Source organism: Natrix helvetica (assembly GCF_964273705.1).
Source record: "Natrix helvetica genome assembly, chromosome: 2".
NCBI lineage: Eukaryota > Metazoa > Chordata > Lepidosauria > Squamata > Natricidae > Natrix > Natrix helvetica.
This window is the reverse complement of record NC_138552.1, coordinates 245,596,779-245,740,957: the sequence shown is the minus strand read 5'-3', so window position 1 is coordinate 245,740,957 and position 144,179 is coordinate 245,596,779. Positions and strand designations below refer to the sequence as shown.

The 144,179-nt window shown below is 39.3% G+C and overlaps 4 protein-coding genes across 6 annotated transcripts in view; 1 reads left to right on the top strand and 3 right to left on the bottom strand.

The window, feature by feature from the left end:
- The window catches only part of LPGAT1 (lysophosphatidylglycerol acyltransferase 1), a 51,653-nt gene extending 11,853 nt beyond the window's left edge, over nt 1-39,800 (bottom strand). The window contains exons 1-6 of one of the 2 annotated variants that reach the window (XM_081944173.1): nt 39,588-39,800; nt 37,848-38,072; nt 36,609-36,876; nt 23,952-24,070; nt 21,228-21,323; nt 15,843-16,116 (exon numbers count right to left, since the gene is read on the bottom strand). In XM_081944173.1, coding sequence (XP_081800299.1) covers nt 15,843-16,116; nt 21,228-21,323; nt 23,952-24,070; nt 36,609-36,846 — 727 coding nt within the window. In that variant the 5' untranslated portion in view covers nt 36,847-36,876; nt 37,848-38,072; nt 39,588-39,800. Of the gene's footprint in view, nt 1-15,842; nt 16,117-21,227; nt 21,324-23,951; nt 24,071-36,608; nt 36,877-37,847; nt 38,073-39,051; nt 39,254-39,587 lie in introns of those variants that run through there. The other variant, XM_081944174.1, reaches the window with a different exon arrangement.
- Nucleotides 12,247-14,985, bottom strand: LOC309385500 (uncharacterized protein). The gene is made up of 2 exons (XM_081940015.1): nt 14,806-14,985; nt 12,247-14,082 (listed from the first exon to the last, which is right to left on the bottom strand). The coding sequence occupies exon 2, from the start codon at nt 14,008-14,010 to the stop codon at nt 12,265-12,267; it is 1,746 nt and encodes a 581-aa protein (XP_081796141.1). The 5' UTR covers nt 14,011-14,082; nt 14,806-14,985; the 3' UTR covers nt 12,247-12,264.
- Nucleotides 39,801-72,963: 33,163 nt separating the features above from the next.
- Nucleotides 72,964-118,055, bottom strand: INTS7 (integrator complex subunit 7). 2 transcript variants are annotated; one of them, XM_081944169.1, is made up of 21 exons: nt 117,938-118,055; nt 117,661-117,772; nt 112,053-112,182; nt 110,577-110,723; nt 109,161-109,298; nt 107,859-107,905; nt 106,548-106,747; nt 105,850-105,972; nt 103,082-103,199; nt 101,554-101,688; nt 100,621-100,718; nt 98,982-99,221; nt 95,585-95,722; nt 94,859-95,065; nt 88,160-88,354; nt 85,953-86,056; nt 83,636-83,704; nt 81,995-82,127; nt 80,715-80,813; nt 75,311-75,496; nt 72,964-74,677 (listed from the first exon to the last, which is right to left on the bottom strand). In XM_081944169.1, exons 2-21 carry the CDS (start codon nt 117,749-117,751, stop codon nt 74,375-74,377), a joined length of 2,901 nt encoding a protein of 966 aa, XP_081800295.1. In that variant the 5' UTR covers nt 117,752-117,772; nt 117,938-118,055; the 3' UTR covers nt 72,964-74,374. The 2 variants fall into 2 exon arrangements, with proteins under 2 accessions (XP_081800295.1, XP_081800294.1); XM_081944168.1 differs by lacking the exon at nt 117,938-118,055 and having other exon boundaries at nt 117,661-117,931.
- A 100-nt stretch (nt 118,056-118,155) lies between these two features.
- DTL (denticleless E3 ubiquitin protein ligase homolog) lies at nt 118,156-143,334 on the top strand. The gene is made up of 15 exons (XM_081944170.1): nt 118,156-118,291; nt 119,619-119,744; nt 120,554-120,652; nt 120,857-120,918; nt 122,924-123,044; nt 124,750-124,815; nt 125,091-125,203; nt 126,637-126,710; nt 128,300-128,403; nt 130,008-130,112; nt 133,765-133,877; nt 136,521-136,610; nt 137,254-137,389; nt 140,553-141,373; nt 142,435-143,334. The coding sequence occupies exons 1-15, from the start codon at nt 118,246-118,248 to the stop codon at nt 142,498-142,500; spliced, it is 2,142 nt and encodes a 713-aa protein (XP_081800296.1). The 5' UTR covers nt 118,156-118,245; the 3' UTR covers nt 142,501-143,334.
- The last annotated feature ends 845 nt before the right edge of the window (nt 143,335-144,179 follow it).

The following is a 144,179-nucleotide window of genomic DNA, read 5'->3' as shown; positions in this document are numbered from 1 at the left end:
GGAGGAAGGAGCCGCCCCTGGCGACGCAGACGCAAGGCAGCCCACACTGGCCGCGGCCCCATCCACAGACGCCGTCGCTGCTGCAGTTGCCGCCTCACGGGGCATCCAGCGGCTGCCTCAGCCCTGCTGCGCCTCAGGCTGACGCTGCTGCTCCGTCAGAGCCGCCTTGGCGAGGCCGTAGCTGGCTCCCTGTGAGGGGGGGTGGAGAGCGCGCGCAGCCGGCCGGGCTGAGTAGACGCTCCACCTCCACCTCCTCTGGAGCTCCACTGGGCTGGGCGGGGGGAGGCCGGCTTAAGGGTGGGAGGAGGCGGCCGAGGGATGGGGCAGACGCCACCCCGCCGCGGACAGCAAAGGCCTGACGGGAGGGGAGGAGAGAGAGGGGAGGGGGAGGCCGAAAGGCTTCGGCTCCCCTTGGTGGAAATGGCGAAGCTCGTCAGAGGGGCGGAAAGGGGAAAGGGTGCAGCCGCAGGCCAGCCACACATATAAAGGGACCGTCGGGACAAAGCTGGAGAGAGGCCGAATTGTTCCAAATATACTATACTCAAGAAATGAACACTATGGTATAGCATGTGTTGCTTTTACGTCCAGCAGATGGCGCTGGTTTTCAGAAAAGCATGTTTTTACAAAAAAACATGTTTTTACCTGTCACAGGTGTGACATCTATATAATATACGTATATAAAAACATGCGCGTAGTCGAATGCAACGTTGTGTCAAAATTTCAAAGCAATCGATGAAGAACCTTCGGAGATTTGAGATTTTGAACAAACAAACATTACATTTTTATTTATATAGAAGAAAGATTATATTATTAAATTTGTTTGCTGCCCATCTTAAGGCAACTCTGTGTTAATGGAATTGTTCTAATATCAAACTTAAATAATAATAAAATAGTGGCTAAAATATGAATTTAAAAAATCCATTAGCACTAGATGTGCATTATTTGGTGTTATATCAACAAGTGAATGGCTAATAAGCCAAGCACTTAACTCAAGCTATAAATGCTAAGTGCTAAATGTATGTTTGTGCATTCTTTCCAGACAAAAGAACTGACACCAGGCCAATAAGTAACTTTAAAGTGCTTGCAATTTCTAGTATCAGTACCTTAGCTCTAATATCTATTTTCAGATCCAATTTCTACACAGGAATATAGGATGTTTGATTCTGGTATTAAGAACTAGAACTTCCTTTCTCTCAGTTCTGTTTGCCAGATAATTCTTGTAATTCTTTAATATGCATGGTCCTTTAGTAAATATTCCTTTGACACAGAGAACCCTTATGTTTAATAACTGTTTAGCACAAAGCTGATTAATGTAAATGATACATTTCTTAATAACTATAATATTGTAATCTACATTCCACTTAAATCAGCATTTTCATTATCACCTATATGGTAATTAGACAGAAACCTTTACCTTTTACCTACATCACCTTGCAAGTCCTAGAAGGGTGGAGTTGACCCAGAACCTGTTGTTGACCCAGAACCTGTTGTTGGGGAAGGTATATGTTGCAATAAAGCATTGTATACAGGTTTGCTATGATGTGATGTGTCAAGTCCTTGGAGAGCAAAGAAGCGGGGCTATAAACATTCCTCAAATTTAAATTTTCATGAATATTCTTGTCATAACATGAGTATAGTTAATTCACTACACTAGCATTGTACCATTTAGATACAGTCCGATGCATATGGGAGGATAAAGCATGTTAATACAACTATTTTAATGCCTTAACAATAGCTACAAAATCATGTATTGTTATAGTTCAGAATAGATCTATTAATCTCATTTATCAATATTGGAACTGCTACTGATTTTTGAAAGCCTCTATTCTTGCAGTGCCCAATGACCAAATGCCTATTCAATACAAAAGCCAATACTGGACTCTCTGAGAGACTGGCTCGGCTGTGCACCTTTCAAAATGTTGGCAGTGGGTAGCAGTTCAACAATAAATTAGGAGGAGACAGACATTATAGGGATTTGTGCAGAAATTAATTAAAATGAATTAAAGATTCTCATAGGGTTGTACCTACTCTAATGTAAGTATTATAACTACTTTAGAAACTTTACAAAATTACAAAAGTTAACTAAATAAAAATTAATATTAGGAAATATTATGAGGAGGGATATTCAGAAGTGGACTACTATTATTATCTGTGGTAAAAGTTCGAAGTAATGCCAAACTGCAAGTGCCAAAACCAAGTTACATGCTTCTTTTTGATTTGCCATCAAATCATTTGTCAACTCTTAATCACAGATAGGCCTTTTCAGGATGAGCTTAATCTGGTCTGCCAAATCTTCCAATGGTGCACCCATCACCACTTCGGTATACTTGAATTCATTAACTTTGCTGCTAGTTATTCTCTTTTTTTTTGTTCCTTTTTTTTCAGCATTAGGACTTCTCAGGGGAGTTGAATCTTTGCAAGATATGTCCAAAATATGGTAATTCGACCCTGGTCATGTTTACCTCAGGTAAGAACTCTGAATTGATGTATTCTATGACCACACCTAAAGCATCAGCACTTTTTCTACCCTGCTTCTTCAAAGTCCAACTTCCATACAATATTGCCTACATGATTTTGAACTTTTTTGGTGGAGACATGTCACTTGGTGGAGACATGTCACAACATTCAAAAGCCTTCATCATTATCTTACCAAATGCTAATTTATGGCATACTTCTTGATTGCTGCTTTCTGTGCTAGTTTGTTGTTGATAGTTAATCCTAAAAAACAAAAATTATCTAGTATTTCAGTATCTTCATTTGACATTTCTACAATTGGTTGCTATAACTGTTGTCATCAGTTCGGTTTTCTTCATATTTAATTATAATCCAATTTTTCTAATGTGCTCCTTGACTTGCATTATTACAGCTTCCAGATCATCTGCTTTTTCAATCAGCATGGTAATATCATCAACTGCAAAAGTCATTGGTGTTTCTTCCTTCAATTTTAAAATTGTATCTTCTTCCAATCCAGTTTCCTCTCAATATATTTTCAACACATAAACTGAATAAAAAAACCACATCTCATTCCTTTGCCAATTTGGACTTATTCTATTCGATTAACTGGTGGGCGCACATGCTCATGCTGGAAAATGGAAGACTAGCTCTTTCAGTTTCCAGCACTGCTGCACGCATGAAGGCCAGATGATCGTTGCATGCGTATGCGCGCCAGAAACCCGGAGGAGGAATGGGCAATGCCGCACGTGACAGGCGACATGGCTCTGCGTGCCACTTCGGGCACCCGTGCCATAGGTTCGCCATCACAGCTATAGGTATTCCATTAATTGCAATAGTTTTCCACTAGGCATGCTCATTCAATGTTGAAAAGTTCTTCTTTATTGGGAGATCTTTTGGAAGTGCTTTCTTGTTTTTCTCTGTCAATTTTATGTAAGTCGCTCAGAGAAATCTGAACTGTGAGATGGGCAACAAATTAGACAGATAGAACAGTTCTATTTTCAATGTTTACAGATGTTGTTTTAATTCTGTCTCTTGTCTCTTCTATTTGATTTCTGAAATTCTTTGTTAAGTTCTTTCCCATATCTTTGTCTGCTCCAGCTTCTCTTGTCAATTTCCACCATTTGTTTTAGCATTTAGGTTGCTCTCTTCTGTTTCTTAGTCATTTACAAGTCTCTTTTCATACTCATCCTTAACAATTTTATTTTATTCCGCAGTTCCTTTGGCTTCCTAGCAATGAGGTTTAGGACTTCAAAGCAATTTCTTAAGTTCTCCTTGAAAATGCTGGGTATATGATCAATGTGGTAGTATAAAAATGGGCTGGTTTTAGCCAAATTTGGAACCTGCATAAAAACAGTTTGTGATATAGTCAATTTGATTTATGTGTACTCTGGCAATGTAGGCATCATTTTAATTGTTTTGAAGACTGTGTTAGCAATGAAGAACTGATTAGATGACAGAAAAGAATGGCTTTCTCCTGCCTTCTTTCTATTTCCTAGGCCACGTAGTCCAACTACATTTTCCTTCCTACCATTTCCAACGTTGACATACCAGTTTCCAATCATAAGCAACATAAAACTATTTTAAAAACATTAAAAAAATTAGTTTGACCATAAAACTAAGCAACCCCTTTTTCTTCTGCATCACTATTAGATAATCTTCTTATGAAAGTGTTGTCTGCAAAATCTAATTGATTTTATCTGGTCATTGAATGTTCTCTATCTAAGCACTTTCTTTGTTATATCTTTCCCAATATGAAAGCAACACAATTTCTTTTGTTTTTCATGACCTGACCACTAAACAATATGTTCATCTTGGTTCCCATTATAAAACTGTGCTTGCATTTGGATTTTCTTTTCCTGCATAGTAATATCTTCAACTAGACATCCAGAAGGTTTTCATCTAGCCATTCTAAAAACTATTAGTACTCTGAAAGATCCTCAGCAATTCCTCAGAAGCATGTTGAATGCCATCAGCATGAGAGACCCAGTAGCCAGTACTATATCATCAGTCACTTTAACTTGTCTCTGTGATTTTCTTATTAAAATACAGCAGTGGCTTACCAGCTGCCTTCGCCCACATAATATGAAATGATGTCTTTGCTGTTGTCATCAGAGTAATAATCCAACCCCAGCATCTTCTTATGTTGCTGCTGCTTGATATAGCTTCCTGTTTGCTTTAGCTGGACAACTAGAATAACATTATCTTGGTTTAAACACCTAGAATCTTTCACTTATTCTTTTCAGGAATAGCTCCCTGCCCTGCTATGATGAGACAGCACAGTAGGATGCGAGGATATAATATTGTTTAACTATTATTAAATATGATAATGTGCTAATAGTATGAAAATATTGCCCACATTGCAATCATCTTTCCTAACATTTTCCATATAGATACTTCAATAAATATGGCAGATAAAATCCAGAGATTAATTAAAGTTTCAGGAAAGAGCACAGTACTGGCTATATCTATTCAAAAAGCTATAGACACAAATGATTTCAATCAGAAAAGAGCTCGAAGGGACTTTGGAAGTCTTCTAGTCCAACCCTCTGCTCAAGCAGGAGACTCTATACCATTTCAGATAGGTGGCTGTTCAGTCTTTTGTTAAAAACCTCCAGTGATGAAGCACCTACAACCTCTGAAGGCAAGCTGTTTCACTGGTTAATTGTCCTCAATGTTAGGAAATTTCTCCTTAATTTCAGGTTGCTTCTGTCCTTGATTAGTTTCCATTCATTGTTTCTTGTCTTGTCTTCTGGTGCTTTGGAAAATAATTTGACCCCTCTTTATTGTGGCAGCCCCTCAAATACTGGAATATGCTATCAAATCACTCCTAGTCCTTCTTTTCTCTGGACTGGCCATACCCAAATTCCTACAAGCTTTCTTCATATCTTTTTTGTCTCCAGGCCCTTAATCATCCTAGTTGCTCTTCTTTGTACTTTTCCCAAATCTCAACCTCTTTTTTGTAAATGTGGTAATGTGTATTATCTTTTTGGTTGCTGCTACACATGCTTGCTCATGTTTAAATGACTGTCCACTAGGATTCCAAGGGTCCTTCTCACAGTTACTGTTTTTAAGCTAGTTTTTTTCTAATCTATACTTGTACTTTTGGTATTCGCATTTGGTATTCATACAAGTATTCATGTTATATGAAACTATAATTAAAGCACATTTGTGGGCTTTCAAAAACTGGACGAAGAACAGGCTGGGCAAGATTGCTACGACTGCTGTTGCTTCCATAATAGAGGCAGTCTTTGACTTGCAACTGTAATTGAGCCTGGAAATCATGAGGGTCATTAAGCAGGTCACCATGTGACTGCACCCGATTTTGTGACCATTTTTACTGTGGTTAAGCAAATGATGCAATCATATATGCATTCCCACTTTGCAAGAAATCAGAACTATTTTTGCTGTTTTCCAGCAAAAAATATTGTAAATCAAAGTGTAATGACTGCTGGGCACTGCAAATGGCCCTAGTGTGGGCTGGTTGCCCAATCTTGTAGAAGATTCATCTGACTCTTGAAATACATGATAATGGTGGGGGTGGAGGTGCATTGATCAGGTTACAAGAGATAACCAATTCTGATGATACTAGAAACTAAGTTTTCTCTTTTGCAGTTATGATAGGTTTCAGCTGTAATCCCAGCCCGTGGAGGACCTATAGTTCTGAATTGTCTAATGACACCTCAGGAAAAAGGAAAAAGATAATCACTTATATTTAGATGCTCCTCAAGAAAAACTATAAATGAAGGGGCTAAAATGTTTAAAAGGCTCTCAATTTTGTCACTTGAAGAAAATATAAATTTGTATCTAGTTTAGAAACTGCTCCTAATAAGACTTTTACGGTTTTCAGAGTTGCTCCTCTTGAGAATTCTCCAAGTTCTTGCTTCCTCTGAAAGCAACCAAATTAGCCTATAGAGATTTGAATGGAACCCTGCAGAGTGCAGGATCTATTTCTCTATGTATCTATTTCTCTGAACAGGTCATTTTTCTCTCATGGCTTCTTGCAGTCAGAGGCTGCCAAGAACAATAGTTTGCCTTAATATTTCATATGAATACACCATGAAGCACAGTTGCTTTCACTCAAGTGTGAATACAAATCCTCACAGTACCAAGCTAAAAAAAAAAAAAAAAGAACAGAACAAAATGCAAAGCTAAATGAAGTACCATTACAGTTCAAGTATACTTAGTCACAACGTATGCATATGTAGCAACGAAATAGAAAATGAATGCAAACATGCAACCTTTGGGAGTGGGAGAGAGAATTAAACAATACAGGTAGTCCTCGATTTACAACAGTTCATTTAGTGACTGTTTGAAGTTATAAAGGCACTGAAAAAAAGGGACTTAGGACCGTCTTTCACACTTACAATCGTTGCAGCATCCCCATGGTTATGTGAATTACATCCGGATGCTTGACAACTGACTCACATTTATGACGGTCGCAGTGCCACTGGGTCACGTGATCCCCTTTTCTGACTTTCTGATAAGCAAAGTCAATGGGGAAGCCAGATTCACTTAACAACCGCATTACTAATTTAAGAACCGCAGTGATTCACTAACAAATATGGCAAAAGTCATAAAATGGGGCAAAACTCACTTAACAAATTTCTCACTTAGCAACATAAATTTTGGGCTCCATTGTAGTTCATTAAGATGAGGACTACCTATATATCTGAATATCATCATTATCAACTGTTGGCTTTGGAATACAGAAATATAAGTGGATTGTTATAGCCAAAAATGTAAATTTGCAACCACCTATTAAATTCACATACATAATAATTTATATAACATGTAATGAAGTATGTAATTCAATTAAACTCCCACAATTTAATATTGCATTTAATATAATATATATTTATTTGTTACAGTTATAATTGTTTTATGTTTTTATGATGTACACCAACTAAATCATGTGCTGAAATGGATGGCTGTAGAAATCAAATAAATAAATAAAATTAGAAATCTACAGAAGTATTATGAGTAGAAAAGCAACAAATGAGAAGACTTGTAGTATCATAGTATATGAGGTCCACAGAAGCCATTTATTTCCAAAAATGGCAAACTAGATAGCCAAGGCTAGAAAGTTGTTAAGACTAAATGAAAAGGTAAATTGGTTTGATCTTTACATAATTATTCTTGTGTAACTTTCCACTAAAAGTAGCCTGCTTCATATGAAAGTATTTGGCCTAACTAAAGGTGCGATTTCATTCGGTTGTGTGATTGTTGTTTCTATAGGACTATTGCAGTTAAAAACAATGCCAATGGATTGTTTTTCAACAAATTCAAAACACATGGACCTGGTTTAATTTTTAAAAATTAAGCAATGTATTTATTATTAGTTCTATGTTAGAATCTCTGTAGTAGCCAAAATACTGTATATATTGTTTATTAATGCATATAGGTACAGGTAGTCCTCGACTTACAACCAGTCACATAGCAACTATTCGATGTTATAATAGGCCCCAAAAGCTACTTTTGACAGTTTCATAATTCCAAAGTCACCCTCCCCCCACATGGTCATATGATTGCATTTTGGGCACTCGACAACTGGCCACATTTACAGCGCCCCATGACCATATCATTGCAATTTATGGTGGCTTGTGTATACTTTTCCAATGTCTGGCACAAACCAGCCCATAATAAACTTTAACAACCACAACTTTGCTTAATGACTGTGACATTTGCATACCGAGTGCCACAAAAAAGACTGTAAAATCCGGCCCAGTTCCATGGTGATCTGCTTTATGACCATCATAATTTATGGCTGTAATTGCCAGGATCAATTACAGTCATAACTCCGAGACTACTTGCATTCTGTGGCAAATTTCATTCCTAAGACACTGACAAGTATTATTTTCGTGAAAGTCTATCCTGAGAATCATAAAGGGGTCCATAGAAATGTGTGAACATCAAAAACTGATCCCAGAACTGAGACTTGATAGTTTGATGTGTTGGGCCCTGGTTGTCATAAGTCCAGTTGAGGCTTGCTTGAATGAAAACCAGTATATGGGATTGAGGCTATCATTGTCTGGATCCCTTTCTTCCTACAGTACTTTAATCACGGAAGATGCAGCAAGCAATGTTATAAACCTATTCCAGGCAGTTTTGACTCTGCATGTGAGACTAAGGTGGTCTGAATACCGTTTGTGTTCTGCAAGTTTGCCATTGAACCACAAAGTGTAGATGTCGTTAGTTCTAGATGAATATAAGCTCCTAAACTGATTAAATTTGATCGAAATGGAAAATTATTTTTATGGTGGCCTAAGTGAAAGTATACTGATCTTCTGGTATCTGGTAACAGAAGGAAAAACCAAAGAAGCAATGCCAGCATTTGCATGAGACACTTTTGGGTGTGGTCTCTACAGCTATTTGGGCAGCCATCGTCCCTGAGGGCAAAAGACTCGCTCTATAAGACCCCATGAAATTGCAACAGCCTGAGATCGGAAGGGAAATTGTCAGCAAAGACCACCTGCCTTAAAATTGGATCTATTAACCTCCAGAAAATGACCATTGGCTTACCTGAAGGGTCCTTTTCTGTGCACCGCGGGAGAGTCCAAGCAATGGGTTAATTCACTCTGGTTGCCCTGGATACTGAGGAACTTTTTTTCTCCCTTTAACCACACCTCCTCGTGTGATCACAGCCAGAATAATTTCCGAAAAGTCAATCTGTCGAGAGGATGGAGCGAAGGCGTCCAAGGAGTTTCCAGTTGAAAAAAGAGGGAAGAATCCCCGGGCCGAAGACCAGGGTGGGTTGGACTCTCCCGCGGTGCACAGAAAAGGACCCTTCAGGTAAGCCAATGGTCATTTTCCTGTGCACCGCTTGGAGAGTCCAAGCAATGGGACATACCCAAGTTATTGTCCGATTGGGAGGGCAGAATCAGAGTCCCGGGATTCGGTCGAAGACACGACCCCTTGAAGTACCCTCCTGCCGAAGGACGCCTCAGCCGAGGCGTAAACGTCCAGTTTGTAATGACGGATGAAGGGCGACGGGGAGGACCACGTAGCCGCCTTACAAATGTCTAGTATCGATGCCTGGGTGGCCCAGGCCGCCGTGGTAGCCGCGCTGCGAGTGGAATGCGCAGTGATGCCTCGGGGCACCGATCTGGACTGACTTTCGTAGGCCAGGGCGATGCAGGCGCGCAGCCACCTGCCAACAGTAGAAGAGGAGACTTTCTTGCCCAGGGAACCTGGATGAAATGACACGAATAAGGACTCCGACTTCCGGAATTCGGAGGTGCGGGCGATGTATGTTTTCAGTGCCCTTCTCACGTCCAACATGTGCCACTGTCGTTCCCTGGGATGTGACGGTCTCGGACAGAAATCAGGAATCACGATTTCTTGCGTTCTATGAAACCAAGTATTAACCTTTGGAATAAAGGTAGGGTCCAGTCTCAACACCACCCTATCTGGGTGGACGGTACATAGGTCCTGGCGAACTGACAGGGCTGCCAGTTCTGAAATACGACGAGCTGACGTCACGGCGATGAGGAATGCCGTTTTTAGGGTAAGAAGACGCAGCGGCGTAGTGCTGAGAGGCTCGAAGGGTGGAGCGGTGAGCGCCTGCAGAACCACGGACAGCTGCCAGGTGGGGTAGCGGTGGACCGTGGGAGGTCGTAAGTTACAAGCTCCCTTGAGGAATGAACGGACCCTGGGCACCTTGCTAAGGGGCAAGACCGGGTCACCGGCCCAAACGGTGGAGAGGGCCGCCACCTGTCGTCGAAGGGTATTTGGAGCGAGGCCCTTGGCAAGGCCCTCTTGTAGGAAGTCCAGGACGCGGGAGACCGGAGCCGTCACCGGGTCCAAAGGTAAGGCGTCGCACCATTTGGCGAAGGAGGCCCACGAGGAATCGTAGATTCGAGTGGTCGATGGTCGCCTAGCTGCCTGAATGGTGTGTATTACCTCCCCTGAGAAGCCCTCGCGCCTCAGCTGGTCCCCCTCAAGTGCCAGACGGCCAATTGTAGCCATTGGGGCTCTGGATGAGTTACGGCCCCCTGGCTGAGGGAGAGTTGGTCTGGAGGAATCTTCCACGGAGGTGACAGGGAGAGGCTGACCAGGTCGGCGAACCACGAACGACGGGGCCAGTGCGGGGCCACGAGGAGTACCTCCGCCTCCTCCGCGATGATCCTGTGGATGACTTGTGGAATCAGGGGCAGCGGAGGAAAGGCATAAAGTAGGCCCCGGGGCCAAGGAGAGCGAAGGGCATCCGTCCCTTCCGCCCCCGGGGACTGGAAGCGGGAGAAATAGCGGCGAAGTTGAGCATTTTTTCTGGATGCGAATAGGTCGACCACGGGAGTGCCGAACCTGCGGGACAGCTGGTGAAACAGAGCCGGATCCAGTTTCCACTCTGCCGGGTCTATGGTGGTCCTGCTCAGCCAGTCCGCCTGGGTGTTGTCGACTCCCGAAATGTGGTCGGAGCGAAGAGATGCCAAATGCCTCTCCGCCCAGCGCCCCAGGGACTCCGCTTCCTTCATCAACGTCTTGGATCTGGTGCCCCCCTGGCGGTTTATGTGGGCCTTGGTGGCCACATTGTCCGTCATCAATAGGACATGTTGATGGAGAATGTCTTGGCGAAAATGCCGGAGTGCCAGGCGGGCCGCACGCAGCTCCAGAAGATTGATGCTGCAGGAGCTCTCTGCGGGTGACCATTTGCCTTGCACCACTAGATGACCCATGTGTGCCCCCCAGCCGGCGAGGCTTGCGTCTGTGGTGACCACTAACCGGTTGGGCTCCTTGAACAGGTGGCCCTTGAGGAGTGCAGGGGACGTCCACCATCGGAGCGATCTCTTCACTGCTGGGGGAACGCTCACCAGTCGATTCGAGTTGCTCCTTGAGGCCCTCTGGTGAGGAAGGAGGAGCCATTGGAGAGCTCTGGAGTGAAGGCGAGCCCATGGGACGATCGAGATGGCAGAGATCATTTTTCCCAACAGCTGTGACAGGAGGACGATCGGTACCTGTCTCGCGAGCATCACCTTGCGGGTCATGGCCACTAAGCTGTCTAGCCTGTCCTGGGATAGGAAGACCCTGCATAGGGAAGTGTCTATGACCGCCCCCAGGTGGATAAGTCTGGTGGTGGGAACCAGATGGCTTTTCTTCAGATTTAGGGAAAAACCGTGGCTCCTCAGGGTTCTCATTGTGATGCGGAGGTCCCGCAAGGCCTGCTGCCTGGACGACGACTGGATCAGGATGTCGTCCAGGTAGCACTGGAGCCTTATGGGTCTGCGCCTCAGTTGGGCTGCTACAACTGCCAGGACCTTGGTGAAGGTCCTGGGGGCCGACGACAGGCCGAAGGGAAGGGCCCGGTATTGAAAATGCCTGCCGGCATAAAAAAAGCGCAGGAACCTCCTGTGCTGGGGACGGATGGGGATGTGTAGGTAAGCCTCCTTGAGGTCGATAGAGGTAAGGAGGTCTCCCTGACGGATCCCCGACAGGATGGACTGGAGGGACTGCATCTTGAACCTCCGGTAGGCAATGTGCCTGTTGAGGTTCTTTAGGTCCAAGATGGCCCTCCAGCCCCCCGAGTTCTTTGGTACCAGGAAGAGGATGGAGTAGAACCCCCTCCTTTCCTGGTCGGGGGGGACCTGCTCTATCGCGTCTATCTCCAGGAGATGGCGAATCTCCTGGTTCATAAGCTCCCTCTTCAGAGGGCAGGAAGGAGTGGGACACCGGATGAAGTTCCGGGGAGGGGGGGATAGGAATTCTAGGGATAGGCCCTCCCTCACGATCTGGAGGACCCAGGCGTCCTCCGTGGTCTGGACCCAATGGTGGGCGAATAGCTGGAGGCGCCCCCCTATGGGTGACGGGCCCGGGCAGTCACTTAGATTTGCGGAAGGGCCTGTTAGAGGCACCTCCGCGGTTGGATTTACGGAAACCGAATTGTTGTCTACCTCTGTCCTTAAAGGAGGACCTGTCCTGGAACCTGTCCCCTGACTGACCGGCCGGTCGGTAGGGCGGGGAGAAGGAAGTAGAGGTAGAGGGTTCAGGGGCACGAAAGGGCTGCCTCCTGGGGTATGGAGCGGACTTGCGGTCCTGCTTTTTTGTGGTGGAAGGCAAAATCTTCCTTTTATCTTTGGATTCAATGAGGAGAGGCTCAAGCGCCTCCCCAAATAATTTGGCGCCCTTAAAGGGGGCTGAGGCCAGCTTCCACTTGTGCTTCTGGTCCGCCTGCCAGTGGCGGAGCCAGATCAGGCGGCGTGAGGTGACGTTGGCCGCCAAGGCTCTAGAAGCAAATTTAGAAGCGTTAAGGGATGCGTCCGCCGCATATTGGGAGGCCGCAATAATTTTTGAAATATCCTGGCGGAGGCGCAAGTCTCCTGCCGGGATTTTGGTCAACAGTTCCCTTAGCCATATAACGGAGGCCCTGTTAAAAAAGGAGGCGGAAGAGGAGGCTTTGATGGCCCAGGCAGCCGCCAGGTGGGCCTTATGGCACACCCTCTCCGCCTTCTTATCCTCCGCCTTGAGTCCATCCAGCAGTTCTGCTGGGAGGGAAGAGTTGGAGGTTAGGGCAGTGATAGGTGGTTCCACGGCTGGGAGAACCAAAAGGTCTTCCAAGGTGGGGTCCATAGAGTAAAGTTTCTTGTCTGCCCCGCTGGGGGAAGACAAGGTGGCTGGTTGGGCCCACTGGCGTTGGATCACGTCCAGGAACAAGCCCGGAACCGGGACCAGTTCCTGTTGGGGGGCCGGGACGTCGAACATGGCCGCATTGGGATTTTCGGGAACAGCATCGGCCGAAGGTTGGGCCGGCTTAGGTTTAATCCCTACCCTGGTAGCTAGTTTGGCCTTACGGAGAATGGACTTGAAAAGAGTGGGTTTGAAAAGTCCGGAAAAGGCAGGGGCTTCCGGGGGGAGGCCCTCGTCTTCAGATAGCTCCAGGCCGTCCTGGTCAGCGTCCTCGATGACGGAGGTTTCGCTGACCACGGATGACTCAAGAGACGGATGGCGGGCACGCTTGGCTGGAGGAGGGGCCGCCGGGCCCCGGGAAGAGGTCCCTGGCCCCGAAGGGGGAGGGGAGCGCTTTTGGAGGCCCTCAGCAATGCCTCTGGCGATAGCACGATCGACCAAAGCCTGCACGCGCGGTGACAGCTCGGGCTCCTGATCAGAATCTGATCCCGGGTCCCTGGGTTCTTGGGGATGGTAGTGAGAACCCCCAGCCGGGGGAGCCCTGGTGTGACCCTCTGGAACTGGGTCCTGCTCATATGACCAGGACGGGGCAGGAGAAGTTGGTTCCGCCAGTGATCTGTCCGGGGACAGATCCTGAGACTCTACCTCCTCATTCAGCAATGCCAAGATATCACTTCTGGATGGGGGAACGGGGGCCACTTCTGGGGGGGACCCTGTCTCAGCCTGGCGCCGGGCCTTCTCAAATTGTTTATCAAGGGCCCGCTGGCGTCTCTCAGCGTCCTTGGTTTCGGCTGCAGTCGGGGCTTTGACAGGGTGCCTATGGGTGTCCCCTAAGGTACCCTTGCCCACATTCCCACCTCTACTGGAAGGGGAATCCTTGCTAGGGGCCTGAGAGGGGCCGGATCTAGCCTCAACGGAACCTGATGGAGGGAGCTCCATGCCAATGACCGCACAAGGATGATGCAGAACACAGGCAAACGGGTGGGCTGCAGCGGAATTCGACTGGCTACACTGAAAGGCATAAAGAAAAAAGACAATTATGATTAATAATACAGGTATAGAAAAAATTAAATAAATCCATTTCAGCCTAACACCAGTAGCCTAATGGGAGGAGGACACCCAGGAGGCTGAGCTATGAGGTGGGCCTGCAGCTCAAGCTGCAGTAACCCTTGCAGGAGAGGCAGGGAAGTCAGTAGGCCAGGAGACTAGAGCTTTAAAAAAGGCGAAGGCCTGGCCAGACCTTAAGGGTAAAGAAAAACCTTCCCTGTGCCGGTGCAAAGGACACGTGGTGGCCAAATTACCAGCGCCGCTGATGTCCAGTGAGTGGTGGCCGAGGGTCCGTTGGGCGGGCCCGACGAGGCCCTGTAGCCACCAAGCGGCCTCCTGCAGGAGCGTGGCTGAGCGGCAGAGGCCTAAAATTAAAGGCGCGAACTTTTCGCGCCTAAAAATGGCCGCCGCAACAGCGAGGAGCTGGGCGGAGAGGAGAGCGGCAGCCAGGATCAATCCGGGCCGCTCGTAGCTCCGCGGTGGCTGAGGGGTGGAAAAAAAAACGCAGGGGAGTCAAAAAAACGAAAAAACTAGGCCGGAAAATAACAACCGGGGAGGGAACCGACCAAAAAACAAAGAGAAAAAACCCCCTCGCCGCTGTTGCCGCGCTCTGGGAGCAAGCGGCAAGTTTCCAAGCCTGCAAAAGTGCGAGGCTGTGGAGAAAAAACCTCCCCCACACACGCTTACCTCCTGGCCTCCTAGATAGCTGTGTTGATTGAAGAAGAATAAAAGACAGGGAGAAAAGTTGGTTTTGAAAGAGGAAAAAGGTTTTCCAAATTTTTAGGAGAGTCCAAGCCAAGGATTAATAGCCTGAACTCAAAAATACATCCGATCTGGGCATGAGGAAAATTATTCTGGCTGTGATCACACGAGGAGGTGTGGTTAAAGGGAGAAAAAAAGTTCCTCAGTATCCAGGGCAACCAGAGTGAATTAACCCATTGCTTGGACTCTCCAAGCGGTGCACAGGAAAACAAATGCTTCCATCTGTTACCTTCCTCCATTCCCTCCACTCCTCAGAAGGGCTGAGAGTAATCTTCCACCCAAGGAAACCGCACAGGGAACCTCTAAGTATTATGCGGCAGATGCCAAGGATGGTCCCTGAAGACAGCTACATGTAGAACTGCCTTTATACATTTGGTTGAAGATACTATTCAGATTCTAAATCCCCATGTAAGGTTATCTGGTATAAAGATGATCTTGTTGGAAATATGCAAGAATCATTATCTAGGCAAAAGAAGCCAAAATACTTTTCAAGTCCAGAGTAAGGCAATATCATTTGGAAGTAGCTCAGGGAGATGCCTCCTAATTTGCTGAAGTATAAAAGAAGGAGGAGGTACAGTGCAATCAGTCTTGCAAGATTCTGTTAATATTGCCAATCTCAGTAAAGATAGTTTTAGCCTTCCTCTGGAGTTGATTTTCTGATTTGAGGCTGACATTCGCCTGTCAGAAAGCTTTCCTGAAGTACCTTAGGAGCTACTCAAGACTTTGGAGGTCATAGCAGCAAAGATAATTAGAATGGATTTTAAAAAGGAATTATTTGGTAGCTTAATAGTGTTGCACAGCTTTGGGTAAATGTTAAATTTACAAGATACCCCAATGCTAATTTAGGCAAATTGTTGTATAACAAATTATGCATGCAATATAGTACAGAATAAAACCTCAGACTACTTTTAAGATTCTGATCAGATACTAGCTGTTTCATAAATATTCAAAATGTTCCATACCTGATACAAGAACCTTTTCACCCGCCAAAGTTCCATTTGCTTGCTGAGCTACCAGATTTTTCAGTATAACTTGTGTGGCTCCCAGTCTTGGCAGTGTGACATGTGTAAGAAATGGCAAATTGTTTTTCTTGGCAAATGCCTGACTGGTTTCTCTTCTTTTTCTAAGAAAACCACCTTCTGGAAACAATACAATCCACTTGCGACTACGGCTCCTGTAATATTTTTCTAGATGTTCACGGAGGAGTAAAAGCTGCTGGCTACGATAAGCTTTTCCCTAAAATGGAAATGACAAAAAGAATACTTAATATCAGAATAATCTCTACTTTCCTACCCTAACCAGTTATTTTTACTGAAAAACTTCAAACTAATTTGTTTCCAATAAATTGTGACTTTAGGAAATAAAGTAAACATGAAATTAATATAAAGTAAACATAAAATTAATATAAAGTAAACATGAAATTAATATAAAGTAAACATGAAATTAATATAAAATATTTTAAGGATTTCAGTTTCCTTTTTCAAAGCTAGGTTCAAACATTGCAATAAGGTATAATATGCTTTGATTAGAACTTAATATGAAGTATGTATGGATTTTTAAATAAGATATGCCATGGCTTCTAACACTGTATGATGAGGGATCCTTGATGTTCTCTGATCTTGGTTGTTTTCTTACAGATATTTCATTACCCAAACTAGGTAACATCATCAGTGCTAGTAGGGAGTGGTCTTAGAAGTTCTTTGGTTGGACTGTTTACTGTTATCTTGTTTGACTTTCCTTGATTGGGGTATTGTTTAGTTCTTGATTGTTGGTCTGATGTTAAACTTGGTGTTAATCTATGCTCATGTGGGTGTTGATTGCTGGTGGAGAGGTATTTCGGCCTTTTTGTTTGTTGATTGTCTTCCTTGCACAGTACATAGATGTTGTACATATCTATGTCTCTTAATGGCCAATTTGTCAGAATGCCAGGTTTACAAGAATTCTCTAGCGTTTTTGGGCCTGACTTGGTGTAGGACGGTCACAATTTTCCAGTTGAAACTATGGATAAGTCTGTCCATATGTTGTGAAATTTCATCATGTCTGGATAATGATAGATACATTCTGCTAAATCTTATGCCTGTTTGTCCTGCATAGTAGCTTTGCAATCTTTACACTATAGGTTGTATATGACTCTTGTTTTTTCTTCTGGGGCTGCTCGATCTTCTGGTTCACATAGGATGTTTTGGAGAGCTTTAGTAAGTTTATTTGCTGCGCTGATGCCATGTGGTAGTAATTGTCTGTTAGTGGTTTCTGAGATGATATTGACGTATGACAATGTTATCCTTTTTATGGCTTGTGTTGGTTGTGCTATATTGGGTTGAATAGTCAATTCTCAAGCATAAACATACTGCAGCCACCCAGAACAGCAGAAAAAGGAAACAACGTCTATACAACATCTTCCAACAAAATGGATATCCATGCAACTTCATCAAAAAGTGCCTAACTTAACAAGCCAAATGAACAAAAAGATCAAAATAGCTCCCCACCAGCAAACAACACTCAGATGAACATAGATTAAAACCAAGATTAACATCAGACTAATAATCAAGAAGTAAATTTTTATGACCCTGTAATTCCTTGTTTCGGGATGGAGTCAGGGTGACTGAATGAAGCTGAGCTTTTTACTGGCCAGATGCCCATGGGAAGACGTCTAGTCCATCTTGCCGCTGAATCAAGAACTACACAATATCCCAATCAAATAACTGCAAAACAAGCTCAGAGTAAACAGCCCACAAAAAAGCCACCAAGACCACTCCCACCAATACTGACAGGACAAGTCACTGGAATATGAACTGAGAGCAAACTCAACTCCCTACTAGCACTGATGATGTTATCTAGTTTGGGCAATGAAACATCTGCAAGAAAACAACAGAGCTCAGAGAGTACCATCTCAATCCTTAACTATGAATATTTTCCTTTATCAGTATATTGTATGATTTCATACAAAGTGTTTAGATTAAGAGTATTATTAGAAATTAGATACAAAAGCAAATAATGAAGTTGTCCATTATTTAAGCAAGAAGATATTCATATATTTTGTAGTTACAAGCCACACGATACATATTGACTTCTACACTTCACTAACAAGTAATGGTAAAATAATAATACTATTCACAGAACTGAAAGAAAGATAGCTTTCATTCAAGTTTAGAGAATACTTTATGGCCTGGCACCAAGTTACCATCAGGGACGTAGTCACCCACTAGAATTGAACTGATCAAGTTGCTGTCTCAAGCAGTTTGCGGAAGGGGAAAAACCTCAGAGGTGCTATTTTGGCCACTTAAGCAAGCACTTATTTGAATTGCCTTACAGACGCATCTGAAAACAGAACTCTTCCAGAAGGTGTTTTGAAATATGACATCAGGATTTTTGCTTTATTCTATATGTGTGTGTTTTCTATTTTTAACTTCCTCCATTCCCTCCACTAACCAGAAGGATTAAGAATGATCTTTCGCTCAAGGAAACTGAAAAGGAACCTCCTCAGATGCCAAGAGTGGCACCCGAGGAGAACTACATGGAGAATGCTTTGATAGGTTGTCACTTGTCCCGGTGAAAATACTATTCAGATTCCCAATCTCCATGAATGGTCACTAGGTGTACATACTAGTAAAGATGACTGCGCACCAACTGTGGATTAATTATTGTATTCTCATAAAGCAATCAGTCTTGTGGGATTGTGATAGGACATAAATGAAATAAAATGATTTATATAAATTATGCAAATTTAAAATTATTTCTTTCCTATGCATATTTCTAAGTTTCCTAGCATTAAGGTTCAAGTTAGGAGATGGGCAAAGATCGAATCACTTCTTACAAAAAGTATCCTATTTCTACAAATGATCTTACGTACATGTACACTGGACGTAAGCAGGAAGCTTCAGCTTTTAGAAATAATTCTCACCCTTCCTTAACCTAGAAAAAGCATCCAAAACCTGAAAAAGCATCATGAGATGAGCTTTATGTTAAAAAATAATATGTTTAATCTTTTCAAACAATAAAAAAGTGAACACATAATCTGTTCAACCGGGTAAATAAAGCTAATGTAATTACCCTTTTCATTTCATACTCTTGTTATGCACTAATCCAGTTAAAAGTACACTTGCCACAGAACAGGCAATCAAATTAAATTTAATTATTTGTGAATTAATCATTCTTCCATTTCTCCCTGTAGCCCAACAAGGTAGACCAGATTAAAAAAAAACAATGCCACATAGATCAAGATTTTTGTTGTAACAAATTAATAGGTCCTCCTCTATTTTTATCTTCATGTGAGCTAGAGAGGGGCCTGCCTGTCATGTTAATTCAATCCACTCTTATCTGACCATTGCAGTGGTGGGTTGCAGGCAGAACGCCCCGGTACGGGCGTACCGGAGCCTAACTGGAGCACTGGGTACCGTTCTGGTATGGTGCTCCGAAGGGCCTACCCGCGCTCCTTACCTGTCTTTAAAGCCTTCGGTGCTTCCTCACACGCGCATAGTGCATACAGTGCCTGCGCAACGCTCTGCCAAGTAGCTGGAGCATCGCGGAGGCGTCACTGGAAGGTAAGACGCATGTGTGTGCACGTTCATATGGAGGACACCGGGCCCCATTGCAACAATGCCTGTTGCAACGAGATCCGGAACCCACCATTGGACCATTGCTATGATATGGACTCTTCCTTCTGCCTTCAAGGTCATTCCCTATATCCTCTATATTTCCCCCATTGACACCATTTTACTTGTTTGGGAATAAATCCAATCGAAATATTTTATTGTCATTATTAACTTTGCTGCTAGCTTTATAATTAATTGCTAAGTCTCCCAAGCTCAACAATTTCTAGCCAAATGGGAATTAATATTCAAAGGCTCTAAACTCTGTTCATTTCTTTCTTACATTTTCCCATGGAAACCTAGTGTGATCAGAAACAGAAAGAGAGAAGAAACTATCTGTTATAGAACTGAACTATACCTAAAGAAGAGCAGGAAATAGATATCAAAATTTGCAGGGCTATGATCACAATAGTTTGAACCTTGTGGTCTGAAGTTAGGCTACTTCCATTCTCCAGCTACTCTCTAAGATAGTCCATTAGGAAATGTTATTTTTCAACTTCACTCTTCTTTCTCCAGGGACCATTTTTTTTTTGTCTTTAACTTATAGCCTATATGTTCACTTTAATCCTTTTGAAGTTTATAGCTGTTTGTTCTTATTACTTTTTTCTGTCTTTCACTTACTTTTTCTGCATTGTTGAACAGGAAACAAGTTTCCAAAAAGCAGAATATTGTCTGTCTAATAATAAATAAATAATAATAAATATACTGTATCTTAGAGTTTGCTAAATGAATAATTAAGTAAACGTATTCTACAAAAGTCACTCAATTGGGTTTCTTTGCCTACATGGCTACTATGCAGATCAAATTGTAAATGAAGAGATTGATATGATTTATAAGATAGATTTCTGGGAGATGAATTTTACAGTTTAAACAACCCTCTCCAAATCTGTAATTCTATGAAGAATATAAATGTTTTGTATATCAAGGATATATTATTACAATTTCTGGTCCCCTGACATTTAAGGATGCAAAATATTCTGTTCCACTCCAGTTTCCAAGAATCATCTGTATGTGTAAAAACACTAAACCTTTAAGATAAATGTATTTTACAGTTTTTAAAATGAGTTGTCCAGAGTTGTCTGAAAGGTAGGCGGCTATATAAATGTTTTAAATAAATAAGTATGGGACACACCTGGCATATAGAGAAAGTCATTCAGGTAAAGTCAAAATATGGATTAATATTTTATTTTTTACAAAGTTTGTATTCACTTGTTCCTATCTTACATTAGATTAGAAACTTGTGACAAACCATGTTTCCCAAAAAGCATAGTTTGCTATAAACAGAGGTCTTGTATTTCTAAGTGGGTAAAGAAAATAAATGGCACATGTCTACAGTACACCAAACCAGCATTCCTAGTAGTTTCTGTGTGTTTCTCCACATTCTGTTAATTTTTTCTTTAATTGTTGACACTAATTGAAATGGATTTCAATTTAATATATAGCAATAGCAACGCAATCACACTTAGATTTATATACTGCCCCATAGTACTTTACAGCACTCTCTAGGTGGTTTACAGAGTCAACATATTCCAAGAACACCAATTGGGGTCCTCATTTTCCTGATATTGGAAGGATGTAAGGCTGAATCAACTTTGAGCCTGTCAGTATTGAACTTTGGGCTGTGGGCAAGTTAGCCTATAATACTGCATTCTAACCATTGAGCCACCAAGGCTCTTCATATACACTGACAATCATAGCAAGATACAAATAAATATTTAAGAAAGCAGATCTAACTATTTAAATATTTGTAGTTCTTGCCTGTCTTATAAAGAAGTCTCCATGAATCAGCGATACAATTCCAAAATTTGTGTATTTAAATATATGATCCATCAGCCACATCATCCGACGAACAACCTGGGAAAATTGAGATAAGAAATAGTGTGCATTCTGCATATAAACAAAACAAAAATCAGAGATAGATTTTCTGTTCCATAGAAGCAAATGTATAAAAATACAAAAATATGTTTGCTGTTAAATAGAAAACTGAATACAAATTGCATTCTTATAATGTTCATATAAATGGTTTTACTAAAAGCTTATTATCTTTCAAAAAGTATTTACTAAAGCAATATTCTTTCAATATATTTCTCCTTCTTCCTAAAATCCTCACTGTCACTTTATATAAAATCAACAGATAGCTATTTCTTCACTATCTTGGATAAATCATATTATTTAAAATCAACTTTCATTAATTAAAAATTTTAAAGCTCTCACACTATCTTTATTTCTATATGAGCATTTTACTTTTTTAAATTTCAGGTAAGAAAAATCAAGAGAACACAAAGCAAACATGTAGATGGTAGACAGGATTTGCAAAACATATTGATTATTCAAAAAATATACCTACACAATAATACTTTTTAGGATATTTAAACCTTTCTATTTTAGAGAGCATTCATTTACAATGTTGACTTAATTTTTAAAATTTGTGTAGATGTACAAAGTTGACAAAGTTAAACTTATTCTTGTATTATACCCATCACATTCATTTTGAACATGCCATTATTATGTTCTCTATTTTATTTGTCCCATTTTGAATGACATAATTTCTTATGCTACAAAAATGAGATAAGAAAAAAACATGAGGACCAAATTAGGGTATCTAATTGCCATCGCCTATTTCCCAATTTAAAAATCTAAAACAAAAACAGATATGTAAAAGAATATAGGTAGCCCACAAGTTTCAATAGCAACTGGGATTGCTGTTGCTAAGCATTGTGAATATAATACATGTCACATGACCACATTATTTAGCAATGGCAATCCATGTAGCCCCAGTTGCCACTATAACCTCCAGATATGTAAGCTATTAAACAGATAAGCAATATTACACTGATGATACTCAGCTTTATGACTTTCTACCATTAAATTCAATCAGCACTTTTGAATTTTCTTACGTTCAAAAATGGGATGGATGACAGAAAAAGAGAAAAATAACCAGTTGAATTAGATGAAGACAAGATGAAAAGATTGTAAACAGGACTTGGGGACTGAGGTTCAACCTCTTGGATAAAATTGCATTCTCCTTAAAAGATCAGAATCCATGCGGGAATGTTTCTTGACCTTAGCTATGAGTGGATTCTTTAGCGACAGACAGAAAGGGGGATCTTACATAACCTCATCTAAGGTACCAACTCCATCCTTCCTGCGACAGTCAAACTTGACTGCTTTTTCATGCCCTGGTTACATCCCATCTTGAGTGCTGAAATATGCTCAACTGTATATTTCATTATCCTTGAAAAGTATTTGAAAATTTAAGTTAGTAGAAAATGCTATGGTGTAAGATAGGGATTCAAATTATGCCTCTGCTGAAAAATCTGTACTGATAGTCATTTCCTTACTGGGCACAATTGTCAATCAACTTTATAGTCTTTAAAAGTAAAACCCTGATTACCTAAGGGTCAGTTTCACCTATTACAAACTTCTCATATTTGTAAGATCACAAATATAGGTCCACTTAAATATATCTATACTATCTAAGGCTCATGTTTTTGGCATGTGGGAGTGGCTCTTCTCTTGCTATGGCACTCACTCCCTTAGCATTTACACCTGGCCCCAATTCTCTCAGGGTTTAGAAAATTTGTAAAGGTGCATGCCTTCCATCAGACTCTTAACTGTCCGATGATTTGATTATTTCCTTTTTTAAATGTCTATTTTAGCTTCAATACAGTAGTTCTTGACTTATGAACACAATTGAGTCCAACATTTCTATTGCTAAGTAAGAAAGTTAAGTGAGTTTAGCCTCTTTTTACAACCTTTCTTGCCATAGTTGTTAAGTGAATCACTGCAGTTGTTAAGTTAGTAACAGAACTGTTAAGTGAACCACCCTTCCCCATTAACTTTGGTTGTCAGAAGGTTGCAAAAGGTGATCACATGACCCAGAGAACCTACAATTGTCATAAATACATATCAGTTGCCAAGCATCTGAATTTTGATCACATGACCGTGGGGATGCTACAATGGTTATAAGTGTGAAAAATGGTAGTAACTTTTTTCAATGCCATTTCTAACTTTAAACAGTCACAAATGGTTGTAAGTTGAGGACTACCTGTACTCAAATTTTTATTTTTATTTATTATCTTGACTGACATCAGAGCAGGTAGGTAGGTATAGACCAGGGCTGTCAAACACCTGGCCTGTGGGCTGGATGCGTCACGCATTGGCCACGCCCTGTTTAGCGAACGGTAAAAACGTCCCAATACGCTGTGACAATGTGAGTTTGACATCCCTGGGATAGACAGAGACAGACAGACAGACTGACTGACTTTAATGCTGCCTGACCTGAACACTTGCATGTCCTGCTTCTACAGCACATACATGTAAATAATATAAGTTAAGAAGATACAGAAATATAAAACATGATTAAAGTATTGGATGGACATAGGTTTTATGCATGAGTCTTCTAATGTTATATTTCTGAAAAAAGTACCCAGATTGTTCAACAAGTACAGTTTATCAATAATATCTATCAAAGTAGCATACCGTGCCTTTGTCTTGAAGGCACATCATTAGAGTGCAAATATCTCCAGTTGCTTGATGGTTCACCAGCATCAAAGCTTCATCTTCTGAAAGTGTTCTAATATCATCTCCCCATTCCATGACTGTGCAAAAACAGAACAGATTTAATTAAAATAATGCTCACTTACACAAATTTAAAATAGATGATAGCAATTCATGTTTCATATTCCAACAAATTACAATACATTGATTTGTAAATTTTAATTACTTCACCTATAATACACAAATTATAAAAAACAAAGACTTATAAAATGAGGCAAAACTAAAATGTAGCAATCTTGTAGTAAAATTTCTAAATCCAGAAACAAACACTATGTTTTCCATTTTAAAATTTGTAAATTATTATATATTGAACATGTATGAAAAAACTATCGTTGAAAATAAGTAAAACAATGATAAGGCAAGAAAAAATGAAGGCTTATAAAGATGAGGCAAAATTAAAATGTAGTAATCTGGCAGGTAAATTTCTAAATCCAGAAACAAGTACCCTAGATTTTCCATTTTTAAATTTGTAAATTATTATGCACTATATATTGAACATATATGTCGAAACTATTCAACTATCTTTCAAAATACGTATTTTTCGGAGTATAAGACATACCTTTTCCCACCCTAAAAGAGGGTGGAAATGTTGGTGCATCTTATACCCCGAATACAGCCATTTTTGGCATCCGGAAACCCCGCCCCGTGCATCTCATTTCTCTTGAGGGACAATCACACACAGTTTCTGCTGGCGTGCTGTGGGCTTTCTGAAACTCCGGACGGGCTCAATCTTCCTAAAGGGTAAGGCTTTTATCGATCTCAAATCTGCTTTTTTCTACCCCTCCCATGGCAGAGCAGGACTAAACATATCTCTCTAAGTTTTATTTTTTTTCCCCCTTCCCTCTGACCGGTGGCGATGCAGAGCCGCTTCACCCAAGGAGTGGCAGTCGTCTTGCTTCTTCTGTTCAGCGAGCAGGGAAAGACCGAGCCCATCCAGAGTTTCGGAAAGCCCACAGCACAGTGTAGCAGCTTCCTCCATGCGCCCCCCGCCTTCTCCCCCCCACAATTTGCAATCACAGCACAATCTTCACTCACGCAAGTGGAAATCATCCTGCGCCCGCAATTTAGGGAACCTGTCTTTAACAACATGGTTTTTCTTGAGGCTGGGCCCAGGTGGTCGAGGACATTCACCATGTGACAGACAGGAGTTCTCTAGGTCAGGCAGGAGTTCCTTTTTAGCCACAGCTCAGGATTTTCACCTCCCAAACCCCAGATGTATCGCATTTTTGCCCTCCCCAGCCCCCAGAAGCACTTTGCAGGCCTCCCAAACTCTCTGCATGCCGTTTTTCACAAAAAACAGTGGCCCGAGTGCTGTTTCTGGCTGCAACGGCCTCCTGCAACCCTCTGCCAGAGAAAACAGAGCTCAAGAGGGTTCGAGCTCTGTTTTCACTGACAGAGGCAGTGCAGGCCACTCCTTCACTGTTTCCAGGACAGCCCTGCGGGCCAGATCTAAGCACTCCACAGGCCGGATCTGGCCCCCGGGCCTTGAGTTTGACACCCCTGCTCTACAGGTATTACAATTATATTTTTTGCCTTTTGATAATTCACCACGATATTCAAATTAATAATGCTCTGTGATCAAGCTAAAACTCACTTTGATAACTGAGAAATATTTTGAAAAATAAAAATGTACTTAAAAATTCTGATACTAAAGCCTAAAGGCTAGATACAACCCATGAATTGTGCATGTAGAAGTAAAACTTCAAAAAACATAATATTTGAGTATTTTGAAGATAATTTCACAAATAAGAAAGAACAACATATTCAAAATAATCAGTGGTTCAGCAAAGTCCACTGCAACTAGCAAATAGTCCATTTGCTTCCTGTATTTTTTTATTATCTTTTTATCAGAAAGCACTAGTAGGAATCAATATTGAAGGGTTATTTAAAAATATTAACACACACACAACACACATAAAACAGGCTCAGACGACTTTAGCTTAAAGTACAATAAATATTACGAGGTCTTTTTTCCTTCCATCCTGAAACAAAAGGTATTTAAAGCAATTACTGAAGACTAGATTGCCATTTCTATCAACTGATGGAGAATAGCATAGGAAGTTTTTAGAAAAGTACTGATCAAACTGCCCAGATTGGCTACTACTGAAATTAAGGACAATTTAAAAAAAAAAATTAGGAAATGAAATTAATAGCTTGAAATATTTCAGATTACCAGAAACCACTTTTGAGAAGCAGCACATTTATCCTGTTATTGATTGATGGATGGATGGATGGATGGATAGATAGATAGATAGATAGTCCTAATCAAACAAAACTATTTCCAAAGAGTTTGGATTTTACCAGGCCACTGTCAGGCAGACCAGGGAGGCAATTCAACATAACTGTTACGCTTCCCAGGAGTGATCAACAAAGGTCAAACCAGGAAAACAAGGCATGTAATACTCCAGGAGATCTCAAAGAACCCAGCGTAACTTCTAAGGAACTAAATCCCTCTCTTGCATTGGCAAATGTCAATGTTCATAAGACCATCCTCAAGAAAACTACTACAACAGCTTTGTTCATGGCAAGGGTTACAAAGAGAAAGCTGCTGCTGAGAGAAGATAGTATTTGTACCTCACAATACAGCCCACAATGCGATTGGGTTTGATATGCCTGCTCTAGTGTTAATCTTGATATTACTCTCTGCTCATCCTATTGATGGCTGGTGAAGACGGTGCTTAGGTCTCTTTTTTTTTGCTTTTTGATATTCTCTTTAAAGGTATGTAGATGTTTTTCTCTATGCTAATCTTTAATCAGTCAATCAGTCACAAATTGAAATAGGGAAGAAAATGGTAAGTGAGCACCTGTCTACCCTAGATGAGTTCAAATCACCAGGACCGGATGGATTACACCCCAGAGTTCTGAAGGAACTAGCAGACGAGATCTCAGAACCACTGAATTATATCTTTCAGAGATCCTGGAACACCGGGGAACTACCAGAGGACTGGAAAAGAGCTGATGTGGTTCCCATCTTCAAAAAAGGGAAAAAATTAGATCCAGGAAACTACAGACCTATCAGCCTAACCTCAATACCAGGAAAGATTCTGGAAAAAATAATCAAGCAACGAATTTGCGAACACCTAGAAGCAAACAAAGTAATAGCCAAAAGCCAACATGGATTTGTCAAAAACAGATCATGCCAGACTAATCTTATTGCATTCTTTGATAATGTGACAAAATTAGTGGACCAGAGGAATGCCGTTGATATAGTTTACTTGGACTTCAGTAAGGCTTTTGATAAGGTAGACCATAACCTACTACTAGATAAAGTAGAAGAATGTGGGTTAGACAGCATCACCACCAGATGGATTGGTAACTGGCTGACCAACCGCACTCAACGTGTAGTTCTCAATGGAACTGCATCTACATAGAGGGAAGTATGCAGTGGAGTACCCCAAGGCTCTGTTTTAGGCCCAGTACTCTTCAACATCTTCATCAATGATTTGGATGAGGGAATAAATGGGGAACTCATCAAATTTGCAGATGATACCAAGCTGGCAGGAATAGCCAACACTCCAGAAGATAGGCTTAAGATACAGAAGGATCTTGACAAACTTGAACATTGGGCACTATCTAATAAAATGAAATTCAATGGTGAAAAGAGTAAGGTTCTACATTTAGGCAACAAAAACGGAATGCACAGGTTCAGTATAGGTGATACCTTACTCAGTAGTAGTAACTGTGAAAGGGATCTTGGAGTCCTAGTGGACAACCATTTAAATATGAGCCAGCAGTGTGCAGCAGCTGCCAAAAAAGCCAACACAGTTCTAGGCTGCATCAACAGAGGGATAGAATCAAGATCACGTGAAGTGTTAATACCACTTTATAATGCCTTGGTAAGGCCACACTTGGAATACTGCATTCAGTTCTGGTCGCCACGATGTAAAAAAGATGTGGAGACTCTAGAAAGAGTGCAGAGAAGAGCAACAAAGATGATTAGGGGACTGGAGACTAAAACATATGAAGAACGGTTGCAGGAACTGGGTATGTTTAGCTTAAGAGAAAGAAGGACTAGGGGAGACATGATAGCATTATTCCAATATCTCAGAGGTTGCCACAAAGAAGAGGGAGTCAAACTATTCTCCAAAGCACCTGAGGGTAGAACAAGAAGCAATGGGTGGAAACTAATCAAGGAGAGAAGCAACTTAGAACTGAGGAGAAATTTCCTGACAGTGAGAACAATTAATCAGTGGAACAGCTTGCCTCCAGAAGTTGTGAATGCCCCAACACTGGAAGTCTTTAAGAAGATGTTGGATAGCTATTTGTCTGAAACGGTATAGGGTTTCCTGCCTAGGCAGGGGGTTGGACTAGAAGACCTCCAAGGTCCCTTCCAACTCTACTATTGTATTGTATTATTATTATTGTATTATTATCTAAGCACAGCTAAGTCAAATAACCTACTAACCATTTCTTTTTCAGAATGTGCACTATTTCCTTCAGAAAACACAACACAATATCCTAAGAAACATTGTGATTCATACAGACAAGAGGTTGTGGAAAGTCAGCAATCTGGCCTGCTGGAGAACTGTTCCCTTCCATCCAGTTACAGCTTCTTTTTCCTGCAAGGCCATTTATACATAGATTAGACAGAAGAACAGAGAAGAGAAGCAGTTGAAGATGTTCATTATGTTTGATTTTTAAAATTTTGATCCTATTTCTTCAGTGGGAGTGCAATCTTATCTGGAATCAATCTTAAAATCTATAAGTGGAAGATGCAAACTATCAGCTCCGAGCTTCTCAATTACATTTAAAGTTGTAAGAAAAGCAGTTAAATATTACTTTGTAAGTTCTTCCATAGGTGATGAATTCTTACTATCAGTAGAAAATGTAGATATAATAGCCATTATCTCAACTATCACAGTTCAAACTGTTCTAGCAAATAGCTATTAAAAATGTCGACACCTGGGAAAGTCAAATGCTTCCATAATAGGTAGCAGATGATATAACTGTAAAGCACATGATGCAAATGTAAGGAAAGAATTAAAGGGCAGCCGGGGGAGGGGGGGTTGTTTGATTTTTTTTCTCCCTGCCAGGGCAGTTTTCTGTATTTCATATATGAAATTTGGTGCTTGTTTTCTTTTAGGCAGAGAAGCACTGAAGAATCTAGTTATTACTGACTTTGTGGCTTCAGAACTTACTGTATTTTTCTGATTATAAGACGCACCAGAGTATAAGACGCACCATGATTTTGAAGAGGTAAATTTTAAAAAAAGTTTTTGCACTCTGCATGCCTCCCAAACCCTCTGCACGCCTCGTTTTTTGCAAAAAAAAAAGGGGGGGGGGCATGCAGAGCTTTGGGAGGCTTATAGAGTCCTCCTGGGGCCTAGGGGGGCACCAAAAACAAAAAATGGCCCATTTTTCACAAAATAAAGGGGCATGCAGAGGCTTTGGGAGGCTTGTAGAGTACTCCTGGGAGTTGGGGGGGGGGGCAAAAATGAGCAAAAATGGCCATTGCTCATTTTTGCCCTCCCCAGCCCCCAGGAGCAGTTTGGAAGCCTCCCAAAACCCCTGCACGTCCATTTTTGCAAAGGGGGCGGGATTTTGGGAGGCCAAAAATGCTGTATTCAGTGTATAAGACGCACCCAGATTTTCACTTTTTTTTTGAGGGAAAAAGGTGTGTCTTATACTCCAAAAAATAATACGGTATTAAATCCTTTAAACAAATAATTTTTTATAAAGAGAAAAATCATTTTACTAATATTGTTTCTTAATTCTACTGCAATTTGTACAACCATATTGTAAGTTCAAGAATTCTTAAACATTGTAAGAGAAATGACCAGCCCAAATGCCATAGGTCTGTTACAATTTCAGAGATACCGAACGTTCCAGAAACATCCTTTGAAAAGTAACAGAGGGAACCAACATAATCTTCAGAAGCAAACATATACAGGTGGTCCTCAACTTGCAATAGGTTGTTTAGTGACCATTCAAAGTTACAACGGCACTGAAAACAGGACTTACAACAGTTTTTCATGTTTACAACTGTTGCAGCATCCCCATGGTCACGTGCACAAAATTTAGATGCTTGGCAAGTGACTCACATTCATGATAGTTGCAGTGTTTCAGGGTGACGTAATCATCTTTTGCGACCTTCTGACAAGCAAAGTCAACGGGGGAGCCAGTTTAACTTAACAACCATGTTGCTAGCTTAACAACTGTAGTGATTCACTTAACAACGGTAGTCAGAATGATTGTAAAATAGGAAAAAACTCACTTAATATGTTTCACTTAGCATCATAAATTTTGGGCTCAACTGTGGTCATAAGTCAAGGACTATCTGTACCACCAGGAAACAACTTTATAAAAACTCTTTTTCCTTAACAAATTATGATTTCCATATATAGAAGCACTCTCAGAATTCTTCCTTGATAAGTTTGACATAATAATAATAATAATAATAATAATATAATAATAATATATTTATTTCTTAGCCGCGCCCTCTCCCGAAGGACTCGGGAGACTAATTAGAAGGACTAATTACAGTAACAAAAGTGTAATATAAAACCAACTTCTTTTTTCTCGAAGAAGCTTTATTATCCTTAGAAGTTTCAAATAAAGCCTAAAACATTTTGCGACTATTTTTGAGTAAGTATTTTTTTTAAATTTAAACCTGAAAACAAGCTATACCTTAGTAACAATTATAACAATAATTCCAAATAACTCAGGTAGACTGTTACAGGTAGTCCTTGACTTACAAGAGTTTGTTTAGTGACCATTCAAAGTTACAACAGCACTGAAGAAAAGTCACAGCTTTTTACTTATTGCCATTGCAATATCACCATGGTTACATGATCAAAATTCAGATTTTGGCAACTGACTCATGTTTATGATGGATGCAGTGACCCAGTCATATGATCATCTTTTGCAACCTTCTGACAAGCAAGGTCAATGGGGAATCCAGCTTCTTTTAACAACTGTTACTAATTTAACAACTGCAGTGATTTACTTAGCAACTGTGACAAAAAAGGTCATAATATGGGGCAAAACTCACTTAACAAATGTCTCACTTAGCAACAGAAATATTGGGCTCAATGGCAGTAGTAAGTCAAGGACTACCTGTAATGTTGTCATAAAAGAGCATGAACACACACGGACATCCTTGACTCACACCCAAGAGGTTTACTTTGCCTGGCTGAGGAAAAATGCAATTTACATGTTTGTGCTTTAGACTGTTTTATGAACTCAAGCTTTATGCCTTGTAAAGCTTGGTTTATGGCCTAGCATTGTGTTATTTTGTCATTCAATCAACAAGCCAAAAACAAATATGGTAGCTTTACAGAACTTGTCAACCAGGTCTAATTACTACTTGGGAAATCCAACATACAATGAATGCCTTACATCCATTTGATTAACTAATTAAAACATTGTGTAAAATCATTTCACCTTGAAGAATGAATAATCACAAATTTTATGTTAAACAGAGATCAACTTGCAGCCTTAAGGTTGCAATGGATATGTTATATTCAATCTCCAGACCCAATTTTTGAGAACCCAAACACCCTTTAGGTGTGTCATTGAATATACTGACAACCAAGATTTGGGGTGTATCTTAAAATATGTTTGGCTGCTAGTCACAAAAATAATCCTCAGACTTATCACATATCATTTTATAGAAATCTTCTGTTTTTATACAATGGCAATGTCCACACTTCACATCTATTGGCTATGCTGCACACATTAAAGAACATATAAAAACATGTAACAATTGTTGAAGCACATCCAGTACACCAAATACAACTGGAATAACTAAGATCTAAAAGTAGCAGGTCTGGCTACTTGGGAAGCAGTTTAGATATACCAAGTTCTGTTGTTACATATGCAAATGGGACAGCCATGCAAGAGAGTTGCATTGCATTAAAACAAATGGCCACTCCGAAATCATTTGCTTCCAAGAGGAAAAAAAGTGACACACAAACCACCTATTAAACCTGACAAAAAGTGTTTTTTTGCCTCTGCTTCACTTGAAATTCAGACTAATTAAAAATTTTGTGAAAGCAATGAACAAGTGGAGGTTTTCATTATTTGAGACAGAAGTTTGCAAGAATAACCGACATCAATATTAAAGACGTCATTATTATTGGTCCACAGATCAGATGTCATCAATGACAAGCTGTTCAAAGATCTATTAGTGTAGCCAGAGAAAATCACCTGGAAAGCATCCAAGGATGTAGTTGACAACTTGGCAACTCCAGACCACCAAACTACATTAAGCTGGTTGACAAACTTCTTACAGTATACAAGAACATGAAATACAACATGTCACTGTAGATTCATTTTCTGCAATCACACTTGGACTTCTAGGTGCAGTCAGTGCTGAACATAGTGAAAGGTTTCACCAGGACATTGCCACAATGGAAAAACATTATCAGTGCAACTGAAATCCACCAATTCTGGCCAATTTTTGGTGACACTTTAGCAAGATACATCAGACACTGAGTACAAACAAAAAATCAGCAGCAAAATGCTGTTAGCCCTGTTGAAATCATGCAGCATGTCGGAAACATTATGTGATTAAATACATTAAATACATTATAGTTATTAAAATTAATTTCATATTTCTGAAGATTTCCACATGATATAGTCATTCTGAAACTATATCTGTGTTCAGTTTGAAGTTTTCATAATCATCAAACATTTTTCAAGAAGCAAAACTTGAAAAAAAAATGATGTCCACTGATATTAATGACATTTCTACCAAAAAAGCCAATAGTGCAGTTTACCATAATTTAGAAATAACAAATAAAATAATATATTTAAAATCTCATTAGTTGTTTGATGACTGCCATATATTTGGCAATATGCAAGTATTTAAAAACTTAATCCCAGACAATTCTATCATGCTATAGTGTAGCATTGGTATGCCCATAATTTTTTGCAATCAAAAGCCTGCCTGCCTATATTCAGTAAATATATTTACTAAAGGTAGGTAGTAATAAGATACTAAAAACATTTTAGAGGATGAAATCTCCTAATATAAACTTAAAATGGTGCATTTACATCACACTTTGTTGGACTCTCCCTGTAGTCAGGACATTTCCAGGTTTAAAAATGGAAATGTCTATCCAAGGTTTTATCCACGTGTATCCAAAGTTAGTTACTAGTACTTTTACAAAGAGGACATTTTGAGGTTATTTATCCCTCTCTGTTTCCAAACCCAGAGAAAATAATTAGAATATTCATCATACAACATAGGCTTCTCCTATTGTGTGCTCTTCTTTCTTCTCTCCTTCAAGGACTTATGACAGGGGTGGGGAACCATGGCTCTTTTGCGACTTGTGGACTTCAACTCCCAGAATTCCTGAGGCAGCTATGTTGGTTCTGGAATTCTGGGAGTTGAAGTCCACAAGTCGCAAAAGAGCCATGGTTCTCCACCCCTGACTTATGAGGAACTAGAACTGTGACAGAAAGTGAGTAGAATACGTCTTTGCCAATCCTATCTCTGGTGGCTCCATCTGATCAATCTCTGTGAATTTTACATTTTAAATTATATGGAAGAAAGGTAGAGTGAACAATCTACTACATAGGTAGCTGGAAGGCTGTCCAAAATGGCTCCTCCATACAAACTGTGACTATCATCTGTTTCTTGGTATGTGTCACTAAGGTAGGTAACTTACTCATTGTTCCTATCAGATTCAGTTGAACATTTTCAAACTGAATTGCATATGAAGTGCAAACCAAAATATCCTAGATATATGACTGAATATTTGTGACATATTGTTATGCCATATTTGTTAACATTCATATTAGTGTCACACATAATATAAACCTGCCGAATTAATTTATAGAACACCAAACTAATTTGAAGATGAATACTGGCAGATTGCCTTATACAATACAGTATTATAAAACTCATTTTTAATTATTAACATTTTCTGACAACTCCTATCAGAATAAACTTAGACAACTTTTGGGTGGCATGAACTATACTTAATTGCTTTGAAAATAGCACAGCCATATTTTAGGGCTCCACAACAGCTTTTTAAATTTTCTATCTTAAACTGCACTGCTGAAATTCACTACTTGAGCTGCTAAAATTAATAGAGGTTGCATAAGGTTGTATTTTATAAATACCCATATTGTATATTAGCCCAAAATTGTATGATGAAAAACACCAACATACAACTTTTTATTTTAAAATGTCCAGATATCAGAGAAAATAGTACATATTTAAAACAGATACATAATCACAGGTAAGAGTATATCCCTTCAAATATTTTTAAAATACACCCTTTATTTTAAAAATTAGTTGTCTTAAGCATGAAGAACTATTACCTACAGATCATGCCAACTGCAATAATGTGTTGACAATGCTGCATTTACAGAGGAATTTCTCTTTATCAATTACTTACTAGCAGAAGTTATATAAATTTCTTTCATGCAGCATCCACTGATCTTTCATGAATTATGTTGATTATGTGTGTGTATATAATTCACAAACATAATAATTAGCATGGTACAGTAATTAAATATGACCTGGATGGCATGAGAATTACATGGATATAGAGCAGGTATCAAAATCATACTGAATGTGTGCTTATCAACAGACATTCACTATACTGGAATGAAGTATCAGTTGAAATACCATAGAATTTGGCCATCCTCACATTTTTAAATATTTTTAGTTCAGGCTTAATTCAGAAGATAGAGAATACTTATTATAGATCTGGTGGACCCAAAAATGATGGAACAGCTTATATTCTAGAAGACAGAAGCAATTAAAATGTTTTTGATTTATTAGATAAGAGGGCTGAAAATAATATTTTTTTTAGAGAGAGAGCAAAAACCAAATGTACAGATATGAACTTGACAATATCTGATCTTGCAATAGTGCATGAATGTCAAACTTGCGGCATCATGTTGCTTCACATAATGACATTTTGCGACATTTTGCCCTTTTGTGGAGCTGGGGTAGGCACGACCTGTGTGTGATGCATTTGGCCTGTGGGCCACCTATTTGACATTCCTGCAATAGTGATTTAAGTGAATGAGTCACCAGTGCGATGTGGCTGCAAAAAAGGCAAATGCAATATATCAACAGAACTATGGTTTCCAAACCGTAAACAATTCTACTTTAGTCCTACTTATTCGTTCTCACCAGAAATCTGTCATCTCCAATCATCATACTTTGCAGAATTAGCCAAATTGGATCAAGTTCAAAAAACAGCAATGAAAATTATCATGAGATTAGAAATTAAATTCTATGAGGATAGACAGAAGGAATTAGATATGTTTTGCCTTAAGACAACTGAGAGAGGAGATGAGAAAACTTTTCTAAGAGCCAGAAAAGGTACAAATACAGAACATCAAGATCTGTCCTCCATCAACCCAAAAAGATACAGAATGATGAAATTAGGTTACAAGACAGCAAATGTCAGCTGAATGGCAAGAAGAAAATCCTAACAGAAAGAGCAGTTTAACAGTATACCCACTTATTCAAAGAAACACTTTTCATTCCCCCAAAAGTGGATGAGTTCAGCAGCAGATATATACAACCAATTTATCACTGTTTTCATATGAATTCTTCCTTTGAACAGAGAATTGACCTTCATGGTTTAAAGGGTCTCTTTCTATTATATTATTATGACTACCTTTTTCTGTAACCATTCAAGTTATCACATTGGTTATCAACACTATTTGGATGAATATGACAATAAACAATAAAAATGAAATAGTAAAGGGTGACATTCACAGAAACATTTCCACAAACTGTTTGTGATGGTCATAAAAAAAATTATTTTAGCATTCACTGTGGCTGATTTCATGTATGAGCCTTTCATATTTTAACTATGATTTATTGAACAAATCTGATTAAATTCACACAGCTCATACACTATAGTTGACAAATCACTACAGTTAACTTTGCACAATACTATAGGCTACAAATGCAAACAAACCACTTTTTTGAATATATTCAAGCTCTGTAAGTTTCCAACCCACAAATTTCAATGCAACCCAAATAACAACACCTAGGATAGCATGCAAATTCAATATAACCTGCTCTTCCACAAAAAATGAAGCTTTCTTTTGGTAATCTACTTGAATTTGAATTCAATACAGCTTTTTTTTCTATTCAAAATCAACTTGCCTTTTTAAAAGTATCAAATAAAAGCATGTTTAAGAATGCCTTTGAGGCAAGAATGAACTAAATGAGCTTCAGAATTCATTTATATATCATGTAATATACATTGTCTGTTGGACCATCACTTTGGTACTGGGTTCTTTAGCTGCCATGTATACTTTGCACTACTTTGAGCAAGGTAGAACAATATGGACAAAAAGACAACTTAATTTGTAATACTCTGGCATTTTTTGCATCTATGCAAGAACACATACAAATATTTTAAGAATATACTAATATATCTAAACATATTTTCTGTTTGTACAATATCCTTAACTGAACTATGGTTTAATCAATTAACCAAACATTTTGTTTGCATAGCAAACTGTCTCATAAATTAACAGCACAGGTAGAGTTCATATATTCTATTAGCCTAAATGTGGTTGAGGCATGCATCATGTAATCACTGCCAGTGATTTATTCCTACATATAAATGTTTCATATCAAGAAAATGTTCTTACCTGTATATCCTGCCCACCAGCCCCAGGATGCCACCATGGCTAAAAGCCATTTAAATAATACTCCTTCGATATACCAAAACCATTTATTATCCAACAATCGAAGAGGTTGCAGTACTATCAGGTACAGAATATAGGATGGAAGAGCAACAAGGTTATTAGCAACCATGAAGCTAAATCTTAACAGTGCTTTCAGAAATATATAGCCTGCCCTTTGGGCCTTCTCCAAAGTTATAGCCATTCTTTTCACACAGAAGTTTGTAGTCTTTTCCTACAGGATAAGAAAGAGAAAAATTACTTAGCATAAAGTACACAGCTTCATGTTTTTAAAAAAATCCTTCCTGATCAAAAAGATTTTCATCTAAAATATGCTAATATATTTTGCAAGTATTTTCATGTTTTTTTCCAATTTTCTAGATGACTACATAAATATTCTCAAATCTTTTTTAAAAAAAATAAAATTCACTGCAGGCTAATGATGATGATCATTATTTATCTGTATTGTTATATTCATAACTTCTAGAAGAAATCTTACAGAGCTGTTCCTCATACCCCTAGGGTTTGTGTTTTTACAAGAATATACATTTGACAAGATTATACATTTACAAGGATATACATTTTATCTCTCAATAAAATAATTGCATATGAAGTAAATCTTCATTTTCAATGTCTTAAGTATGCCACAGCAAACATATTAAAGAAATGTACATTCCATCTGGTAACACAGAGAAACCTAATTATGTTATACAAAGGCCAGATCTTTTGAGACAAAGAATTCCCTTTGCTCTTCCTCCATAAAAAATTGTAATGATGGGTTACACATTAACATCAAGAATACTTATCTACACTTTATTTTGCAAAAGGAAATGTAGGTAAAAAGGAAAATAATGAAAACATGCAGAGCAACTATTATGCTTTTAAGGGTATGCCTTGAGATTTTAGTGTGAAGCACTATAGAAATGCTTTCTCTAAATGATTTTTAAAATGACAAACCCATTAATTAGCAACATGATTAAAATTACCTCAACTCCTAAATAACAAGGAAACAGTGAAATAAAAATACAAAAGCATCAGTTTAAATGACAAATGGAACAAAGACTAGAGGCTCCATTCCAAAGGACTTAACTAGGAGTAGGATTTACTAAATTCAATGCTTGTGTCTGGAGTATGTAGAATACTAAAGGGTTGGGGAAGGAGAATAGAAAGAAAGGTTCAGCCCACACTATTCACTGGATCACTCACCTTCTGCTGCGCAGAGGAAAGGAAACGGGAGGGCCCAGAGAGGTGGGCCTGATGGCCTTAGCAATAGAGGGGGGTGCCTTGATCGGTGGCTGCCGGTGAAGGAGAAGGAAGTGGAGGCAGTGGCTGCAACTCTGGCGGGATAACGGCGGTCTCATGGACATGGAGGTTGCTGGCCTGGACCCAACGGAATGGCCTGGGAACACTCCCTATTTCCTTTGCACTTCTCTGAGGGGGGGAAAAAACAAGCGGAGATAGATCATTAGAAGAGCCTGAAACTGCACAAATGCCCGGAGACAGCTACGTTACAAGGGACGGCGCCGTCCAGAAGACCTATCACACCCTAACAAGGTTTGCACAATATTCGGGGCCTACGGCGATTCGCGCGCCTTTCTCAAGAGAAAAGGCTGAATTCCGCCGCGAATCCCTCCGGCTGGTGTATCCGCTTCTCCTCCCGGGAGGAAGAGGGCAGCAAGCGCAACTCCCGCACCTGTTGGGGTATCGGAGCGCCGTGCGCCGTAAGGCAGGAAAAAGACGCGGAGGATGTCTTCAATCTTAGCCGCCGCTGACGAATATTTCGGATCACGGGAGACAAGCTCGAGCTCTCTCTGGACATGCACAAGTTTGCAAGGGCTTCAAAGAGAAGAGAAGCTCTACACGTGCCCTGGCCAAATAGAGAACTAAGCGTAATACTCCGCGGTGCTCAGAAGCATTCATGCTGAAGGATAGTGAGAAAATTCTGCCTCCAAACCATGAGTTTCACCATATCGTATTAAAATTAACTTCCTCCCTATAGGAGAGGTTGAAAGGGTAGATTTTCACAAGCGCCCCAGCAAGGGATAAACAGACACGAGAGGGGAGCATGGTCACTCAAGGTCTTTTCGAAAGCATCAGGAGCGACCCATTCACCCATACACTATTATTTTACATTCACAAGAAATAAAGAAAAACTGGAATCCCCCCTCACGTCCTTTAATGGAGCGGGGAGTTGCAATCCTGAACCTTTGTTTCAATTCGGGGGAAACAAAAAGGAACCTAGCGGGAACAGAGCACATTCCGGATCAAACTCGGCCACAAAGTTTATAAAGGTTGAGAATGGGTCTCGGATTGGCTCTTTCCTCCCGATTGAGAACTTCTTTCAAGGGCACTAACGTGTGCCTCCTCAGCCTCAAGTAGGGGACCTTTCACAAACTGCACCGTTGCCTACCTAGGACACTCGTGGGTCGCTCTCCTCCGACCGGCCGCCGCCGCCGTCTCCCCCCACTCCCCCGAATGAAAGCCCTGGAAAGGTCATGTTCCCGAAGAAGGCATCTCCCCGCTTTGCGCCAAAATGAGCCCAGAAAGGCAGCCGTGGACATGACGACCCTTGTCTCTTTTCAAGTTCAACCTCGGGATCCAGGGCAGCCTCCTCAAGGGCGACAGCCGCCCTCCTCCTCCTCCATCATAGCCGCCACGCCGCGCTGCTCACCCAGAGCAAGGGGAGGATCAGAAGAGAGCGCCAATGGGAAGGAAGCGCCCCAACCTCGCCTCGGGCGGCAAGCGGGGGGGGGTCCTTTCAAGGGCGCCAAGAGCCTCTGTCCCCAGCTTCTCCCCCAGGAGGGGCTGTTTCCCGAAGAGCCCCTGGGAAGCGAGGGCGCCAGCGGCTTCGGGGCTCCCTCACTTATTTCTCGCGCCACCAGTCCCTTCTCTTCCCCTCTCGAGAGGCGCCGCTCGCGGGCAAAGGATGGGTGGGGACTTTCCTACCTCCGACCAGGCGGCTTTCCTTCCAGGGCCGTTTCTGAGGAGCCCGTCGGATTCATAACGGTGGCAACCGTGGCCGCCAGGGCCCTCGCCCACCTCGACTGCCGCGAAGAGGCTGCGCCGTGACCCCTCGACGCCGCCTCTTTCTCCTGCGGCTAACTCGGCTCGCCGGCAAGTTTCGCTGGCTCTCGAGGAGGTGGAAGCGAAGGCAGGAGCAGGTCGCTCACTGCAGCAAGCCCCGCTGTCGCCGGCCGATAGCTCCCTCTAACGAGCCGAAGCTTAGCAGTCTGGCTTAGTCCGTCCCTCCGCCCGCCAGTCAGCCAAACTCCCGGCGGGCTGGGCCTCAGCAGGCCGCCTCCCTCGCAACTCCCCTCCCCGGTCCCGGAAGAGGCAGCGAAAGCGCGTTCTTCCCGCTAAAAGGAATGTGAAAGTCAGAATATCGGAGAAATCGGCCACAAGAATTGCAGCCAGTAAAAATGCAAAGAGATTTAGCAGCCCTTCCCGTTGTCCTCAGGCTTGAATGGCTGTACCGGCTGCAAGAAGAGGATATGACCTAATGATTGCCTGGGCGACCTGACAGCGCCACGGTCTTCGCACAGTTCGTGACTAGCGAGTCTTGAATTTAAAAAGTCGCGTTAGGAGATTAAGACCGATGGTGCAAAAAAGCAGCCCCACCGCCCCACGTCTCACGTGTTCTCTGAAGGCCCGGAGAGGCTGTAAGGGAAAACTTGAGCCAGGGCCTACTGAAAGGAAAACTTACTATTGTAGACAGGAATAGGCTGAGGACTAGAAGAAGGATAACAACGTATGGGGTCTGAGAGGAAGCCTTCAAAGGAAATCTTTAAAGAATATATGATGAGGTTGAGTAGTAAAACCTCTCACTGAGTTTAAGGACAAGGTGAATGACAATTCAGCCTGGTAATCCAGCAAATGAAATGGGACTAAAAAGCGTACAGTACAATTTTGGACATACTTGTAACACCATTCTACTCTAATTTTCACTGTTGTTGAAGACAGTTGGTTTTGTGTACTGAGCGGCTGAGGCAAAGGAACAGACCCAGGATTAATGCAACAACTTTGTTTTAAGTAGCAGTTGGGTGCATGCATGTCTGTGGTGACCTGCATTTTTGGCTAAAATAGGAGTGGTTATTGCATTACTTTTATTTCTGTTTATTACTTATTGTACTTTAATAAGCATTTACCTATATATGAGTAAACTGGCGCATCTACAAAGAAGAGGTAACCCCAAGGAAGTGTTGCAAAGTCTGCAAAAATTTAAACTTTATAAAAACACTAAAATAGGATATTCTGCAACAACTCGGAGAAGAATTAATATGCGCCAACTTGTTTGGGGACAACAAGCTGGAACTCTGAATGTATTCTATATTACAATTTTAAATTGTTTTCTCTATGAATCTATATGTAACCAAAACCACATAACACAAAACATAATAGCGTGATATATCTTGGAACCATGATAAACTGAACTAAAAGCATCTTATACAACATGTCATTGTTTTACATCTATATTTTCTTATGAGACATTGGGAGAAGAAAAATAAGAGTTGGCTGAATTAATTAAGGTAAATTCATTTTCCGTCTGACTCCCTCTGGTTTCAACTCAGACTTGCAGGAGCACATGTGAGTCTCTCTCTCTCTCTCTCTCTCTCTCTCTCTCTCTCTCTCTCTCTCTCTCTCTCTCCCTCCCTCCCTCCCTCCCTCCCTCCCTCCCTGTCCCTGTGTGTGTGTGTGTGTGTGTGTGTGTGTGTATGTTCCACTGATTAATTGTTCTAACTGTCAGGAAATTTCTCCTCAGTTCTAAGTTGCTTCTCTCCTTGATTAGTTTCCACCCATTGCTTCTTGTTCTACCCTCAGGTGCCTTGGAGAATAGTTTGACTCCCTCTTCTTTGTGGCAGCCCCTGAGATATTGGAACACTGCTATCATGTCTCCCCTAGTCCTTCTTTCTCTTAAGCTAGACATACCCAGTTCCTGCAACCGTTCTTCATATGTTTTAGTCTCCAGTCCCCTAATCATCTTTGTTGCTCTTCTCTGCAGTCTTTCCAGAGTCTCCACATCTTTTTTACATCATGGCGACCAGAACTGAATGCAGTATTCCAAGTGTGGCCTTACCAAGGCATTATAAAGTGGTATTAACACTTCACGTGATCTTGATTCTATCCCTCTGTTGATGCAGCCTAGAAATGTGTTTTACTTTTTTGGCAGCTGCTGCACACTGCTGGCTCATATTTAAATGGTTGTCCACTAGAACTCCAAGATCCCTCTCACAGTTACTACTATTGAGCACGGTACCACCTATACTGTACCTGTGCATTCCATTTTTGTTGCCTAAATGTGGAACCTTACTCTTTTCACCATTGAATTTCATTATTAGATAGTGCCCAATATTCAAGTTTGTCAAGATCCTTCTGTATCTTAAGCCTATCTTCTGGAGTGTTGGCTATTCCTGCCAGCTTGGTGTCATCTGCAAATTTGATGAGTTCCCCATTTATTCCCTCATCCAAATCATTGATGAAGATGTTGAAGAGTACTGGGCCTAAAACAGAGCCTTGGGGTACTCCACTGCATACTTCCCTCTATGTAGATGCAGTTCCATTGAGGACTACATGTTGAGTGCGGTTGGTCAGCCAGTTACATATCCATCTGGTGGTGATGCTGTCTAACCCACATTCTTCTACTTTATCTAGTAGTAGGTTATGGTCTACCTTATCAAAAGCCTTACTGAAGTCCAAGTAAACTATATCAACGGCATTCCTCTGGTCCACTAATTTTGTCACATTATCAAAGAATGTAATAAGATTAGTCTGGCATGATCTGTTTTTGACAAATCCATGTTGACTTTTGGCTATTACTTTGTTTGCTTCTAGGTGTTCGCAAATTTGTTGCTTGATTATTTTTTCCAGAATCTTTCCTGGTATTGAGGTCAGGCTGATAGGTCTGTAGTTTCCTGGATCTATTTTTTTCCCTTTTTTGAAGATGGGAACCACATCAGCTCTTTTCCAGTCCTCTGGTAGTTCCCCGGTGTTCCAGGATCCCTGAAAGATATAATTCAGTGGTTCTGAGATCTCGTCTGCTAGTTCCTTCAGAACCCTGGGGTGTAATCCATCTGGTCCTGGTGATTTGAACTCATCTAGGGTAGACAGGTGCTCACTTACCATTTTCTTCCCTATTTCAATTTGTGTTCCTAATCTGATTTTTGTGGTGCTGCTTTTGATAGGTTGGACTGTTTTATCCCTTTGTGTAAAGACAGATGCAAAACATGAGTTAAATAGTTCTGCTTTCTCCCTGTTGCTTGTCACCTTCTTGCCACTTTCCCCTAGCAATGGACCAATTGTTTCCTTAACTTTTTTCTTGTTTTTAACATGTTGGAAGAAGCTTTTTTGGTTAATTTTTACTTTTGTGGCAAGCCTTTCTTCATTGTGAGCCTTAGCTTTCCTCACTTCATCTTTACAGCCTCGGGCTATTTGCTGATATTCTGCCTTAGTTATGTCCCCCTCCTTCCACTTTTTATACTTACCTTTTTTGTCTTTCAGTTTGTCAGATAGTTCTTTATGCAGCCATGCTGGTTTCTTTTGGGAGCTGTTATTTTTCTTCTTCATTGGTATTGTGCTAGACTGGGCTTTTGTAATCTCATTTTTCAAAATTTCCCAAGCTTCTTGAGTTGTTTTCCCCTTGAGGATTCTCATCCATGGAATTTTTCCCAAGCTCTCTCTAAGTTTATTGAAATTAGCTTTCTTAAAGTCCAAGACTCTAGTTTGGCTTTGTTCTACTACTTGTGTTTGGAAAATGTTGAATTCCAATATTGCATGGTCATTGCCCCCAGAGTTCCTATGGCTTCAACACCTTCTATCATTTCCTCTCTGTTAGTGAGAATTAAGTCCAATATGGCTGATCCCCTTGTTCCCTTCTCTACCTTTTGGGAAACAAAGTTGTCTGCTAGGTTTGTTAGGAACCTGTTGGATCTTCCACTTGGTGCAGAGTTTGTTTCCCAGTTGATGTCAGGGTAGTTAAAATCTCCCATTACTATTGTGGTGTGCTTCCTACATACCTTAGTTAGCTGACTAGCAAAAAGTTCATCTACTTCCTCTGCTTGGTTGGGTGGCCTGTAGTATAGACCTATGACCATGTCATTTCCCCCACAACCTTTAATATTGACCCAAATGCATTCAAGATAGTTCTCATCATTGTTGTGCTCTATTTCTGTAGAGATGTAGTTATTTCTTATATATAGTGCAACTCCACCTCCTCTTTTATTTGGTCTATTTCTTTTAAATAATTTAAATCCTTCTAGCTGTATGTTCCATTTGTCGGTTTCATCCCACCAAGTTTCTGTAATGGCAATAATATCGTATCTGCCCTCTTTTACTTGAATTTCTAATTCACCCTGTTTATTCCTCATACTCTGTGCATTGGTGTATAGACATTTGAGTCCATTTTGATTGACCTTGTGTTTACTGTCTACATAACCTGTGTTATGCCTGACTGCCCCTATTTTCTTGCCAGTTGTGTGATTCATGCACATGGTATGGCAATCACTATTAAATGCTTGGTTTTGCTTGACAGCAGGAGTGATAATCTTACCCACACACACATCTATGTTACATGCACTTATAACCCTATGAATTTTAGTTTGCTGGGGACAGAAATGTTCTGTATCTATTAATTCTCTGTCCCCGCTCTTCAGTTTAAATGTTTATCAAGAAAATCTGTGAATTTAATGCCAAGTAACTCAGTCCCTTTCTTGGATGGGTGCAACCCATCTCTTTTGTACAGTTTTTCATTGGACCAGCTACAGGCATCATGACTAATAAAACCAAAGCCTTCCCTTTTACACCACTCCTTTAACCAAACATTAAACTCTGCTACACGCCGGCCCTTCCCTTTTTGTTCCTTATATACAGGTAAAACCTCTGAAAAGATAAGCCTACAACCTATATCCGTGATGGCGAACCTATGGCATTAAATTGTATATAAATTATATCAAATATGTTATATTTATATTTTATAGTTTGGAGAAACACAAACTTTGTAATCAAATCCTTATTCTTAAAGTCACAAATATGTGGCTGATGTTCATTCATAATTTCTAACTATGTAAAAGTTATCTGCTTTTTAATGGGTTCATGGTGTTAAATCACTGTTATACTATTACAGGCCTATCAAATTGCACCCACCCCAGCTCTACAAAGGCAAAAACCCACGATACATCACGTGACACGATCGAGTTTGATACCCATATGCACTTCTACAGAGGCTGTGTTTTCATAATGCTATTAGTTCATTTATTGAATACAACTCAGTTGACTGGGATTGAGCAATTTTCTTGCAATAAATAATTATTTACAGTCACAGCATCTAAGTTTACACAGCATCCCAGCAAAATAAGGCAACCAAATTTTGGTTTAGAACCATAAACCCTAACTATTCAGTAAACCCCACATAAAATAAAGCATATCTTAGAACGTTATGCAAGTTCGACTATTTTTATGATTCCTATAGTCAGTCATTAACGATCTTTATTCGGCAAATCTAAATACCATAGAACATAATCATTTTAGTAGTCATACATAGGAATACACTGAGACATCAAAATTATGATGTGTTTATGTAAGCAATGCAGTTTTCTACTTCAATCACAAATGACTGCCATTCCATGCAAATAACTTTTAATTCAATCTTTGGTGTCTAGAAAGATTTATTTCTAGTATATACAATATTGTATATGAGGATAAATGTGGAAACATTATTAACCATATAAACAGTACTGTGCTAGGTGAACTGATTATCTGAATTTGTATAAGATATGGTAGATTCCTAATAGAAATACTACTGCGTGATTAACAGTTTGCTCCACCTCTGGGAACTGCCAGCACTAAGACATCAGTGAAACTTTCTACTTCCCCTATGACTCTTTGGCACACATTAAATGACAGTTTCCTGTTACAGCTAAGAGTGTCAACTTTATATTCCACAACATTGATCTTAATAGACCTTGTATACTTAATACTTCAGCCAATTATTTTTAAATTAAAAGTAAGATTGTCACTATTACATAGAGTAAAATCTTCAGTTTGTATCATATATGATAATGTCTTAATCCCTTCTACATTTCAGATTTCAGTAATTGAGGATATTTACCTTTGAAGAAGATAGCTGTCGTGGGATATCATTTGACATGAACATTGCTTATCTGTGGTCTGTCAGTTAATAGGTTTCAGATTATTTATACTTGACAATGTTTCACTTAGTTTTTCTAGTATTTTGAATCAAATCACGTTATTCAAGAAATTTCAAATTATGGTACAATATGCTACAGTTAACATGTTTGATACTTTTTTATTCTTGTCTTTCTTGTCAAAACTTCCTCTTGATGACAAGATGATGATCTTTCCACTAACTCAGTTGTTCCATTAAGCCAGTGAAAAAAGGCGATTTATTTTGCTACAAATAACCAAACACCAGCTTGAGCCATTGAGTAAAAATCTGAACTAAGAAAAACAAAGTCCATACCCTATGGCTACCTGTATATACAAGCTTGTGGATAGGCTTTCATTCAGTTGCTCTCACTCCCAGATCCCAGTGCATAAAATAAGAACTAAATATTATCCAATTACTCTCATAAAATTTACCTTTTGCGTTGTTCACTTTCCTACTCAAATTCTATATCATTGGCAGTAGGAAGGTTGGTAGAGGGGGAAAAACTTGATGTCATACCAAGTCTTTCATTTCTGCACATTGCATGAGAAAAGTAAAATATAAAACACGTAAAACATGAAAACAACTATTTTCAGCAACTCCTAAATTTTCAGCAAAATTTAATTTTGAGTTTTCCAACTTGAACTCCAGATGTGCTTTACTTTAATTTCTCCAAACTTCCAGCCAGTATAGGTATCACAGGACATTATTAAACTGGAAGGACACAAGTTGGGAAAGGCTGATCTATCTTAGCTCACAGTTTTAAAAATCTGACATATCACACATAAGCAGGAAAATACATTTTCCATAATTAGACCATCATTAATGAAACATCAAATACGTATTGAAATTTACTGATGATAATAATACAGAAGACTACCGTAGTTAGCATTGGTCAATTTGGCACAAATATATACTAAGACTTAATTCAGGAAGTAATTTTATTCAGTGAGCAAGACACAAGCATGAAACAATTATCAGATTTGTTTACTGCAAGTTAATTATACAGTTGCTGGAGTACAAGTTCCAGCTTGTTAATCTTTTTAAAAGAGAGTGTGAGGGAGTGTATAATGCAAAAGTACTCAAGTAGTCATTTGTATGTAGATTAAATCTAAATCTCACTCAAACTTTGTAGAAATCCTATAGTCAAAGAGGCAGGTTTATGACTTTCTAAGTTTTAACACTTTTGAATGTCAGGGGCCTATTTTTATATGAAAAGAAAGTGTCAGCCCTTACCACATGCCTGTTAATTATTCACCATGGTTATTGTGAGTTAATACATATTAACCAGGGAGACAAATTATTATTTATATAATGCCATTTTCAAAGATGTTATCCTTTCGGTATAAGTCAAGACAGTTAAGTCAAATGGAATGATACATGATCATATTGGCACTAAAGATAGTGTCTACCAGTAAAATAGATTTATGACAGAAAAATGTGAAGTATTTGAAAGAAGTTAACTCCTTCAACAAAGAAATGCTTTTTTGGTCTATTGGTCTTCCGCAAATTGAAGCAGGGTTTTTATGGGAGACTGGTGAAAAAAACATAAGATGGCAGCCATGACTAAGAAATTGAAGTTTCATCCTTATTTGTATGTCCCACATAGATATTACTTATTAATGATACTGTATAGGGCAGAAAGAATGGCCTTAAGGAACAACCAGATAAAAGAGGACCTGGTGAAGAGAAGGAATTAAGAATGTAAATATTTCAGATACAACCCTCCCTCATTCTCATTAGGATCAAGGGATGGGAGCACATTTACACTTGGATGATTCTGTTATTGCAACATTGCAATAAAAAGTAGTACAGTATTGACCTACACGGCATTGGATTCTTAGTCTGATCTACTTTCAAAGGGCTGCCAGTACCAAGAAATAGTGTAGAGATAAAAAGTTTCACAAGTTCAAGTAATATTTATATTTCAAAAAGTCATGGAGCCCTGCCTCTCTCTAAAACAACAATCCAGTAAAAACTAAAGGCATAAAAACCAGTATGGAATATTGTATGGAAAAAATATATAAAACTTAATGTAGGAAGGAAATTTCTGGAATCTTGAATAGAGCATTTATGTTGCAATATTTTGTTGTATATCATTCTGATTAATATCAAATATGCTGTGTGATACTGATTTACTCAGAACCGTTCCTACCAGCTGCAAAATCAATTGATCTTGACTTCGCTCTCTGCACTCTAGTAGAAGGAGGTCATTGTCTTAAGCTTTTCACAAACATACAAATTGCATTTCAGAAAAGTCCAAGAGTCCCAGCATGAACACAGCTCTTACAGGGTAGTAGTAATATCTAGAGTTTTTATGAATGATTTTCTGTAAATCTTGGCTTTTCCTGCACTCCTGCTCTGTCACTGTGACATCAACTGACTTTATAAATCTCCCATGTGGAATGTTGGATTAGCAGTCTTCCCAGCGGTATTGAGATTTGGCTTGAGTTCAAAAGCTTGAGGTTTGGGATATCAACAATTACTATTCTTGCTGGCAAAGAACCATTGCCCTGAGTGATTCTTTTTGAGGAATGAAACAGAAATAGCAATACAGTAGCTGGATTTCATTCCAGATAAGATTACAGCGCATCAGATACATAATATACACTAAACAAATGAAGAATATCTCAAAAGACGCTTATATCTCCATGTGGTGACTAGTTCCCTACCTTGCAAATTCAGTTTAATTTAGGAATAAATAATTTGGAATGATCATTCAATTCCATCTACCATACTTAAAGGTAGGAAATAGTGAGAATGCTTACTCTCGAGTGAAATTGGATACTCTTGTCGTTCCCTGAACTTTTTTCCACCTCTCCTTTTCTTATAATGGTGTTGAAAGAAATATCCTTCTGGGTTCGGCTCCAAGTGGGGAAAAAGACACTGGAGACGTCGAGGCTGCTAGGAAAGATGGTTTATTGGTAGACAGGACCACATGGCTCGAGCCCTGAAAAGAAAAGGTGATCACATGCTTCAATGTTGGTGGAGAAGAAGAGAAGAAAGGACTGAGATGCTGAGTCCCTGGTTTTATGCCCTCTCTGGCCTTTGATCTTGAGCTTGTTTTCTAATTGGTTGTCAGACTCCCATGGGGCCATGCAGGGGCAACTCTCTAGACAGCATTTTGAATCCAGGTTTGGTTGAGTTCTCAGATGCCATGTGGTGAGTTGGGTAAAGGGCCAATATTATCATGCCTTAATCCCATCCCCCTGGAGCTGAAGGGGAGAACTCTTTATTATGTAAAGGGACTGGCTTGGCCACCTTAATGGCCCATTGACAAAGTGGGTGGAGGCAGGAAGCTACAAGGAGCTATTCTCTCTTTAAACATGTTTCTTCCTTTTCACATCCAGGGAAATGTAATATTCTCCCTTTTCAATATTTCCTAGGATATTTCATTTTTCTGGGAGAGGGCTGGGTGATAAGTTTCCACAGTGGGATGATTTCAAATCAGTTTCCTATAGAAAAAAGGGAGGCAGATAGATATAAGTCACAATGTTGAATGCCAAACTGGTATGATACAATAATCAGTTTTTACATATGTTTAATATTGGGCTTTTCTCGTAAATAAAAGACTGGGGGAGGAAGCAAATGCAAACAATTCTTCACTATTTCATTTATTTATTTTAAAAAGAGAAATTAGATTGTAAAAACCTCAATAGTCTTATACTATCTAGTTATACTCCTTATAGCAAAATTAAATCTAAATTAAGTTTAGAGGATTACTTAACTTTCAGTGCAGGAATAATACTAATAAAACCAGGGTATTTCATTAATCCAGTAATCTTTACCATTAAGCATTTCCAGTAATCTTTACCATTGACCAGGAGTTTCTAAACCCTGATCTTACCATGCCATCCAATTTCATTTTCAGCAACTAAATGCATAGTACTTCAATGATAATAGAAAATACATGCTGCTATAGCCTCTAAAGTTTGACTCTGCAATATTCTCGTCAGTTGCAAAATTGTTTATCTGCATTCTTTTTCCTGACCTAAGTTTTTTTTTTTGAAAGCCATGTTTTCATTTCAAAATCCACAACAAACAAGATCCAAGGAACTTGATTTGCTAGCTAGTCTCTCGGCATATATTTCAGATATGCAGAGGTATTTTTGCTCGACCCAAAAGTAAATCTGGAATGAAAATAAAAATATGGAAGGCCACCATCTATTGTAACATACAGAGTGACCCCAACTACCTAAGGCCAATTATGGAAGGCCAGAATGCTTTTTTGCTGCAGTCCTAAAAAGCAAAGCCAGAAATCTGGACCTACACCAGTATTTCTAAGTACTAGTAACTTGAAGATGCATGGACTGCAATTCTCAGAATTCTGGCTGGGGAATTTCTCAGATTTTATCTTCTTCTTTTAGTATAAATCAGACTGTTAAGCCAAATGGAATGACAAATAATTGTAATGACAATAAAGACAGTGCCTATCAGTAAAAGAACTTTATTACAAAAAAATGTGAAGTATTTAAATTAAAAATCCGAGATTGTCTTTGCAACATTTCGGCAGGATCGCACCTGCCATCTTCAAGCGTGGGCTCAAAATGTGGGCTTAAAATGGGAACGGAGCTGCCGTCTTTCTGTAAGTCTTGGTGGGAGGGGATGGGGTGCTGGCTTTGTTTCAGTAAGTGGAATGATTGATTGTGTGGTTGTATCATGATTGGTAGATTGGTGCTGATTGGTGCAGGCTGCGTGTGCATTGTTGTTTTGTATTATAGCGGCTTGGGTGGTGGGTGGTGTTCGTTTGTTGGCTAGGGCTGGTTTCCAGATGTTTGGTAGGCGGGAGGTATCATCACGTTTGTTCATGCTGTGGGGGTGTTTCTCTATTTCGATGGCTTCCATGATTATTCTCTTGTGGAGGTGTTCTGTTTTGGAGATTAACCTGGCTCCTTCAAAGTTGATTTCATGTCCTGTAGCTTTAAGGTGCTGGAAAAGGGAAGAAGTTTTTTCTTTTTTTCTTACTGCGTTTTTGTGTTCTGTGATGCGTGCATTTATTCTCCTGTTTGTTTGTCCTATGTATATTGCTGGGCAGATTTTGCATGGTATTTCGTAGACTCCTTGGTTTTCTAGCTGGATTTTGTCTTTGAGGTTTCTTAAGATGTTGGCTATTTTTTGATCAGTGGTGAAGGCTGTCCTGATATTGTGCTTGTGGAGAATTTTGCTGATTTTATCTGTGGTGCCTTTGATGTAAGGGAGGAGGGCGATGCCATGGTCCTGTTCTGTATCTTGGTTTTTTGGGGGAGTCTCCTTTTGGATTTGGTTGGTGATTGTTTTTCTTTGGAATCCATTGGAGATTAATACATTTGTGAGTTTGTGTAATTCAGTTTTCAGGTGGTCTTTGTCGGCTAGGCGTTTGGTTCTGGAGATGAGGGTCTTGGCTACAGAGTTGATCTGTGCAGGGTGGTGATGGGATTGTGCATTTAAGTAGCGGTTGGTGTATGTTTTTTTCTGGTAGATGGTGTGTCCTAGGGAGCCATTGGGTTTTTTGTAGATTAGGACATCCAGAAAGGGAAGTTGGTTGTTTGCTTCTATTTCCATGGTGAATTGTATTTTGGGGTGTAGGTTGTTGAGATGTGTGAGGAAGTTGTCCAGTTTTTCTTTTCCATGTGGCCAAATCACGAAAGTGTCATCAACATATCTAAGCCAGAGTTTGGGTTTGTGTTCAGATTTGTCTAAGGCGTTGGTTTCAAAATGTTCCATGTATAAGTTTGCAATGACAGGTGAGAGGGGTGATCCCATGGGTGCTCCTTCTATCTGTTTGTATCTTTGTCCATTATGGATGAAGTATGTGTTGGTTAGGCAGTGGTTGGTCAGGTCCAGGATGTGTTTAGGGGGGTTGTGTTTTTTCTGGATGGCTGTCAAGGCTTCTTTTATGGGCACTTGGGTGAAGAGGGATATGACGTCGAAACTCACAAGTAGGTCACTGGGTTGTAAGTTTTGTTTCTTTATAGTTTCTATGAAGTGGAGTGAGTTTTGTACGTGTGAGGTGATGGATTCTGCTTAGGGTTGGAGTTGTTTGGCGAGGAATTTGGCAAGGTTCTGTAGAGGTGAGCCTATGGAGCTGACTATGGGTCTGAGTGGTGTTCCTTCTTTGTGTATCTTGGGGAGTCCATAGAGTTTGGGGCATCTGGAAGATTTCTCTCTGGGGATGATTCTTTGCTGGATCTCTTCACTGATGGCAGAGGCTTTTATTTTGGATTTGGTGGTTTTTTCCAGGTAGGTGGTGGGGTCTGTGTTTATAGGTTTGTAAGCAGGGTCTTGGAGTAGGTTGGATAGTTTGGCTTGGTAGTCAGATGTGTTCATCACCACTGTGGTGTTTCCTTTGTCTGCTGGGAGAATGATTATGTTGTTGTCTTTCCTCAGGTTGGAGAGTGCTTTTTCTTCTTGTTGCTGTAAGTTGCTTCTGGGTGGATTGCTGGGGCAAAGGACGTTGCTGACTGCAAGTCTGATTTTATTGGCTTCATCTGGGTTGATTTTGATGAGTGTAGCTTCAACTCCGCATATGATGTCTTCAGTGGGGATACGTTTAGGGGCAACTGCAAAGTTGAATCCTCTGGAAAGGACATTGGTTTCAGCTGTGGTGAGGGTTCTGTCTGATATGTTGTGTACTGTTTGTTTCATGAGTTGCTGAGGAGGGGGGTTAGGCTTCTGTCGTTTTTCTAGTCTGTAGAGTTTGTTGGAGTGTTTTTCTGTCTTATAGAAGGTTTCTTTTTCTGCTCTCCAAAGGGCTAGTTGTTTGAATTTGTCCCAGAGTGCTGGGTGGATTTTGTTGCTGAGTGTGAGGTGAAGAGTGAGTAGGTCCTGGTTGGTTTGGTCTAGTAGGAATCTTTTCCTGTGGAGTTCGTTTCTGATTAGGGCTAATTCAGTTCTTTTCAGGATCCTTTCGGTGGCTGAGGTTTGTGAATGGAATTTTAGTTGGAAGCATGTGGGGATCAGGCTTTTGTCTCGGCAGTTGCGTAGGAATGTTAGGTCACATAAGATGGTGGCTCTCCGGACTTCAAGCCTCTCGTAGGATCTGGTGAGCAAGAAGGTTTCCTCCCCGTAGAGGTAAGATATTTGTTTTCGTAGATTTTCACGGGTGTAGGTATGCTGGTTTTGTTGTATTCGGGTCTTTTCCCGTGTAAAGTTGAGATTGTCTTTGCAACGTTTCGGCAGGATCGCACCTGCCATCTTCAAGCGTGGGCTCAAAATGTGGGCTTAAAATGGGAACGGAGCTGCCGTCTTTCCCACCACCCACCACCCAAGCCGTTATAATACAAAACAACAATGCACACGCAGCCTGCACCAATCAGCACCAATCTACCAATCATGATACAACCACACAACCAATCATTCCCCTTACTGAAACAAAGCCAGCACCCCATCCCCTCCCACCAAGACTTACAGAAAGACGGCAGCTTATATATATATATATATAGTATTTGTGCTGATAAATAAATAAAGGGAGACTAGTATAGATGTATTTCAAGCTATTTAGCTCTCATCAGCTAGCCATACCCTTACTGGGATTTGAACCTGGGCTGTATATATTTTAGGCAGGAGTCTTAGCCACTAAGCCACGGGCTCTCTTCCTTATCAGTTGAGCCAGGGAAATAGGTATGTATTTGTGTTACAACCCCTGGTATGCCTAAATATGGGAGGAAGGTCACTACTCCCTCTTTCTGTCCTTCGGCTTATCACATACATACATACATACATACATACATACATACATACATACATATATACAGTTGTATTTGTGCTGATAAATAAATAAAGGGAGACTAGTATGGATCCATTTCAAGCCATTTAGCTCTCATCAGCTAGCCATACCCTTACTGGGATTCGAACCAGGGCTGTATTGCCGATGTAATTGCCACTAAGCCACAGGCTCTCTTCCTTATCAGCAAGGCCAGGGAAATAGGTATGTATTTGTGTTACAACCCCTGGTATGCCCAAATATGGGAGGGAGCTCACTACTCCCTCTTTCTGTCATTCGGCTCATCACAGAAGACCATCCAGGCAGAAACCCATATTTTTATTTTTAAAGTTGCCTTTTTATATTTGTGTTGTATTTGTGCTGATAAATAAATAAAGGGAGACTAGTATGGATCCATTTCAAGCTATTTAGCTCTCATCAGCTAGCCATACCCTTACTGGGATTCGAACCAGGGCTGCATTGCCGATGTAATTGCCACTAAGCCACAGGCTCTCTTCCTTATCAGCAAGGCCAGGGAAATAGGTATGTATTTGTGTTACAACCCCTGGTATGCCCAAATATAAAAAAGGATATATATATATCCTTTCTCTAGTACCTTTAAGCTTTTTAATAGTATTTTAAGAAACCCTTCCCCCCCTTCACACAGCCATGTTCCTTCTGCTTTTAAAAAACCCCATCCCCAGTCAGCATATATTAAGGTTACATATTCTCAATTTTTTGGGGGAAATAATGCTTCTGATCTCACATACAATCAGCACTTTTCCTATTCTTTTATTCCTTTTATTCATGGTTTGGACACACAGAAGATAGATTTTTGTAGCACTCAACCTACAGTCATGGAAACTTCCAGTGTGGACATGGTAAACTAGAAATCCCTGAAGGAGCAGAGACAACATTATGGCAGAGATTGGCAGCCAGGGGGTAGGTCCTGCTTGCTGACGGCTCTCCAGAGAGAGATTGTGGGATTGCCTGCATGTTCCTAGGCAGTTGCTCCTCAGGAGTAAACTGCAGGAACTAAAGTTTTTACAGTCAGAGGGTGAATTTAACACTTGGAAGTTGATTGATTTTACCTAGGTTGATAGTCATAATGTAGCCTATATGAACATAACGTTCAGCCAAGCCTCATTTCTTAATCAGCTTTGGAATTAATTTTGTTCTACTTTTCTAATATTAAGAACATTCAGAACAAGTTTTATGGCAATTAAAGTCTATAGTTAAATTCAACTTGCTAACACAGAATGGAGCAAAATACTTTAATGTCAGATATATTGAAGGTTATTTGTGAACAATGGACTCAGAAGTTTATTTTAAGAGCATGGTCTACATATAAATGATATTATGGAAGAGGAGCAAGTTGTACCAGACAAGACTGAAATTGATTTGAATGGAATTAAAAATGACTACAATTATCTAGAAAAAATGATATACTATACAAATGAAACCTGATGTCCTAATAATTAAAAAGGACATACAAATAACAAAAGAGAAAAAAATGACTTGGATAAATTTCTTATATTGGATTTACAAAACAAGTCCATTTAAGCTTTTAAGGATTTATTGAAAAAGGAACAAAGAAAAAAGGAAAAGAAATCAAATTGTAGAATGACTTGAAGAAATTAAAGACCAAGATTGTTAAAAGTAAGGGAATATAAAAGTGGTTTATTTGAACAAGGTTAAAACAGATGTTATTTCTGGTAACCTTTAATGGACTTTTCCTGATCATATCAGCCTTCTCGGGTGAACCAACAGGAAACACCACAAGATGAACTAATTTTACTTTATTGTAAGGCTACATTAAGAGTATCTTGCAAGAGTATCTGAAGGCACAAACTTCCCATCTTCACTTTTAACTGCTTGATCCATTAGGATGAATACTTCCTAAGTTTCATTCTCTGACCACTAAGTGGTTACAGGCTTCTGCCTTTCTTGTCTGAGGCAGCATCTCTTCCCCTTTTTCCTCAAGATAATTCATTCATTCCATTATAGATCAGGACTAAATGAAGAGGTTTTAAGAATCTGTTTATAAATAAGAGATGTTTGTTCTATTTTAAAAGGTGATAAGTTGTTAAAATTGTCTATACTTTTTATGACATTTGAAAAAGCTACTTCTTTATATATTTTCTTTTTCTTTACTATATTTAATTTTTTTTAAACCTTACCTTTTGTAAACTTTTCTCCCCCCCCCCCCTGCACTTTTCTTTTTAACTTTTTTGGTAGTTTTTATTAGTTTTTATCTGTACAACTGTAATGCTTAATACAATTACTAAATACTCTTCCGTTATCTGGACTTTAAATCCCAGAATTCTCCAGCATGATCATTGCTGATAATCCTAGGATTTCAAGTTACATTTGGTGGATGCTCAGGAAAGAGAAGCCTGCTTAAAACTGTATATGGAATTATGCACAGGTATGTCTCAACAAATGGAAAAAACCTTCATTTGGAATGCTAAATGGAGTTTCTAAAAGTTGCCCAAGTTCTGAAGCTGTAGCTAGTTCCCCCATACCATACAGATGACTTTTCAGAAAGATCAAAACATATGGGAATTAGGAACTAGAGTTTACATTTAAAAAACGTGACAGAAAAGAGATGTACAGTAGTGACTTAAAAATAGCCATAATCCAACAAAATATTAATCTGTTATCTATCCAATGATGTACTCTCTGAATTTGTACAAAGATAGCTGTTAGCTGGGAAAGTAGAAAGACATTTTGAGTCCAATTGTGCCTTTCAATCTGACAGTGGGTTGTCAATGCTCTGATTATTTGAAATCATATCATAAAAAAGTAAAAAGAAGAGATTAGGGATTCCCCCCCCCCCCAGCATGGGATTTATAATAAAAAAGGAGCCATGGGAGAGAAATGTTATTGGTCAGTGTCATGCATCATTTCTGAATAGAACAAATATTACCATTGTTATTATCCTACAGCATATCCACCTACCAGGAGGTGTGTAGAAAGCTACAGAGATAACTTTGGGAAAGCTAGGCATGGGCAGTGACAGTTACATGGAAAAAAACCATACTTTAAGTCTGGGCTTGAACCAAACATGAGAAAGACCCTCTTGTTGATTCCTTCCTAATTCCCTATAATATAAAGAGGGAGGGAGGGAGGGAACAATTCAGTCATTCTTTCAAGCTTCTGAATTTGCAATATGTATAACCAACACCAAAAATGTATAGTTCCAGTCCAATTTGTGAAATCTGTTTCCTGAGCTGGCGTACACTGAAGGGCTGACAATATGCAGGTGATAACCCAGGGGCTAATGGTTTCTGTGGGAGTTCCCCTTCTTCACTGTGGCTCATTTTATGGCCTTTCAGAAGCTAGCAAAAACCTTCCTCTTCTTGAGGGTTAGAAAATTAGTTGCAGGGCCTTGGGTGCCTACATTAAGATCATCATTATTATAATTATTATTTGTTCTTGTTTTGTTGTGCTTTTTATTATCTATAAACCATCTAGAGTCCTCACATTAGTGCAGAGATAAATCACATGAATAAATTTGAGTCGTGGTGGCATAGTGGTTAGAATGCAGTACCGCAGGCTACTTCTGCTGCTTGCCAGCTGCCTGCAATATGGCAGTTCAAATCTCACCAGGCTCAAGGCCGACTCAGCCTTCCATCCTTCCAGGTGGGTAAAATGAGGACCCAGATTGTTGGGGGCAATATGCTGACTCTGTAAACTGCTTAGAGAGGGCTGTAAAGCACTGCAAAGCAGTATATGTCTAAGTACTACTGCTATTGTTCAGGTGTTTTGGGCCTCCATTATCACTGCAAGGCTATCATCAAAGTTTTATGCTAGGTACAGTATAGCCTAACACTTTAAGGAAGCAGTCCTATTCAGACGGCTGATTAAGAAGAAGAAAAGATAGAATGGTCATATCTTGATAATTTATGACTGCTTCCCATCAGCTGCATGGGATTGGTATGCACCTAACACCTCTGAATGTTAGGTGCTGAGCTTCTCATACTTCAGTGCTTGTCACCTTCCTAAGCATTTGGCTAGCAAGGAATGGGAGGAGAAAACTGAATTAGGTAAGTCTTCGATATGATCCATCATGGCTTTTCTTAAAATAGGTTTTGCATTAATGGACATCACTCTTTATCTTGCCATTATTGATTTTGGTTGCAAAGCCACTTATGTTAATTTTTATTTCATTATGTATTGTTGGCTTCAATATCAAAGCCCTTTGGTCATAGCAAAGTTTAAGCACTCTAATGTCAAACAATCTTTCACCACTGTCTTTTTGAAAACCTCAAATTCTCCCTAGAAGGGAAAAAGAGATTGGAATCAGCTTCCAATATGGGATCAGTTTATATCCATGGGCCAACTTTAAGCCAGTTCTCACTACCCACAAGTCATCCAGAGGTGTTGAATGCTCTTAGTTCCCAGCCAATATAATCACAGGTTATAGACCTACAGAACGTGAAGACAGTATTGTACTGTCAATATGATGTGCAACATTTTTGCCTTTGACTATCTTCCTTCCTTCCTTCCTTCCTTCCTTCCTTCCTTCCTTCCTTCCTTCCTTCCTTCCTTCCTTCCTTCCTTCCTTCCTTCCTTCCTTCTTCTGGTCAGTGCCAAAGTGTAAACTGTAAACCCTTTGTACGAGAATTTCCCTTTTTCATAAGTTCATTCAGCAAAAGGGTCATATATTGATGGTAATTAGTAAAAAAAATAGCATACCTTTCCCCAAACCATGTAAGAAATCTTACAAATGTACAGTAAATTCTAAGCCTGAAACTAATTGAGACACCACCCACCAGCATCTTCATATACATCTTAAATACCATGGGGAAAAACATTGGTCCCTGAGGAATTCTAGACGGGAGTAGTCTTGAATAGCTGTTCTTCCATAATTGCAACCTGAAACTGGCCAGTCAGGTAAAAAGAGAACCACTACAAAACAGTCCCTTCAACTGTGTAAAGCCAGGAAGTGTTTAATACTTCTCTGCAAGCTGATTAGGGTTTCTTTTCTCATTTATCCTCACCGGGTTCTATTACTTACTGATTCCTAAGATAATACAGTATGCTTAAAAGAGGAAAGTGTTTATCTTGCCATTGATAAAATCCACAGGAGATACAATACAATACAATACAATTGTAGAGTTGGAAGGGACCTTGGAGGTCTTCTAGTCCAACCCCCTGCCTAGGCAGGAAACCCTATACCGTTTCAGACAAATAGCTATCCAACATCTTCTTAAAGACTTCCAGTGTTGGGGCATTCACAACTTCTGGAGGCAAGCTGTTCCACTGATTAATTGTTCTAACTGTCAGGAAATTTCTCCTCAGTTCTAAGTTGCTTCTCTCCTTGATTAGTTTCCACCCATTGCTTCTTGTTCTACCCTCAGGTGCCTTGGAGAATAGTTTGACTCCCTCTTCTTTGTGGCAACCCCTGAGATATTGGAACACTGCTATCATGACTCCCCTAGTCCTTCTTTCTCTTAAGCTAAACATAACCAGTTCCTGCAACCGTTCTTCATATGTTTTAGTCTCCAGTCCCCTAATCATCTTTGTTGCTCTTCTCTGCACTCTTTCTAGAGTCTCCACATCTTTTTTACATCGTGGCGACCAGAACTGAATGCGGTATTCCAAGTGTGGCCTTACCAAGGCATTATAAAGTGGTATTAACACTTCACGTGATCTTGATTCTATCCCTCTATTTATGCAGCCTAGAACTGTGTTGGCTTTTTTGGCAGCTGCTGCACACTGCTGGCTCATATTTAAATGGTTGTCCACTAGGACTCCAAGATCCCTTTCACAGTAACTACTACTGAGCAAGGTATCACCTCTACTGTACCTGTGCATTCCATTTTTGTTGCCTAAATGTAGAACCTTACTCTTAGGACAAGTAGTCTTATCTATTCTTTGAACTGATCGCTATGGAGACTACAGTAACTACGTTCAAACATTGCAGAAAGCCATAATGTAGCTTGGTTGTGGCTTAGTGTAAATATGTGAATGCAACCATTATGGTTTATGAAATGTGTTATATGATCACGTAGGTCCTTCATCAAGCAATGATGTAGCTAACCATGCAGGGTACAACTTGAAGCCCCTTCCCAAAGCAGAATGTTTTCAGAAGATTCTACTAAATTGTAATGTTTAATGAGGAAAAAAAGAAAAAATATTAAATACATGGGGAACAATTGTATTCATTATGTTTGATTAAATCCATTTCTTTTTTTTAATCTTTACCTTAGTTTTTGGAGTCTAATACTTCGACTGGAAAAAAGTTGTCTGAGTACATACATTATTTCAAGTTCAGCTGCTATCACAGCCACCAGAGGGATTTCCTTGAGCATATTCTTCAGAAACCCCACTTAGAGCATATAAAAGAACGACTGTAAATGATCACCAGGGATTTCCATTATCATCATTCCATGCCACAAAACTTTTTCTACTTCAAAACATATTCTTGCTTGATTTGATTGAATAGCCATTACTATCTGCTGAGCATATTGCTTCTGAAAACAAAGTAATGGGTCAGATGTGTGGAAGGACACCACACACCAAAGAAGTCTCTGTTTACGGTAGGTTCAGATAGTGGTGCTATTATCTGATCACGGTACAGAGTTCCTTCTTTGATTTCATACTGCACTGATTGAGTAATTGTAGCATTGTTTGGCATCTCAGGTATCTGAAAACTATACCAGGCTTGTTACTGACGTCCCTTCAAGGCTTTAATATTGCATAGGGGTACAAATGAATCATGAGTTGAAGCCCCATTCTGCCTTTTGACCATAAATTATGCATTTGTTTTTTATATTATGAAATAAAATAAAGGGGACCAGTTTTGGAATCTATTCAATCACCTTTCTATTATGTTAACACCCCAGGAGTTGACAAATTATATACTTTAAAATTTCAAAGTTACTGTTTTTATTTATAAACTATTTTTGCTCCCAAATGGAGCCCTGTTTTGAATTCCATGAAGGATTTCAAATAAAGGAAAATTTATTATTTCCTTGTAGATAAACATTTTCCCCTAAATCTTTTATGTTTTCTCATCTGTGGTGTCTGATAGGTAATCTCTTAATGTGAAATAGTTAGTAAATACATATACAGGTCCTTTGCAAAGAAAAAAATGCCTCAGTTCAACCTGACACGAATACCTGAGAAGATTCTGGAAAAAATAAGCAATGAATTTGTGAAAACCTGGAGGCAAACAAAAAGTAGCCAACATGGGTTTGTCAAAAACAGATCATGCCAGAAAAATATTATTTGACAATTTTAACAAAAGTGGAGCAGCAAAATGCTGTGGATGTAATTTAGTTGGAGTTCAATAAGGCATTTGATAAAGTAGACCACAACTTACTATTTATCGAGAAAAATGTGGGTTAGATAGCAACACCACCAGATGGTGTCAGGCCTGCAACTTAAACCTCTAAGTAGAAACCAAATCCTTGGCGGCTCCATTTATTGAGGAAGGTATAGTTTATTAGAGATCAAGTGTATTGCAGTCGTGCAAAGCTGGAACTGAAAATTGTGTGTCAAAATCTCCGAGTTCTACTTTGCCCTTCTTTAACAATGTCTCATTGGCCACCCCAGTGTAATCAATTAGGCTCAGGCAAGATGTTTTCCTAACAGTCAGTCCAAGTGTACTTTGATATGTGCCCCCTCCTTCTTCCAGCTCTTTGACTTTGAAGCAGCATCCCCAGGAGTTACAACACTTACCTCCTTTTCCTAAAGCATTCCCTTCCTTCCTCCTTCCCCTTCCCACAGTTCATGGCAGCCTGTCACCACATAGCAGCAAAGCACAAGCAAGATGACAGCTGACAAATGGATTCATAACTGGCTGACCAACTGTACTCAATATATAGTTCTTAATGGAACTGCATCTACATGGATGGAAGCATGCAGTGAAGTACCTCAATATCTTAGGCCTTGTACTTTTCAATATTTTCATAAATGGTTTCGAAAAAGGGATAGAAGAAGAACTCATCAATCTTGCAGATGACACCAAGCTGGCAGGAATAGCCAACACTTCAGAAGAAAGGCTCAAGACATAGAGCGATCTCCACAGACTTGAACACTGCCTATCTAATAAAATGAAATTCGATAATGAGAAAAGATAGGTTCTACATTTAGGCAAGAAAAACCAAATGTGCAGGTATAGAATCAGTGGTACCTGGCTCAACAGTATGGTAGTAACTGAGAATCTTGGAGTCCTGGTGATAATCTCTTATGAGCCAGCAGTGTGCTGCAGCTGCCAAAAAAACAGACAAGTCTTAGGCTGTTTTAGCAGAGGGATAGAATCAAGATAACGTGGTATTAGTATAACTTTATGTTTTGGTAAGAACACAGTTGGAATATTGCATCCAGTTTTGGTCACAATGATATAAATAGATGTTGAGACTCCAGAAAAGGGCAGAGAAGAGGGGAGATGATGATTAGGGGTCTGGAGGCTAAAATCTATAAACAACGGTTACTGAGATTGGGTATATCTCGTTTAATGAAAAGAAGGACTAGGAGTGACATGATAGCACTGTTCCAATATCTAAGGGGCTGCCACAAAGAAGAGGGAGTCAAGCTATTCCCCAAAGCACTTGAGGGAAGGACAAGAAGCAATGGGTGGAAACTAATGAAGAGATAACTAACCTAGAACTAAGGAAGAATTTCCTGACAGAACAATTAATCAGTTGAACAACTTGCCTTCAGAGGTTATGAGTGCTCCAACACTGGAAGTTTTAAAGTAGAGATTGGACAACCTTTGTCTGAAATGGTACAGGGCAGTGATGGCGAACCTTTTTTGGTTCACGTGCCAAAAGCAGGGGGAGCGCAGGAGGGTTGTGCACGGGAATTCCACACCCATAATGCTATGCGTACGACCACAGCGCACATGAACCCCCCCCCCATATTTGACGTGCTTTTTTCGCCCTCCCCAGGCTCCAGAGGCTTTATAGGAGCCTGGGGAGGGCGAAAAAAGCCTCCCCCCCGGAGGCCCTCTGGATGCTTCAGGAGCTTCCCTGAAGTCTCTGGAGCATGAAAAAACGCCCCTAAGGCCAAAACCGGAAGTTTGGGAACGGACTTCTGGTTTGCTCATAGGGTCGGTTTTAGCTCTCCGGAGCCTTCAAGAGGCTTCCCTGAAGGCTCCAGAGGGCAAAAAACAACCTACAAGCAAACCGGAAGTCACTTCCAATTTGCCCCTAGGGGCGGATTTAGCCCTCCGGAGCGTTCAGGGGCCTTCAGGAGGCTTCCCTGAAGGCTCCAGAGGGCAAAAACAACTCTATAAGCAACCTCGTAGTGTCATTTTTTGCCCTCCATACCCTTCAGGGAAGCCTCCTGAGGGAAAAAAAATGGTCTCAAAAGAAGGCTGAAGTCAGCTGGTCAGCGCGCACTGCGCATTGGCCAGCTGACGGCATGCCTCGCGTGCCCTGACAAATGGCTCCACATGCCACCTGTGGTACGCGTGCCTTAGGTTCGCCATCATGGGAATAGGGTCTCCTGCACAAGCAGATGGTTGGACTAAAAGACCCCCAATGTCTCTTCCAACTTTGTTGTTCTGTACTGTTCTGTTGTTTTCTTGGCTCTCGGTGGTATTGTCATGAGTCTTTTCCAACACCAAAGTTCAAAATAGTCAATAGTCAATACAAAAATAGTACTCCTGCTTCTTCAAAATCCGGTTTTCATTTCCATAGTGTCACAGGAAATAAAATTGCATTCGTATCAGAATACTGTTAGTCTATGATGTATTGTATATCTTAATTGTTTTGTTTCTTTACAAACAAACGTTCTATTCAAACGAAGAAATTATCTACTAGTTCAGTATTGTCATTGTCAATTCTCAGACAGGTTGGTCAATCTATTGTCATTAGTTTGGTATTATTTAATTTTAGTCCCATTTTTTCACTGTACTCCTTGATTTTTATAACTAGAGTTTGCAGATATTTTGCGTTTTCAGCTATCCTAAGGTAAGGGTAAAGGTTCCCCCGCACATGCGTGCTAGTCGTTTCCAGCTCATCTGGCAGTGCTCATCTCCGTCTCTAAGCCGAAGAGCCAGCGCTGTCCAAAGACGTTCTGTGTGGTCATATGGCTGGCAAGTCTGAATGCGAAAGGCGCACAGAACGCTGTTACCTTCCCACCAAAGTGGTCCCTATTTTTCTACTTTTTCTATGCATTTTGTACGTCCTTTTGAGCTGCTAGGTTGGCAGAAGCTGGGACAAGTAATGGGAACTCACTCAGTTACACGGTGCTAGAGATTCAAACTGCTGAACCGCTGACCTTCTGATGAACAAGCTCAGTGTCTTAGCCACTGAGCCACCACGTCAGCTATCATAGCATAGCACAATTTAGTTGTCCTTTTTTCTCCAATTTTAAAACACATTTATGTTTTTCTAAGCCGGCTTCCCTTATTTTAGTAAAATCATAGTATATCATGAAACATACTAAGCACAATTAATTATATAGTATAACAAAAGGTATTATACAATATTTTATGCTATACTATAAAGTGATTTGGTTGGAAGTATTTTTTTTTAGGGTAATGGATGTAAACTATTGCCAAAAAAAAGTATGAGAAGGAAAGGGAATGAATTTAGTTTGGTTATGCTCTGGTGCACAGGTGTCAAACTCATGGTGTTACGTTGCTATCATGTGGCATTTTGTGACATTTTTCTCATTAGCGGAGCTGGGGTGGGCATGGCCTGTGCGTGACGTGTCTGGCCCATGGGCCGCTAGTTTGACACCCCTGCTCTGGTGTATTGTGTGAACCCAGATACCATAATTTGCAATGCCTTACCTAGGTTGCATTCAGAATATTCTAATCTAGGATATTTAGTAAATCATTGTAAACAAACAATGTAATTGTCTGGCCTTGAGCCAGAATTGCTTCTTTTAGAGAACCAAATGTTTTATGGAGTCTTACACACACAGTATGAGAGCACTCCAATACATATAAAATATATGTTATATATAATGGTACCAAAGGGACCTGATTTCTAATTTCTTAAAGATACTACAAATTAACATGAGGTACTGTAATTCTACATCACAAGGCTTATCAAGAGCAAAACTATAATACTTATTTCAAATGCTAACAATTCCTTCCCACTCTTATATGCTTAATAAATATAGTGTTGGGTGTGATTCAGATTTTCCACTCAGAAAGACATGAATTTTTGTTTGTTTGTTATGCAAGAGAAATATGCCATTGGAATTATTTAAAGAGAAAGCTCTCCAATACTAACCTATGACCTTGCATAGTTTTTTACATTCATAAGTAAAAGCCTTTTGTCTTCTTGTTTGAGAATTTTATCCAAGGAGAAGCTAGTGTACTTGATTTTATATTATAAAACATTAGGCATTTCTTGACACACATGAGATACTATGGACCTCTGGTAGGATATCTAAAAGAGATGCATAAAAATTTAAAGATGATGTAAGGGTTGAATTGTATTGTACAAAATATTATATTATCACTGAGGTAATTTTTTCCACCTCACCTATGAACCGTGGACATCTGCACATCTACTCTTTCAGCTATTATTCCAAATTAATTAGGCAGAAATTATTGTTGCAGTTCTTACTGCTCCTAATGCCACACCCAAATTGCAATGGTCTGTGCTATAAACGTACAACACTCAACATTCCAGAACCAAAAATTTTTTGGAGAACACTGCAATTAATGTTTATTCCAGAACATACCACTCCAGCCATTCTGGATGCTGATCATTTTTTTTCTGGAAGTAAATCTTTCAGAACAGAAAGTCATTTACAATGTTTAGAATGATATTGTCAGGTCTGATAGGAGCACAGTGGCTCATATGGTGAGGGCACTAGGCTGACGATTGAGTTGCTGCCATGAGACAGTGTGAACTCCTGTAACTTGTTCAAGCTCCTGCAGACCCAACAGTTTGAAAGCAGGCGACTGTGAGTAGATAAATGGTAGCACATTTGGCTGGCAACTTAAAGGTAACATGAAAGGAGCCCCCAATTGGACACTTCCCAGGCAATGGTGATGTCACTGCTCTATTCTTTCAACCTGGAAGTGCTTCGGTGCTCCCGACACAATTGTAGTAGTAGCTATCTGGATGGATCACACAATTTTGTTTGGATCCCAAGTGTGCTGTTTCAGGATGGACTACAACCAGTATATAGCAAGCTACTTATTTTGGAAGATTATTTCCAGAAAACAATGTAATCATAGTTAGAAGGCACAAATAAGAATATTCTGGAAATAAAATGAAGTGTGTTAGTGTTCACTGGAATGTTTTTCTCCCCAAATGGTGAATTTTGCAGACAACTTGTCTCCACCATCAAGAAGGGGTTCTTATACAAATTTAAACAATGTACACATCCGCAATATGTACTTGACCTTGCTGCTTGGCTAAGTAAACCAGATAGATTTATTGTCAGGCTCTTGGCAGAAATAAAAGTAATTCTTACAAGCAAGGCTTTTACAGAGCCTTCTTTAACAGGATTTATTGAGAGGAAAGAAATGGGATTACAAGAATTTCATCAACCGAATTACTTCTAATTTAGAAAATAAAATATTCCCCAATGCATTAGGACAAAACCCTTTTTAGTTTTTTTCTATAATCATGGATTTTGTAAATGGAAAAAAAGAGAGAGTTCTTTTCACTGACAATAGAGTTTGCAGGTGGCTGTTCACAAACCTGTCTCCTGAATCTTTATCAGCTTCTAAATTAACCTTTACAGTACACATCCTCTAGTAATCAGCTGCAACTGAGGTAAAGCTGGATGATAATCCTCAAAATGATCAGTTTCTACTACATCTAAAAATCCAAATCTAAATTACATTTAGGAATAGCTAGTAATAATATGATTAAATCTTGACTTACCACAGTGTGCAAAGCCCGTCCTTCTCTCTCACTGCCATGGTTTAACAAAAATTACTTCTCTGAAGCTCCTATTTACATTTCAACTACCATTGATGTTAAGGCAAAAGGGCTTAATAAGGATTAGATCAGAACCAGATAAGAATGGAATACAAACTTACTTTTTAAAAATATTTTAACTATTTTTATATTCATACGTGGCATTATTCATAACAGTTTTAAAAAACTAACACAGAAAAACTTGTCCAGTCAATTATTATTGATGGAAATCAAAATAAGATTTTGATATATATTTCATATATTTTGTTATATGAACAAAATATAGTTGCAGAAAAGATGCAGGGACAAACTGACTTGTTGAGTACAGGATAATCCTGATCACCAACCATGGGGTTAAGGCATCTCCACACATTTTATTTGCTTATATTCAGCTGGCAACTGAATATTTTGCCATGTCCAATAAGCAGAGATTTGTCTGAAGAAAATGACCAGTGCTACCTATTCTGAAGTTTGACTACCAGTTAAACACAAAACAAGCTATCATCGCAATATTTAGACCAGTGTTTCACAAAGGAATGTTTTGTAACAATTACACATGAAAAGGTATATTGGAGACTTTCCATTGGCACCCGATAGTGGTTGTAAGAGAGATGGTTAAAGGAAATGAGTCAGAAGAATTACTAAAACAAGCAAATATGCCATTCAACACTCATTTTTTCATTTTATTTTTGTAAGAAAACAAACTGCAAAAATGTTTATCCTGTTCAGCAAGTCTCTGATGAATACACTTCCAACTTATTTACTTACTCATTCTGGTTCCATTATCTTGGGCAACCTGAGGGTTTAATAATATGTATGTGCATACACCATTTGAGCAGCGATGGGTTGCTAATTTTTTTACTACGGGTTGGAGCGTGAGACAGTTCTGCGCATGCGCAGAACCGTCCAGGTCGGTGGGCGGAGCCTTCCACTGCCGCTACAACTGGTTTGGCTGATCTGGGCCGAACCAGCAGCAACCCACCTCTGCATTTTCCCATTGCTCAACTTTTGAATCTTACAAAAATATAGTTCAAAACCTTCATATTGCCTATGAGGGAGAAAAGTTGTTAAGTGACTCATATGGTTGTTGTTAAAAAAATCCTGTTTCCTCATTGAGCTCAGATCTATACAGTGATCAAACCTACTACCAGTATATATTATTCTTGTAAATATTTGGTCATATTGGACAGGAATACTAGGAATTGTAGTCCCATCACAGAGAAGGTTGCTCTAGGCTAGACTATTTGCACAACCCATGGCATAGTTCATTCAATGTCCTGAGTTCACACTAAACATAAACAAAACCATGAGTTGTCTTTGTGCAACATTGCCTTGCGCCAGCAACAGCAATTGTAGGAAGTCAGTGTTCTTTATGATGATATAAATCTCACCACAGGGCAGGAATGCAAGAGCTCTGGAAAATAATACACGATCATCCAAAGTTCATATCCACAGAGGGCGGTAGAAAAAAATAATTGCTTGAACAATCCTAATTACATTGGTACATATTGGACCAATGCCAAATAAACCTAGTTTGTCTAATGTCGCATAGGTGCTTTTTCCCCCCAAAGGCAACTGGACGTTCTTGGGTTTTTTCTTTGAAAATGTTTTGCTTCTCATCCAAGAAGCTTCATTAGCTCAGAACTGAAGAAGCATCTTAGATAAGTGAATTTTTTCAAAGGAAAAAATCAAGAAAGTCCAGTTGCCGATGGAAAATCATAATCTGGATGATTGAGAATACCCAGATATTTTGCTTAATAGAATTCAGTATACGCGGCACACTAACATGTTTATTTTATTTTATTTATTAAATTTAAACATGTTTATTTACTTATATTTATTAATTAAATGTATACGCTGCCCATCTCACTCGGTAAAGCCACTTTGGGCAACTTACAATTAAAATCATAAACATTAAAAACAACAAAAACATTAGAAGTAGAGACAAGTTCAATGGGGGCATCTTCTAGTCCACCAGCCATCTCCAACATAGAGTGTCCCCATCAGGACCCCAACCCAACCAGAAGAGCCTGGTTTTAATGCCTCTCTAAAAGGCCAAAGCGGGGAGCATACCTCATTTTAGGCAGCAAGATATTCCAAAAAGCGGGGTGCATGGCAGAAAAGGCTACCCTAGATTTCAGCAGCTGAAACTCTTGACTAATGGTGACATCAGCATGCCGTCTGCTGGATTAAGTGTAGTAGGCTGTTATCATTGAGGTGTGGGATGCTAACATTGCTCAGTCACCTAAGGATTAATTTTGTTTTATATGTAAACATTGCGAACATGAAAATGGATATTAAATGAGTTAACGTCATCTAAAATCTGACTTAAAAGAGCATTCCAAGCTGTAGATAATCACTTTGTACTAGTAAGAGGTGGTTCAGCACAGCTTCTGCTTAGAGAGTACATCTTGCAAATATGCTAACGATCACAAGTACTCAAAGCACATCAAATTTAGAATGAGGGTTGGCGTCAACAAGAGATAATGGCACTAGCTTGGTTGAGAAATCTTCATTATATGCAGTGAGAAGACAACTTATTTATTTACTTAATTTAAATCTTGCTCAATTTGAAAGATTTATATCCCCTACCCCATTTTAGCACACATCTAAGATGTGGCTCAAACTACATGAAACTCATGTGCAAAAATTCTTGACTCTTCCTTTCTGAAGAAAGTAAATTTCTAATTTTAGGTGCTCTGTGTTTCAGGTATCTAGCACTAGTGAAACTCTTATCACCAAGGCAAGCTGGACAGTGGAAAAATTTGGAAAGATGATGAGCATTTAAAGTTGCACGGTATTAGCACAATGGTCTATTCCTGTGATGCCAACCCTGTGGCACACAGAGCCATCTCTCCAGGCATGCGAGCCATCGCCTGTTCCTTTTCCAGGTTCCAGCACACTGGTCAGCTGGTCTTCACGTACGCGGGAGCACCGGAAACCAGAACAGTAGCTGTGCGCGCTGAGTTTCCGGTGTGCGCATGCATGCATGAAGACAAGCTGGCTGGCGCACACATACACGTGGGTTGTGTGTGCACTCTTCCGGTTTCTGGCACGTGCTGAAAAGGTTCGCCAACAATGGTCTATTCCAAATGAACATGATCATTCACATTTTCAAATAAAGGGTAGTCCCACCACTTAAGATCTTTTTCAGCTGATGATGCAACTTCCCCAAAGGTGCAAAAATATTAAATTATGTGGTATAGGTGCAATATGTCCCAAAATGAAGAAAGGAATTTTGCAGTAAGACTTAGTCTTAATCAGTGGGCATAACTTTTGGAGGCCACTCCCAACTAGGGAAAGTCAATCTAGGTCATGCCACTAATGATTTCTTGCCCAGCTATAGATAGATAGCATTAACTAGAACAAATCAATCTAGGACAGAACACGAGTTTCATGTTTGAGGCTTACAAGCATGTTTGAGCATGTTGTTGAGTAATCATGTTGAATATTCTACTCAGCCAATCATGGTCTTTCTCAAGCATGTTCCATTCCACTCTCTATTCTAGTTCTCTGCTTTTACACTAAAGTAAAATATGTACTCACTGATACCTAAATGATTCAAAGTTCATTAAATCATTCCCCCCCCCTTTCACTGATGCTTTTCTCTCCCAACCCCTCAGTAATTTGTGTACTTCTGCTAAAAGAGGGGGTTCGTTTTGTATTGGTCAGTTTTGCCCAGTTTAATCAATACCGTTTAATCAACACAGTAATTTTACACCAAACTTACTCTCATTATTTTTAATCCAAGAGTGCCTTGTAAACCAACTTCGTGTTGCCAATATTCAACTTATTAGGATGTATATACATTATATTGACACACACAGTTTACTCAGTATATGTGCTCAGGCTATCACTATCTGTAATATTTTTTTTCCTTTGTACAAAAGAAATGTATGCAAAGGGGCTGAATGTTTTATTTCAGAGTTTATCTTTTGGACAGTCAGCATTATTATTCTGAAGGGTTTCTTTAACCCTTAACCACAGACCTTAGGCTACAGTGACCCCAACAGTTTTCCAAAATGTCGGGACACCCCTATTTTTAGAAATGGAATCCAATTGCGAATAGAATTTATAAAATTTGTTAATTTGATCAAGAAATGAAAATTGTAACTATACAAAGTAAATTTAACAACATACCTCACCTATTATTTTCATAGATAAAGAAAATAGTATGAGTGGTCATTATGACCTCATGTCTGTAATAGTGTAATCAAAATAGTACATCTGTGGTTAAGGGTTAAAAACTTTTAAACCCTTTTTTTGCAAATTTCCTATAATAAATAACATGCTTCTAATGTTAGGAAAAGGAAACTTCGAACATGTTACACAATAAAAGTTATAATTGTAAAATTTGGTAGCCGTTGTATGTATATTCATGAAGTACTCCTTCAGTAAGCTTGAAAAGAAACATTAAATAGGTCTTTACATCTGCGCTAGATTTAAAGCCCTCTGCCCTTGACTAAAGATTATTAAGATAATTGCCAGGATAAATTTGTCTCAGGAAAGACTTCTACTTCTAGATAAGGGCTTTCTATCTAATCTTACTGACTTTTGGCCAGATGATCTAGAACAATCTTTTTGAACCCTAGACTTTAATTTCTATAGTATTAGGTCCAAATAAGAGTCACATGGAGAACAGAGATTTCAAAAAATTAGTCATTCAAGACATGGGATGAGAACATCGGAACAGAGATGGAGAAGTCTGGATCAATTTATATCATTGTGAGATAGCACATTAGACAGAATTTTCCAGTGACACTTACAACATGTGTTTCTGTTGAGGCAATTTCTACATTTGACAATGAACCATCATGTTGCGAAATCAAGACATGAAAAATAAAGAGGCATATGTATCACAGACAAGATTATTAATGGTTGTAAGCTGGTCAGATGACAACTTGGAATTTATATGGATCAACACTATAGTAATAGATGTTGGTCATCTGAAGGAGAAGTCAAAAAGGTCAGGAAGCCAAGCATGACAGTGCAGCTGAAGCCCCACCTCTGTGTACATGTGTGCCATCAAATGCATACAGATATGAGGAAAGTTGACAGCTGAGGAAGATCAACATAAAAACAGTCACTTTTAAGACACTAAAATACATTATTTTTAGGGCATGGTGTTTCATGGGATATGGAAGCTTACTGCAATGATGCCACCAATTAACAATCTGCAAATAATCATTTCTACTGTCAAACTGCTCTTCCTGATAAGGTTTTTTTTAAAAATTGGACCATGCCTTCACTTTCAATTTGCTGAAGTTCATCTAGTCTAGCACTGCATTCAAGCAAATATTTCGGCACACAATAACCATTTTTGGTGTTTTTTTTCCCTAGGATAAGGAAATCAGACCTGATTGTCAGCAACAAACAGGTAATCTAACTCAAATTCCCTCACAAACGACATATACTATTCTGCTACAAAGCCACTGAAAGTTGTTTACTAATAATGTATTAAATTAGCAATTGTAAAATTTCAATTTTGGAAATTTTCAGAATTTTAGTGAAAATCTCATGGGCAGAGTGTGGTGTTCATGCCCTTATTTAATTACAGTACAGCTAAAGTGCATGTATGTTCTTCCTTCTGTTTACATTAATCTCTCCAAAGGTCTGAAGCCTCCTTTCCCACTTTTCAGTTCATTCCCCAAAATAAGACACGTTGGAGGAATTACTTCCATTGTTTGAAGTTGCAAAAAATCCTTCTCTTGCTGAATTTGTGGAAAAGGAGGTCTAAACGTCTTCTCAAAACATAGAATGGAAATCGGTCTAACATCTCTTATTTTATGAACCATGAATAATTATGACAATGCTTTTATCATAAACTAATATCCACACCTCGGGGGAGGGGGGAGGGAGAAACAGGCTAGAGACAAGAAGCAAAGTAACTATTGGATCTAATAGAGTGAAGCAACATGGTATAATGGATAAGGACTTGAACGGTTGGACTTGAATGGGGTGACTCCATTTCTAGTCACCCTCCTCCACAGAATCTTATTGACTTTTGGCCAGTCAGTCCCCTTCAATTCATTCTACGTCATAAGGGTATTATTGTGGGGAAAGTATCTATCTATATGCTGTGAGCTCCTGAATGAAAGACAGGATATAAATTGAATAAATAAATACTGGATTTCAAAATAATCATACCAAAGCAGACTTTTTCTGAAGTTATGAAAATTAGGACTGCATTGGTTCTGTCCAGATTCAAGAGTTCTCAGAGCTGCAATATGCATAGGGATGTGGTATTTATTTAATTATTAAGGTGTGTGTACAGCAGGGGTGGGTTGCTACCGGTGTTACTGCTGGTTCGCTGTGCGCATGCTTTGTGCACATGCACATTTGCCTATAAATTGTTCTGCGCATGCACAGAACATTAAAAAATGACTTTAAAAACATGCCGGCAATGGCATGGGTGACCAGGGAACTGGTTCGGAGGTGTGGTCAGCCTGCCATCCCTACCAGTTCAGCGACCTAGTCGCAATTTCCACTACCGGTTCGCCCAAACTGGTGTGAACTTGTAGCAACCCACATGTGGTGTACAGGTCTGTTGACTGGATGATGAGTACATATATAGGTATAAGGTATAATGCCTTTTTTCTTCACAAAAAATACCATTTTAATACCCAAATGAAAACTGAAAACAATTTATTAAACTGGCATGTACATAAGAAAAAGGCCACACAACAATTTAATTAATAAAAACCCATTTGAGTAATTTCCCTACCATCAGTATAAAAGGCCCCTATCACTTAAAAAAACAATTACCGTATTTTTGGAGTATAAGACGCACCAAGATTTTGGAGAGGCAAATTTAAAAAAAAAAAGTTTTTGCACTCTGCAGACCTCCCAAAAATGGGCTGTTTTTCGTGAAAACAGGCCTGTTTTTTATCAAAAAAGGAGCATGCTTAGCCTTTAGGAGGCTTCCAGAGTGCTCCTGAGGGCTGGGCGGGCAAAAATGAGTAAAAAACAGCCTCCTACTCCTACTGAAGTAACGCGAGAATCTTCTCAACAGGATACTTATTAAGCCTGTATAAGGAAGGAACTAATAATAGCAGGCAAAATGCATCCCCTTCCGATTAGCGGTCATGCATTGTCCTTCTATCACTGTTCTACTTTAGAATGTATTCTCTTTTTAAGGAGTTCTGCCACCTTCTCAATGTGGATGATTATATCAAAATTCTCCCATTTTTAGATGCATTATATTATATATTTACTTTAAATCCAAATAGCATTATTTTGAGGGTGAGGGGAATACTTCCCAAGTATAAAATTCAAAATCATAGTGTAATAAGCAAAATAATATACAGCAGGAAGTGGGAATTGGATGATTCAAAGAGCTATTATGATTGTAATAAAAAAAAATCCTTATAGATCTACATGCTCACTCACCAAGAAGAATTTCTCACAGGCAGTGCAAATGAAGATGGATGAATTGGGATACCAGTCAAAACTATTCTTATCTCAGGCTCCATAATGATCTTCATAAAGGCACAATTCAGATAAAATGTTCCTTAAGTAGAACATAGCTGAAGAAGGAATGAAACTAGACTAATGTGACTGGCTGTGTTATGTAATGTAATACACTCCAATTCATCACATGCACTGAATCTTGGTTAGATGAGTTGCTCTAGCAGAAAGCTATTGTAAGAAGCTTTTAGATAATTTCAGTCCATTCCATTCTTTTAGTGACTGACAACCCTGTATATGAAAGACATCACGTGAAACTGGGGATTTTTTTTTAAGTTCAACTAAGATTTGTACTACATCACAAGGGCAAAATTGTAATGAAGTGAGATGAAGATGATAACTGGAACTTCAAGCAGAACCACTTTACATAACCGGTTTGCTACATGAATTGCCTTAATCTACTGTCATATTAGCAATCCCATAGCATTTCAAAGATACAAATTGCGCTTAAGGAAACAAAGAAGAATCAAGACTGCTGCTGTTATAGAGGAAGAAATGTGAACCCTGGGGAAAGGAAAAATTTCCAAACAAACTGTAATGCCTTTGACATAGGTCCTTCACTGATATATGAGAGCTAAAAACGGGAATATGCTGTCCGTGGCTGTGGTTGCAGCTGCTGTGGTTGTTGAGACAGCTGCTGCGCCTGCTGTTGCTGAAGCCGAAGCTGCTGGGAGTATGGATCTTCAAGAGACTTAATCAATAGTGTGGTTTTTGGCCCTGTTTTCCATATAATGCCATTGAGATCTCGAACTGAGGACTCCACTGTGATACTATGGGTGCCAACAACAATGAAGTTCAAGAGGAATTGTGTGCTGAAGTAATCATTGTGAGGCTCCACCATCTGTTCCATCTCATTAGTTAGGTTGTCAATGGGTATCTGTAGAAGAAAACAAGCACTAGGCAACCAAGTGTTTAAAGAATAGTTGAGAATTTCATTTTACTTACAAATAGAGACTATGTTTTTGGAAGAACTATTAAACAGAAGTGACTCAAATAAGCAACAAATGCTCCCTATATTCATTTAGCATATCTAAACAAAATATATGAAGTTATTTGTCTATATTTCCTAAGTTACAGTATTTCAAATCGCTGAGCTATTCCTACGTCTTCTTGCCCACCCCTGAGGAATAGTCCTCTTTCACTTGACTAGATCTGTTTCTTGTTGTCAGACAGCTGCACATTTTTAAGCTTGTTGGAATAGTAGCAACTATTATCGATTGGTGTTCCTGTCAATAGAGCAAGTGAAGACAAGGATTATCTTCCCAGGGATGTGATGCTCATCATGGGGATATGAACTTAGCACCACGATCAGCATCTTTATTCAAGTGTCTCATTTTCAAAGGAAGCAGAATCATCACAGAAACTTGCACTCATGTTAAAAGACAAGAACATACTTGAAGTGTAAAAAATTCTTGCTGTCTAGTGGAGTGAAATTCTGTTCTAATTGTGCATGGGTTTCAAGAAGCAGAAATGTTGACAGTTCATGCTGTCATGCTCTTTTTTTTTTTACCTTGTATTCTTGTCCAGGTTTGCTCTGCAGGGTTGATGACACATTTAGACAGATGGATTGAATCTTTCGGAAAAGGCCTGGTTTGGAACCATGCTGGACTACTCCCTCTATTTTTAATGCCAGTTGCTGGTTATTTTGAACCACAATGGGCTCAGCAGGGTTACGTGGAGAGGGTGACAGGGCAAGCTGAAATAGACAATGTTTATTATTTATTAATTGATGTTTTTCAGAAGAAAAGAAAACATATAATACTACCATGAATTAATTAAAGCAAGATGCAAGTAGAAGAGAAGAAAGTAAGCATAGTACTGCAAAAAGTATTGGTCAAGAGAAAGGCATTAGGGACCCATTCTATTATCAGTGCATTTACTATGTGAGTAATGCTTTATTTAAAAGAAGCAGGAGTTTCCAATTTGTAAAAATCTCACCCAAATTTTCATTAGTGTCAGATCTGCCATTACATAACCAGCCCTGCTTCACTTTGATGACAGCCAGCCATAAATTCTGGGGAGGAAGGGTAGAGGGAGGAGGGGAGGAGGCAAATGACAGGAACCTGAAGTGCCAACCAGAGATAATGGTTGAATGATCCAAGGACACAGGCATGAAAACAGAATGCCCATCAAAGAGGCACCAAACTTTAGAACTGTTACCAAAAGAACTAATTTGAACCTCAATGGACACCAACATGATGACCAGGTGGGAGGGCCTGGGAGAAGGGAAAATATAGGGTTTATGCAGGAAATCTCAGACCTGACTTTGCTTTGGCTGTAACCACTTGGCATTAGTAAAAGTATACCTTTCACTACAAATGGAGTTCTTCTCTAAATGCCCTAGCTGGAACAGGTCTGACATTTAACCAGAATTTCAATAAATCTCTCTATTTCTCTGAATATTATCTCAGCCCACACGGATATGGGAAATAATGAGATCTGTAATCTAGCATGGCTGAGGAGTGTTGAGTTGTAGAGATTGCAATATTTCACATTACAGCTTCCAAAATTATATAATCTATTTCGTGAATATTTTGTTGTACGTCCATTCGGAACCATTGTTTATATAGAAAATGGACTCCCATATGAAATAGAAAGGTATCTAGGACATTCAGCTTAGGTGAGATAGGGAAGAGAAGGACCCTTCAATTAAATTTAACATTCTCCCCACCCCGATTTTGCCAATTTAAATATATTTTTGTAGAAAGTGAAAATTTTGAGAAAAGTATATAAAGCAAAGAGATTCAAATTTCTGTTTCCATAAGTAAAGTATATACTTATATCTTGCTTAAATTATTTACAGCTCAAAGCAGCATACCTAATGTTCTGGCCTTCTCTTTTTACCACAAAAACAACCCTATAAGATGGGTTGGACTGAGACAAGAGTGACCAGGCCAAAATCACTCAGCCATCTTTCATACCTGAGGAACAACTAGAACTCATGACTTCACCATTACTCCATCTTGATTACCCCTCTCCCCTTTTTTGAGGAAGAGAACATATGATATTAAGACAGATAAGCAACACAAACGTGTCCATTTCTGAGCAGTGAGCAAAACAGAATGAAGTAAATCAATTGCCTTCTTCAATTTCAAGTTCCCTTTCAAGAACTTAGCAATGCTTTATGACATTGACATGGAAATTGCATGTGAATAGATTCTTTCCATTGTATAGTAGTGTTGAATCATTTAAAAGCCCAGCACTACAAAGATGGTCAACCGATGGACCTGTTGTCACCTAATCTGCATTGAACAGGCCTTCATGTGTGTGACTTGTGCATATTTGAAGCTTTAGATATTAAGTGCAGCATCATGGAATAAAGCAGGGAGGCCTCCAGTCTACTACTTCTATGCTATACTACTTACTATAAAAAGTACCTCAAGGATCTCAACTGAAGGAAATACCTGTGCTCTTAAACATGACTCTTACAGCATTGTACACAGTTTTAAGTAAGCTTCGTCAGTTGTCAAAAGCCCTTAGGTTTTGATTCCAATAATCTTAAATAAACACACTCCAAGCAAATTTAAACAGACATGAACTTAACTGTTATTGACATAATCAACAGATTATCTGAAAGAGACCTCAAGATTTCCCTACTTTCTGCAAACAGTAACCTTTGTGCTTGCAGCTGATTTTCATGACAGATCTATCAGCTACACCTTTGAGCAAGATGCAGCAGGGTGGGAAGAGCTATCCATTTGAGGGAATCGATTTAAGGAAAATTCTGAATTTTTGAGCACACTACTGATTTGTTTTGTTTAATCTTTTCTGCTTGTGCATTGATTTATTTTAATTTTGGTTCTTTTTACAATACTGAAATATTTATGTCTAACTATCATGCTATTGCCTTTCAGGGGAAGCAGCATAATGCAAACACATAAAATGAATAGGAAGTCAAAACCAATAAATAAATAAAGGGACAAAGAAAAAGAAATGGAAACATGACTAAAATTAGAGCACATACATACTATTCACTATATCTCTCTATTATTTTCTATTATTGCAAATCCTCATTATTTCTACCACATCCATATACTGTTTCATAAATCTCATCAATTCTATCCAACTTTCTCAATCCTCCTTTTTCCTCTCAAACCATACAATTTTCCTTCATGTTAATTCCATTGTAAATTGATCTTGTTCATTCTCTCTATATAACCATACCAAATCAATTTGCTATTTTCATATTGGTCACTTGCTTTTACATTCCATTTATATTCATTCCTCACATTCTTGACCTTATCTCTATTTTACCACATATATTTCCAAGTAACTCATTCTAATACATTCAACTTTTTGTAACCTTCAAATAAATACAAACATAAGAGAATATGTCTTTTGCCTCCCAAAATAATTGACTACTCAACCTTATTCTCCACTTTGATTAACAGAGGTATGCAGATGTTTTATGCGACATCTGCTATGAGCCAGGAAGTTAGCCTAGAACCTTCTACATTTACTACTGAGTTTATCTACTACATAAATTAAAGCAGTATGTAAAATGTATTGCAAGTATTCCAAAACCAAACACTACACCAATTGTTTACACATACTTTTATGGGCATGAAAGATACTTCTTAGATCTGCTTGTCGTGAAAAATTTTGAATTTATGGGCAGTTGCTTTTAAAAACACCACTAAAACATTCCTAAAGTCTCATCCTCTGTGCACACCAATCCATATGCCCATGACCTATTTATTGAAATTGTAGCAGAGCACAACATGAAATATTTCTTTGGGAAGGCAAATAGTCTTGCTCTTGGGTCTGCTGGCTGCTCATTTTCCTTAACCACCCTAATGAGACCTGTGCCCTGACACATTTTTCTCTCTACATATGCAAGCATCAGAGGTACCACAATATTTAGAAAGAGGACTGAAGTGTAGCATTTAAACTGGATGTTAGCATTTACTCATTTACCAGTACACCTTTCATTTAGGAGAAAGATTGCACTATTTCTCAATAGAAATATCACACAAAAATCAAATCACAGAGCAATATTTCACTATATAATCTTGATAAAATACAGCATGGAAAGTAAGCAGAGCATGACTTCAGGAATTCTTTCCAAACCTTTGTCACAGTGACCATATGTTTGTGTTTTGTGTGTTCCCTGGGAGGCAAGGGCTGCATACTGCATACATTGTGCTCTGGGTCATATGATCCAAATAGAGGAGATGCTGCTTAAAACGGAGCAGCTGCCAAGATTCCACATTGCTAGCCAACTGTTCCTTCCACAAGAGTGCACTGTGGGAATTTTTCAACATTTTTTCCTTGCAGCCCCTGGCCTGATCTGGCCCCATTTACAGTATCAATCATTCTTTTGCCAGCTTCTCCCCCATACCCATTTGGCCCTCTTTGGTTCAATTTTCGAAGAGGTATTTTGTTGACAGACAAGAGTTTTAACCCCAGAATCTTTCTATGCAATCTCATGTTGGATTGGGGGGGGAAATTAATACATAAGTACTTCTTTTGCATGTCTACATATGCTCTCTCTGTGACGTAATACAAGGTGACTAAGGTCTCTACTGAACGTGGAAAACAAGCATGCATTGATATTAGACAATAATTGGAAATCATTTTTGGCTATATTGTGTCAAGGCGCTCTCCATCAATGAATGATTGCCTTTAATGTATGATCCATTTATAGAGAACATATTTCTCTAGTAACATGATTATTTTATAAGCAGGATATATGGTTAATAGACTAGAGGCATCTGACGCCATCTTATACCAAATGGATAATCAATAAAGCAACCATGAAGCAGCAAAATAAAGCAGTAAAAGAGACCACAAGAATTTAAAAGATCAACACAAACTATTGGAAACCGTCAAGCTTGCAAGCAAAAATCAAAATCATCTGAGAAATTGCACCAAAAACTGGGTGCTGAAGGGGAGGGAGGGAGGGAGGGAGGGAAGGAAGGAAGGAAGGAAGGACGGACATGATCCAACATCCAATATTAATTCTGTCATTCTTAATTATACAGCAGTCACTACTATGTTCCATCATTTTTTCTGCGCATCTACTTTCTACTCCATCTCCTTCCTTCACCATAGTTTTCCTGCCATCATCAGCTTGGGATGACAAAAACCCAGATAAAACCAATATAATTTTCCAGTTTGGAGGAAGCAGAAGCACAACCTTACTAATGTCTCGCTTTCTCTCTGTTCGGCAGTGAGACTGATTAGCCTTCTGAAATTGTTTTCTATTAAAAACTGCTACTTATTCTGTGAATATTATATGTGTGAATATTATATTTTACATAGGCTTCATTCAGTCTTTCTCATTATTAACCAGAGTTAAAAAAAAAAAGTAGGGCAACCCCTCTACTTAAAAAAACAAAAACAAATCAGAGAGGTGACCTAGACCTGAGATACTCATTCAAGCTAAAGAAACCAAATTGCAAAGTGCTACATTACTCTATTTATGTAAGATAGTTTTATCTTGTTTTATTTCGCCATATATAGTTTTTCAAATTAAAAAATACGATAAAATGCATTAGCCAGATAACGGAAGCAGCAAAGCAAAAACATCCCCAACATCAATACATTAAAAAAGCACCACTTGCTTCAAAAGAAATATCTTTATTTGCTAGAAAATGTCTATGTCCATTAAGCCACAAGGCAACAATGAATTGTAACTGAGGATCTTCATAAAACTATCTCGTAACCCAAGACAGAACACACACACTGATTTAATATTATTTTTTAAATCAAAACTTTATTTCAGATATGAATTCTAGTTCAAATATTTCATTAAATGTCTAATCCAACATCTTTCGTAAATCAGAGCTTAGGCAGCAATTGGTTGTCCCCACCTCATTCCAACCACTTCTGCCAGCCTGCTTGTCTAGGAGTTATAAATAACATTTCTTCCCCCCAAACTGCAATTATAACTAAATACAAACATAGCTTACCTTAATGCTAGTTGATTGTAGCTTCTGAAAAAAATACCTCTGAAATGACAAGGGGACCTTCAGCAAGGCAATGACTGCACTGCATAAACAAGCAGTTTGCTAGAACAAAAGAATGGCAAGTCTGATCAGAATTATTTGTTTCACAAAAGGAATATGAAATATCATGAACAAACTCTGGGCATTAATACTTCAGTTCCTGGTGCTTAGGAAGCCTAGACACAACATACTATTGATCCAAAAAGCTCCAGAGATAGGAAACTGGAGACAGAAGAAATCTGGAAAAAAAATTACAAATCCTAAGAACACCCTTGTCTTTATACTGAACTGGGCATACTCGAGAATATCTGATGTTGACAGTCAGCATCAATTTGGTGCTTATCTTAACTTATTCTAATAATCTTCCAATTAGCAAAATTATTTCCTTGCTTGGCTAGAAGATTGTAGAAACTGAGGTCTGAAGCATGCCACCAAAGGCTGCACTACAGTCAACAAAAGTGGCCAGCAAGATATGGACCTGAACTGAGACCAACCTTGTTGGATCAGATCAAAAATCTAAGTAATCCAGTATCCTGTTTGGTCAATCTGATGGTCTTTAGGAAGTATGCAAACAAATACTGAGGTAATTGTCCTCCTTCCAGCTGTTCAGGTGTTATTGTAATTGCAGTTTTTCTTTAGAAGTCTGTTTTTTTTCATGAACATAAAAATTCAAATCTAAATGCACAATAGGCAAAAAAAAAAATCTGAAAATATATGCTGTCTTTTCCAAGGGATTAAATAAAAATGGCTTGAAGAACATCTAAAACCTTGATTTTGTTCCAAGTACAGAAAATAGAGTAAACTCAATGCAACATTGATTATTTGCCACTTCGTTTTTGGAACAAGTATAAATGGCTAGTATTCATAGACGACTTAGCCAATAAAAGAAATACTAGACTGGTTAAAAGCTGTGCTGAAACCCAATCAGTATTACTGAATAAAGCTAAGATAGAACAATTACATAAGGTCTCTGGCATGCCTCTACAACTAAACCTTTTACACAATGCTCATCATAGCATGAGAGCTTGAAGTATATTTTTAAAATGCAAGTTCTGGAAAATGAAATAAAATTAGGCAGAAAATAGTAGTAGTCCTACTTTTCTATTGAAGAATATTTTGATTAAATATATGTAAATACGGTACACATAAAAAACCATATTTAGCTTTTTCAGTTTGAGGATTCTGTTCCTTTATCTGAGGCCAAATGCTGGAGTGTTTTCCATATAATAAATGATATTACTTGCCATGTAGGATACTGGGGCATATTTTTGGTTCAGGGCTTCCACTTCTTCCAACACATGGCCAAACACAGACATCATTCTCCTTTCATATTCACTTGCAGCATGGGCCACTCCAGTAGAGCCATATTCCTGAAAGCTGTTTAAAAAGGTAGCTATTCAAGCTGTATTTATTTTATCTTTCTTGCAGAGCACTTTGTGTACAGGCAGACTTTGACCTACAACAGTTCATTTAGTAATTGTTCAAAGTTACAGCAGCAGAGTGACTTATGACTATTTTTCACACTTACGACCATTGCAGCATCCCCACAGTCGCATTATCAAAATAAAAACGCTTGGCAACTGGCAGGTATTTATGACTGTTGCAGTGTCCCAGAGTCCTGTGATCATTTTTTGCAACCTTCTGACAAGCAGTCAATGGGGAAGCCAGATTCACTTAACAACCACAGTGACCCACTTAACAGCTGTGGCAAGAAAAGTCATGCAAGGGGATAAGTTCACTTAAGACCTGTCCCACTTTAACAACAGAAATTGTAGCTCAATTGTGGTTGTAAGTTGAGGACTACCTGTATTTACACATATTTGAAGCATCTAGTTGAGATGGTTAACAGAAAAAGGAATATCAATTGTATTACTTATGCAAAATTAAACACAGAAAACACCCTATACCAAGAGTAATATTCCTGGATAGTTTCTGGTATTCTATTCAATATTGGAGCCATTATGTTGCTTAAATCTTCATAATAGTTTTCTTTTTCACAGTTAACATCTCATTTTCCTGAACATTTAAAATTCTCCAAACCATCTGGGGTATATCTCCAAGTCCAGCCTTTTAAATAATGAATTGAATAAGTGGTGACTGCTCTCAAATCACTCAGATTTTAGGCTGAGCCCTAGATTTATATGGATTGATGATGAAGTCTAACAGGATTAAATCAGTGCTGAATGCAATGTCTCAAATGCGCTCCAGCACCTTTTCTAATATTGCACAGGAAATACGCAAATGCTCGCTGGCAGAAAATAATGGGAAAAGCACTTCCTGAACCAGGACATTAGAGACATGTTTCTCAATCCTGACAAATTTAACATATGTGGGGTTCAGTTCCCAGAATTCCCCAGTTGCTAAGGTTGAGAAACACTAAACTAGAGATAGTTTGCTCTTTAGATTCAAGCTGAAAAATTGCTTGTATATGTATGAACTTTGGAAAAAATAAGGCCCATGTCCACTCCAAAGCATCTGTGCAGCTTTAGATCAAAGTACAGCACATCCCCAGAAGAAATATTCATGTAAGACAGCTGTTTTCCATAAGTGTACTTGAGGACCCAGATTGTAGGGGACAATATGCTGACATTCATTAACCAATCAGAGTGTGCTGTAAAACACTGTGTAGCTGTATATATGTCTAAGTGCTATTGCTACATTGCTTTCATAAAGAGTTCAAGAAGCAGCTGTTGAATGCTCTTTTACAGAAACTTTGTATAGCTTTTATTTTATAACATAACTGCTCAGATGAGCTTTCCCCAACCTGCTTCTTCCAGATAGGCTGGACTTTAGCTCCCATAATATCCAGCCAACATACAGCAGGAACATGAATATTAGTGAAAAGATTAGGAAATAAAAGAAAGACAAAAGGCAATTAGGTATACCTTGCAGATTCAGGATCTAAGATCAGAGCTTCAATTGCATGTGATATTAATAAGCAACTCTGCTGCTGCCTGAAGTATTGTTAAAGAATATTAACAAAGAAAATTTACGACCTACGTTTTATATTATCTTACGTAGAAAAGGATTTGAATAGTGATGGGAAACTGGAATTTGTTACTCATGCATGATGTATCTTATAGCATTGAAAAGTCAGTCTACTTATTTGAATGAGACACAAGTATTCTTATAACCTGGGGACATTTTTCTCTTTTAACAGTGGTACAAAACCTCAGAAGAAGTTGGCAGTTGGTGATACAAGACATAAAAGGTCTGAATGAACAGATCACAGGATATGGCTAGCAGCCCAGGGCAGACATATGTGCAAGCAAAGAGAGATCTATGCACAGTTGGAAGTTCATTTGTAGCAGCAGTTCCCATTGCCAAAAGAATAAATGAAGCAAATAAGAGTCTTAAATAACAAAGTGGAAGAAATGGGAGAGTCCTGCTTTCCCAAAGCAAAATTAAACATATAATACTGCCTTTAAAAATAATAATTTTACACTATTTCCTCTTGGGTTAACAGAAAGCATATTTTGCATATACAAAATTGCCTTCTCAATGATTTGCATATGTAGTTAGAGGAAAAAATCAAATCTCAGAACTAGAAAAGAAATATCTGGGCTTGTGATGTAGGGTAGAGACAAAATGAAAAAAAAAGCCCTTCAGAATAGTTCTACTTCAGATATTACAATTCTGAGTCTTCCATGTTTTGACTGAATCACATTCAAAACACTATTGAGTATTCTTGCATAAGGTACAATGGGGAGCTCCCTCATGCTTTCTTACTTTTTGTCCTGGGGCTACAACAGTACTGGTAGCTATGCTATGTTGTCTATCAACTAGTAGTGCAGAAAAAACTACTTAGAAGGTGACTTTCTAAAATAACTTCAACATTTTAAAAAAAAATCCAGTCAAACAATGACAACCTTTTTAGATCCTCATGCAACTGAGCCAGGAAATGAAGCAAGCAACAATAATGGATTCACCTTAACGCAACTGCAATTTGCCAGTAACCTGTGCTCCACAACACAGCAACAGCAGCTCTGTTAATGGGTAATCCCAAGGCCCAATTTTTCACTTGGTAACTCGTCAACAAAACCCCCAACATATAAATGAAGAAAACAGGGTGGTTTTTATATTTGGCAATTGGAAGAAACCATATGTACACTGCTTGAAGTTCATGTACAAAATACATTTTTGCATCCAGCAACTTACCTCAAAAAGAAAGCATGATTCACAGAGAAGATATAGCAAAAGCAGCGTGGCATTACTATCTGTAAACTATTAACTTTCTAATATCAGTAATGGAATTTATGTCTCAAGTTTTAATGGCTTTTGTACTCTCCAACCTTTGGAGAAATGAGAACAACAATATGGAATGGAATGTCTTGTTTTGCTCCCAGCTCAGAACACAGCTCTGAAGTACAGACTATTTTGTCCCAAACGTACTTTTTTCAAGAGGCAACTGGATTTTTTGGTTTTTCTTTGAAGACGTTTCAGGAGAGCTGAAGAAGCTTCTTGGATGAGAAGCAAAACATCTTCAAAGAAAAACCAAAAAGTTCAGTTGCCTCGTGAAAAAAGCGCCTTTCGGACAACCGTGACCTGGATGACTCAGAATCTTCACAGATACAGTTCTTGGGCAAAGAAGAAACTTGCTTTGGCAATCTTACTTGTGATAATCAAATACAGTCACTAACAGTAAGAAAATATGGGATGGGCTATATCAAATGGAACAGAGCTTAAATTTTAAATTAAATTAAAAGATGTACTTTCAGTGATGAATTCTGGCAGACTAACCGTAATGGTGGTCTGTTTTTAACTTTAAAAATGAATTTGCATGTGCAAACTGTAAGTATCTAAGAATTGCCTGCACAAATTTACTTTTCCCTAGCTCCCATGATAGGTTCAAGGGAGCCTCTTTGGGGGGAAAACACCCAAGCTCTGGTTGTTTAAGAAACAAGATAATCGAATTCAAACAAGAATAGCTTCCATATATACAATACATTATAAGACAAGGCAAATCCAAGCACTTACAGTAGGGTTTTAAGGGGTTAGATGTTTATAAAGATTGTAAGTTGATCAGGGTACAGTGAAGGTTAAGTTTTAAGTATAGCGAAGTTAAGGCACCAAATACCTGTCTACATTTTTCAAGCATCTCTGTTCTTTTCTTTTAGTATTCATAAATAACAATACAATAGAGGCTCTTGTATTAAATTACAAGATTTAATTTTTTTTTTCATACTATAAGAAGCAGGATACAGTTCCACATTTCTCAGAGTTTCAGAGTCTGCATCAAAAGAAGACTGATAGAGATCGCTGTATCTTGCTGCAAGGTTTCTGAATTCTTCCATGGAGAGTTTCATCTGCAATAGTACAAAGTATAGGCGAAACAGAAAAAGAAGCACACACAAAAAAGACACTGGCCATGATTGAACATAATACATACAGAATTCAATAAATTCCAAAACAGTTTAATAATTTTCTATATATAACCACTACTTATGATTCCATGCAACTTCAAAACAAACAATTAAAAGAAAATTAGATTACACAACTGAAAACAAAATTATATGACAAAACTATAAAGTCTTGGAGTGTTTTAAGAAATTAACTGCCAAAGACATTCTGAGATGGCTAGCATTAACTTGCCTTCTACAGAAAAATGCACAAAGGGGGAAGAAATATTTTGTGGGAGTTCTCCAAATGTTGGACCTGTACTTGACAAGATCATGCTTTTTATTGAGGTCATTCCAATTTCCATTTAAAGGGGAATATCCAGCAGGATTTCATTAAACATATCTTTAAGTGGTGATGGAAGTAATGCCTAAATAAAGATGAGACAGCCCTTTCCCACCTACTACAAGAAATGTGCCGCAGAAAACAACCATCAGTTTTCTGCTCTCAAAAGCATTGGGTATAGAACAGGGGTGTCCAAACTTGAGAACTTTAAGACTTGTGGACTTCAACTCCCAGAATTCCCCAGCCAGTGCTGGCTGGGGAATTCTGGGAATTGAAGTCCACAAGTCTTAAAGTTCTCAAGTTTGGACACCCCTGGTATAGAATATTGACCATAAGTTACAAGAAGGCAGATCTCAGTTGACATTAAGAAAAAATTTGCAAACAACAGGGATTTTATTACAGAGCTACTATAACTCTTAGGGAGCATCTGTCTTAGATTCCCTTTTTCAGGATCGATTCCTACGACTGAAGAGCAGGTGTTGAAGACTCAGACTCAATGAGTGGTGAAACTGGCAGTTACAGATCTGGAGAATGCCACCGTGTGAAAGACCTTATGGCGCTAGAGATGGATTGGAAAAGTGATAGGCTTTTATCCTTATTTTTCATTTTGCCTTGGTCAGAATGAAGCAAAGCAGGCCTCACAGAACATCTTGAATCCTTAATGTGTCACTTCCTCAGTACCAATAATGACAGCAGAGAGACTTAACAGCTCTCTGTGGGCAGTGGAACATTTATTTATTATTAGAGTGGTGCAATGTATCTACCCATCTTGTAAATGTAACTCCTGATTGATAGCTTAAAAAGATATGGAAGCCATCATATAATTTGTAGGGCATGATAGGAAGCTTAGAGAAAGATAAGGAAGTTACAGTAGCTTTGATTCCGCTTTGATTAAGGCAGGGGTGTCCAAACTTGGCAACTTTAAGACTTGTGGACTTTAACTCCCAGAATTCCCCAGCCAGCAGAGTTGAAGTCCACAAGTCTTAAAGTTGCCAAGTTTGGACACCCCTGGATTAAGGCTTGCTTCAACCTGGTGGCTCACAAATTAAATAAACAATTACAACAAGCTTCTTCAGTAAACAAGTAGTAATGGTTAGGTAACTAGTATAGTACTTTCAGCAAAGAAGAACACTGTTAGCATACACTATAGGAAGAAAATTTGTTCCTATAATGCTACTACTTGTGAAGGAGCCAAAGATCTGGCAACAGCAGTGGGAAAACTAGTTTTCCTTATAAATCACTCAAGGAACCTGAAGATGAATTGAGAGAAAAATAACACAAGAACAATTTATTTTAACAACTGTGTTAACACTTTTGTGGTGTAAAATATATTTTAAGAGGCTTAGTGGGAACTATGTCTAGTGATGTGATACTTGTGGGGGTAAAGTTCCCACCAAACACAGGTAATCCTCATTTAGTAACTACAAATGGGTCTGGCAACTTGCTTGTTAAGCGGTTGCTATGTAAAACTGCCTGCACTTACTTCAGCTTTCCTTCATCCTACATAACTTTAAAGGTTGTAAATGCGAGGATTGGTCATAAAGTTACTTTTTCATCACCGTTATAACTAAAAACAGGCATTAAACGGGGACTACCTGCAATTCTCTAGAATCCAGAAGGTTCAAAGGGGCTTTGCATAGATCTATATCTCATGTGTGTAATCACAGAGAATAATGATAAAGAAGTATGTTCACACAATAACAACACAGGTAGATCAGGTCACTTGCCTGGTTGGAAATACGACCACATCGCTGGAGATCACTGCCTGAGGTCATAGCAATTGTTGTGGCAATGGCAGGTGGGGGACTAGTCTTCAGGCTATTACAGGTGCAAATGAGCTGAGAGAAAGCCTGGAGAAGGTCAATTCGTAATTTAACAAACCCACACTGAAAGCTCAAAGGGTTAAGTGGTGTGCTGGCAGCCTGGGAGGAAAAAAAAATAACTATCAGGTAAAGGCATAACTTGGGAGAGTCATAATCTGAGTCCAAAGTAAGCAAGTTCATAAATAATAATCTAGTAAATGGTTAGAAATGATTTTCCAAAGAGGAAAGGAGGGCTTGTCTAGATAGTGAGGGATTATTTATTAAGAGCAGCAAACCACTTACACAAATGACTGTGCAGATGGTAGCTTCTGCTTATGTTTTGAGATTGCTGCAATTTGCATTAGGGGTGGTGGACTATATTTAACATATAGATTAATAAACCAATATCATTTGCACAATGCTCTGGTTATGGTGACCTGGTATAGTAGTTCTTCACCTACTTCACTGAGCCAATTAAATCATCTTCAGAAGAGAAGAGGAGGTAGGGAACAGGACTTGTTTTCCAATAAGGAATGAACAGTTAATGAATGTAATATTTCAAGGACAAGATGGTACAATGGATTACTGTCCTGTTGTCATGAAATATGTTACGATACTATGGTTTTGTAATATTCTTAAACTCCAATTACCTAATCTGATTCTTGAATTATCCTTTGAATTCAATCTGAGGGAGGCAAGATCAAAGAAACACAAAGAGAGAAAATGCCAAGAGGGCACTTGTAAAGAACATCTAGGCATCAGATCAGATGCTTTTTGCAGTGATGAACATCGTATCAAAACTTTGTTAATGTTGACCACAACACTTTATTTGCCCAGTTTTTAAATATCCTCTTAAAGGGCAGAGCCAAAAACGCTCCAAATAACCAAGCAAACATTTGTCCAGTGAGAGGAATAATTATATCAGCAATCCCCAACCTTTCTGGCTCCACTGACCAGTGGGGGATGCAGGGGGATGGTTTCACATGCACAACCTAGATCCCCCACCTGCTCAGATGAAGCTTCACTTGTCCGCCACTCACACAGCAAAGTTGGGAACCCCGGAATTATATGATCACATTTGTATCAAATAAAAAGCTATTACAAGGTTAATAGAGACTCAACCCGACACTTGTAAAAGCCTTGATGTCCATATATTCTTTCTATTCAAATTATTCCATTTTCATAGCATTGTGCAATTAAATACAAACTGTATTTATAAACATATAAACCGTTTCATTTCTGCATAGCTGAGGTTGACAAATTGCCTTGTTCTGGAGTCAGAAATGACAATTGTACAACACAAGAATGAAGGAATTTAGCTAACCTAATTACGTAAGCCCTTTACCCATTCTTTTCTTTCTAGCACACCGTGACTTGTTCGACGACATAATTTCTATATCCAGAAAATCTACAGAATAAATACAGACAGCCTATGTTTGTAAAAACTCAAAAGGAAATTCTACAAGTAGTCCTTTACTTACAAACACTCATTTAAAGATAGTTTGGAGTTATGATAATACTGAAATAAGTGATTTTATAACTCATCCTTTAGGTTTTGGCAGTCATACCACCCCTATGGTCACGTGATTGCAATATGGGTGCTTGGCAACTGGCTTGTCTTTAAAAATGGCTGTAATGGCCTTTAATCACATGATTGCAATATGTGACCTTCTCAGCCCGCCTTCAACAAGCAAAGTCAATGAGGGAAACCAGATTCACTTAATGACCACATGATTTATTTAAAGACTGTGTGATTAACTTAAAGACGGTGATGATTTGCTTAATGACTGCTGTAAAAATGGTCATAACATTGAGCCTAGCCATGTGATGACAAGTATATCCCTTAGGTATCAAAATTCTGATCCCAATTGTGGTTGTAAGTTGAGGACCATCTGTGATGCTTATATCTATAATATGGATTTCAATATTTAATCATCACATCTATACTTCATTTTTCTTTCATGGAACTTAGAGCCCAATAAAATGGGAGTATCAGAGTAAACTTGGGAAGCAAATAATAGGCCCAGCCTCAGAGGTAAGTGAGAATTTGACCACAGGGTTTTCTAATTCAAAATTTAGTGTTCTAATTTACACCAAATTGGTTGATGAGTCACTTTGTGAATGAAGCTTTATAAAGATATTTTAAACCTCAACTTCATTTCTTTTCCTCATCCGCTTTACTAACGCATCTCAAGATTATGTGGCAAATCCAGCATTTCTGAGATGAATAATTATATATGCCAAAGTATAATTTGGTTGCCAATCTTCTGCCTCGTTAGAATATATGCAGCAGGCAAATTAACCTCTCTTTTTAAATGCTTCAGGAATATGGAACTTAGTTCTATTCATGCAAAAGCCACATTTTTATTAATTAAAAAAATAAGCTTGTGGGAGGAAGGATCTTTGCAGAAAGGAACTTTGGCACTTGATTGATTATACCAAGAATCAAAGATTGCTCAAATTGCAGTCAAAAATGCTAGTGTTCTGACTCTACCTCCTCCATATTCACTCTTGGATGAAAAGTTAATGCATGTATCAGAGCAATTCATGGTGTGCTCACACCTACACTCTTACACAGCATTATTTTGTGGCTGAAATTACTGTGGGAGTAAACTAACTTCACAATAAATGAAGTTATTGAGAGACTAAACACTCCTCCCTCCAACATTTCCCACACTGCTAGTTCAATGAGGGATACACCCTTGAATTTGCTTCTGCAACAATAAAGAATTTTATTGCTAAAGGTGCAAGTTATTTTTTCCTGTTCTTTTTTAAACAGTAGGTTTATCTGGCCTTCAAATAATCCATAGAGTGTAGGCTGTAATCCATGGATTACAGTCTACAAGGAGACTACCAGTTTGGCCAGCCTTTGGACTACGGATAAAAAGGAAGACTAGAGAAGCGAACAAAAGGATATATCAGATAGGATTTTCACATGCACCATTGGAATGCCCCACTAACTGTATTTGGTTCTTCTTGAGAAAGAGAGGAAGCTTATGGAAGCACCTGAGCCTACAGAGGTCTAGGAAATGGTGGAATCTCTAGCTCCTGAATAAGAACACACTGAATCACTGCTGAAATCTCAGTTCCAGCCAAAGCGTTTTCTGAACCATGAGATATAAAGCTTCTCGGGCTGATGGCGCAGGAGGGTCCAGGAGTGAGTGGGTTGTTCAATCCTTATTTGCCCAAGAGACTGAGTCAGAATTTAAGCCACGCCTCCAGCTTCCCCTGCTGATATCCAATTCCGACTCAGTCTTGCTCGAAAAGAGATGGAAAAACTTTTGTTGTTAGTGATAATTGGTTTTCTTTCCTAGAATAGTTTATTTTTTTTTCTTCATTTCTTTCAATTAATTTGATGTCGCTATTGGATGGAAGGTGTCTGAACTTGGCTCACAGGTTCTTTCTTTCCACCTGCTTGTGTTAGAGTAGCAAATTGTATGGGCTAGATCCTGCTGGAGGTCCCAGGTTCCTCAAAGGCAAGCTACCGGCTGGGCCAGCCATCGGAGTCCATTGCGGCTCTGTTTAACTTGCTTCTGATTACTGGCTCCTGAGCAGGCCAGGAAGGTTTCCCTACATTGCCGCTGGCTTTCAGGGGCTGCAGCGGGCGGACATCGAGGCTGCGTGTGCGAGGAGCGCATGTGTGACATGCCGGTGTTCCCGCGTAGCTGCAAGTGGTCCGGAACAAGGGGAGAGCGCGATCGGCACTGACTAAGACTTGCGGAGGGCTGCGTGGCCGACCGGATGATCTCAGGGCCGTTTGCTCACCTGCACCATTGGTTTTGTCCGGAGGTTTCTCCCTCGTGAGTATGAGGCCCTGGGGGCGGCTATTTTTGGGAGAGCTTCTTGGGCGGTGGCCATCTTGGGAAGGTCCTAGTGGCAGTGGCCATTTTGTTAGTGGCCATGAGGCAGCGGCCATTTTGTTGAACCTCCGGGGGGAGTCACATGGTCAGCGGCCATTTTGTTTCCCCTTTTTCTCTGCCACGAGGCTCATTACGACTGCAGGCTCCGGTGAGGTCAGTCACAAATTAACGACCAGGAGTTTTAACGCTGTGTTGGTTACTGAACTGGTCAGGTGCGCCCTTGGGCAGAGAGTTTGTTACAAGACCAGGCTGATTCCTGCGGTGAAAGTAGCTCTGGGGCAACTTCTGCAGCTCCTTCAAAGAGCTCCAAGAAGAGAAAGGGTTCCCCCCAGGATCCTCCTCCATTGGTGAAGCAAGCTCCCTCCAGGCAAGGGGATGCAGGGGATGGGGAGAAGACCAAGCAAGGAGGTGGAGATAAGGCCCCTTTGCCTTCGGTAAGGTCCATCCCCACTCCCCACCCCGTTTGAGGGTGGCTCCACTTTCTCCACCCCCTTCCCCATCCCCTTCCCCTTCAAGGATCTCTGGATCCCCAAGGGCCAGTTCTATCTCACCCCCACTCTCAGAGGTGGAGGACGAGGAAGGTGAGTACCATCCGCCTCCACACATTATGTCTGTTCCTGACCCAGGGCATAGGCATCAGCTGGCACCCAGGCCTGGTCATGACATTGATGATTTTGAGGACTTGCCTAACATTCAATCTCTTATTCATCGAGCCATTACACATGGCGTAGCCCTCCAGGGTCGCCCTTCTGACCAGGCGGACGCAGAGCTGATGGAGGTTAAGCGCAGACGCATCCAGGATCCAGTTGCTCGATCAGACAGGATGTAGAGGGAAGTCTCCCCTTCGCTGAGGAGCGAGGTTTTGCTCCAGGAAGAGGAAGAGCAGAAGGAGATGAAGCTTTCTGATGATGAAGATTTGGCACCGGATACTCCTGCCTTTGCCAGTTTGTTTCCTCCTAATTTGTTCCGTTCCTTGCTATTTAAAGCCAGGAGCACTGCAGCCGATGAAACGGAGGATGGCAAACAGGAGAAGGCGGCTGCGGCCGAGGCCTCAACTTCCAAGGCAGCGCCTAAGAAAAACTGTTTCTTTGTGGAACCCGTGGCGCGGAAAGAACAAAATCCCTTCACCAAAACTGTTTCTGGATGTCATTCAGAAGCAGTGGGCCAAGCTAGGTACTTTCCCCACCCCGGGTGGGAATGACAGATGGTTCTATAATATGGATCCTGATTTCTCCCAGGCATCACAGGTTCCGGAGGTGGATGTCCTTGTGGCCGCCCTGGCATCCCCAACTCCCATGGTGGCAAGTGATGTAACAGACAATCTGAAGGCAGAAGAGGATTGAACTGGCATTGCGTAAGACCTTCCTGGCAGCAACATAGGCAATCAAGGCCGCCTCTTCTGCATCTTTCTTCAATCGTGCCACGCTGATGTGGCTTGAACAAATGCAGGAGCGTGTCCTGGCGCACGATGTAAGGCTGCTTCAAGACATTAGCAAGGTCATGGCTGTGACTCAGTTTTCGGCAGATGCTACCTTGAACACCACTAAGTTTGCCTCCATGGCTCTTTCTTCCTCTGTTTCAGCTAGGCGGATGGTGTGGCTTTGAAACTGGCAGGTAGAGGCCAAAACAAAGTGGAAGCTGGCGGCAGGCCCATGTGCGGGAAAAAAGCTGTTTGGCGAGGTTCTGGACCCAATCCTCATTGAGGATAAGAACAAACATAAGGTTTTGCCTGCCACGACTAAGAAGCAGGAACAGAAGTATACAACATATACACGTAGGGCACCCTACAGGGGTACTGACACAGACTATCATTATCAGCCTAGAAATTTTCAGTCACGACAGAACAGGGAGTACAAGCACCCTCGGGTACCACGAACCAGTGAGTTCCCACCCTAGGGACTGCCGCTTTGGTGTGTCCCACTCCTGGACTCTCCTGCGCAATCAGCTGGAGAAGGAACATTGGTCCTACCTGAATGTTCTTCTCAGCGTGGCACAGGACAGTCCAGGTCCCACCCTAGTTATTGTTTTTGGTTAGGTCCGGGTTCCCGGGGGCTAATAATGCTGGGGGCAGGGCCTTTTCTTCTTTCGTTTCACTGGTTGGAGCTGCGCCTCGTCAGAATTGGATATCAGCAGGGGAAGCTGGAGGCGTGGCTTAAATTCTGACTCAGTCTCTTGGGAAAATAAGGATTGAACAACCCACTCACTCCTGGACCACCCTGCGCCACGCTGAGAAGAACATTCAGGTAGGACCAACGTTCCTTCTATTGGTTTTCCAAGGACACAGAAGGCTATAGCTCAGAACAGAAGAAATAAAAGAGAGGTAGTTATAGGTAGTCCTCGACTTACGACCGCAATTGAGCCCAAATTTTCTGTTGCTAAGTGAGACTTTTAGGTGAGTATTGCCCCACTTTACAACCTTTCTTGTCACAGTTGTTAAGTGAATCACTACAGTTGATAAGTTAGTAACCCAGCTGTTAAATCAAATCTGGCTTCCCAGTTGGTTTTCCTTGTTCAGAAGGTTGCAAATGGTGATTGCACGACCGTGGGACACTGCAACCGTCATAAATGTGAATCAGTTGCCAAGCATCTGAATTTTGATCACATGACCATGGGGATACGGCAAAGGTCCTAACTGTGAAAAGTGGTTATAAGTCGCTTTTTTCAGTGCCATTGTAACTTTGAACGGTGACTAATTGAACTGTTGCAAGCCAAGGACTACTTGTACTTTGACCAACAGCTCTGCAAAAGAAAAAAAAATACTGACCGTTAAAGAAGCTATTCCTTTGTGATAAGATTTTAGTGACTCAGCGATGCAAGAAAGGGCAGAGCTGTAATCGTCCTCTTGCAGCCCGGTTAAGCACTGCTCTGCATGGGAGAACTCCTTCAGACTGTTCAGCCAGAAGTAGAAGTGTTCTGAAGCTACCTGAGTCAGCAGGCTTTGATAAAGCTCTTTGGCCATGCCATGATTGCCCTACAAAGGGTAAATGCAAACAGATGCAATTTGCAGGAAGGCAGCAGAAAATTCTCTATACTTAAACATAGGACATAACAATAAACATGTATCTGAAGCAGCCTTGCAATAGGTAACTTGAGTATAATCAATCTTGTTGGCAACCTTCCCTTCTGTGCTGTAATAGTGCCTGTGCTAGAAGCATGACACCTCCCCCCCGGCACGCACGCGCACACACCCTGCCCCCGCGCATGCATACATGGCCCCTCTGCACACACCCCACGCCCCATGCACAGTAGAGACCCGACATCCAGCTGATTGGTAGGAGATGTACGTGCATGCACGGTGGAGCTGAACTAGGGCGACGGCTCGTGTGCCCACAGAGAGGGCGCTGCATGCCACCTGTGGCACGTGTGCCATAGGTTCGCCATCACGGCTCTATATGATTTTCTCTGAAACCAAAATTTCTATAAATCATAGGAGAAAACGCAAATAAATTCCTGTATTAAGAAACCTGATTTAGAACTATGGACCACATACCATTCTTGAAGCTTGCCTGGCTATCCTATAAGCTGTCCATCCATTCGAATCATTTTCAAGCTGTTGCTTGATAACAGCTTTCACTTCAGAAGATAGTGTCTTCTGACTGGCAACGAATATCACAGTAGCAAGAGAAACCTAATGAGGAAAAAAAAGTTAAAAGCAAAAAATTGAATAAAAAGTAATCCACGTAAGGGTTTGACAGAATGCTGAATTGGATGAACATCAACAATTTGATTATAGGTAGCCCTTGACTTACAACAATTGGGACCGGAACTTCAATTGTCAAGTGAAGCAGACATTAAGTGGATTCCACCCAATTTTACAACCTTCTTTGCTGTGGTTAAATGAATCACAGAGGTCGTTAAATGAACGACATGGTTAAGTGGAATTTTCTTTGAGCAGTGGGTTGGACTGGAAGACCTCTAAAGTCCCTTCCAACTCTGTTGTTTTGTATTCTATGAATACACTACCCAGTATAATTTTCAAAGTGTGGTCAAACCCAAATCTGAATAAAATCATCATACTGAGAAACACATTCTCATTTTCTATAATGATTCTAATCATTCCATATAATGAGGTATAGGACTATTTTCCCATGATAGAATAAAACTTCCTTCCTTTGCAGCTGTCAAACATTATGGCAATTTTCTAACTGAAAAAAAAATCTCTTGTGATCTCAGGATAGGACCGACTGTAGCAAACGTGCACCCATTTACTTTGTATATATAGGCATTCCTTGACTTACGACCACAGTTGGGACCAGAACGTGCAGTCACCACGATCATATATCGAGTTGGACTCAATTTTATGATGAGTTTTATGGTGGTCATTAAGTGAATCCCAGTTGTTAAGCAAATCACGCTTGCCCAATAGATGTTTTTTCTGGAAATTCATAAAAAAGTTGCATATCACAATCATGTGACAACAGGACGTGCAATTGGTTGCAAATGCAAACCGATTGCCAAGCGCCCAAACTGCAATCATGTGACCACAAGGGTTGCGTAATGGTCATAAGTACAAGTGCAGATTTTAAGTCACTATTTCCAAGGACATTGTAACTTTGAACTAGTATTAAAGAAATATTCAAAAGTCAAGGACTACCTCTAAAGTAACACAAGGGTCCCCAACCGCTGGGCCATGGACCACTACCAGGCTGTGGCCTATTCACAACTGGACTGTCGTGTGAGTGGCAGGCTGGCACGCACACATTCGTGCGCATGTCAACTTACAGTTGAACTGCATGTGATGGGTGCCAGCCCATCACTTGCGCAGCTCGGTTCCCCTCCCCTCTCCACCAGCTGAGCCGCCAAACTGCAAGGGTTGGGGACCACTGATATAACAGAGTTAGCATTTGCAGTATGTTCTTTGCAGTAATGTTCTTTGCAACCTATGTTCTTTCCCACATATTAAACATCAAATTTATGACTAAGGTAAAAGTTCCCAAAGAACACAGAACTTATGTAAGAAAATCAGTTATACTTGTTAACAAATATCCGTATATTTTTAAATCAGTTTCCATAGCATGTTAAGAAGTGATTAGAAGAGTCAACCATAGTGTGAAGTTCTCACATTTTCTACTACATTTGTTAAGGCCAGCCAGGCCAACCATGTAAAATAGGTGCCATATACTGGGAAGAACAAGGATTGGGAACAGTGATACTGTTGCTTGTTTTAATAAAAAGTTATATTGAAATGGGCTTTTACATTTCCATTGTCGGCTCAATGAGAAAATTCACGTAACTCTTATTTTCTACATGGGTGTTGATTTATTACCTTCATTTTAAAATGCTTTTCAGGATATTATTTTATTTTAACCATCTTTTTGATTATATTCTTTCTCATTTGCCAATACAGCCTCAAGGCTATTTTCTTCTCTTACATTTCTCAGTCTGATTTTTTTTACAGTGCTGATTTCTTCTTGGGCCCTTCACTTTGCTCTCTACTGCAGACATAGGCAATCTTCCAATGACTGAGGCTACTCAATATGTGAGGTGGATAGAGTACTTCAAAATGGATGGGGCTATTTCACATATTTATTTATTCATTTGAATTTATTAGCTACTCAAATCCAATGGGCATATGTTGGCAGGGCTGGGGTGTGTATGTCTCAGTTGTTTTTCAATGGTGATTTATTTCTAGGGGTTACATTATATTTTTCATCTGCTTCCCTCCTCTAAAATGAAGGAAAATATGCTTTCAGTTTTCACTAATTATTGTCAAAAGCATACCCAAAAGAAGGCTCAGGGGCTATAAACAGCCATTGCTTGGTAGCAATAGCAATAGCACATTGACTTATATACCACTTTACAGTGCTTTACAGCCCTCTCTAAGCAGTTTACAGAGTCAGCATATTGCCCCCAACAATCTGGGTTCTCATTTTACCCACCTCGGAAGGATGGAAGGCTGAGTCAACCTTGAGCCTTGTGAGATTTGAACTGCCATATTGCAGGCAGCCGGCAGACAGCAAAAGTAGCCTGCAATACTGAACTCTTACCACTCCGCCAGCACAGCCTGGTAATGTTCCCTCTCCCCATTCATTGCTTCTTCCTTCATTATTCTTTTTCTTTCTATGCTGCATCTTTCTGAATGATGGGCCCCTTCAAGTAGGGCCTTTTGCCTTCGATTGTTTTGCTTTGCTTCCAACACAAAATGTCTAGTCTGTAGTCACTATGCAAATAATATTGTTTTTTAGACATCTTACTTACTTTATGGGATTTCAAAACATCCAGTGATACCATTCATTAATTTAAGCACTCTCTGATATTTTGTTTACTGACCAAATGGAATGACTTTTGGAAAGTTCAGCACAAAACTAGCTGGTCAGTGCAATTCTTTGCTGTTAATCCCTCAACTCAGTTGGTAAGGATCGACAATCCTAAATTAAAACCCCTTGTATCCTTCCATTTCCCTGAATAGGAAAAGGGCATTTGAAAAGCCCTAGATTCCTCATGCCTATCAGGTTTGGGAACAGGTTGTCCTTTTGAAGCTCAAGGTGTAGGAATAATTTACCAATCTTAGTGGCATCTCTAGGGGTTTTTATCAGCAAAGATCTGTCAATTTTCTCCTGGAAGAGCTGGAGAATAAAAACAACCTAATCATAGAAAAGGGGTGGTCAAAGACAGCAATTTTATAAGGGTGTCATGCTTTCCATTCCATTTATCAATACAACAATTTAAGTCAGGGATATCCAACCTTGGCAACATGGACTTCAACTCTGGCTGGGGAATTCTGGGAGTTGAGTCCACAAGTCTAAAAGTTGCCACCCCTGATGTAAGTATTGAATACATTATTAGACAGCAACTAGTTCTACAGAATGTTCATCAAACATTTATTCTATCTATAATCCAGATTCATTTGTTACCGAGAAGAAATATTCTGAATCTGAGTTTCTTACCAAAAGCTCTTGCTGTTTATTGGCAGCAGAACAGCCAATCACTTTATAGAGATTCATTAGGTCTCCCAGCATTCCATCTCCTAAGACAGGTAGCTGCATGGCAATGGCTGCCAAACAATGGCATATGAGAATTCTAGCAGCATCCTGAGCACGAGGCAGCTGTGTCAACAAGGACTCCACGATGGATTGGCTCAGATGGGGGTGGCTCTTGGCCAGCTTCACCATACAAGTAAGCACTATCTGCATGAAAACAAAATGGCACTTTTTCAGCTTTCATGATACCCTAGCTGTTTGTTTTAAAAATCATATCTACTGTAGATAACTTACAACAGGGGTGTCCAAACTTGGGAACTTTAAGACTTGTGGACTTCAACTCCCAGAATTCTGGGAATTGAAGTCCACAAGTCTTAAAGTTCCCAAGTTTGGACACCCCTGACTTACAACAACAATTGAGCCCAAAATTTAAGCTGCTATGTGAAACTTTTGTTAAATCCTTTTTGCACTTTTATGACCTTTCTTGTCACAGTTGTTCAGTGTATCACTGAAGCTGACAAGTTAGTAACATAGTTGTTAAGTTTATCTAGTTTCCCCATTGACTTTGCTCATGCGATCACATGACTCTGGGAGATGACAACCATCGTAAATATGAACCAGTTGCCAAGCAATGGTCATAAGTGTGAAAAATGGTCATGCCACTTTTTTCAGTGCCATTGTAACTTGAAGAGTCATTAAATGCATGGTTTTAAATTGAGGACTACTATCACAGTTTTTATAACACAAAATAATCCGAAGCAAACTGCTTATTAATTCCTACATACTATTTGGGAATCAATGTATCAATTTGGATTTAATTTTAAGCCAAAGTTTGGTGTTATGTTGATAGTTATAAATTGCTATTCCCCCCTTTTTCGCCTCTGGCTAGTCAAAATGCAATTAGAAGACTCCACATTTAATAGTATAATAGCAATGTCTCTGTATATATTAATAATAGGTAGGAATGCCTCCGCAGACACTTCCTTGGGTGTGCACAAGCCATGTTTCCTATCTTATTTTAATTAAAAAAGATTATTTGACATTATGATCCTCTGATTTATCTGTCTACCTGACAATGTCAAACTACATAATCCCAAAATTTGGATGAAGAGCCAGGACACATCTCAGCATAAAAATAAAACCAATATTGGCACCAGCCAGAGCAACATCACTAACTAAGTTCTCTCATGTGCTCTGCAAAACATGCTATTCCCCATTAACAAGACCTGTAAAAGAATTTCCGTTGAAAATCCTGATGACTGCTTCAGTCTGTATAATGGAAAGAGCACATTCTAATATAAAGGACTCAAAAAGCATTAACTGGTTTTTTTTAAAATCTGGAAGCAGACTGGAAATAAATGCAATTATTATTAAATTTTCTTCCAAACAATTGCCCTTGCTTGTTCACTAACTGCCCGTTTTGTGTAATCTAGGACAGCCGCAAATAGTGAGGTAACAAATAGTGAGGTAACAAACCACAAAGATGTCTAAAATAACAAATAATAATCGAAGTAACAGATAATTATAATAAAACAAATATTCGGGAAAATCCTCTTACATCAATTAGTATGAGAGACACTATTTTTTTAAAAAACTTACAATTTACCTTTAAGGTTGCTTCGGGAGATGAACTTGGTTCTTGGCTACAAAGAACAAGAAGAGATTCAAGGCCAAAGACTGCATCTTGTTCCAATGGCAAAAGTTCTGGGGGAAAGATAGATTATCTTCAATCAATCAGAATAGAGCTGGAAGGGACCCTGGAGGTTTTTTAGGCCAATCCCCCCTGCTCAAGCAGAAGACTCTATACCATTTCCAATATTTGGCTGTCCAGTCTTTTCTTAAAAACCTCCAATGATGAAGCACCTACAAATTCTGAATGCAAGAGTTCCACTGGTTAATTGTCCTCACTGTTAGGAAGTTTTTCCTTAATTCCAGGTTGCTTCTCTCCTTGATTAATTTGTATCCATTGTTTCTTGTCTTGCTTTGCCTTCTGGTGCTTTGGAAAATAAGTTGACCGCCTCTTCTTTGTGGCAACCTCTGAAATACTATCATGTCACCCCTGGTCCTTCTTTTCTTTAAACTAGATTATTATTCTTTATATACTAACTACCCTAGTCACTATTATACACAGGACTATGGAAAATTACATTTACAATTATTTATATTAAGGCTCTGCCCTGGAGTATAGAACTCTTATCACATCAACAGAGCATAGCCAAAATCACTCCAAAAACAAATCTAATCTTTCCAGACTTTTTGGCATGTGTTTCCAGCAAAACACAAACAATTTAGTCTGTAAGTGTTTTCTTGCCTGGCACCCAACCAAATGAAAAAGGCTATAAGATTTGATTAGGAACTGGAAAGCAACATTATTGTTTATAGTTTCTTTTTCATCAAATTAGTAAAGAGGAGGAAGCAATAGAAAACAGTGGAACTTAGCAACATTTACACTGCACTCTCAAATGAGAACATGACATGCTATGCTGAGTGTCACGAACTGTTTTGCAAACCGTGCTCCTTCCACACCTTTTGGAATTACCTTTTTCTTGACAAGAAGCAGCTATATTTGTCAGAACACGTACTCCATGTGCTGCAATATTCTGATTATTATGATAACAGCTTTCCTGGGCAAGCTTGACAAGATCAGATGACCTTGCTGTAGTGGACTTTGTTCCTAGGTGAGAAAGGGTCATTTTTAAGCAGTATGGTGCCATTTATTACATGAAACAGGCTTTTTTTCTGCAGTTTTCAGAGGAAAGGGGAAATTAAGATGTTGGTCATATTAATAGTAACGGCAAATCTCTAGGGATGAGTAGATGAAAGCATCCAAACTATAAAAGTCTCTTGTCAACAGAGAAGTAAGAGCAGCATCACAATTTCAAAAGACTACAAGCAGTTTCTGGAAAGATCCAGAATGAATAAAAACAATGCTGATTAGTATCCCTGTGTAATGGTACAAACTTTTTTCAAGATAAATTTAATTGACAATAATAACAACAGCTGTATTATTGAAATACAGTTATTCAATCTCTCGGTCACTCATCATCACGTTTTCTGGATATATCCTATATCTCAACTATCTAAGCTTTGAGCTCTGCACACTGATATGTCTGAACATTACTGACATGTCAATAATTATACATATATAATAGATACACACACATCCTATGTGTATCAGCATATTGAATCTACACCTAAGTGGTGGAAGGTAGATAATAATATAGTGACCGGCAGGATAATCTCTAGATTAAAAGTCCTAGCTTAATTGAGATAGCATGAAGTTACTTGGAGAAAAAGTGGACATTGCTTGTATTTGGGTATACCACTCAAAATCTGACAAAATTGGCAAGTATACTTAGCAATGTACAATTAAGGCTGGTAACCTACTCTAGATTACTGACATGAGGCTGAGTTGGGGAAATGGAGCTGGAAAAAGTATTTTAAATATTTGTTTGGGGACCACACTGAACCTTGAAGAATGAAAATAATTCTATAATTATTAATGTTTAAAAAGAATAGATACAAAGAAAATCATGTTTTGAGAATTTATGAAAATGCTAATAGAGCAATTATGGATGGTGCAACTGGAGAAATATTAAAATATGCATTTGGCTTGCTTATGGATTGGCTGCATAAGTGATGGGAATATGTGGAAGGAGGTCTTATTTTAAGCATGGCAATGGGGAGGATGTTAATTTTTGTTTGTTTGTTCTCATAAACCACCTAAGGGGAACAGCTTGTAAAAAATGGAGGTTTGGTGAAATTCTGTCTGATTAGATATAAGAAATGCAGGGAAATTGATCTGTCCAAAGGAGATATTTCAATACATCCAGTTTTCCTAAGCTTTGTTGACTGTAGCAATTTCTAATAATAACCAGAAATGCAGTTGCATTTCAGTGCAACTTCAGTCGCGAATGTGGCTGAAACACTGCAGTATGATTAAAATAAACTGGACACTTTTCAAGAAAAAGGACTACTCACTAACAGTATTTTTTATGTTAATGCCATAAAGAAACACATAAATAAGAAAAGCATCCCAGGATTAGGCTGATGTAATCTATTCATACCTGGAGCAATGCTGAAGTACTGTTTGATGGCTATTGTATCTGACAGGGTAGAAAGTACAGATAGCATGCCTAGTTTCAAGCTGTCATAAGGAGTTTGAAGAGCACATTCACACAGGGCCTAAAAGACAGACAAGAGAAAAAATAGTTTTAAAGAAAACAAATCTTACATCAACTCTCAGACGATTTACATATACCTATTTACTACCTGACAATTCATAGCTGAGTCAGTGAAGTACCTCTATTGACGAGCATTTTATTGGCCACCTTAAAACAATACTTTGAGGTCATACAACAACTGAGCGATCAAAGCCCTCCGGCACATTATAATTGGGTATTATAACAGTTACCCTGTACACAAGGCGATATTGCGATGGCAAGCAAAAGTGAACAGAGCAAGACAATATGGGTTTCTCTGTTACCATAAAGTTCTTCTCCATCCTGGTCTCCTCCAATGTGTTGGATTACAATTACTATTCCAAGCTATATTGGAAAAAACTAGCATGCAGGGCACAGAGTTTTCAGAAAAACCCTCCATTTTCAAATCTCAGCCCTGCAGAGGCACAAAGCCTATACATCCATGATGGTGAACCTGTGGCACGTGTGCCAGAGGTGGCACACAGAGCCCCCTCTGTGGGCACTCATGCCGTCGCCAGCTGCTCTTCCAGGTTCTGTTGCATGCATGCATGCAGGACAGCTGCTCCAACACGCACGCACACTGGCCAGCTGCTCTCTTTTGGATTCGGATAAAGACCAGCTGGTCGCCACGCATGCGCATGACAGAACCCGGAAGAGCAGCTGGCCGTCCACATGATTGCCGGCCAGCTGCTCTCTTCCGGGTTCTGGCGCTCCGGTGTGTGCTCCAGTTTCGGCACTCAATGCTGAAAAGGTTAACTATCACTGCTATAGATGAAACTGTACCAACATACGTGAAGGATGAAAGCAAGCTACAAATAAATACTCTTTGATTGTTGCATTTTGGAGTATTTTAGATGAACATTTGAATTTTTTTAGTGCAAAAGTTTGGTTTAGAAACAGTATTTTAAAAGAACCTAATCGGAGGCATTATAACTTTATTCATTGAAATGTATAAATACCCCAATTAGGATTTTTTTTAGGTTTATAAATCTCTACATTTTTGTAAAATTCTGGTGCTTTTTTATATTCTGCTGATCCAAATGCCACAGCATAAACTCTAACATCCTCATCTTAAATACTACATTTTATTGGGCATTACTAATTATTACCCAACTTCTAGGGTTTACCAAAAGAAGAATTCTATATCTTATTTTCCCTGTTCTCCAAATAAGGTAAAGTAAGATTTTTTTTCTCACTATGCACAACTGGTCCATTCAGGTAGTGGATTTTTCCAACAATGGAAAGAACTGGTCTCAGAAGGTTAAGAGAAGAGTTCCAACAGTGGATTCCTAATTTCAAGACCACAGCCTTCTGCAATCTTGGAGTGGGAAGTAAGCCAATACAACCTAAAGTGTCTTATAGATTTTTCCAGGAACTTCAGAAGTACAGCCTTATAATATGTTTCAATGATCAGCTGGATATTTTTCATTTTTGCAGCAGCATTCACCTCTGCAGCCAAAATAAATCTCATGGGAAGTTTCAAGGTTTTCACTTATTTTATATCTTCCCTTCCCTTCCTTTTGCTTTTATATGAGCAAACCACATTACAGATACTTTACTAGAGGGCTATAAATACTTAATAAATCTTTAATATAATGACCAAAAGATGAGTTACTGAAGTGAACAAAATGAAGACGGTACCAGATGGATGTGTTTTTTATAAAACTGATTCTGATCTACATAGTGAGAACTTTATGTTCCTCTTCATCATTTATTGTCATTCAGTTGTCAGCTTTGTTCCAAGCATCCTTGCTTTAAAAATTGCAAACTAATTTGTAATCCTTTCCTGACAAAATTTTCCTATTTGGAAACTTAACACGACAGACTGGCAAAAAGTTCTTTTAAAAACAACCACAACTAAATGATACTGGTTAAGGAACAGATTCCAGAAATAATGAACCCTCTTAGATCTCCTATGAATAAATAGTGGGAAATATTATTTTAAATAATTGACTTATAAAGGAGAAAAATGGAAGGCAGTAAAGCATGGAAGGAAACCTTGCACAATGCAAGACCTCAGAATTTTAATTCAACAATAAGAAAACAATAGCTGTAGATCAGCATAAATAAATTAAAAATTTAAAATCTCTTTTTTAAAGAGAAGACCTACATCAAACATGAGCAAAGAAATAACACATGTAGAATATGTTTGTATAGCAGGGCAAACCAAAACATTGTATGTTGAAAGAATACACTGTTGTTTCAAAATTTATATTGACTTGATATATTAGGCAAACATTCATAAACACAATTCTATGCATATTTATTTATATGTAAATCAAATCATTTCCTGTCCAATGCAAGGACTTAGGAATGCAGCTTTTAATGACCAAAGCAAGTATTTCAGCCTTACTAGATGGACCAGATAAAAAAATACAATCAGATGAGCTAATTATATTCTATTGTAAAGCTACATTGCAGAAACTTGCAAACTTGCAAGTAATTCTCCTGCTACCTCAACCCCTTTACAGCCAGAAAACTAGGGAGGGTCTCTTCTGAGCCTCCTGCCCTCCCACATTCTTGCAATGGGTTCAGCTGCCTTGTATCTGATCATTCCCTTGGCTACATCTCTTTGCCCTGTCTCCCAAGGTCATCCTCACATACCATTACAAAACATGATGCTGTTTATATACCTCAATGTTCTCGTTGTTCCAAGTATGTGGTGTCTTTTTTGCAAGCAGCTTTAAATCTTGGATAGCAAGCCTCTTTACAGCCTCTCTTCGATCATTCTTCATATACTGCAGTAAGAGTTCTATCTGTAAAAAAAAAAGACTTTAAAATGAAATTTCATTTCATTGGATTTCTTAAGATAATTGCAAGTACAAGCAAGTCGCGCCTTCTTGGAACTCTCCATTTTTAAAAATATTTTTTGTAATTTTATAATGTTTTACTTTTTTTTTAATGTGAAATTATTTGGTTTTTAATGTTTTATTTTACAGTGGTACTTGTTAATTGGTTCTGGGAGGTGTGATAAGTACTAAAAATAATGAGTACCAAACAAACCATATGACTTAATAAATGACTGTTTTTTTCAGGTGGAAAGAGTAGCGAGTCACAAGGCAACCAACAGTGACACGTTCTAGTTTGCGCGTCAAGTACCAAAAAAAATGCCGTATGAGGACAAAATTTTCGCATCAAAATGCATTGAGTACCAAACTGAATGAGTTTTACAACAGTTGAGTACCAATGTACTAATGTATTGATTAAACTGTATGCCATCCAGAACCCTAAAATTTCTTCAACTTACCTAGGATGTTCACTTATTTTGTGCATCTAAAAACTATGTGCTTTCAAAAGAAAAAACAAATCAGCAAAAAAAAAATGGGATTACCTGCTTGGGGATATCAACCAGAGAAGAGGCAGCAAGCAAGGTAAATGTGTGCAAAGTCACAATGACCATCTTAGTAGATGGATAGGATGTCACCAATTGTTGAAGCAGTTGTCGTGCACTGGAAGCCAGGCTGGCATCATGGTGCATATGCTGCAGAATGGGGATCAGCTTCAGTTTCAAGTCTACTGGAGTCGCTAAACCTGTTTAAAATAAAATAGCTTTCTGAATAAACCATAATCAAATTGGAGGAAGGTGCCTATAGAGGTGTTATAGGACATGCCAGGATATTAGAAATGTGCATAGTGCTATTATTACAAGATTGCAGCTACAGGGCAATGACTATGCAGTTCAATTTTTCAGCCCACTGCTTCCACTAAAATTAGGACTGTAGGGGTGAAACAATAGGTATTCAAGGACATGGCCTACACTGTTGCTTGTATCAACAGTGCACAATGTATACACATTTTGATATATATAAAACAATAATAATGGGTAATATAAACACCTATTCTAAAATGAGTTGGCAGAGTCAGCTACTCAGAAAGAAATATGTTAGGGTTAAAACAAAATATTCTATCTTCTATGCTCCCAAGAATTCAAATTTCCTCCTTGGATGCCCTCCAGTTGTGCTCGTATTTAGATACAAGCTGAAATTGCCACATTCCCACTTTAAGACTATCCAATAATTATTTTACTGATAAGCAAGTTAAGACACAAGCCTTCAAATAAACATAGTATCCACACAATTTACTATTCCCTCATGTGGTGTTAGAAACAGGTAATTTTATCTGTAATTTATTGAAAGAAGCTAGCTTCATAAGCCATGCTTTGAAGTTTAAAATGAATTCCTGTTCGCTCAGATGAAGTTAAGAAACTTGCTTAATCAAAAATGGGCAATTTCTTCCCCACAGCCATACTGGAGGAAAAGTGAGTATGTGGAAGTTAATTTCCATTGTAAATGACTTGCGACATCTGAATCATACTGGAATTTTCTTTTTTCTCTAGGTCACGAAACTAACTTTTAAAGCACTAATAAATAACAGTTCTAAAAAGGATTTCTATGATACTATATACCCAACTAGGTGATGAGAAGGTTTGTGACCCTTCAGAACTATCAGTAAGCAATCCAGATATATGATTAAAGTGGACAAAACCTTTATCCAGCAAACCCTCGCCCCTTTGATTAAGCTGGCATTTCCAAAATTTTAGTTCAAAATGGAAATATTTTAAATAACAGAATTATCACTTTTTAAAAACTCTCTTAAAGGCACAGATATAAATATACAAGGAGAAAATCGAAAGGGCATATACCTTGAATCATTTCACTTATTTTGTTACATATTCCTCCTGCAAAATCTCTGTGAAGAAGGAAAAATGTAATGAATCAAAATAAGAATAAACTTTGAAAACTCTGGCAGCGTCATATTTTCTTTTGCAGCATACTATTAGAGCTGATATTATCAGATTAAAGTTTGTATGTTTCTTTACAAACAAAATCAGTGTGCATAAAACAATGAATACATCAAGAACACTGAATAAAATGGTAAGTCAACCATACCAAATTGTTGCAAGAACTGGACTTTTCATGTAGTTTTCCTACATTAAGCCTTAAAAATAAACTAGTTGACTATTTAGTTACATTATTCGTTCCACCTCCCTCTCTCTCCCTTTCTGCTTGATCTGGGGTAAAGATAGTGAGAGATTACGCTCCCAAGAATGCTATACTATATTTCAAGATTTGTACTGCTGCTACTACAGCAGAGTTAAATGACTGTTGGCATTAGTGGTTTTCAGTGTTCAAAAAAAGTACAACTTCATAGTTGTACAGTACAAACTACTCTGAACTATACACAACTCTAAACGTTGGTAAGAACTAGTGTTGGGCAACAGATAAGAAATTAATAAAATATTTCTATTCCTAACATTTGAAATATGTTTCATGAAATTTTGTGGGCTTTAGTTCTAAATAAGAATACTATTTCAGTCAAAGCCACAAAATTATTGGTTTATATCTTGTTCATTTCCTACAGGTGACTCAATCTTAATTAGCAGTGTAACATATAATACCGTATTTTAATTACAAAATAATCTAAAAACAAAGCACTGGTGAGGTTCATTTTTTTAATCTCCCCTTGCCACTCCTCTAAATTACAGGGGAACGCAGCAGTGAAAGATCAATACTGGCTTCTCCATTGATTTTGCTTCTTAGCAGGTTGTAAAAGGTGATCACGACCCCGGGAAACAGCAATTGTCATATATATGAGTCAGTTACCAAGCATCTGAATTTTGATCATGTGACTGTGGGGATGCTGCAATGGTCATAGGTGTGAAAAAGTCATGTCACTTTTTTCAGCGCCGTTGTAACTTTGAATGGTCATTCAATGAACTGTTGTAAGCCTAGAGTTACTTGTACTAACATTTTTGCAAAAGTTGCCAAACTTTATTTTATTTTATTGTTTATATTTCATATCTCTAAACCACTCATTTCCCTCATGTGAAATGAAATGAAATGAAAATGAATAAGAAAATAATGTAAGTAAAAGTCTATTTAGATTATTGATTAACTGCTTGCTAACTTGGGAACAAGGAACCCATCCCAGGTGTTGTTCTTACTTGGATTGGGCAGAAAAATTGGCTGCAGCAAAAATGGCAGCTTCAACTTCAACATTGTCATGCGAATCAAGGCTTTGGCGAATACTGTGATGTGCATTCTTCCTCTCAGGGATAATGGAAGCCATACTGCCTAGCATCCTGGAGAATAAAACAGAAGAATTCAGTATATTTATTTATTTATTTTATTTATTTACTGAGCGCTTATAGACCGCCCCCTCTCCCGAAAGGGACTCGGGGCAGTGTACAGTCCATATCAGAAATACATCATAAAATAACTATAAAATTAAACGATTAAAAATTATTAAATAGATAAGTAGATACGAAGGAGGATAAAAAGGTTTAAAAGAACTGTACAGCTGAGTAAATAGTTTAAAAACCCTACAAATATCCCATACAATTGAATTTAAAAAACAATTCCCCTAAAATACCAGTTGAAATATGTTTGCCAGGAGGTAGCAGTTATGGTTATGCCAGGCCAGCCAATCGGAACAGGTGTGTCTTCAATTTTTGTCGGAAGGAGCGGAAGTCAGTGGTGGTTCTAATGTTGGGGGGGAGGTCATTCCAGAGGGTTGGGCCCATCACAGAGAAGGCCCTACTCCTTGGCGCCGCCCATTGGCATTGCCTAGTGGACGGCACTAGAAGTCCCTCCCTGTGAGAGCAAATTGGCCGCAGTTATGTATGTGGAGAGATGCGATCCCGCAGGTAGCTAGGTCCTGTGCCATGGAGCGCTTTAAAGATGGTGATCAAAACCTTGAAACGCACCCGAAAAACCACAGGCAGCCAGTGCAGCTCTCGCAGGAGAGGTGTTACGTGGGAGTATCTAGTACTCCCCATGAGAGCCCGCGCGGCTGCGTTCTGGACTAGCTGCAGTCTTCGGGCGCGTCCCAAGGGAAGCCCCATGTAGAGAGCATTGCAGTAGTCCAGGCGACGTCACCAGTGCATGAGTGACCGTGCATAGGGCATCCCGGTCCAGAAGGGGGCGCAATTGGCGCACCAGGCGAACCTGGTGGAACGCCCCCCTTGCCACGGCTGCCACATGGTCGTCCATTGACAGCCGGGCATCTAGGACGCCCAAATTGCGCGCCCGTTCCACAGGGGGCAATTGTCCATGGCCAGCGATGGAGTCAGCTGGCTGAACCGAGGTGCCGGTAGCCACAGCCACTCAGTCTTGGAGGGGTTGAGTTTGAGTCTGTTGTCCCCCATCCAGTATAAAATGTTCATAACAATAAGCGATACTGTGGAAAAGTATTTTTCCTTAATTCTATCTTAATTTTCATGTTGATTTTTAGATTTTGTTTTATTTATCAATTATATATTGCACACTGGCCAGAGCACCTCTTTGAGGGAGATGGGTAGTTTAGAATGAATGAATGAATGGGCAGCATCTGGGCAGCCTTCCTTGATAAACAGGCATACCTTAATGTGATTGCTCGAGCAACTGGATCATTGCTATGAATAACTGAGAAAATTCTTTTCACAAATTCATCCACGTTGAGGATCTTTTCCAAGTGCTTCTCACTTTGCTGGGTCACTTTCAGAACACACAGCCTCAGGAAGTTGTTACTGTTTTAAAAAATATATTTAATGTGTTTAATTGATAATTGTACCGTTCCTTCCCTGATCAATTTCAAAGTATTAGCAAACTTAATGAAAGAGTGTACATCAAATAAAACAGTTTCAGAATTATATATATATATATATATATATATATATATATATATATATATATATATATATATATATATATGTTTTCGTAGATTTTCACGGGTGTAGGTATGCTGGTTTTGTTGTATTCGGGTCTTTTCCCGTGTAAGGTTGAGATTGTCTTTGTCTTTCTGTGAGAAAGACGGCAGCTCCGTTCCCATTTTAAGCCCACAGCTTGAAGATGGCAGGTGTGATCCTGCCGAAACGTTGCAAAGACAATCTCAACCTTACACGGGAAAAGACCCGAATACAACAAAACCAGCATATATATATATATATATATATATATATATATATATATATATATATATATGTGTGTGTGTGTGTGTGTGTGTGTGTGTGTGTATGTGTGTGTATATATATATATATATGTGTGTGTGTGTGTGTGTGTGTGTGTTGTATTTAGGCATACCAGGGGTTGTAACACAAATATATATATATATGCTGGTTTTATATTTTATATATATATATATATAAAAACAAAATTTTATTGGTTTTTAAAACAAAATATTCAAGGAAAGGGGTAATGGATGAAGTACAAATTTTGACAGTTACATTATGCAGGAAATGGCCCTCCCCCCCATTCTCATAACTTTCATTTACTAATACATTAGTTTGTTATTACTAAGTACTATTTTGTCAGCAATAAAAGAATTAAATATATTTTAAAGTAGTCAAAATTACAAATCTCCAAACATAATCACATAATAAAGAAGAGGGCTTTCTTCTTCAGTTGCAAACAGTTTCTTCCTAGTTCTATTCAAAAAATAACAGAGGTCCATAGAACAGGACCTCCACTGATAATTCTGCAAATTTATTTTTTGTCTTTTAATGACTCCATAATCCTTGAATCGGGGTGGAGTCGGGGCAACTGAATGGAGCTGGGTATTTATTGACCATCTGGCAGGCCCTTCCTGTCACCAATGTGGAGTTCGCTGCAGATATTTTCTCATTGTACCCAAAGAGAGAGAAACTATCTACTGCCACCTAGTATTGAACTCACAATCTCCTGATTGTAAGGCAAGAGCTCCACCTCTAGGCCACTGCACCACTCAATTTTACAAAGAATACAAGACTTAAAATGAAGAAGCCGATCTTCCAAAGCAGCTGAGAAAAATCACCATGGGTCAAATAAAAAACAATAGTTACTAGAGTACTAAAATTGAGAAACAAAACATATTTACTCACCCAACTCTGAAAACATCAGCTAGCTTTAAAAATGCTGAATTAATTAAAATTGGGAATGGATATTTCTGAAAGAGTCTTGGAAAACGGACAACAGCCTCACATTGTTCTCCCAACTTCCCAGATCGAAGACCTATGAACAAATAATAACACAGTACAATGCTACAGCTTACAGAATCAACAACAAAACCCCCAAAAGAATCATACAATGACACAGAGTGTTCAAAATATTTGTCTAAGGGATCAACATATATCACTTGAGCATGAACTACATTTATAAAGCAATACATTCAATTCATTTATTTTACAAATTCCACACAATTCAGTTCATTCACTGAAGAAGCCTGCATAGGGCACAATTTTCAACCCTATCTCCACTGTAGAAGCACTATGGGAGAAAGTACCGTATTTTTTGGAGTATAAGACGCACCTTTCCCCCCCAAAAAAAGTGGGTGAAAATCTTGGTGCATCTTATACTCCGAATGGAGCTCCAACCACCTGCTCCGAGCATCTCATTTTCAAGTGGTTCCAGGTGGGGGAGGATCCTCACTTCCACATGGAACCTGGTTCCCGAAGAATTCCCGGGGAATTGCGTTCAAAGCCTTTTCAACGAAAGCAATTTTTGATGGCAGCACCATAATCCCCTACCCGATTCCAAAAAGGTTCGTGCGGAGGCCAAAAAAGTATATCACGTTTTAGGTGGCAGGCGGTTCCAGCACGTGCTGCCACGTCAAAATGCTTTCCTTCCCAGCTCCCCAGTGCAACTGCAGAGCCGTGCACCCTCCTCCTCTGCAGACTCGCCCTTTCTTTTCTCCTGGCCAGCACTGTCTGCCAGGGGAGGCAGGGAGAAAAGCGAGATAGCAGCAGGGTTGGGCGAGGGAGGAGCAGGACGCGGACAGAGGGCAGGCAGATCAGAGGCAGCTGGTTGATTGCGGGCTTGCTAGCTCGGCTCGGGCCCCCGAGATGGATCTAGCTAGGAAGAATGCATGTCCGTTTTTGCAATTTGGGAGGAAAAAGAGCATTTTAGGTGGCAGATGGTTCTGGGCTGCTCTGCAATCCCTGCAGCTTGGAAATGCCTGTCACCTGAAATGCTTTTTCCTCCCTGATTGCAAAAATGGCTTTTCTCAGGACGCTAGATTGGGAAGTTAAAAACCTGGAATGGGATACAATCAAGCTCCTGAGATCGTTTCGCTGCCTGCCACCCCAAAACGCTGTTACCGCGATCTCTGCTGCCTGGAACTGCTCGAGAAGGGGCAGGTGAAGTGGGCTCTGCAGAGATCGCTGTAAAAGCATTTTTGGGTGGCAGCACAGTGAGCCAAAGCCAAAGCCTTTGAATCAAGCCTGATTGTACCCCATTCCAGGTTTTTAACTTCCCAATCTAGTGCCCGGGGAAATCTAGTGTCTCTGAGGCACCTCTCATTTGCAGCAGGAGGAGGAGGAGGGCGGCATATGCAAAAGCCTCTGAGTAACTGGGAAAGAAAGTCACGCTTGGAACCTGCCGAAAACCGCCACTCAAAAAGCATAGTGGGGTTGCGAAGAGGGCTGTGAATAAGCCCGGTTTTTCAAGGAGGCAGTCTTGCCAGGTCGTCTTCTTTGGCCTTCCCTTTTGTCGCTCAGGTACCACCACGAGGAACCTTTAATCCAAATGGCAGGGATCCCCACCCTTCCTCGCCCAATGGGCTGTTCCCAGTCGAGCACAGTGGCGGCCATTCAGCAGCCCCCACATGTCTTTCTCTCCTTGCTGAAGAGAAGAAGCGAGCCAACTGCCGCTCTTCGGGCCACTCCTTGGGCCAAGCGGCGCTGCATGGTCGCTGGTCAGAGGGAAAAAAATAAAGTGCAGAGAGATATGTTTAGTCCTGCCCTGCCGTTGGGAAGGGTAGAGAAAAGCAGATTTGAGATTGATAAAAGCCTTACCCTTTAGGAAGATCAAGCCCCCACACATCACGTTTTTGCCCTCCCCGGCCCCCAGAAGCACTTTGCAGGCCTCCCAAACTCTCTGCATGCCTCATTTTACAGAGAGTTTGGGAGGCATGCAGAGTGCTCCTGGGGGCCAGGAAGGGCAAAAACGTTTTTTAAAATTTACCTCTTCAAAATCTTGGTGTGTCTTATACTCCGGTGCATCTTATAGTCTGAAAAATACGGTAATATATCAGAAAGACCCTTTCACTACGCCTCCTAGAGAGGGCTAGAAATAGAAATACGATGTTTCTCCAACTGCTCCCAACTGGATTAGTGTCATAATGCAGAAAGAATTCAGAGAACAAAGTTGCCTTTTAAGCCACTGTGTAGCTGTAACCTTGTGGTCACTTTATTCTAGTTGGTGCACATGTATATTGTTGCTTGGTTTACTCTTTATCCTACTAGTGTATTAATATTTACTAATAGTGCTAGTGTATTAATATTGGCTCTGGATTTTAGTCCAGCACAAGAGCATCTACAGGGAGAATGAAAATCTGAAGATCAAAACCTACGTAACCAATCACTGCATATCAAAAGGGATGGAACAATCACAATGCCATGCCTAGCACCTTTTTGACACACAGTCCTTCACATTCTGGGAATGAGAATGAGAGAGAGAGGGAGAGAGGGAGAAAAAAAGAGAGAAAGAAAGAAACAAGAAAGAGAAAATTAGAATTAAATGTTCCTAATGATTTCTTATAGTTGTTGGAAAAACCTGGAAAAACAACACCTCTCTGGTGATTGGAAAGGCCCAACAGAGACTTCATTTCTTTAGAGTTCTGTGAAAAAATCAGGTGGAACAACGGCTGATGACCTCTTTCTATTGGTCCACCATAGAAAGTGTCCTCACATATTGTATTACAGTATGGTATGTTGGTTTAACGGTTGTGGACAGGAAGGCACTACAGAGAGTGATCAATTCGGCACAATTGCCTTCTGACACCACTGGATGACATTGCCAGATCTCGCTGCTTTAGCAGAGTAAGGAAGATACTCAGAGATGATTCACACCCTGGTCAGTGTCTCTTTGCACTTCTACCATCAGGCAGAAGACATCAAAGTATAGCCAGCCGAACAAACAGACTTAAAGATAGTTTCTATCCTTGGGTTGTGAAACTTTTAAGTACAATCACAATCACTCCATGCACACGCTAGTTTTTTTCTTTTTGTTTCTTTTTTTCGCTTCTGTTATAATTTTGCACCAGTGAGGTTAAAACCAATTCCATTGTATTTATGTACAATGACAATAAAGATTATACTTATAAGCACTGACCACATATGGAAACCTTGGGCTAGATATCTGAAAACTGTCCTTTTTATTATTTATACTTGTGATGATGGAGGAAATCATTTATTTATACATTTTTTCTTTCCTATATTATTTTTTCTTTCCTTTTTTTCTGCACTTTCTATTTTTCTTTTTCCTAGTTTGTATTAGTTTTTTAATGTAATGTTTAATAAAATTATTAGTTTAAAAAGCAAACTATCCTGTTTATATTCTGGTTTATTTTAAAGCTTGGGGCTTAAGAATTTTAAGAGTGATGTTATACCTTTAAAGAAGCAACTCATAAACAGAAAAAAGAATATGAATCCATAATTCAGTTATATAAATTTGAAGTAATTCAAATAATCACTGAGCAGTGATCTTTTACTTTCCATGCTCAAAAAATCCTTAACTCTTTGTATAATGCTACATTCAAGTTTCTGGCCTTTAGCTCAAAGGTCAAAAATAGATTAAATCTTTATTATTCATGTAACCAAAATAGAGCTGGCAAGAAATGGTATGATAAATTAACCATTGTATCCAAATTTATTTATGTAAAACATTTGTAAAGTCCTCCCTTCTGCCACTTGCTACTCAAGCAGCTGTACATTTAATATTGTTGTCAAATTTTGTCTGCTTATATTCCTGTTGCAAAAGATGGGATGGAGAATGTAAGCAGTGTGTGTGTGTGAGAGAGAGAGAGATCCACGCTTGGATAAAATTAAACAAGTCCTATCTTGTCCCAAAGACAGTGCATATTATATGGTGTGTGTGTGTGTATCTATCTATTTATGTATGTATGCACTGTCTTTGGGACAAAACAGGACTTGCTTAATTTTATCCAAGCACATTGTATTTTTCAGAGTATAAGACGCACCTTTTTTCCTCAAAAAAGAAGCTGAAAATCTGGGTGCAACTTATACATCAAATACAGCATTTTTCTGCCTCCTGAAGCCCTGCCCCTTTCACAAAAATGGCTGTGCATACCCTTATGGAGGCTTTCAGAGTTACTGGGGGCTGGGGAGGGCAGAAATTAGCAAACAATGGGCTGTTTTCTGCCCCCAGCCCCCAGCAGCACTCTATAAGCTTCCATAAGGCTATGCGTGCAATTTTTTGACAAAAGACGGGCCTGTTTTCGCAAAAAAACGGGCCATTTTTTGCTCATTTTTGCCCCCAATCCCCCAGGAGCACTCTGCAAGCCCCCCCCCCCAAGGCTATTCATGCCTTTGATTTGAAAAAAAACAAGGCTGTTTTTGCAAAAAACCGGCCGTTTTTGCGAGGTTTGCAGAGTGCAAAAACTTTTTTCCCCCTTTCAGAAAGCTCTTTACTTAGGCTGATGATGAGAATTGCATGGATAAATACACCTGGAAACATCTACCTACCTACCTACTCTCCCTCCCTCCCTCCTGTATTTCTCTCTCTCTCCCTCTATCTACCTACCTACCTACCTACTCTCACTCTCTCTCCCTATCTACTGTATTTCTCTCTCCCTCTCCCTCTCTACTCTCTCCCTCCCTCCCTACTGTATTTGTCTCCCTCTATCTACTACCTACCTACTTTTCTCCCTACCTACCTACTGTATTTCTCTCTCCATCTACCTACCTACCTACTCTCTCTCCCTACCTACTTACTGTATTTCTCTCTCTCCCTATCTACCTACCTACTCTCTCTATCCCTCCCTCCCTATTCTCTCCCTACCTACCTGTATTGCTCTCTCTCTCTCCATCTACCTACCTATCTACACTCCCTCTCTCCCTACCTACCTACTGTATTTCTCTCTCTCATCTCTATCCCTATCTACCTACTTACTTTTTTATTAAAAATGCCTCTTCAAAACCTTGGTGCGTCTTATACTCTGAAAAATACGGTAGATTATGCATTTCAAGTTATGTATTCAAACAGAGGCCCAATGCACAACTACCTGGGATTTACCCGTAATCTAAATTTCTTCACTGCACAGGGGGGATGACTTGACTCAATAGGATCATGCTGCTCTTTAGTAAAACACATGTGACTTAATGTTATTTGCACCACACAGGATAGCCGTTGGCTGAGATAATTAGATAACTGGGGACGATCGTTCAGTTTGGAAAAACTGGGAATTGCCTTGGGATGATGGGAATTGCAGCGATGGAGAACGCTAAGGTGCGGGAGTTGACAGAGAAGCCCGTGGCATCTTAAAATGCACAATAAAACCGGCAATATTAAGAAACCAGAAGGCTTCCACTCCTATCTAAAGCAACTCCATCCTTCTGCAAAGCTGCCCTAACACGCCGATTACACTGAAAGGAACGCGAGGAGGGACTTCCTTTATAGAGTGCTAGGTTAGTACGTTATCCACGCATGCGCACATGTTGCCACGGGTCGTTTCCCCCCCCTCCCCCTTACCTTTATCCAGTTCCATGAGTGCGGAATTGGCATCCAATTCCTGCTCCCCATAGCCGGCATCAGCGAGGAAGGATTTGGAAACGGAAGCCATTCCCCGTTATATAAGGAGTTTCTGAAAGGAATCGTAGAATGACGCTTTATTACTTTTCTTTTACACAAACACGAAAATAAAGTCTTAAGGCTTTTCCGTTTCAAACAGTAATTATCTGCGCTTGTGCGGAACCCCCAGGTTTAGGCATCTGCGCAGTCGCGCTCCTGCCAGCACGCGGATTATTACCCTTTCCGGAAGATCGCATGAGTAGGAGGCGGGGAAGTTGTTACGCATGCGCAATTTAAAAAAAGACCGGTTGGTTTATTAAACTAATGCCTCGGTGTAAGGGCGTGGCATCATCTTGCGGTGGGATAGGAGAAGCCAATGGAAAAGAGGAGGCGTGGCTTCTTGCCGCCAGGGCAGCCAATAGCTGTAGAAAAGTGTCTTTGGCGCGGACTTCGGGTTGGCGGGAGATCTAGTGGAAGAAACTATTCTTTTTCCCGCGGGCTCGGCGCGCGGTGATAATAGAGCTTCCAGCTGCTGCCGTTGTTGTGATGTTGTGTCGTTCGTTAGCCCGCCGCTGCCAGGATGGACCGCAGGGTAAGTGTTGGGAAGCCCCTGGTTCCTGAAAAGAGCCCGTTTGATATAAGCGGTTTGTAAACCAGGAGACTCTGAATTCCAAGCCTCCCTTAGGCTGGAAACCGGCTGGATAAATTTAGCTCGGGCACTGTCTCAGCCCAAGCCACCTCATAGGATTGTTGTGGAGAAAATAGGAAGGGATATCAGGGTATGCTCTCTGCCTTGAGTTAGAAAAAGACCCGGGTCAAAATATAATAACAAACCTCATTGCTCCGCCACTGGTCTTTTAAGACCAGCTCTCCTCTCCTTTTAGGACCATGCGTCCTCGAGGGAGTGAGGAAGGCATCCTTGCTCTTCTCCGTTCCCCCTTTCCCTTTGTGGTCATTCAGGCATAAACAGAAAATCCTTTATCCGTTAAAGGATAAATTAATCAGATAAATCTGATGAACGTGTAACATGTTCACACTGGTGCAGTAGGACTGGGTGTTTGTTAATATGATTTATTGGGTTAGGGATTTTCTGTCTTCACTGTGCGTTGTATTGTGTTGGGGGAGTGCTTGAGGGAACTCAACCAATCTCATTGTACATATGTTGTGCACTGACAAATAATTCTAATTGTCAATTAAATTGTCAATTAAATTTGTATAGCTGCCCCTTTCACCAAAAATGACTCTGGGCAGTCAGGACAACACAGCTAAATGGCCCAGCTCACAAGCCCCAACCTGCCCCATTGAAATGAAGAAATAAATAGTAGCCAGACTTATGTTGATGTCTCAATCCAGGTGCCGTATATTGTAGACCTTATAAAGCATTTTTTTAAAATACAGTACTTAGAGGGGTGGGGGAAGTGGATCAGAGAAACATGCTATTCAGCAAACCCATGTTTGACAGTATTCCCATAGGACATGATCAGTGGAGTCTGAGGATGAGGGAACTAGGTAGCCAATATACTTTGAAGGCACAGGTGGTTTAGGAGACATTGAGGGAGAATATAATGTCAAGCAGTGTTTAATTGTGATACATGAAGAAATCTTATAAATCTGCTTGCAGAATTCTTGTCAGCTTTTCACATATCGCTTTAAAATGTCCTTTGGAATACACTTCAAGGCATCTGACAAGCCCTACTATCCCAACCTTCCCAAAAGATGTAAATATGTAAATACCTGGCTATTCCTGCAAGTCTTGGGGTTATATTAAGTTGAAGTTCAGGAAAGCTCTGCATTTATTTCTACATGTGGGTATGTGGTGTTTGGGGAAGTTCTTTGTTGGTGTTTATGCTTATTACTGTTTCATTGTTTTATTACTGTCAGTAAAAATAGATAAACTTATCTGTCTTTTTTTGTGGTAGGTTTGGCACCAAGATTTTCCCTACAACATCTATTAGGGCAGTATCAGTGTATTAAGGAAGATGACCATCCTTCCTATGGAGAAATGGGAATTCCAGTTCCACCTTTTGGCTGTAGCTTTTCAACAGGTAAAGTAGTGCCTCATCTGTAAGATTTCTCATTATGTTGCTTTAAAGGTAGACTTTTCTGATGTGGTGATTTTTAATTTTTTTTGGGCTATAATACAAAGCCATCGTCAATGGAAAAGTAAAAATCTGATTTGTAGTCCAAACAAACTGGCATATACTAACTAGACTGTGAAAGATTCTTTAGCCATAAGGATGAAGCAACATGCTGGGGAACTTTTGGTAACATTCAGATCACTGGGCCTAATCAATGTGAAGGCTAGTTACTTTCATGCATTAGGGAGTTTAGGATGAATAGTAAATCATGTAGAGTCAATTACCTTTTGGGTGGAAAACATCCTATACTTTTCTTTGCAGTGGTTTGCCATTACATTTTTCTGGGATGCTTTTTTATTTTTCAGTTAGGCTACAGCCATCCATATATAAGTATTTCCATCTTGGAAAATTAATGCCTAAAGAAATTGACTACCCATTCCTCTTTTGAAAGCAGCTATCAAAAGGATATAGGGAAAGAGAACTTGTTTATGTTCATTACCTGAATTCCCCTTGCCTAATTACAGTATCTGCCAGTCTTTCAAAGTAGCTTGTTATTACGATAATCTTTTAAAATAGGCAATGTTTGTCTATTCTTATGATAATAAGAATGGGAAAAGTTGATATTTACAAGAATGCCTTTATATTTTGTGTTTTATATGATTAACATTTAGAATATGTGACAGTAATTTTCTAATGCAGAAAAAGTTACGTACTACTAAAAAGCATACAGCTTTTAAAAGTTTTAAAATACAAATATTTACTACATTATTTTTCAGCTGCAGATGTGCAACATGTTCTTGGTGTTGCCAATGAAGAGGGATTTGTTAGGCTGTATGACACCCACACACAATTGAGCAACAAGAAAATAGTTAAAGGTAAAAAGAAAGCCTTGTATTTGAACCATATGAATTGGATTATTTGATAAAAGCAGTAGCTTGTAGAGAGTTTTTTTAATACTGTATTTGTGGTACTTTCTTTGTAAATTTGATGAAGGTAATAGTCTTCATTTTTCATATGTGGATGTTTTATTACAAAGAATTTGGTTTATTTAGATCTAATATATTTTATTTTCACTTCAGAATGGCAAGCTCATTTAAATGCTGTGTTTGATCTTGCATGGATGCCCTATGAACACAAAATTGTGAGTACTGTAAATCATCACTGTTTGTTTTATTAGCTATGGATACCACAATCTTTGGTATTGCTATTCCCTCTACTTATTTCTGTTACTTGCAATTCATTATTATGCTTTTTCTGGCTCTTAATATTCTAGCAAGATCATTAGTGGGCTTAGTAATATAGTACAGCTTAGAAGATAATGATATGACCAGAGTCTAGGCCAGTGATTGCTAACCTTTTTGTCCTCATGTGCCAAAAGCGCACACACACAACAGTACACATATGCATGCCCACACCAATAATACAATGCATGCACGACACCCCCTACCATGCACTGTTTTGGGCCTAGTGGACCTCCCCAAAGCCACCTGGGACCAAAAAAGGGGCATGGGGAGCATGCACACCCACACCCACATGCCTACACTGTTACAGATGTTACGTTGGCCTTGTATGTAGCTTTATTCCTCTCTAACATTCATCTTCATTGTTCAGTGATGCATTTCCTGCCTCTCTAGGATTTACCTCTCTGCTCTTGTGAGGCACTTCCTGTTCCTGTTGGATGTATATAGTTATATTCTCGATGGCTTGTATAGTATTTTGCAGAGACCTGAAAATTAGCTGGCTGGCGGGAAGTGCACGGGCATGCTTGGTAGAGCTCAGCTGGGTGACGGCTTGCATGCCGGCCAAGAGGCTTCCACATGCCACCTGTGGCACGCGTGTCATAGGTTTGCCATCACGGGTCTAGGCCATGTATCATGAAATACAGAAGGGTTTAGTTTTAGCTCAGGACAAACTTTATATTGAAATATCTATGTTCTCTGGTTCCAGTGGAACAAAACATGAAATAGCTTGTGTTTTCTTAATTCGACACAGCAAAACCTAATAGGAAACCACTGGGAACTTCAAACTAGCTGCTAGTTTGCTTACTTGTTATGGAGGTTCATAAAAGCAGGTAAATGGATGTTACATGCTGAAAAAGTTAAGACAATTTTTTTTTAAACTTTGAAATTTGGAGTTTCTGCCAAGGTATCCATTCACCACTGCTTCCCTGGCTTGGTACAATATTACAACGTGAATTTAAACTAAATGTTTATTGGTTTTGATGCAAAAGGTAGAATTAAAACTAGCAATTCATTCAGTATAGCAGTGAATTAGACTTCATTGAGAGTTTATCAGTTTTCTCTCACTTTAACAAGAGAAGCAGTGGCTATGAACAGCCTTATAATCTGCAGTGTTGCAGTTGGACCTTGCATTCTAGCACCTGTTTTAGAAATGGGATTCAACAATATAATCCTTCTGAATTTGATTCTTTAAGGTATTCGTGTCTGGCACATCTGTTGTTAGGAAGCATTATTTATATTTTAATCTACAGGTATCCTCGACTTAACAGTTAATTTAGTGACCGTTCAAACTTACATAGCACTGTTTTTCAGTGACCTATGACTGTTTTTCACACTTAACAACTGTTGTAGCATCCCCGTGGTAATGTGATCAAAATTCAGATGCTTGGCAACTGACTCATTTATGATGGTTGCTGTGCCCCAGGGTCATGTGGTCACCTTTTGCAAACTTCTGACAAAGCAAAGTCAATGGGGACTTAACAACTGTGACATTAACTTAAGAACTGCATTGATTCATTTAACTGTGGCAAGAAAGGTGGGGCAAAACTTAGTTAACATGCCTCATTTAGCAATAGAAATTTTGGGCTCAATTGTGGTCATAAATTGAGGACCATTTGTACATCTCTTACATGTGTTATACTTAGTAAATGTACATGTCTTATACTTAGATGTCTTTAACCATCTATGTACCTGATACCTTCCAAAACAGGAATTGTATGTACACTATGTAGGGACTAAGTTCCCCTGAACTTGCTGGAGTTTATTTTTGAGAAAATATACATAATATTGAATTAACACTTCATTTCATATATCTATTGAAAAAATGCTTTTGTTTCATAAGCTTATGTTAAAGGTACAATAATTTTTTGCTTCCAGTGGTAAACTGTTGCATTTGTTTTCTCTAAGGTTACTGCTTCAGGGGATCAAACTGCAAAAGTGTGGGATATTAAGACTGGTGAACTCTTGGGAGTATGCAAAGGACATCAGTGCAGTCTCAAATCAGTTGCTTTTTCTAAATTTGAAAAAGGTAAACTTTAATATTGGTTCAGAATGCGGCCGCGCGGGCAATTGCGGGAGTTACTAGGTACTCCCACATAACACCTCTCCTGCGCGGGCTGCACTGGCTACCTGTGGCTTTTCGGGTGCGTTTCAAGGTGCTGACTATCATCTTTAAAGCGCTCCATGGCACAGGACCTAGGTATTTGCGGGATCGCATCCTGCCCCATACATCCCTTCGGCCGATCCGCTCTCACAGAGAGGGACTCCTCCAGGTGCCATCCACTAGGCAGTGCCAGCGGGCGACGCCCAGGAGCAGGGCCTTCTCTGTGATGGGCCCAACCCTTTGGAATGACCTCCCCCCCAATATCAGAAAAACCACCGATCTCTGCTCCTTCCGTAAGAAGCTTAAAACCCACCTGTTCAATGTAGCCGACCTGGCCTAATCCCAGCTTAGTCCCTCAAGTCTGTATTTTAAATTTTTAGGGGTGGGTTTTAGGTTGTTTTTAATTTTTATCACTTTGTACAGCCTATTGTTTAATTTGATTTTATGGGAATTTAAGGGTGTTTATTTTTGTATACGGTTTTTAATGAGATGTCTGTACACCGCCCCGAGTCCCTTCGGGGAGAGGGGGCGGTCTATAAATCAAATAAACTTAATGAATTGGGGGTGGGTGGGAATTACTGTAGAAACTATGGAGCATATGAATTTGGGACTTCTTCTGTGGTGGGTTCCTACTGGCCTGGACTGGTTCGGCCATACCGGTAGTAGCTTGGCGGCGTGGACTGCTGGAACCGGTTCTCCCGGTGGCAGCATAGTTTTTGGCTTCTGCACATGCGCAGAGCAATTTTCGTTGCACTGCGCAAGCGCGCAGTGCATCCCTGAACGAACCGGCAGTAGCGGCTGCTGGAACCCACCACTGGACTTCTTATATGCAAAATAATACAATTACAATGGCCATGGATATGACAATGTTCATAGATCATAAATTGTGAAAAAGCTATGCTGCTATCATATGTTCTTAGATGAACTATCTAGAATAATTAAGGTAGAAATCCCAGTCTAATACTCTATCTTTACGTTTACAAAAGCAATTATTTTTCAAGAATAATTTTTTGAAAAGCTCAAGACAGAATTGAAAAATCCCTCAAAAACTGCAAAGTTTAGACTACTATGAAGTATACAACAGAACATCTGCGTTTATAAATATAAAATGGGTTTAGTGCTTGAAATAGTATTTCAGAAAAGAGACAAAGTTAGAACATGGTTTCTCTACTTTTTTCAACTGTGGTCAACAAAGAATTATTAAGAAAAAGAGGCAACCACCTAACAAATAGCCCTCCCCTACTTTTTAAAAAAATGTAAGAGCCTTGGTGGCACAGTGGTTACAATGCAGTATTGCAGGCTGATTCTGCTCACTGCCAGAGGCTTGATCCTCACTTGCTCAAGGTTGACACAGTGTTCCATCCTTCTGAGGTCAGTAAAATGAGGACACAGTTATCAGGGGATGCAAGAAGGCAAGGGCTGAATAGATAGACTATGAGTGGGGTGTGAGTGCCTTCCACAAAGTAAGGCTAAAGTGGCAAAGGGGTTCTGGCCCGTGAGCATAGAAAGGCTGAAGTAAATGTCTATGGACTACTATTAGTCCAAGGAATGCATTTGAGGAATTACTGATTTAGGTCTAATCAACATGATCTGTTTTTTTAGTGACGTGCTCTAATTTTGTATTTTATAGCTGTGTTCTGTACTGGAGGAAGGGATGGAAATATCATGATCTGGGACACTCGATGCAGTAAGAAAGGTATGATGTGTCTGTTTATTCTCTTGAATCATTGCAATGGTATTATGAGATGTCAGTGACCGCTAGATTATCCCCCTGAGTTTTGTGGATATGGACTTGGCTTTCCTTATCTTCATTCCAGTGCTTTCCATTACATAATGCATATTAATACTAGGTAAAATATTCAATTTTCATAAAGTTGGATGAATTTAGAGTATGACTGTGAGTCATTTACCATATATGAACAAGCCAGAGGGGAAGGTCTTTTAAAAAATGTTTCTGAACCTGTTTTACAGATGGATTTTACAGGCAAGTTAAACAAATAAGTAGTGCCCACAACATCATAGAAAAAACACCATCCAAACTGAAGAAGAAAAAACAGAATGTGAAAGGACTTGCACCCTCAGTGGTAAGAATCTGAAATTTTAAGGCTGTATTTTGTCATGTTGTGTCTTGGTAGCTGTACTAGCTTGAAATTATTAGGGAGATGGTAGCAATTAAGGAAAATTAAGTGAATTAATTACATTGATTTATGTCAGGGCTGTCAAACTCATGGCCCGCGGGCTGGATACATCAGGCACTGGCCATGCCCAGTTTCGTGAAGGGGAAATCCCAATACATCATGTGATGCTGCTGTGACAACGCGAGTTTGACACCCCTGTTTTGTGTGACCCTCTACTAATATCTAGGGAGTCATTAATTAGCATGTAAAGAGAACTTGGCCTATTTTTTAGAACAAATATAACATTTCCTACGCATTCTTCTGAAAAAATAACATTCCTACATTGGAAAACTTTGTCTTTTCTGACTGTACTGGATTCTGGATTCTTAAGCAAAGGTATTTTAATTCTAAGGCTTGAAGCAGATCTCTACCGCAGATGAAACTCACAAGGGTAGGAAAGTAATAAGCTGCCTTAAACTGAGTTAGAGCTTTGGTTAATTCTACCATATCTGGGCTACAAAATTCTAGATATCAGAAAGCTCCTGTCATTTATTTATATTTCAGATTCAATAGCCCTAGAAGCATGCCCAAAAGAGAAGATGTGTGAATGGAGGAAATATTGTGGTTTAAGTTTGGCTTGTTCCTGGCAGGTTGCAGCCTAATCAAATTGAAACACAGTACTTTGTGATTGATCAGGTTTCAGCCAGGACAGAGCGAGCTGAATGAATTTGGTGTGCTCATCTTTCTCTCCTTTGCATGACTGTGTGTCAGCTCAACCACCAATGCTCTGTTTTTTCCTTTGCTCCTGTACTGTACTCAAATGGAAGCACAATTTGATCCAACTGCCCCTTAGCTGCTTACACCTTTTGCTAATCATTCCAGCATCTTTCCTCTTATCTTCCTTTTCCTGCCATAGCATACCAATGCTTTTGCCTTTTACTGTTATGTCCTGCCCCAGAACACAAGTATTCTGACACACATATATCTTTAGAAAAATTGAATTATTCTGGTTAAGTTGCATTCTGCATCCAGTTAGGCGTGGATGACATTAAATCTTGAGAAGCTAGTTTTAATAATTTTAAAAGCATACAATCTAATCTCAGTTATGCTGACTTAGAAATCAATATTCCTGTATTCAGTGGGACTCAGCAGATAAATGGAGACAGTGATAATTAGGTTTCCCTTCCTTTGTCTGCTTTTCTTTATGCATAATTGTTGTATCAGCTATTGATATAGACTCTATATTATAGAGCCACAGTTTTTGAAACATCAATAAATAATTACCAACTGGGTCAATTGGGAAGCTGTTTATAGGAAATGTACAAAACAGTACTGAAATTAACTTTTGTTATAGTATTAGCTTGTTGAGAAATGACCTATTTTCCCATTTCTCTGCTTAGGATTTCCAGCAGAGTGTAACAGTGGTACTACTTCAAGATGAACATACCTTAATCTCAGCTGGGGCTGTTGATGGGTAATAGTCAATACTTCTATTTCCAACAACTTTTAAAAATTCTTTTGAGAAGAATTATTTTGAATTGTTTGCTCATGTGAACATGTAATGAAACTTCATTGAAATTGCATAGAATGCCTCTTACCTGAGGAACAAGGCCTCTCTTGTGGGGGGGGGGGGGGGGACCACAGCATATTTTCTTATTTTGTTATGTTGTTATAAGCCAAGCCATTTGTCAGATAAGTATCCATCCTATAGCTGAATTATAGCAGAACATGGTGAAACACACACACACACACACACACACACACACACACACACACACACTGTCTAGGCTTTAAAGGCATGACGTAGCTGCTGTCTCTCTTAGAAATTAAATAAATTAAGAAGATAATTTCTCAATCTTTGGGTACTGTCAATTCTTGAAGGTGATATCCTGATAGTAGTAACATAATATTTAATATATTTGTATTATATTTATAGTTGATTAAATCCCTCCAAAGTTGCGTTGCTGTATATCAGCAGATGTCATTGTACTAACGTAGGCCATTAGACAGGGTCACATTGCCCCATAAAATGTGATATGTGCCTTGGGGATATTATTCGATTCACAGCTGCTTATAAATAGCAAATGAAGGCCATTATTGTGGCACCTTTGCCCAGCTTTAGCTGATGCACAAGTTGTAGCCCTCCTTAGATGAGGATACACTGGCCTTGATAATTGATACTTTGCTGATTACCTGTCAGTAGTACTGTAATGCACTCAATAGGAGGTGCGGCGGCTTTGTAAATGACCTGGAAGCTACAATTTGTCTACAATGTGTAAGCATTCTTTATACACAATTGTTATATTAATTGTTGAGATAGAGCCACAGTTATTGATAGATCAGTTTCTTGCAAGGTAACAACTCTCCTGTTGCGGCACTGACTATCACTAAACCTCTGGGCTCAATGCAAAATACTGCCTATAACAGCAATATGTAATGTAGCACAGGGTTGCATCAGACACTGCCTAATCAGAATTGAAGCTGCCCATTTGGGAAGAACATCTTGGGAGGTACGGTTAAGAATTCTACTTTTGAAGTTAGGGGGGCATGAAAAAGTCAACAGGACTCTGGGCAGCCCCCACACTTGGCCTATTCCCCGTGGTTCACATAGTCCTTTCCTTCATGGCATTTAGAAAATTACTGAAAATAATTCAATATTTTATTATTGAGAATTTATTTCACTGAGTTGTTGAACCTAGCAAAGTGTTAGTGATGTTTGTCATTGGAGAAGGTTGGCTTATTTTTTTAAAATATCTTGTAACCCATCCATAATCATTTGATTTGGGCTAACTATAACTTAAATAAATTAGATAAATAGATATTCATAGTATGCTTCCTATTACTGTGTTTTTCAATTTATGCTGTTCCCGTGCTATCTGAACAAATGTATAGATAAAGGTATCTCCTATCCGTCAATTAGTGTTTTATTCTTGCTCTGAGTGTAGCAAGCTTCTTTCCCATGTTTTGGGACTATGATTCACTGAATTCAAGTCAGATATATTTGGAGATCAAAATGAGGATCATGGTATGGAATTCTGAAGAATTTTGTTTTCTTAATTTTAGTGTGATCAAGATATGGGATCTGCGCAAGAACTATACTGCATACCGGCAGGAACCAGTGCCCTCCAGAGTTTTCAGCTACCCTGGGAACAGTACCCGTAAACTTGGTATGGCATAACTGAATATTCAAGAAGGAAGACAATCAGGGTCATTCCAAAACAAAGCAGATTTTTTTCTTTGCTTTTGCTGTGTTTTGTATTCATACATTAGAATTACACTTTATGCTAAGGTCAGTTATCAAGATCTAGCTTAACCTGATTTCAAGACTAGCTTTAATAAAATAAGAGAATTAATGGCCCTGTTTGGTTACCTGTTTTGAGAGAATGGGCAGGATGAGCTAATTCTCTAGGTGTCAATAGTCTTCAGTGCTGCCACATTATTCTTTGGGATGGTCTGTGTAAATGGAGCTTAAAGACAGTGTTTCGATGATCCTGGAAGATGATTTTTAAAAAGGTATTTTTGTTTTTGGAGAGGATACTGTGTGGGTCACTTATGCTATAAGAGGCCGTACAATTTATTTTCTGGCCCTTGTGAGTTTCAATGTTCCATGATGTTTCTCAGGCAGGTTATTGGGAGTTAAAGGACACACTGGCAGTATTCAGCTCTTTTACATCTGATTTAATGGTAGCAGTTGCCATACTAGATTAGTGTCAGCATTACTAAGGAACGAGATGAATGCAACTGGACTGAATTTCAAACAAAAAAAAAAGCAGACATTCTGTTGGTGAGTGACCTAATGTTGTCATAGTCAAAACCATTCTATAAAATATTGTAACTATGACTTGCTATGATGTTAATCAGGACTGAATAATGAGCCTGCCCTATATGTGTAGGTCTTCTCGGTGCTCTGCTCCTTCCTCTGACGTGATGTAGGCAGAACTGAGGAGAGGATTTTGCAATTTTCTCTTAGGGAATGCTTTTCAGACAGCTTTTCCCCCCTGATGCGAAGCAAAGTTTTCCATTTCCCTGGGTTTTTAATTTTTAAGCAGTGATTTGAAGCACTTTTTAGATACTTCTACCTATTTTTTTATATTTTCTATCTTATTTACATGGAGCCAGTTTGGTGTGGTTTAAGGCGGCAGACTAGAAACTTGGAGATTGAGATCTTCTAGTCCACCTTAGACACAGCCAGCTGGATGACCTTAAGCTAGTCACTCTCTCTCAGCCTTAGGAAGGAGGCAATGGCAAACTACATCTAAAAAACTTGGCCAAGAAAATTATAGGGATCTGCTCAGGCAGTCTCTGAAAAACAGTCTCAATTGAATGGAAGAAAAATAGAATCTGATTTCCACAAATTTATTATAGAAGTGTTTTTACACTGCAATATGGGATGTGCTAAAATATTAATTTTAATATCTTCATTCCAGTGCTTTCCATTACATAAGTAAACTGACTGACTCAATAAGCATAAGAGGTCAGTTTCCCTAGTTATAAAAAGACTCATATTTATCAAAATAATGAAAAAATGCATGCTATTCCACCTTAACAGAAAAGACAAGCCTTCTCTTTGTATTGAAAGAACTTAAAACGTAGATGAGTTTCACTGCCATACACTGTTTGTACCTTTATATCATTTGAAAGCACTTGCTGGAATTTTTATGTTTAATCTTCCAAAAAAAACCTAATAATCAGATTTCTGCTGCTGGGATTAGCTGTTTCTTATCCAGCCTTTAAGGAGGGAAGTCTGACAACAGAATCTTTTGTATTCCAGGATATTCCAGTCTTATTTTGGATTCCACTGGTACCAATCTATTTGCTAATTGCACTGATGATAATATATACATGTTCTGTATGCCAGGTCTGAAGAATAATCCGGGTAAGTACTAATATTTTGCAATACAGGTTGTCTTAATAGGTTTAGAAAGCTATGGTTGATGCACTTACTATATCTCTGGCAGTAGTACCATATGTGTTTCCAGGAAAGGTAGTCCCATATATTTGATATGGCTATTGCCAAGCTGAGTATCCCTAGAATTGCAGTATGTAGTAAATTATACATTATATACAAATCTATCAGGACAGCTTCAATTAATCTCAGTATGAAAGTTTATAACCCTTACAGATGTCTCCATTCTCTGTTTTTCTTTAGACAAACAAGCTCAGTTGTCTGAGGACTACCTGTATATCTTTTATCTGTATTCTTAGTATCATTAGCGGCATTTTACATTAATCCAGAGTGGAACCATTATATCATATATCAGTGAATTCCTTTGTTAATTGTCCTTATCTCAAGCAAGCCTTATTTATTTATCATCTTCAGAGTCTGCAAAATTACCTCTCAGACCACAAGAAAACAGCAAATACTGAAAGATTGACTTAAATATGTTTGGAATAGTGGGTGTTATTAAGTGTTCGTTGCTCTTTTCTTCCTTTTTGGGAGGAAATGGAAATAAAATGAACTGTCCATGGAAATTTGTCTATGTTCCAACCATCTACCTTTATGCTATATTCTGTAATTCTGCAAGAGTTGGAAGGTTCAGTCAGTTTTGATAAATTGTTTTTTTTTTTTTTTGAAGGATAGATCAATAAAATCTACAAAACTTTAATTGCTGCAATTCCACAATTAGAATATTTTGAAAATGTAGGAAAATTCTTTTTTTTTCTTTTTTCTGCTGTGGGAGTGTCACTGATAAGGACTTAGATTTTGAGAAAATGGGAAATATCACATAAGGAAGATATTTATATCCGTTTTTATTTATTTGAGTGTTTCTAATGGAAGGCTACCAAACAGAAAGAAAATAAATTCATGCAGTATTGAAAAACTGCTTCAATTTTTGCTAGCATCTATAAAGATTTCTAATGCTTGGATTGTAATTCAGCCTTGATACACCTAGCAGATACAAGAATAAAAAAAGCTGCTCTAAATGGTCAAGTTCATTTCTTGGTTCTGCTCCTACTAGAAGAAGATTGTTTTGGATTTCAAGACCCAGATACAAGAGAGACAAAAATTAACTTGGATCTACCTATCCTGACTGTCATGATCTCTTTCAAGTCAGGGGATTAAACACAGAAGAGCCTGCACTGGACAAATGTCAGCCTGAAGAATTGGAGAGCAATTAACTACCTGCGGACAACCTTGCCAATAATCATTTGGGAGAATCAGTATGACTCAAATGACAGAGCTGCCAATTCCAAGCAGTGCTATCCCTGCGAACATGTTACAAACTCCAGAGAACTAAGAATGGCATGCTCTCAGAAGAATTCTGATCAACTCATTGAGAAACAAACTAGCAATAGCCTTAATTGAGCCTTCATTATTACAACTGTCAGCAGTTGGTTTTTCCATAGGAAGCAACTGCTTAAATGTTCTATATTTTCATGATTTTAAATCCCCGGTGCCACCCAAAACTCATTTTTTGGGTTCCAGAATTGGCTAATTATCCTGATGCCTAGACCTTTCAATTGCTTCTGGACTTATACTTTACCCATGCTCTGATTTGACTTTGGACTCTTACAGGCAAGACTTTGATTTCCTGTTTAGCACTGCTAAGGTGTGTGAGCAATTGCACATGCCAACACTCTGCCTACCAAAGCCTGAAAATGTTTGCAAACTTGAAAATACTTGCTTATCCTACTCTGTGTGCTCAACATGAAACAGAACAAAGCAACATGCTAATTGCTCTGACAGATGACAACAAGAAGGCAGATCAAACGTATTTCTTATGGTTCCTTTAGAAAAGATAAATAGATAATTATCAGTGTTATAAAACAATAGGAGAATATTCTGCTAAATTTGTATGCTGAGAAAATGGTAGAATTAGTGGCCAATCTCCAGAACTATTGGATCAATTCTTAGTTTCCATTACTGGTAGCAATTTTGATGCAGGCTTGAAATAACATGGTTTGAAGCCATGTTTAGACAGCACAATGTTGGAGAATATTTTCAGTGGTGGGTTCCTCCCGGATCGCACCGGATCGCGCGCGCTCCCTTTCAGCGCTCCACCTGGCTTGCGCGCTCCCTTTCAGCGCTCCACCTGGCTTGCGCGCTCCCTTTCAGCGCTCCACCTGGCTTGCGCGCTCCCTTTCAGCGCTCCACCTGGCTTGCGCGCTCCCTTTCAGCGCTCCACCTGGCTCTCGCGCTCCCTTCCGGCGCTGAAACCGGAAGTACAGTCTTGCCCCGCCCCTGGCGAAGCAACGACGCCTGCCTGCGCTCCACCAGCTCGGCTGGGAACGGAGATGTTTCCGCCGTTCCCAGCCGAGCTGGTGGAGCGCAGGCAGGCGTCGTTGCTTCGCCAGGGGCGGGGCAAGACTGTACTTCCGGTTTCAGCGCCGGAAGGGAGCGCGAGAGCCAGGTGGAGCGCTGAAAGGGAGCGCGCAAGCCAGGTGGAGCGCTGAAAGGGAGCGCGCAAGCCAGGTGAAGCGCTGAAAGGGAGCGCGCGCGATCCGGTGCGATCCAGCAGGAACCCACCACTGATTTACATCCATAAGCATCTATCCATCCATCCGTCTACATCTGAATACCATAACAGGTTTTCTTTTCAATACTGATCAGAGATCAGTCTCTGTAACTTCCTGTGCTGAGTGTAGGAATCTGACATCCCATCTCCATTACAGAGTGTCCATTGCACACAACTCCCTTTGCTAGTGACAACTCAGAGTTCTTTGGGGCTTTAGTTTTAAAACTGTTTAAAGTTGTTTAAAAATAGCCGAGTAACCCATATCTCTATGTCACTGCACATCCTTCTTAAGAATTAAGATACCTGTTTCTGGAAATGAGAAAAGCAGCAATTTCCCCACTGGATACCAAAACTTTAGTGTCTACCTCAGAAACGCCAAATGTAAAAAAGTTGTAAACAATCCACCATTCCCATTAACTTTAGAGATAAATAGTTCAAAACTTACATTCCCTGAAGAAAGAAATAAGTGAGAATGTTTTTTTTAAGTGCTCTGAAAATCTTTAATACCTAGTGGGTCCTTTTTTGGCAACATTTTAGAAGTTAGCACAGGATTCCACACAGGAACTCATTGAATATTTGCTATATTCAGGAGCAAGGGTACAGTGATACTATTTACGGATGTGTTCTAGCACAAAAGTGGTCATTTCAAGATTGAACACTAAATTCAAACTTAAAATAGTTTCATGCAATTAACACTTGAAACATTTTGCATATCTCTAGTGGCAAGTTTTATTTTGCTGCACTGAGTAAACTTTGCCTTCCCTGCTCCTTTTCCTTTGATTGTGAGTATTCAATGTTTGTCCTTGCAAATATCTCAGCTTCTGATCCTAGCGGTTTAAGAAAATTGCCTGAGTTGAAAAAGCCTCTTACTTATTGTCTTTTTGGTAATTAGGCAATGTATACAAATTGTCATTGGCAATGAAACCTTGATTATTCTGCTTGTGAGAGAAATGGTACCAAATGGTTTAGAGCCTTCTCTATATAAAATACTATGTGATGTAAAGGATTTATCCACAAATTCAGCTCTCAGTTGTATATGATTGTTTTTCTTTGTTTTTTGTTCAATTGCAGTGTCAGTTTTCAGTGGACATCAAAATTCCAGTTTCTATGTCAAATCCAGCATTAGCCCAGATAACCAGTTCTTAATCAGTGGTTCAAGTGACCAATGTGCCTATATCTGGAAGGTAAGCAGTGTTGGCTCTGACTACAACATTGCTATGTTATTTCTATGTGCACTTTGTGCAAGAAAGATGAATATGTAGGCACAGAGGGAAGATAATTAGATTCATTGAGCCATGTTTCCAGTATACTGTGTCTAAAGTACACAGCTGTCAAACCTGAATACAAGTCCAGATATAAAGCAGAGCTAGGTTCCTGCCTCTACCTTCTCTGTATTTCTAGTTGCTGATCTTAATCTGGTTTTAATAAGCCTTTAAAAATCTCTTTTCAGTTCTGTTTTTCAGCAACTACAAGCTGAAAGTTCTTGCTTTATATTTAACAAGAGTCTATACATTAACCAAAGTTTAATAGTCATAATTGTTTTAATTTTTTTAAGCTAATAATTTCCCAAGGTTTATAAAGTGTATTGTAATTAGGTTTCTTTCACGTCCCCTATCTCTATGATCCTCAATTTCCAGCAGTTAAGATTTCATTATGATAGTCAGAATTTTTAGTAACATTTGCCAGTATCAACTGGCAGCTCAGAAACTTAGTTTACATGCCAAGCTTTCTGCGGAGAGATGCATATGTTTCAGTGTAATTTCCTCATCCAGTGACACACACTAGGGCATTTCAGGTTAACCCGTCTAGTATAAAATAACCAAAATTAAATGGTTTATATAAAATTAGATTCTTAAATAATCCTATATGATAAAAATCATTTAAACAAGTAGTGGGTGTGTTCTTTAATTTTAGAGCAACCTCCTTTTGTTTTGCATTTCATTCTGTTGACTTAGTAGTCAGGAAGCCTAGCTGAGTGTTCCTTAAACATTTTGTAATAACCCTGACAAATTGCTCTCTCAACATTTTGATTCCTAGGCATCTTGAATATTAAGATCATTATTAACATCAAATATTAAAATTTAAATGGCTCTAGGGTTGTTTCATTACTATCTAGTTACCAATGTTTGCATATTCCTTCTTATCACAAAGTTGCCTCTTCAAAACATTTTCCTGAAAAGGGTAGAATTCTCAAAAGTATAAACATTCAGGGCAAAATATGAAACATGAACTGTTTCATGCTAGCATCTACATAATTTCTGAGTTATACGATTCATTTACTTAAAACATTTATATAGCTGCCTATTTTAAAAACAGCTCCGGGCAACTTACAACCAATAAAAATATATATTGTAAAATTTACAGTAATAAAACTAAAAACAGGAAAATCATGGCCACGCTTCTCTGATGCTTTCACATTCTTGTCCAATCCTGACTTCACCTTATCCCAGGTGGAGGGGACGGGAGCTAGGTTTTAAGTGGAAGGATAGAACGGTAGGGGCTGTCAGATCTCGGGGGAAGAAAGCAGCATTCAAAGTGCGGCCTCACTACTGCATAAAGAGTAATACTATCCGTTCCCGTGATCTTGATGCTATCCCTGTGTTGATGCTGCTGAGGACTTCATTGACCTTTTGGCAGTTGCAGCACACTGCTGACCATACTTAAGCAGCAGTCCAGGATGACACTTAGATCCCTCTCATAAGCAATACTGTTGAGCCAGGTATAGAACTCATTTGTTCTACCAAATTATGCTGAGAACTTGAAAAAAAGATAATCACAAATTTATGTTGATCAATGGACATCACAAGAGATCTGTATATATACTTTAAAGATTTTAAATTGAGAAAACATGATACAACAGTCTTAAAAGTTCATCAGCCTTACATGTCAGGATATACGTATGAAACAGTGGTGGGTTCCGGATCCCGTTCCAACTGGTATGATTGGAACGGGCCCGGCGTTGCCCACATGGATGCTACCTGCCTGTGGCGCCTCCGTAACGCTCCAGTTGCTTGGCGGAGCGTCGCACAGGCGCCATATGCACCGTGCACAAAAGCGCCAAAGGCTTAAAGGGCAGGGGAGGCGTTCGGGCAGCGGGCCATCTGGAGCACCGTACCAAAACGGTACCTGGTACTCCGGGCAGGTTCCGGTACACCCATACCCATACCAGGGCATACCTCCTGCAACCCAGCACTGGTGTGAAAGAGCAAAGGAAGTGACTAAAAATCAAGATCAAAATCTAGAATCAGAATACTTGAACCCTAATACTAGTGGCTGGAAGTAGAGGTTCAGCTGCATAATTCATCAACTTACCTTACAATGAAGAATAGGAAATATTAAGACTGGATGAAAAAATGTTCAAAATTTGGACTTTAGAGCATTAATCTTACTTTTACTCATAATCTAGGCTTAGCTTTTGCATATTTTAAATATAGAATTTAGATTACAGATGTAGCTACAATGTTTATACATTTCTTCAGGATGTGTTTGGTTTCTCTACTTCCTTTTGTCCTTTAACCAACAATACATGATAGAAGCTCTGCTTTGATAACTTGCATCTGCTCTCTCTAACGTGAATTGTCTAGATATATTGCACTACAGTTTACAGCTAAGAATGACTGGAGGGATCCAGCCAATTTGGGTATCTGCTAGGAATGGTTTCTGTAGTGAAAAGCCAGAGAGTAATGAGAATTCTCCACTGGGTGAAATTGATGGCTAGATGTCTAGAAGCTCAAGTGTCCTACCTTTGAATTGTGTCCCTTGTGCTGGTCATAAATAAGCAATAATCTTTTCTGATTTTTTTTTTTAATTTTTTTTTGTCTATATAGGTATCTGAATCACAACTTCCTCCAATGGTACTTCATGGCCACCTGCAAGAGGTCACTTCTGTTGCCTGGTGCCCATCTGATTTCACTAAGGTTTGTTTCTGCTGTTTTGTCATATATTTTTTTAGTTCTATTCCATTTTTCTTTTTTTTCAAAAGTAAACGTGACTATTTTCTCTTGTTTTTAAAACAAGGATGGCTATTTTTAAAGGTTCTTTATTCCAAACATTTTTTCTTTCTATTTCCTTACACATATCTTCATGTTTTCCCTAGAAATCTTTGGTTCTCAAATGGCTTCTCCTACTCCTTTTTATCATGCGGGTTAAACGTGTATAGAAATCAGTTTTTGCTATATTGTTAAATATAATGTAATAAAATGGTTCTCTGATCAGAAGTAAGACCAGCGAGTTTGATAGGGCTTCCTAAGTAAATGCAGCATGGCTGATTACTTTTTTTCTAGGCTGAGGCCTGCATTCCCTCTGTATATAAGATACACGAGGCATCCTGTAAATATGGGCAAGCCTAAGAAAAAAAATTATTTAGCTATATTGATTCTATTAATTTCATTAATGGGTGATACTGATGACTAGGGAGTATTCCTTAGAAGTAATATCAGTTTCATCCAGTGTGGGTACTGTAAATTGGGTAGTAAGAGCCATATACAGCCAGTAATTGGCCCACTCTAATCTTTTATATTCCGTATTACAATCTGCAATATTTGTCATGCCATTTTGCAGATTTCCACCTGTTCAGATGACAACACTATCAAGATTTGGCGCTTGAGGCAAAGCACCAAAGAAAAGACCTGGACAGACAAAACCAGCTTGGTTGGTTGGACTGATCAAAAGACAGTAGTAGAACAAAACAAAATAGGTAAGGCCTTCTGAATTAATGAATGCTTTTCTCTAATATGGATTTAGATAGTAGAAAACTGTTATTTACAAAATAAATTACAAAACATAATTTATTCCTCATTTTCTCTAAATTTAGCATGTATGAATCATACAATAATCTGTATGAATCATAAAGAACATCACTTTTATGGGGCAGTGTATACGAATAATGGGGAGAGCCTAAGCCCTACTGCAATTCTCATACATAACACATTTATTGCATACATTTGCCAAAATTAAAAATACACTGGGAGTTTTTAAGACGATATTGGATAGCCATTTGTCTGAAGTGGTGTAGAGTTCCCTGCCTAAGCAGGGGGTTGGACTAGAAGACCTCCAAGGTCCCTTCCAACTCTATTAAAAAAAGTTAGTTTAAAAATCAATGCAATATTTCAAATTCTAAATCTATCTGATGCTGAACATGTTATAGGTCAGTGATGGCGAACCTTTGTTGGCTTGCGTGCCAAAAGCGGGGGAAGCACAGGTGTGCCACACCCATAATGCAATGTGCGACACACACCCAGCATGCATGACAGGCACTCCCCCCATTTTTTGCATGCTTTTTTTGCCCTCCCCAGGCTCCAGAGGCTTTATAGGAGCCTGGGGAGGACGAAAGCAACCTCCTCGCGCCCCCAGAGGCTTCAGGACCTTCCCTGAAGCCTCCGGAGAGCAAAAAACCAGCCCTACGGGCAAACCAAAAGTTTGAGAACAGATGTCCGGTTTGCTCGTAGGGCCAGTTTTAGTCCTCCGGAGCCTTCATGGACCTTCAGGAGGCTTCTCTGAAGGCTCTGGAGGGCTTAAACCAGCCCTATGAGCAAACCGGAAGTGACTTCCGGTTTGCTTGTAGGGTCGTTTTTCATCCTCTGGCCCTACAGATAAACCGGAAGTCCGTTTCTGAACTTCCAGTTTGCCTGTAGGGCTGGTTTTTTGCGCTCCGGAGGCTTCAGGGAAGCTCCTGAAGCCTCCAAAGGGCCTCTGGTGGGACAGTGGAGGCTGTTTTCGCCCTCCCCAGGTTCCTATAAAGCCTCGAGCCTGGGGAGGGTGAAAAATGGCCTCAAAAAGGCCTCGCGTGCCCTGACAAATGGCTCCGCGTGCCACCTGTGGCACATATGCCATAGGTTCTCCATTCCGGTTAAAGGTTGTTTCCAATATCCCAAATATAAAAGTTAATACATGGTTCTATCTAAGCAAATGCATTAATTTCTTCAATATCTGTCATGCAACAAATAAGATGATATTTCTCCAGTATTTTTTTTACTAAATAATCATACTTAGAGTATGATTTTTTTAAAAATACACCTTACCCCCAAAGATTTTGGAGCTATTAACACCCCTCTCTATGTTGAAGGAAGGTACTATTTCTCCAAGAATTATTTAAATGATAAGGGAGAAATACAGTGATAAATTAGATATATGCCTTGTAGAAAATGTAGTCCCTGTTTAAGTTTGTGGAATTCTTACGTATTTGAAAGAGCTCCCAGAGTTTCACATATTTTATATCATAGAATTCCAGGTACCTATGATGTCATAACAGCAAAATCTGTATTCTGTACATGGTTAGTGTTAATGAATTCTTATCATGTTATATTTGGTGAGAAAGATTTGTTTATGTGTTGCATATCAAGGACAATATAAAAATCTAGCTGTCAAATATGGTTCAGACCGCATTCTTATAATAATAAAATTATTTTAATTTTTTAGAGTTTGCCCAAATGTTGGATTATAATTATATGGCATTGCATTGATGGTCTTAAACTAGAGTTCTTTACCATTTGCATCACCCTCTACTCCCACAAAGGACAGAAATAGATAAGCTGAATTCCTGTTATTATATTCTTATTACTTTATATATTGCCATTGGTGTATGAATAGCATTGAACAGTTGTGGCAAGGATATTTCTTTTGACCTTACGTGCATTGCATAAGAATTCATTCTTAACTCTAACGTACAAAGAGGGGTAAACTTACAGGGTAAAGAGTGCGTTGTTAGACATTAGTCTTTAAACTTAGTGTTACAAGAGTGCTTCCCTTATATTTATTGACTGCAACTTACAGAACAATCATATGTGATAGATCTCTCTTATCTCTCATTTACAAGGAAGTTCCCCAAAAATGAATTATGGTGGTATCTTTGAGTGAACTTTGCAAATGGCATATTTCTAGCTGTAGGAATGGCTGTAAATTATTCTGTAAACATAAAATTGCTATGCAGGAAACTTGCCGAACAATAGGCGGGTATGTGCCAGTTCTCTTTCATGCTGTGAGTATCTCACGTGCACATATACATCATTGTTCTCTTAGGAAACTTTAAAAGAATCACTTCCTATTCCCATAGATGAAGAAGAGTCCTGTTTAATCCTTTGGTTTGAAAATTGCAAGTGATGTGCATGCTGCATCTTTATAAAGTTGGCAGTAGTATTATATAAAATGTCTCATCTCCTTATTCTCCTTCACTTTCTCCTGAAACAGCTTAGAAATTGGAAAGGAAGTCCGTGAACTCAGCAAACATAAGCAGGCTTCCTTTTGAGACCTTGGTTTGTTGAATACAAAGCAAATGCTAAATAGTTATTTGCACTGATTCATATTGTCTTAACCCCAGTTCTATTTCAGGGCTGTCTAGATAAAAGCATGCAAGCTGTTTGTACGTACTCACTCCTCCCGTTCACTGGCACAGACAGTGGTACTGTGGCTACCTACGAATTATGTATGCACAGACTTTGCTGACAGGCTTTCTAAGATTTTAATATTTGGAAAAGATACACAGATGTTTACCATTTATTTTTATGTTTGAAAATGTAGAGGCAAATTCTGCAAGCAAAAAGAATTCCTTGAGCAGGGCCTTTGTTCTTTATAGAACTGCCTGATCTCTTCAGACTTTATCATTTTGTATCTTGTCTTTTATGACAAAAATCCTCTCCAAGATGCATTGAATTTTCCTAGAAGTAAAGTATTTCCAAATGACGTTATACACATTTTCCTAAGTAGCAATTCTCAGGTTGCTTACTAAGAAAACACAGAAAAAAAACCCTTCAAATCTGAGACATTCAGATTCTAAATATTTAAATATGTTAGATGTGCAACATTGCTGTATTTTTCCCTTGTGTTACTTTATCTTCACTAAAGCTGCTTTGTTTTCCTTTTAGAAGTTCTTAGCAGCAGGCATGGTACTCCACCTAAAGTTCTTCCAACAGGCAGCCCTCTTATTTCTTCACCACAGCCAGCTGCTTGTGCTCCAACTTATACGGGAGATCTTCCGCTTCCTACCAACACACCAACATCATCTTCTGCCAAGACACCAAGCACCTCAATTTGCACCTTCACTCCTGCAAAGCAAAAAGTTACTTCAAGCACCTTATCAAAACTAGTACTTCCTTCAGCTACGTCCATTCAACATTGGGTTACAAAGACTCCAAATTCATCTCCACCTGTAAGGGAAACAAAGATAGCTTCTCCACAAATAGCTGCAGCAGGTATTCCTGACACTGCCTTTGCTTCCACCTCACCACATCTGAGGTCTGAAACACGTGCCAAGAGAAGGTTAGAATCCAGTAGGGAAGAAAATATGTGTCTCAAAAGCTGTAACTGTATGACTGAACATCACCCAGAGTCTAAGAAATCCAGACAAGAACAGTTCACTTTGGCAGCAGGTTCAAAGCCTTGTAGAGGAGGCTGCCTTACTCTTAATGGAGAAGTACAAAATATTCAAAGCTTGAAAGAGTCCTTTTCTCCTAGTAGTCCTTGTTCTTCTGCCACTTGTCTAAATTATCCACATCTTATCGAAACATCTTGTGAGAAGATGGTTGACAAGGAGAATGGTTCTACTGATAGAAGAACCTGGCTGTCTGATTTGGGAAATAAACTACGAACTAGCAAGATGAATAACTTTAGTGGGTCATCCTCATCATTACGGAATCCAAGCGCAAAACGAATGGAAGCTAGAACAGGAGCTACATCACCAGGCCCTGTAAGTAAATTACACATGGCTGCTAAACCAGCTTTGTTAATTTGGTCAAAATTCTTTTTACAAGTATTACATATTATAGTAGAAGCAACATCCATGCTAATAAGTAGCAAAATAGTCTCTTTGCTATAAAAAGTAGGAATGGAGGGCTAAACTAATATCAAATTAAGTCAGTATTGTTTAGCCAAAAAGCATCACTCTGGTGCATAATAGGCAGAAATGGGGAAGTGGCCCATGCTTGGGAGCACACAAATAGTTTGAAAAATCTCTAATACTGACTTATGAACTAGGGATACTCAATTGTCAGAAATTGACTTTCTTAGTTTCCAAAACTGAAACTAAAGTATATGAACAGAACTTCTGCCTCTTATATAGCCCAATTTGGTCTGCAGGCAAGTTTTTATACAATACATGTTTGTACATGTAGAAATATGGAGTTTGTCATCTTTAACTACAGAGTTTGGATGAATTTTATACTAGCTGTCTTTTGTTCTATGTTCTAAAACTAATGGTCAGACTGTATAGCATAAATGTATAATGATATAGAGATGATGTTTTTCTTTTTCAAGATGTAAGGCTAGTAAAGATTTAATAAATGTACTGTTGTTGGTTTTTTAAATCCTGCGCCCCCCACTCCAAGCAAAAAAATATGCTAGTGTGATTTTATGTTTGCTAGATGATTATTCTTTTGGCCAAGAGGATTGGTTTCTGTCTGCCTCTTTTTGATAATGGATAGATCTGATAGTGATACTGTTCACATCTTGTTACTAGATATGTACAAACAGCCATCAGTGTGTTGCTTTAATTTCTGCACTAAGTAGGAAGTTGCCTTCAATTGTGAAATCTATTGTGTAAGCCTTCTTAGACTGATTTAGAGTACTTTACTGGACTACAACTATTTATTAACTTTCTGGCTACATAAGAATCCATGTATGATAATTAGTTAGCTGCTAATGTAGAGAAATTGATTAGAATGATCCTGGAAAGGACAAAACTGTAAAGATGAAACCTTTTATGCTGATAATTATATTTGACTAGATTTTTTTTTGTTTTTAATCTTACAGATTATAACTACAATAACAATGAGGAAGATTTGTACATACTTCGAGCGAAAGTCACAAAAAACCTAAAGAACTATGCTTTGAGTGTACCTTAATGCTGAAACATTCATTTTATTGATCCAGATGGATTTAGTTTTATCCACAAAAAAGATACCCATGCATTTTAATTAAAACTAATACTTCCTGTTTCTATTTTTTTCTATTTACTGTCTTATATTTAATTAGTTAGGACACTAATTAAATGGAGAAACAGGTTCAAATCAATCCCTTTGATTTAAGATTTGCGTTTATTTCTTTTATGGTAAATTGCAGAAAATATTTTCTCAAACCTTTTTTGAATATACTTTTACCTATTTGAATGTACTTTTAATTGCTAAATTAGCACATAAGGCAAAACAGAAAAGGAATCATCCATTCAAGAATGTTTAGTTGATCTACCTTATACTAAAGGAAATGCCTTTATTTTATACATCCCAGTTTCCCATTGTTGTATTGCTGTAAAAATATTTTCTTATAAAGTCCACTTTTCTTAACATTGCAGCTCTTTTTCTTCTTTTGCAATGGAGCAGATAATAAGCAGGAGGGACAAAAAATCTACTGCGCACTCCTGGAGGAAATCTGACACTTGAATTCTGAAGTAATTCAAAGAAGTGGTGAAAGCTAAACTTTTGGTTCCATGATTGTTTTGTATTGAGCATTTGCCTTTTCACAGCACACTAAGTTCCTAAAATTGATATATGTTGCCATGTTCATCACATTAGGAATATATAGGTTATTAAAACTGTCTACAAAAAAATAGTGTAATTTCATATCAAGTGATAATGTATTTTTCGACAGTATTTTCTTGACATATGAAGTAATCAGGTATGTTATAGCTAAATAAATGTATAGTCCTAGTGAAAAAGGGGGGTCTTTTTCTACTTTGTAAGCCTGCTGGAGTCACTTACAAAGGTGAGATGGGTGGCAAATAAGTAAATAAATAAATAAATCAGCAATTCCCAAGGTCACTCAGTCATTGGCTCACTACAGAAAGTAATTTTATCTTTTAACACATTGTTTTAAATATCTTCCTATATGTACTGACTAGTGATTGCTAATTTGGATCGTATCCATATTAACCATCTGCATGGATATGCTGAGAGTCTGTATTCACTCATGCTCTGCTCTTACATAATTGCCACAATTATTTCTGATTAGCATATTTTGATGTTTTCAATAATTTTTCCTTCTAAGTATTTGGTATGTATATTTATCTACTTAAGCTAATGAATGTACTACATATGCTTTCTTTAGATTCACTTAAGCTGCAGTCTATTAGATTTGCAGATATTAGAGGATCTTGTATTTTTTACAAGTGGTCTTAACACAAGTTATCCCTCTGAAATTTATATCTGTGTTGCTGCAAGATGCATTTTTCAACAGAGCTCTGCAGACTGTTTCTGTCTAGTTTAATGAAAAGAAGGACTAAGGGTTCCAATATTCCAGGGGTTGCCACAAAGAAGAGGGAGTCAAGCTATTCTTCAAAAGACCTGAATGCAGGACAAGAAGCAATGGATAGAAAACAATTAGTGGAATAGCTTGCCTCCAGAAATTGTAAATGCTCCAACACTGGAAGCTTTTAAGAAGAGCTTGGACAACCATTTGTCTGAAATGGTATAGGGCAGGAGTGTCAAACTGGTGGCCTGCGGGCCAAATGTGCCACACACAGGCCATGGCCACCCCAGCTCTGCAAAGGCAAAAACTAATGA

Excerpts from the sequence above, each read along its gene's own strand:
- LOC309385500 (XM_081940015.1), bottom strand. The coding sequence starts at position 14,010 with ATGGAGCTCCCTCCATCAGGTTCCGTTGAGGCTAGATCCGGCCCCTCT.
- INTS7 (XM_081944169.1), bottom strand. The coding sequence starts at position 117,751 with ATGGCTTCCGTTTCCAAATCCTTCCTCGCTGATGCCGGCTATGGGGAG. Across the intron at positions 95,066-95,584 it reads CCAGGCAAGCTTCAAGAATG|GGCAATCATGGCATGGCCAA; the intron begins GTATGTGGTCCA and ends TACCCTTTGTAG. Across the intron at positions 80,814-81,994 it reads ATGCCCCAGTATCCTACATG|CAAACTGCTTGTTTATGCAG; the intron begins GCAAGTAATATC and ends CTTTTGTTCTAG.
- DTL (XM_081944170.1), top strand. The coding sequence starts at position 118,246 with ATGTTGTGTCGTTCGTTAGCCCGCCGCTGCCAGGATGGACCGCAGG. Across the intron at positions 124,816-125,090 it reads CACTCGATGCAGTAAGAAAG|ATGGATTTTACAGGCAAGTT; the intron begins GTATGATGTGTC and ends CCTGTTTTACAG. Across the intron at positions 141,374-142,434 it reads GAGCTACATCACCAGGCCCT|ATTATAACTACAATAACAAT; the intron begins GTAAGTAAATTA and ends TTAATCTTACAG.